We start from the raw sequence: 107,826 nt of genomic DNA, 5'->3' as shown, positions 1-107,826 counted from the left end.
AAGGGGCTGTGTGGCAGAGGTGAAGACATTTTTGCTGATTTCTCCCCTTCCTGCAGTATTCCATGCCATCCCCTATGTTCTAGAGCACCTCCCACCAATTCTTCAGAGTAGATGTTCAGATTGTAGAAGGTGGTGAAGGGGGAATTGGTGCAAATTGCTGCCACCCCTTTCCCCAACCCTTCATTTTCCCCTGAAATTTGTTAGCAGCGTCATTCAAAGGTCTGGATCTAACCCAGAATGTTCATATCCTAAGTAGAAGCAATGAAACCTGTTTTAAAATATTCTAGGAAACTGTTTTTACTAAAATGTGATCATAATGAAACAAAGTTTAGTTTGGTATCTCTTCTCTTTATCCTCCTTCCCTCTTCCAAAGTAGCAACTAAAGTCTCTTTGTGTCCTATAGAGCATGGTTGTATTATATGTGCTTACATAAATATTATTGGGGTTAAATTATTCTACTTATTTTGAACACACTTTGAGGGACTTTATTTTGCCAAGAACATGTTCACACAATATCTGTGTTTTATATAATAATAAACCATACAGCACTGAGGTGGTAATTTTCCAGTATTAGAAAAGTTGTGAAAATGTAGTGTGTGCCAAATAACTAGTATAAACCTAACGTTTTATTATAAATAACTTTGTTTTCATTAAATAACCTATGAAATTCTTCCATATGTTCATCTGCATGTGTTTGTTGGTTACTTTGATTAGAACCTCATTACATATTAAGGTTTTACCTGTGGAATTGTATTTTGAAATGTCTTGGCTTTTTATGATCACTTGTAACCGTCCAAACTGCTAAATTTTAGTTACTAAATAGTTATAAAAATTCTTTTTTAAAATTAAAAGTTGAGTATCTTTAGAGATGTGATGGTTTTGAAGCGAGCTAAAAAAATTCAGTCTGCAGAACTTCAGAACCCATTTCTTTAAGAAAAGTAACAAACATAGTTACAATTTTACAAGTATATTATTACACTTTTTATTGATTTTTCTAAAATATTTGGATATTCAAAGGGCTAATTTTTGTATGACAATATTAACATATAATTTTTCCCTGTACACTTTAACACTAGCCAAGACTATTAAAAATAATAAATCATAATGTGTGTGTCTGCTTAATTAAATACCGTATATGATATATAAGAAACAAAGGGGTTTTGCAAAAAAAAACTTCAAAACTGATTTATGAACTTTAGTACAACAATTACATTACCACATACACATGTTTTTTACTTCTTCATAGATTGTAATATCAAACAGCAGAGAATGCTGAGCATTGCGGAAATGTTGATACAGTGGTACCCCGCTAGACGAAAATAATTCGTCCCGCGAAAATTTTCGTCTAGCGGGGTTTTCGTCTTGCGGAGCGGCAATGGGAGCCGCGCTCCGCAAAACGAAAAAGAAAAAAGAAAAAGACGAAATTTTTTCGTCTTGCGAGGCAGCCCCATAGACTTTTTCGTCTAGCGGGGCTGCCTCCCGCTAGACGAATGCTTTCGTCTAGCGAGTTTTTCGTCTAGCGAGGCATTCGTCTAGCGGGGTACCACTGTACCTAAAATAAACCACAGTAATAGCTCTGCAATTACCAACCATATATTGAATCAACAAAAGGGATGAAAGTCTGCATTATGTTTTTAAACGTCACAGTTAAATGTTAAACCTCAGTTAAATGTTGGTAATCCTACCTACATTTTGTAGTATTGATTTTTCTTTCTTTCCATGACCCTTATACCAAATGAGCGAAAAGAGAATGTTTAGAGAGACTCCTTGCTTAAACATGTTTCTCTTTAGTTGATTAAAAGTTTGTTTAGTTTAATCTAGCTACAGATGAGGTAACCTTTTAAAAATTTACCAGCCTTTTAAGTAATGGAAAAACTTGTTCCAGGCTTTTCTTTAGAGCTTGAACAATAGTCACAGAGGGAAGCAATTTAACAGTGGGAATCTTTTTTTCCTGTCAATATGTAAATAATTGCTTATGGCCACAATCCTATACTCAACTGAGAGTATGGACTTGTCCACATTTGAGCATTTGTCTATTAAACCAGTTTTCCCCCAGTAAAATGAGACAGGAGTTGTCCACACCCACAAGTATTTGTGTATGAGAAGCAACTTCAGTCTTTCCCATTCATAAAAATAGGCATTCTCTTTTCTGTTTGTCTCTGCCTTCTAATTAGCTGATTATATTGTGCCAGTTAAGAACCAACAGAGGTTGCACTCAGTGGTGTGTGAACCTTGTTCTTTTAAAAAAATCCCTTCCCAATTACTGTGCAAAAGCACCCTATCGTGCAACAGTAAATTTGCTTCTGCACTTTTCTGGTGTTGTACAAATCTGAGGGATTAAAATAAATGTATGACTAAGCTCCTGGTGAAATAATCATGCTGTTGAATTAATTATGTATGACACCTAGGGAGTTTATGTTCATATGAGGCCCCAACTCTTATCATTGCCACTGACATGGTACATTTCCTGTTTGTGGAAGCAGAAAGTTTAGGAAATATACCGGTATGTGCCACACAGCTATTCATAAGGGTACATTTGGTTCGATGCTGTCCAGCTACAGTGATAAGAGATGAAGTGAATCTGGATTGCTGAGGTTTGCTGCTCTGCCCAGTATTTCTGCTTCAAGGAGCACATTTTTCACATATTGCCCAGTTTTCTCATTATCTCCTAATGCAATGGAGCAAGGAAGGGAATGAACCAGGAGAGAACCTATTGAAGTATTTGGGCATTTAACATTCCAACAGAAAGGTAAGTTCTCTCTGGAATTTTTGATATTTGTATGCAACCCAATGATGAGGTAGTAGCTGAACTCATTGGTAGCTTGCACTTTGAACGATGGATACAAATAATTCAGATTCAGCTGAAGGATCTGCCTTCCACTCCAATCTGGTAATATATATATATTTGTTTAGCGGCACTAACTACATAAAAACAAGTTGCATGAATCCTGCACAGTGGGCTTATGCTATCTGTTCTTAGTATTCTTGTAACAGGACTCTCCTTCCTATACATTCTAATAAAACTTGCATAATTTTGTGCCAGTTTAATATATTTGAACTTGGAGCCAGTGTGGTGTGTGCATTTAAGAATGTAAGCAGGACAAAAAAGGCAAAAGACAAGTGTTTTGAGATAAAACAAGAAGAAAAATCAACTTGCATTGTATTTACTGCTTCAAGTTTGGAAGCCCAAGTAAAGTGATGAAGCAAATGTTTGAATATATGTAGCTAGCATGCAACAATTTGATTTAAAATTGGAGGTTTCTACTTTGGATTTGTTCTCCCACACCACCGTGCGAGCTCTGAATATGAACAGTGGATAAGAGCTGAAACAGCAGCAGCAGCACAACCAGACCCTTTCATCTGCCCCAGTTGAAACAAAACACATCTGTCCCATATTGAGCTCTACAGCCACAGCCAGCACTGTAGCTCTCCAACAGTTTAACTTCACCCCCCAAAGGCGCATTCCTCCATTATCTCCTGAGACAGCCAGATGCCAACTAATATAGATTATTTACACTGGTGCCAGAACTCAAATTTAGATGCATGTACAGTATGTAGGATTCGGGAGGAGACTTCATTGAGCTGAGTGGGACTGAGTACCGGTAAATACTGTTTTATTCCTCTAGTATCATGCAATCAGGAATCCTTCCCACAAGAGGGCGATACATCATCACATTTTTAAAAGATTTGGTTTGCAACTTCCCCCATTCACATGAGCAACATACCACACTTAGTTGGATGAGCGTCACAGAATAGATGCAGGGACCTCACCTGTTCTCCAAAAAATCTCAAAGATTATAGACAGGCTCTGAAGTTGCATCCATAAGCTCCTTTAATACTCCTGGGTAGAGATATGAAGGCCCGGAAAAACTCAGAAAAAATCGGGGGGGGGGAACCAGTTCCATTTTTTCCCTGAAGCCTTTTTTGTTTTTTTCCGAAAAAATGGAAAAAAATTAAAAATAGATTATGGAATGTTTTAACATGATGAATAAAATATTTTAAGATAAGGGGTTCAAATATTTTATAAATCATTTCTAAAAAAATATGTATGGTATCAGATTATTCTAATTTCTGTGAGGATAAGCAAGTCCTAGGTTACAAACTGAACTCTCCAATGCAAGAACAAGATAAATTTCTTCCTTTAGGAGGTGCTGTTGTCACCAGAAAAGAAAAAGGTTTCAGTTCTGTTTTTGCATGTGTGTGGTATGCGTTGGTTCTGTTCCTCTTCACTAGGCCTCAAAGCACTGGAAGAAAATATAGAGCAACAAAAAGTGCCTGAAAGTATGTACTTAATTACAGCTCAGAAAATGATTCTGATTAAATTTCATGCCCCCATTCATTGAAACTTAGTCCCACTTCCTTCTTGCCTTGTTAGGAAGTAACAAGGTGTTTGAACTTTAAAACTGATGAAAGAGAAGTTGTAGAGCATGTATGAATTTGAACATATATCAAAATAGGTTTAGTGCAGTATATTTGCAGAATGACGTTTTTCTTAAAAGAGCTAGCTAAAACAATAAACCTGTTTTATTACCAGTAAGTACAATTAAAATAAATAATTGCAATAATAGTTATTTTATCAAAAATATAACTAAATATGCTCCCAGTATTTAAATGATTAAAAAATAATAATTATGTGGTGCTGTGGTGAAACCACTGAGCCTTGGGCTTGCCGATCGGAAGGTCGGTGGTTCAAATCCCTGCAACGGGGTGAGCTTCCGTAGTTCAGTCCCAGCTCCTGCCAACCTAGAAGTTCAAAAGCATGTCAAAGTGCAAGTAGATAAATAGGTACCACTCCGGTGGGAAGGTAAACAGCATTTCCGTGCGCTGCTCTGGTTTTGCCAGAAGTGGTTTAGTCATGCTGGCCACATGACCCGGAAAAACTGTCTGCGGACAAATGTCGGCTCCCTCGGCCAGTAAAGCAAGATGAGTGCCACAACCCCAGAGTCATTCGTGACTGGACTTAACTGTCAGGGGTCCTTTACATTTACCTTTAAAAATAAATAAATACATATACTGTACTTTTTGAGGCACTGAATAAAAGTAGGTACTGTTTGTTGGTATCTACACAATACAATTCAAAATAACTTCTTACATGGGCCCTGTTGCTAGCTTGCACAGTAATGGCTTAGAGGACAAGCTATATTTACAGTTAACTATAATATAATGTATGTATATGAAATAGGGGGGTTTCTATCTCTTACATCTTCAAAGATTAAATTTGTTCCTTCGTTTCTTGTAGTTTTCCCAAACCCCTTCCCTTTACAGTGCTAGCTTCTTATTTATGCATTTGCTTAATTTTCTCACTGATGCTTTCAACTGGTCCCATCCTACTCTTCACATGCTTGTGTAAAAATAGCCTTATTGTAGCCTTTGCTTTTGTCTAGTATGAAATAAGTTGCATGGGATGTAATACAGTCGTAACTCGGGTTATGTACTTAATTGTTTCCGGGTTGCTGTACGTAACCCCAAAAAAGTGCGTAGAATGTGCGCCCGGCGGGTTACACTTCCAGGTTATGGGAGTTCGTAACCCAAAAAGTATGCAACAGTGGTACCTTTGTTCTCAAACGCCATGGTTCTCAAAGCCGAAAACCTGGAAGTGTTCCGGTTTTCAAACGTTTTTCGGAAGCAGAACATCCAATGTGGGGCACCTGCACCAATCAAGAAGCTGTGCTTAGTTTTTTGAACATTTCGGAAGTCAAACCAATTTAAGTTTGGCGCTTTCGTTTTTGCTATTTATTTTGTGTTTTTTGAGGCTTTCCCAGTTAATTTGTTTTTGTGACTGTGTGGAAACCAGTTCAGCTACTGATGCATTTATTGTGTGACTGCGGAAATGAATAAAAGCCCCCCATCCAAACAATGACTATCATCAGTGCAGGTAAGAAAAAATAATAATTTTAATTTTTATCGTTCACATTAATGTCTTATTTATTTTATAGTACAGTACATTGATTGTTGCTTTCATTTTATGGATCAATTGTCTCGTTAGATAGTAAAATTCATGTTACAGTAATTTTACAGGTTGTTTTAAAAAGTCTGGAACAGATTAATCCGTTTTGGACTACTTTCTATGAGAAAGCACGCCTTGGTTTTACAACACTTTGGTTTTGGAACACACTTCCGGAACGGATTAAGTTTGGGAACCAAGGTCCCACTCTAATGGATTTGAGAGTCATTGTGACAAGTGTGGGGAACCTTTTTGCAGGGCTGGCCAGCCTGTCACCCTTTCTCTAGCCTCCCTATACATCCTCATGGTCCTTCACCATGTAATAGACACAGCTCTTCTCATTGTGGGAAGGTTGCTGGCCACCACTGCTGTAAGGGGCTTGGAGCAGCTTCCAACAGTGGTACCCACCCAGCCCATTCTCTGCTGCTAGCCTTTCCCTTGAGAAAGACTAGTGGGGGATATACTGGGTGTTCGCGCTGGGAGGTAACATCAATGGTGGCACCCAAGTGACAGAAAGGATAGAACCTTTTTAAATGGAAGAGGTACCTGATTCGGGGACGAAATCAGCTGGCAAGGACTGTGTGGATGAGGAATGGGCAAGAAATAGATTTCAATGTTTGTTTTTATTAAAAGGCCAATGTGGGGGTGAGATAAAGAAATACCTGAGGGGCAAGGGTACAGCCTGTGAGCTTCCCATCCCTGCTCCAAAGAATGGGAACTTGTTTTTAGAACAGACATATTTCTTATTTTTAAAAACCAGTGGCTGCTGGTGCTCTGCAAAAATTTTAGTTATTCAAGCTTCAGTAATTTGACCTGCCCAGCTCTGCTTGTGCAAACTTCTCCCTGACTAATGGAACAACAAGTTTACAGAAGTTTCTACAAATTTTCCATTCATTTATTTGAAAGCCCATCTGACATGGGGTAGCCTAAGCTAGCTAGTGAGTAAGACTAGCTGTGCTACTAGGGTGTGCAGGAGCTCGTTCATGCTACCCATCACTGATAGCCTTTTCCTCTATGAATTTGTCTAAAGCCATCAAAGTGGGTTGCCATTATTACATCTTGCAGTAGATAATTCCACTGTTGTTGTTGTTTTTTTTAAAGAAAATACACTGTGCAGAAAAATACTTCTCTTGTCTGTTCTGAATCTCCCATTATTCAGCTTCACTGAATGATCCTAGGTTCTAATATTTCTCTTTATTTATATTTCTCTTTCAGGTCAAAGCAAACTGAAAAAGGACAGAAGACATCCCAGCATCAAGCTGGGAGTAGAGGCATCAAGCCCCTGCCTCACACAAGGAAGAGTGGCACTTCTTGATAAGCAAGTTATTCAAATGCTGGCAGGCATTGCTCCATGGCATCTTGAGAACTACAGAGAACCATTGCAGGCACTGATGCTTCTTGTATACAGAGTGGACACTTGCCACTTTAGCTAATTGCACCTTTACCACGGAAGGTTGTTGTGGTAGCACAGTTGTGTGGATGCCATATGTCCTCAGTTCATTTTCTGCGCTCTGAATCAAAGAGTCCTCAAGTCACAGACAGACTGAGCAAATTCAGGAATAAATTTTTCTTTCCCTCTCATGCTAGACAGACAGAGAGGGAGACACAAGGGTGTTACTTTAAATACCACAACACCCACCATGGGATGGTGGACCACGTGGCATGCAAAATTTATACTTTTGTTCTTGGCCATTCATCAAGAACATAGAGCTGCTGTGATGGGGAGAGGAAGCTTTCACCACAAGAGTCCTTAGAAAATGCTAAATTGGACATTTTGAGTGCAAGTAACATAAACCTCAGTAATTTTAATTATACTCTTTTAAGTTCAGAAAACTACATTGGTTCATGTGGGCAGAAGGCCAAAGGGCAGTCTCAAAGAGCACAAATGACAGGGTGTTAACACTTCTAAGGAATTCTGCCTCTCTCAAATGTTTGTGTTCCTCCCTCACTTTCTAATGGTTGCTGTTGTCCTTTCCACCCACTAATACAATTTAGACCCTAAACTTCAGTTGTAAAAGGAACAATACTATGATACAAACTGAAGTAAAATTTATCTTGGCCCACTACATTATTTGTTGAGCCACCAAGCTGAATACAGCTCATTAAATTTACGTACTGTGACCCAAGGGCCTTAAAAAGTATGCTACTGCAAAAACAGGGGACATTATCAAACCTGGCAGGCCACAGTACAGTACAGTCATACCTCTGGTTGCAAACGGGATTCGTTCCAGAGCCCCGTTCGCAACATGAGCAGCGCACAACCTGAAGCGCCACATCTGCGCATGTGCAAACCGCCGAACCTGTACTTCCAGTACTTCCGGGTTCGGTGCGTTCGTACCCCTTGATGAACGCAACACGCAGAGTTTGTATCTAGAGGTATGACTGTACATAGCAAATAGGCTGCATTTGGCTAGGTGTGTCCCAAGCTATGCAGGCCTACCCTAGACAGTGACCTCGACACTTAAGAAGGTTTACTACATTAACTGCTGTATCAGCCAGGAAATGCAGGCACAAAGCCAGGCAAGAGAGTCTCGTTTATTTGATGTGAGAGGTGGGAGCAAGCACTTAAATTGATACTAGAATTATAATTCATTCGGGGCAAGGAAAATAATTAAAAATAAATGTCACCTTAGTGTTTTAATCACCTTTGTGTTTAAACATTCATTAGCAATGACACTGGGAGCTAAAGTGAGATTGTCTTACTAAGCAATTGAACAGAACAGAGCTTGCATGTTTTCTCTTACTCTATTGTAAGTTAAAGGTTTAGATAGTTTAGCGTTCTTGTTTTTTAAAAAATGGAAGCTGTAATGATATACAGGTGAGTCTGGACTATCCCATCTGCTGCAACCACCAAACTCCTGTGATCCTTGAATGAAAACGAATCACTGGATCTGGATGGAGTCCACCTGAGCATTCAAAAAAGACTGAAGTATTAAAATGTCAATCTTCTAACAAAAATCTGTAACTTACCACATAGCTTGGCATCCAGGACAGAGAACTGAAAGCAATCAATGTGGCACCAGTGTTTAAATAGAGGCTGGTTCTGTGAAGTTACAGGCCCATTAGCTGAACATTTGTTAAAGAAAAAATTATTGATCATACTTAATAGTAAGACTTGCTGTAGAATCAACATGGCATGGCTTCTACAAAGCTCTGCCTCACTATCCTTTTAGAGCTCTTTGAGTCTTCACAAGCATGTAGATAGGGGAAATTTGGTAAAAATTATATACTTGGGAGTTTCAAAAGGCGTTTGACTAGAACTCCTGTCAAAAATTTGTAATTCAAAAGGACTCCCTGTAACCACTGAACAGCTGATCAGTAATTTCAGCAAGCCTTTTTGCAGTCCATTTGCAGATGCGGTTTGGATTCAAACCGTACCTGTAAATGGGCAAAGAAAGGCTCACTGACAGTGGATATAGTAAAAACAAAATTAAAAATTCCTTCCAGTAGCACCTTAGAGACCAACTAAGTTTGTTCTTGGTATGAGCTTTCGTGTGAGAACAAACTTACCGGTAGTTGGTCTCTAAGGTGCTACTGGAAGGAATTTTTTTATTTTGTTTTGACTATGGCAGACCAACATGGCTACCTACCTGTAAGTGGATATAGTAGTAATGGTTCTATATAGATAGCTATAAGCAGGGGTCCCCAAACTAAGGCCCGGGGGCTGGATGCGGCCCAATCGCCTTAGTTTGGGGACCCCTGCCAGCGGACAGTTCGGGAATCAGCGTGTTTTTACATGAGTAAAATGTGTCCTTTTATTTAAAATGCATCTCTGGGTTATTTGTGGGGCCTGCCTAGTGTTTGTACATGAGTAGAATGTGTCCTTTTATTTAAAATGCATCTCTGGGTTATTTGTGGGGCATAGGAATTCGTTCATTTTCTTTTTTAAAATATAGTACGGCCCCCCCACAAGGTCTGAGGGACAGTGGACTGGCCCCCTGCTGAAAAAGTTTGTTGACCCCTGGCTATAAGCAATCTCCTCTAAGTTTAGATACCACATGCTGTAAATACCAGTTTTATGAGAACAAGAGCATTAGAGGGCTATTCAAGTCCTGCTTGTGCGATACCTATAGGCATCTTGTTGGCCAGTGTGGGAAACAGGATGCTGTACTAGACAGGTCTTTCATTTGATTCAGCAGTCCTTTTATGTTGTATGTCAAAACTGGCAGAAGACAAAACCCCTAAACAAAGCCATCTATTATTTTACAAGTTGTTCACTGTCTTTTTGGCACCCTAACCCAGTGATACACAGTATTGTGCATTCCAGATGCTGGGGACTATAACTTCCATTGACCACATCTCCCACAGCCAAGTCAGGGAAGATTGATGTTATAGACTAAAATATATGGAGGACATCTGCCCTAAACATCTGATAGACGCCTCTAAAAGTGAACATCATGCATTGGTTTATATAAGCTTTTGGGTGCCTACTGGCTCATTAACAATTAAAATAAGATACACTTGTAAGAATAATTTGAATTGCAAACTTATTTGGTCTGGACTTATTCTTGTGTTCTTAATCATACATAATACATGTGAAAGATGGCAAACTTGCCATCATATCTGAAGTGTGTTGATAAAACCTGATTGTTTCCATTTGTATATGTAAATATGGGTGACCAAGTTTTTTCTCCGATTTAAAAAAGAGATCAACTTTTAAAGGAATTTTGTATATTAAGTGCTTGGATAAAATGCTCATCATTGTACCTCTTCAGAAAAGGAACAATAATAGTACAATGCACAATTGTTTCATTAGATCTAGGATTTCTGTCACTTCTTCACCAACACACATTGAGCAATGCTCTTCAAAACATGATAATAACTCTTTAGCACTATCAGGAACATATAGAGCAAGCTTTAAAAGAATATATCAAGCCACCACCCTTGAAAAGTACATATTGCTTATGCAATAGGATTATGGAAACATGTTGTCAGAGACACTTAGGGGAAAGGGATAGTCATCCACAACAGGAAGAATGTTCCACATTATTTTGAATGATAAGTATTATTTTCCCTTGCTTATCAGTTAGGTATGGGTTGATGCATTACCTAGGATAAAACTACAAAGCTAGGCTCCTGTAAACCCACTTGTTCCACAAACTCTTCCTCTTAATCTTCCTCTACAACTAAATTGAAGGGCTGATCCATGCTGTCATTTGTCCCATGCCAAACACGTTTTTAATATGAAATAATTGTGCAGAAAGGTCCTTGCATTTTCCATTTACAGGAGCATTATACCCCCTGTAAATACTGAGAAAGAAAACGGGGTATAAGGATCATCATATCCTGCTTGATCTAATCAAGGAAGGCAATTATTTCCGATGACGTTCACAATTTTAATTTAAAGCGGTTTTTGTATTCCTCCCGCAACTTGAATGTAAAACTCTACTGACACTATATAAAAACTGTCAATGCTTTTCAACTTCTCATCGGCTTTGAGTGTGCATTTCTGGAAAGACAAAAGCGCAACTTCACATATGTTTGCCGTCTCAAGTTTTTGAACGTATGGGTGGGCCATGCATTACAACAAACACGTTTGAGACTTTCCGAATTTTATTTTTGTTTTGTTTTGCATCAGCTGCGAAGAGAGGAGAGTCGTATCTGATTTTTTTTTTTTTTTAGTTTTGTTTTACTCCACAACCCATTCTCTCTCTCTCTCTCTCTCTCTCTCTCCCCCCCCCCCCCGCCACATCCCCAAGAGCTGCAGGCTGGGGAGTGGCTGCCGTGACTTTCCCTTACACGTAAAGAAGCTTGGCAGGAAAATCTCGTCGCTTTCACCGGTTCAACCCGATCCAGCTTCGCACTCACGAGCGAGGTGTGGTTGCAGAGACACAAATGGCAGTTGGGCCGAAGGGCTCCCGTGGGGTCGAGTGCGGAGGCGGTTATGGGGCAACCTCTGACCAAGGCAGTCAGGAGAGAGGTCCTTCGCTTGGCCCCATTACTCCTCAGTGCCCTTATTATGGTGGGGCCTGTGGCAGTTTAATAGCCTCCGATAGAGGCTGTTAACTCCGTCGCCGCGCCTCGCTCGCCTTTCTTCCTTCGAGCCACCCGTAGCCGAGAGTGAAGAGCCCCGCCCAGTAAGCAGGTCCCGCCCACCGCCGAGGCGGCTGACTCGAGGCTCGCGGAAGAGGGCCGTTGGAGCCCTGCCTGAGGAACTCCGCGGCAGCCAATGAGAGAGGCGCTTCTGGCGCGAGGGGGTGGCGGCGATGGCGCCGGCCTCCTGAGGGGTGGATGGGGGGGCGGGGGTGGAGAGAAGCCGAGGAGGCGCGCGAGAGCGGGGAAGTGGGCGCGCAGCTGAGGCGGCTGAGTCTCGCGGTGTGGTCGTCGACTGAGATGTCGGTCTGAGGTGAGAGCGGGGCTGCGGGGAAGGGAGGAGAAGAAGCGAACTAGGGAAGGGAGCCGTCGAAGTCGGGGCTGGGCGCCTCCTGCCCTCCCTCGGAGTTGCTTGGAGGGGGGGGCGCTACCTAAGCAGCCCCCCTTTCCCGCTTCGGTTTGCCGCCGCCAGCCTCTCTCGGTGACTTCGTGGCCCGAGGGGACTCGGAAGCTGCGGGGTAGGGGGAGGTCAGTCCGTTGGGGGCGGGAGGGGCGTGAATTCAGCGGCAGAAAACACGACCTTTGCTCGGGAGAGAAACACGGCCGCGTCCCTCGACCCCCGCGGGGCGCGGCAGGGCAGGACGAGCAGCGCAGAATCCCTTTCCGAGAGGCGTTGGAGAAACGGTTTTCGGTGGCTGCTGTCCGGTTGCCTCGCCCGACTCAAACCTGGTGTGTTACAAGTGGGCTGTCCAATTCTGAGATACGCTGGGGGGCATCCTTAAGTGTGTTTCTCCGGAGTTGCAGTTCTGCATGCTTTTAGAACTTTTTTTTTTGCCTTCTCTTCCCAATTCGAGCTCTGTTCCTAAATATGAGACGCTGCTCTCTCTCCCCCCCCCCCCAATCGCGTTTTTTTAACACCACCTGGCGCATGCTGCTCTCATTATGGTTGATTTGGTGCAAATAACGTCAGTTTTTCCAAGACGTTGGTTTCAAAGGGTATGCTTGAGGGTTCCCCCCCCCTTCTACAAGGCTTGTAGAGTACTTACTTACACACTGATTTCAAAGGACGGCAATTAGGTGGCCATATGCTCACATAGTTGTTTCTAATTATTTATGCAACCCAGCCTTTGATAGCGTTTAGCTCTAATGAGGAGCCTACATGCCTTATGCTTTGGAGTTTTGCAATAATAATAATAATAATAATAATAATAATAAATGCTCGCACACCCATCCTACAGGCTTGGTACAGCTTCCCCATGAAACCTCCTGGTACATTACTGTGTGTGCCAATATTTATACTCTAGCTGTGGCCAGTGTGCAGACACACAAAGAAACATATTTATGTGTGCAATCATTACACGAACTAGATACTCTACATGTGAATTTCAGAGTTAAGTCTTAGCTATATGGAGATGTCTTCCTGAAAATCTGCAGTACTGTATGCGAAACTTCCTGAAATGATGCTTCTCTGGCATCTAGTTTCATAGTGTGAAAATGGAATTAAAAGGAAAATATTACAAAAATAAGTATCAAATAGTTTAAGATGATAGGTATACTGATCCAGTTCCTGATTTCGTGCATTGATCTTGTCAATCAATATTTTGTTTGGACTACTGAGGAGCAATACTCTGTATGGCTTGTAAGTGTCTCAAAATGGCCTGATACTTGGAAATCCCCTTTCTGCCAAGTTATTTTAGTCTAGTAAATTATATCTCTTGTAGTCACTTAGTTATATTGTAGTAGACTCCATGCAGTTGATCCAAGGCCACCTCTGCCCTATTTCAGAGCCTATTGCCAACTACTGCTGGCAGGAACACTGCCAGCAGTAGAACTACACCCACAGAGCTTTCAGCAGGTGCACCAGATGCCTCTATGGAGGAGGTTTCTTGCTGACTAGTGAAGCCCTTTGCTGGTAGGAAGGCATCTCTGTGTAGTCCTAACCCCCTCAAGGTTATGGATTGGGGATTTAGTGTTTCATCCATTGAGTGGTTTTTGTTTGCTTTTTAGCTGGAGTCTTTCATCATTAGTATAATGGAGACTTCAATTAGGTAGCACTGCTGTGGTGAAGCTTATGTATATCCAAATTTGCATTTGCAGCTGTATCCGTGGCTCACATGGATTTTTCTTGTAGGCTTGGGGAAATAGTAGATTCTGTATACAGTATTTGTTACAGTATCCTTTGATAACTTTTTGTGTTTGATAATATTTTGCAACAATTGTGCCCCCTCCCCAATGGAGGGTATGAGGATTAATATTTTTCTTAACTCATTCTGGGTTTTCTGTTGTTGATTAAGAATGCATTTTCATTTACAATTGCTGTCTTGCCACATATTTCTGATACAATGCCTGAAAAGTTATCTTCCATCTAGAGTACTCCTCTTGTGCAGCTGCTTATCCCCAAGTCTCATGCAAGGCAGGCACAAAAAGGTTTATATCAGTTATTGCTGAGGTTTGGGCAGCAACAGTTAACACTTAACTTTTCTGAGGATGGAAATTTACAAGCATACCATGCTATTTATATCTAACAGTTTATTTTAGCTAAAGTACTTTGATTCTATTCTAGCTATTGATTTGGAATGTTGTATTAGCCTGTTCTTTCTTTGGAGATGTAGGGCACGTAGTAGTTAAATACACATACAAAAATACGTTTGTTTGAAAAAGAGGCACTAAAGCTCACCCATCACAACTCCATTTGCAGTCCCCTTGTCTAAATAAATAAATGTGTCTGTTGTTTCCAGAAGATAGACCTGGACTTAATGGATTACATCCAAAGAAGCCTGCCTGATTGTGCAATAGGATTTTCCTACTTCTCCACACACATCTTATAGACCCCTGCCCCCACCTGCTCTAGAGTGTTCCCAGAAGATATACCTGAACTTAATGGGTAGTCCCCAGTTCACCCCCAAAATCTCCTCTAGGGGGTTTTATTAACTGGAACAGAATTTGGGGGCTCTTGGGAGACTTCAGGGGGGAAGAGAAGAGGAAGTCCTGTTGTATAAGTGGAAGTCTGCTTGCACAGGATGTCTCCCAGTAAAGCTCTGGAAGAAGGGAACTAATAAAGGCAAGGAAATGCTTTTGTTGGTTTGTTTAACAGAATTTATATGACGCTTGAGTGTAAAAAAAAACCCTTTAAGTGGTTTACAAAAATAAGTTACTGAAAATGCCTTTCTACACATGCACCAAGAAATAGCTCACAATTGAACACAGAAATCATGACTGGACAAACCTCAATGTCTGAATCAACCTAATGTATATTACTGCTTGCTTCAGAACTTACACTGCATTAATTGGTTACAATATGCTCACTGTTCTATTGTTTCAATATAAGTGTTACACCAAGTGGACAACTAAAACTGGCATGCCTGACTTGGCTGTTGCAAGTTACTGGTCTTCCAAGTTAAGCAGAACTTTAGAGATTTTGTCTGTGAAGTGGCAAACTTGCCACAGTTGAGAGAGCTTATATTTGGCTTTCAGTTCTGAAAAGCTATATGCAGAGCAATCTTTGCAAATGTTATGGGTTTGTGATATTGATTGACTTAAGCTTGGAAGATGGGAGTTTCATTGGGAGGGAGGTTTGGAAGTACTCATAATCTGCCATATTCATGCATTATTGGCTAGTTGTTTAGACAACATAATTAACTTGTTATGCTACTATCTGGCATAAGCTAACACAAAATGCAGTATGCTGTAATGAATATGTTTCATGCTTTGACAGTTCCATATACTGTATTTATTCAAGTTGCTCTGCAGCCTCACTACTAAAAATGGAAGGTTTTATCTGTTTTAGATATTTTTAGTTACAAGTAGGTAGCTGTGTTGGTCTGCCACAGTCAAAAGCTCATACCAAGAACAAACTTAGTTGGTCTCTAAGGTGTTACTGGAAGGATTTTTTTTTTTTTTTGTTTAGATTTTTGTTGTTGTTTTTTTCTGTCTTTCCCTCTTTAGTACCCACCCACTTGCTGCATCATTCTGGCACCCATATTAATCCTGGATTATGGACAGGTTGAATCTCCCTGATTCCACACTTTGCCCCCACTTCAATCCAGGGGTGGGCTGCAGGTTAAGGAAGGTTCTACTTTCAAATCTATCTTGCACAGCCCACTTAACTTGTTTGTGTTTTGCCCCAAGATGAAGTAGTGAGAGGGATGACATACTGTAACTCTGAGGCTCTTGCCAACTTCAAATCCTCAACAAGTAATTAGTAAAGCAACATATTCTAGTATCCTTACTTCAAAGATTGAATTTCAATCTATTTTACAACTTTCTTTGAAAATGGATTTGGTGTTTGAGTGACGTCCTAAATGTGTGCACCAGTTCTCATCTGGATGTTTTAATCTTCATGGGAGATTATTGTGTTGTGTCTTCCTTGAGCTGGATTTGGAATTCAGAATTCTATCCTGAATATGTGTACTGACTTAATTTTTGTATCTCAGTGTTCAGAGGAATTACGTTACTCACTCATACATGCTGAACAGGAGGAATTGCCCCCAAAATCTCACTAGTTGTGGGTAGTGAGTGTACAGAGCTGTAGAGCAACTTGCAGTAACTAGTTGTTATATTTTTGCACAAATGCATGGTGTACTGTACTGACTTTAAAAGTTATTAAAATAAATTATTTATATTTTTCTCTCTTAGTTCATTGGATTGTTGCTTGATGGTGGAAAATGGGTGAGATAGAAGGCACTTACAGAGTGCTGCAGACTCCAGGTTCTCGTTTGGGAGTCCAGAAAAACTCTGGAGTGAGCACCCTGGAACCAGGACAGAACCTCTCCTCTGCTGTAGCCTCAACACCTGCTAAAACACATGAGAGGTCTCTGCAAATAAGGATAAAGCATTTGGACAACACTGTGGAGATACTTGATATTGAGGTAAAACTTTCAGTATAGCTTTGGATTTTTGTCTGTATGCAACATGGAAAAGGGATTCATTTGAGAAAGGGAGTGAATTATAGAAAATGCACTTAATGAGGTTAAAAGGTCTTTAGCTATTCTGGTAAGGCATATAGGAACCACATGTAATGTTACAAACATAAGAATCTCAAGATCAAATCAAACACATGGTTTAATTTATTTATTTTCTCACTAAAACCCCATTACATGTGGGAGTTAAAACAATGTTAAACCACCATGGTAAAAATGTATTTACCTCCCCATATACTCTGTATGTGGCCATGTAAGCAAGTGTCCTGTTTTTTTGGAGGATTGGTTTATTGTCAGTGCCCCTGTTCTTAAATGGGGTGGAGGGATGATATGAAGCAAATGGGGGAAGCGAAGCGGTTTTTCCATTTTTCTGTGTTTGACTAATGATAAGGAGTGCCCCCAGCCATTTACCACTAAATGTCTAAATATTGTGAAACCTGGAGGAAGAAATGTATAGATAAACAGGATAGTCTTGAGGACACAGCCAATGTATGCCTTGGCTAGGGCCAAAATGGCTTTTTGTGTTCCCACCCCACCCCACCCCAATCATGCCTGTGCTCATATTGATAGAAAACAAGAATTCTGAAGCACTTGTTTAGGAGTGTTCTACATTAATCTGTTCTGTAGTTTCACTTGGAGGAGAGAGGCAAAACTAGATTATCATTCTAGATTATCATTAAGCAATTAGTGGGGGAAATGCTTTATGCCATTTACCCTGATACTTATAGGTAATGCATTCATAAATGTAGGGTATGTTTTCATTACAAATGGTTGTACAATTTCTTTAGTCATAAATGCTTCAAAACATTGCTAGGTGAAATTCTCTTGCATAATTCAGATATGAAGTTCTTGCTTAAAGTTTCTGAAAGAAGATCTAATGTAACTTCATATATATTTTTATAGCCAAAGAAGTGCAGATTTTATCTTGAATGTCTGTCTCTTATAATCATATTTTCCCATAACTGGAGCTTCCCAAATGTGTCATTTGGTATAGGCTGTTTGAATTGGCTATCATACTAAATAATGTTAGTTACAGGTAGGTAGCCGTGTTGGTCTGCCATAGTCAAAACAAAATAAAAAATAAAAAAAATCCTTCCAGTAGCACCTTAGAGACCAACTAAGTTTGTTCCTGGTATGAGCTTTCGTGTGCATGCATACGAAAGCTTATACCAACAACAAACTTAGTTGGTCTCTAAGGTGCTACTGGAAAGAAATTTTTTATACTAAATAATGTTTCCACTTCTTGATACAGACTATTTGCCCACACTTTCAGACGCATTGTAATAGAGTGAGTACTTTATTTTGTGTTCTGTAACTATGTTTTGTGTGAATTCTCCTCCTGCACTAACTGATACTGTGACCATCACTGACCCTGATTAAAAGAAAACCAAGTATGTTCCTTTGAGTATTTCATTGTAATCCACCTTTATACAACTAGGGAAAGGATTTTCTAGAAGGGATTTTCCAGAGGTGACTTAAGTATCCTGTGAGTGCTTAACAGATATATTAACATGCCATCAGGGTGCAGTTGCTTAATGCACGTATCCAGTTGCAGAGCACATCTTCCAATTGCACGAAAAGAGTGGAGAAATAATTCTTAAATTCTTTTGAAAGCTATTGAGTATTAGAATATTCTCTTTAGCTATTTTTAAAATAATTGTCTGATACTTTTTCTTTAGATTTCTTAAATTACTCTTTGGTATTTGAGTCATTTTAAGTTTTCCCAGCTTGTTGCAATAAGTTATCTATGTAAGGTCTGAATCCCACAAGTGAAAATGGCCTGCTTTCAAACTTTCATTAAGTTGGGGTTAGACAATTCATATTTTATTATTTTATCATGTGTGATTTATGTGCCACTTCAATAGGCATGGTATAAAAATGGGCACACTTTGCTCTTGTTGTCTTAAATCAGTATTTATATGTCTTGATTTACTTAAAATCAAATCTGTATATGGTTGACCATGACTCGCTACATTCTGAGGTCTAAAAAAAGAACTGTTTTTGGAACTCAGAAAGTTTACTGAGCTATACAGGAAGTAATCTGGAAGTTTTTACACGAGGCTGTGATTTCCTGTGGTTATACAGAAAAAAACAACTGCTAACTAAAGAGAAATAAAAAAGCATAAATACACAAACAAAACTGCAGTTAGGCTAAAGAAGGTTTGTTGATTTGAAGGAGTGATGGAATGAAAAAGATGTTAAAATAATTTCATCAGCTGACTACTTGTAAACTCATTGTAGGAGTTTGTGCTGTGAAGTTACTTTTGACAATATGTGCATACAGCATGTAGTAGTTTTTAGGACAGCATCTGGCAAATGCCCAGTATTCCATACTGCTCCCAAAGAAGGAAATAGACTTAACTCAAAAGGTTGTGTTTTTTCCCCCTGGCAGAGACAATCTTTTCCTTATTCTGAATTTTCCTTTGGTCATTCTTTGATAATGCATTCATTTTATTTTGTGAAGCTGTATGCTATGAAAGTATTAACCGCTTTAAATGTGCAAAATGGGGGAGGGTGAACTCTTTCGAATCCTTTTAAATACTGTGCTACAATGACTAAAAAGACGTTAGCATAGTCAGTGCCTTGTTGGTTGAGTAGGAAAAAATAGACAAAATTCCAGAAAGAATCATTGCCAGATGTTTGTCATGACTCTGAATACTCTAAATATGGCCAGTTAACTGCCTTGAGCTTATTTTTATCTGTCCTTAGAAGAGACCTATAATTCATGGCTGTGGATATTACAGGTTCTTCTTAAAAAACAATTTTCAATTTCCATTCTCCCTGTTATTTGGACTGCTATATTGTTAAGCCTGTTATTTAGTTAATGGCTTGACTTTCTTTTGAAACTGTTTTTGAGAACAACTGTTTTACCTCCCATGAACTACTAGCCAGTAGCAAGATTTGGGCTTCAGCTAGCACTTGGTTTAGTTGTGTTAAATTTTGCTTCCTTGACAAAAAGAACTCATTTGTTCCTGGTAATGGCATTTCCTTATAACTGATTTTTCAGTGGAACATATTTGAGTTGTTTGGGGGTAACTAAAATTGTTATGTAGCACAGAGACATAGTGCCTTAATTGGCAACTACATTGGCCTGTAGCTTGTCTGCTCTTTGGCCTGCTTCTCGTGTCATGTTAAACCAGTATTAAACCCTGGTTTATTTAAAAAAATGGTTTATTGAACAAACTAGGCTCAAGTTAAATTATGATCTGCAGTCAGTCAAACTACCTGTAATTTGTTTCAGCATATTCTGTCCTTCTATTCCACTTCCTGCCCTTAGCTGTCTCAACCTGACATCCATTAAACCTTTGTGGTTCCCAACTGCTGACATTGCCTCATTGCCTCATTTCCCTTTCCATTGGTTGGCTGTGAGAGTGATGGTGTGTCAAACAGTTACCCTTCCCCTTTGTTCCCCCAAGAAATATCCATACTTTGCACCTTTAACACTTTTCATTTTTCTCTGCAATTGCACTTTTATTTTTTTGTTCCATAACTGGCATTCAGTACCATGAAGTCATGCTTTGAGTTTAGTAAGCATTACTTGCTTTGGCGCTATTGCATTCCCATCTCTACCCTTCTCTTCTGCTGCTGGAGGGTTTCTTTTTTCTTTTTTTCTGGAAAGACTGCTTTTACTAATTCATATTTAAGTACTTTCATTTTTAGTTGTAATAAATGTCCAGACCTCATAAGAACATAGTTGAGATCATGAAGGATCAACATCAAAAATGTTTATTGGGACTATTTTACAAATTAAGGAATGCAGTACAATATTAGATCATCTCTCTCTGAACTTCAGAGCATGGGAAGTCACCCAAAGATATATAATTTGGCATGATTATTCAGCTTTTTTGATTGTATCATAATTTGGAATGTTTTAATGTGGTTTTCATTGGATTGTTAAAATGGAAAATTTAATCATTAAAAAAAAGAACATAGTTGAAATCAGTGCTTTTTTCTGGGGGGAACGCATACCCCTAAACATTTTGTGAATCTAAGTTTGGCCTCATTGAGGGACAGTATTTCAATATGAGTAGAAAAATGAGAGTACCCCTAAACATTTTTTTAAGAAAAAAAACACTGATTGAGATTAACAGTTTCTGTACTCAGTTGACATTGACACTATCTCAGAAAAGATGCTGCTGTTACCACTGCTCCTTAAGAGCCTGCCGGCAGTAGAGACCTTAGCGGTGTTTGTGGACCACATTGTGGCAGCCTATGTCACTTGCTAGTCTGTAACACAGTAGTTCCTTGTTCTAATTATTATGCATTTACCCAGAATTTACACATGGTCCTTGGAGGTGTCATGGAGATGGTCAGATTATGAGGAGAAAGGGGAGGAATTCAGGGAGTTCAAGCTGGATAATCCTGGGGAGGGTCCTGGCAGGATAGGGGAGGTGAAAGTGGAACTCCAAGAAGTGTCTGAGCCCAGGGAGAGGTCAGTAGTCAAGGGACTGGAGAGCTGCATCCAGGGGAGAGACCAAGTGGGCTGGCAGAGGAACTTTACGCTCCTGTGACACCAGGACCTCTATTCAGATCCCTCTTGCTGTGGAGTCAGCCCCGGCACTGTCTCCTTCAAGCAGGAGGCAACTAATGCTGAGTCAGCACTCAACCATACCTCCATCCCCACTGGTGAGGCACTGTTGTGGACAAACTTTGTAAGCCCAACCTATTGAAGAAGTGCCTGTTTGCTTGCCCCAGCCCAGGACTTGGCTGGTCGTCATGCTAAGTACTGTACCCTCACTGTCATTCAACAGGAAGATGCAGGGTGTGTGTCTTGGTTTACACTTAGCCATGTTTCTATACCTTTTATGCATTTGTTGTATCTTCTAACCTGCACCTTGCCTTTTTACCATTCTGATTTATTGATTAAATAGCTAATCAGAAACTGAACTAAGAGGTCAAGTTACTCATCAAGCAGTGAAGGCCAGGACAAGAATCTTCTTTGTTTTTCTGAAAATAAGAATACATTGATGTAAAATGTAAAATTGCACAAGAAAATGTTTGTTAAACTTTATTACCTTGTTTTGCTTCTCAAAATGTTAAGCCTAGCATGTAATGCTTTTCCTCACCTGCTATTTCTGTCCCTGCATTTTTGCAACTCCTGTCTCCATGCCATGTCATCACTGCGCTAAGATAATTCTTACCTTGCATTAGTCAAGGACTTGCCATCCCATTTCCTTTAGCAATCCTAGTGAGAACACCTTGGGGAAATTCTATGCACATAGGTTTAGCATGAAAATATGTAAAATAGTTTTACACACACTCCACCTTCTTGGAATTCTGTACTTCCCAATTTGTTACGTACAGGTGTAATTTTTGTGGTTGTTCCATTGTCTGCCTGGTAATGGATTATAGCGCTGCTGAAATAGTAATATCCACATTACTGGCAGCCCTGTTTAGGGAAGTTTTTAAACTGTGATATTTTAAATGTATTTTAATGTTTGATGGAAGCCGCCCAGAGTGGCTGGGGAGACCCAGCCAGATGGGCGGGGTACAAATAATAAATTATTATTATTATTATTATTATTACTGAAAATTATGAAGAGCTATATGAGTTTGTCATAGCACTAAAATAAATTCACAACATCTGTGCTATATTAAGGATTATATAAATAATCCTCAAAAGTTGCAGGATTATATTTGTCCTTGCTTTCTATTATTTTTATCCTGCTGTTTAGCCTAATAGCATCATTGTGACTTATAACCGAATAAAACAACATCAAAATGTCACAGCATCATAAAAATGGAATCAATGTTGTTGGGACCTACAAGTTTGGTCTGTGAGCAGGGCTACAATTTGAAGCTGATAATTTTACTTTAATGAGTTTACTGTGAGAAGGGAATAGAAGAATAAGTCAGTGTGGTGTAGTGGTTAAGAGCGGTAGACTCGTAATCTGGGGAACCGGGTTCGCGTCTCTGCTCCTCCACATGCAGCTGCTGGGTGACCTTGGGCTAGTCACACTTCTCTGAAGTCTCTCAGCCCCACTCACCTCACAGAGTGTTTGTTGTGGGGGAGGAAGGAAAGGAGAATATTAGCCGCTTTGAGACTCCTTCGGGTAGTGAAAAGCGGGATATCAAATCCAAACTCTTCTTCTTCTTCTTCTTCATTTTCCCGACACCCCCTCCCCCATGAAACAGATCAGTCTATTAGGTCTTCTCTTTAAAATGAAATGTTTAACTTAATAGTTGCTGTTGGAACTGCTGAGTGGAAACATCATCTGTATCCATCTGTCATGTAGCTGACTTGATGACTTGAATTCCTGAGTAAACTGGAGTGTCCAGGTAGTTCACATGTATTTGTATATACCAGTATGTATTTTTTTTCTCATGAGGTTTTAATGGTTCTGTAGTATGTTCTTGGGTTACATGTAAATGTGTGAGTGACACTGACTTATCAGAAAAGCTTGGAGAAAGTGGGGCAGTAAAGCACTTAGCATTATGTTTGGTGTGCTGGTCCCGTTTTAAAGATTTTCTGAGAGTTTCTAGCATAGCTTGCAAGGCCAAGATGGATTGTTTAAATAAGGCTGCTGATGTATTCCAATCTTCCTGTGGACATGTTTACCTGCTAATAACATGGTATCAAACTACAGCGTTTTGTGGGCAGTGGCCTCTTTAGTCTTCTCTGTGAAAAGCCAGGAATAGCCAGATCAAGGTTTATATCATTGTATCTACTGTAGTGTGTTGTAATTTTGATGGCAGAAGCTGAAATCCAGAGAAGTACTTTGGATTTACCCAGGGGTCTCTGCATTTTTGTTTTCCATCCACTTTCTCCATGTATACACTTCTATCACGTCATCTCTTACTTGCCTTTTCTCTAAATTAAAAGCTCCAATGCAACCTTTCCTCTTAGGATGTTGCTTCATCTCCTTGATAATCTCTCCATCCCATGTAATCTGGGGAATAGCTGCTGATGGAGACTGTTCTGGGAGAGTTTTGACTGTGCTTATGTGTGTGTTTTCTAGCATTCAGAATTTATTTGGCATCAAAATCTCAACCCTATAATGAAATTGATTGTTGGAACAGTCATGAAATGTCAAGGCTAACTTCTCTCTAACACTACTGTAAGATCTTAGAAAGGCACTGTACAATCCAGCTTTTGTTTAAAAGTACTTAATAGAAACTCCTGCTATGTTCTAGTGTGATTGAAATTGGTAGAAACCTTCTACTTCCATTTTAGTAAAATTTGCTTACAATGATAGTGTATAAATGAAAATGTATTTTGAAATGTACCACCTATATACTAGACGGAAATGGCATAATTAATATACAGTTAACTAAAAAGGCAAGTGATGGAAGATAACCCGTTCAAGATGTTCAAAGTTTGGATTGAATGTGATCAGTTAGTTCATATTGAATTCTCATTCGCAAGCCCTACACTGCATTCCTCAAGTATTAGAGTGATAACAGATAACAGTTGTTGATATATTTGGGTCAGTGCTTAAGAATGCAAACCGTGCTTGGAATGCATTTGGAAAACTCTTAAAGATCTTCATAAGTTTAGTACTAGATACCGCTTAATGTACACGAGCATGTAGTCATTACACACGTGTCTGTTAACTGTATGATTTAACAGTTAAGCCCTTGCCATTACTTCAGAAGGCTCTCCATTATGGATATATTGCTTTCCTGTTGCCGGAGTCCCATCCACTCTTTATTCTGACTAATGGGTGAATTGCTGTGTGAAATGGACTAGAGTAGAATGTTAAAAATAATGTAGCTTCTGAAGACTCTTCAGATTGAACTTAAAAGACAGAATGCTGTGTGTGGGAAGCTGAAAAGATACCCCAGAATTAAGAGACTTAGGAGAAAGGTGCCTGCTAGCTGTGAAAAGAGTCAAGATCTGATTTAAGAATGGATTGAGTCAGGAATAGTTTGCAATAAAGAAAGGCAATGTCAGCATGGAGGAGGAGCCAAGGAGAAACAAGCTATTGAGAGAACTAAGATAGGGCCTACATACAGTGCTTTTTTCTGGGGGGACGCAGGAGTACGCATACCCCTAAACATTTTGTGAATCTAAGTTTGGTCTCATTGAGGGCAGTATTTCAATATGAGTAGGAAAATGAGAGTACCCCTAAACATTTTTTAAGAATAAAAGCACTGCCTACATATAAGGGCATATAGGGGCTACGGACAGGAAGAAATTCGGCTGTTAGCAGGTTTGGAGACTGTATGTTTGTGTTCTAGGGGCCCAAGGAAGTAACACAGCCAGAGGCTGCGTTTGAATTCATATGGATTTGAATTAATTAATTTTCACCAGTCTTTATCTTAAAGATAAAGCATATCTTTAACAACTGTAGGTTGATTATTTGTTATCTGAAAGATGGAAACTGCTTTCATGAGAGTGTACCATGAAAGTGTATAGTAAAAATGAAATGCGCAGGTGGATAAAGAAAAAAAAAACCTGCCCTAACAAACCTTCTATTATAATGATTTTTGGAGAGCTTGAAATTTAAAAGCACATCTTGTTTCTTCTTACTTAGTTGAAAGTAGAATTTCTGGAATGTTAAGGGTGGTACTACCATAATGTTGTAACCATACAATTGTGGCACTGTGTGAACAAACCTTGGCAACATAGATTTGGGATATTACTATTGAAATATTTGTGACCTAAGATGCATTTTAGAATTTTGCATTGTCAAGACTGCATAGTACAGAATGTACAGAATTTGGCTTTGTGTAGCTTGAATGCAAGTAGATGTGACATTAAACCTGGAGTAACTATATGAATATGGCCCCCCAACTTTTTGTCACTTCTCAAGACCCCCCAAATTCATTTGTTTAATTCTATATTTTTATTGACTGCTCCTGTGGGCCCCCCACTGTAATGTCATGGTGTTAATTGTGGTTTTTTGGGGGGTGCTTTGCCCTAAAGTCATTGTCAGCAGAAGCAAGGCTGCATGCCTATCACTATTTTATTCAGCAGTGCTTTTGCAGGGTTCAAAAACCTTTATTTGAAGTGCTTCATGTTTTTGTTTTTTTCACTTTGGCTGCTTCCGATTATAGTTGGAAAAGATTGCATCTCTTTGGAGCAGTGTACAACAGCTGAGACATCTCTCGTGAAGCCAAAGCAGCAGAATTCAAAACAGAGTACAGTACTTATAAATAACTTCAGCAACTTAACATATATACAGACACACTTTACATATATTTCATAACCATGTCATCATGCTATAGTTTGACTGGCCTCGGACAGGTGGCACTGCAAGCTACAGTGATGAGCTGTTGGGCCATTGAGTGAGTGGCCAAGGAAAGGAGGAGGGATCTAGAGGTTATATATGCAGGTCCAGGTGATAAGGTCCCGCTGATGTGAGGAGGGAAGCAGTGGATTGAGATGCAGGCAGGTGATTAGAGTAGTGGCCCAGGTTAAGCAAGGAGGAGGGATCCAGATGATGGTGTAGTCAGGTGGTTCAGACAAGCCATGGAGGTATGGAGAGGTCTGAGCAAGTGGAAAGGGGGAAGGGAGGGAGGCTGGCAGGGTTGTTGAGTAAAGATCCTAGGGTGTTTGTATGAATACTCAGATCCATGTGTGTGTGTGTTTGCATACACATGCACAACACACACACACTGTCACACATGTATACATATACCTATATATGTCGAGGTAGAGATAAGCATTTGACATTTTTAGTAACAGCACATATACCACAGTGTCATGTGTCAGTCACTTCTCTCCTAGCTTAGGCTGTTTAGCGAAGCTTTTAATGTTTGATGGACTATTGTATTTTAATATTTTGTTGGAAGCCGCCCAGAGTGGCTGCGGAAACCCAGCCAGATGGGCGGGGTATAAATAATAATAAATCATCATTACTACTGCTGCTGCTGCTGCTACTACTGCTATTGTTATGAAATGATTTTATAAAATATATTCTGCAGCAGGGGTGGAGAACCTTTGTTGACTGGTGAGCCAGGTATCTTTGGATGATAGGTGGGGCCACCCATCAGTAAATTTTCTGATGTCATGATGATATCCAGTGACTGATAGGTGGGTGGGGATGCATGGGAGTGGGACAAAATAGCACCCAGTAGGATTGAATCCTCTGCTCACCAGCTAATGAGCAAATTATTCAAAACTGCTGGTTGCAAGGGGTATGCTTTGCCCCCAGGAGGATTGAATTGCACTCCTAGTCCATCAGCTAACATCACTCGTTAATGCCAGCTGATTGACAGGTGGGTATAGGTTGAGGGAAATGGACTTGTGTGCCAACTTGCACTCCTTGTGGGCCAAAATTAGCCTGTGGGCCAGAGTTCCCCACCCTTGTTCTACTGTAAAAAGTGGTCTGTAGAGGCAGTTTCTAACAATATCATAACACTTTAAAAATAAAATTGAATAGCTAATTATATTTGAAGACAATTTCCCACCTCTAAACACTGAAGATACTTATACAGTCATACCTCGGGTTACGTACTTTCCGGGTTACGAACTCTGGTAACCCGGAAGTGCAACCTGGAGCACGCAATGTGCAGAAGCGTTCTGCGCAGTTTGCGCATGCACAGACGGCTGCTTCCGGGTTTTTCGCGCGCTTGTTCGGGTTGCGTACTTTTCAGGTTACGAACTGTAACCCAGAACCAATTACATACGCAACCCGGGGTACCACTGTACTTATACTTATACTTACTTTCCCCCTAGCTGTTGGGGACCAGTTGTTCAGTTTTCTCCCCACCCCTTTACTCTATTATTGTGACCACAGGCTATTGGCGCATGATCAGAGAAAAGATAGTCACACTGGTGTTCAAATATGTGGTGATCTTTGGGGTGCTGTTCTGGACTAAGGTTTCACAGGAGTCTGACCAGGTGCTGTTCCTGGGTTTTTAGGTATCAGGCATTGACGTTTTGTTTTTGTGGTGTTGAAATGCCAGGCTTTCTTCGAAACCTATTGTTCCTGTTAGCAGAATGTTCTCTTCAAAGCTAAAGATTCATTCCTCACTCACATGACTTACAATCAATTCATTTTCCATTAAGAGTATTAAAGACTGAAATACATGAAGCAAAAGATGCAGTATTGTAGAAATGTAAAAGCAGTTTATAAATAAATATTTAATTTTTACTAAGAGTTGGGATAGACATCATGGTGTCCATCAGATGATGTTGCAGTTATGTTGTTGGCATCCATCTGTCTTGAGAGACAATGGAGTGCACCTCTGGGGGTGAAATCAATCCGCTGTTTAGGCAGCACCAAAATGACTTCACCTGGGGTACAACCCTGGGCAGTGTGTATGGAGGTCCTGGGCTGCCGACACTATAAGACACACACCCCCCATTGGCCTCGCTGATGTCGTCCAAAGGAAAGCAGAGAAATATGTTTGACAACCAGCTTGGCTGCAGGAGTTGCTGGAAGGTGTACAAGGGACTCCACTCTGGTTTTGTGTAGGGTTTACTCCTTAGTGGAGGAAATTGCAGGTTTTTGCATCAGATCAACCACAGCTTTTAGTGACATCCAAAGCCAGACAAACTAGGGCAATCGTAAAAATGGTTTTCTGAACTAAGCAAACTTCACACAATAATTTCTGAAGGTGCTTTGTTTCACTAACTATAGTTAAAATTAACCATGGTTTAACATTTGTACAACTTGCTAAACTGGTTAAGTGAAAATTGAAGCAAAATAATCTGATCACTTTGTGGCTGTGCTGAAAGAGTAGAGTATGGGGATTATGGAATCCTGAGACTTGACCAGCTCACACAGGTAAACCATAGTTTAGTGTTGTGTTCAAGCAAGGTCATTACGTGTGCTAGAGGATCATGGAATCAGTTTTAATCAAGTGAAGGCTTTAAAGTGTTTTGTATTGGGATGAAAGGTAAAGGTAAAGGGACCCCTGACCATTAGGTCCAGTCGCGAATGACTCTGGGGTTGTGGCGCTCATCTCACTTTACTGGCCGAGGGAGCCAGCGTACAGCTTCCGGGTCATGTGGTCAGCATGACTAAGCCACTTCTGGCGAACCAGAGCAATGCATGGAAACACCGTTTACCTTCCCGCCGGAGCGGTGCCTATTTATCTACTTGCACATTGACATGCTTTCAAACAGCTAGGTTGGCAGGAGCAGGGACCAAGCAACGGGAGCTCCCCCCGTCATGGTGAGATTATTGGGATTAATGAGTTTCTAATATATCATTGAGAGATTATCTCAGGCTCACCCCTGAAAAAGTATCCATCTGTCTTTAAGAGAGAAAGTTACAAAAAATCTTCCCTTAGTTTAACTGAGCTGTACATGTTTTTCACTCCAGTTAACAGCCATTGTAATTTTGAAAGAAACCGCTTTTCTATAGCACTCAGAAACATCTCCACAAGGGAGCATTGTTTTTGACTGACTTTTAGCTTGTTTCAAAATAAAACCTTGAATTCAAAAAGGCATTGGATTGAAGGTGGATATCTTAAGACCTTCGTCCTAAGAGAGATCTTTCTTCTGTATATAGTCAGAATCTAGTATATATTTTCTCCGAGATGATCTAAAAACTTTAAAATAGCATGAGGTGAGAAACCTCTTGTTGTTATAGGTTCCCCTGGAACTGGATAATGAGTGATACCCATACTCAAATTTCAGTGGGTTTACTCTGACTTTGACTAACTGGATATTGCCCAGTCTTTTTGATATGTATTCATTTTTGTTCACGTAATGTTTAAGACTTTACAGAACAGTGTATATGTTAATGTGCTTTGTATTTTTATATGGCATGAACATTTTAACAGTTGTGGTTCATTTTTTTTTAAATGCAGGCCATATGGAAGTGGCAAAGAAAGAATAATTCTAATGCATTGTGTTGATGGATAAATGTGCAGAAGTATTGGCATGAACAATTTTTAGCTTTGAAACCAACTTTAGCCATTACTTTTCAAGTAAACTCAACTTTACATTTTCACTTTATTTTAATTTTCCCAGTCAAAATGTTATGGCCAGAAACTGCTGACAGAAGTATTTCATCGGTTGAATTTGGTTGAATCGGACTACTTTGGAATTGAATTCCAGAACATGCAGTCATATTGGGTATGTAATATGTTTTTATCAGAATATAAACACCTTTAAATAGATGTTTTTTCAGCTTTATTTTGAAAGGAAAACATTTGGTAGTTCTACTCTGGTTAAATTTGCACAAAAATTCCTTTAATGTAGGGGAAAGAGGATTATATTACAGGTAAGCAAAGCTGAGCCATAGTGATGCAGCTGCAGTTGTTTCAAATAATAACCCTACACAGTTTTGTTGAATGCTCTTATTTGGTTCTTCCATTTTTAAAACAAGCACTACCTACTTTGCTTATTATGGAGCTCTCTTAATTTGAGCGTTTAGTTCCTTTTCAATTATTTTTTTTAGTTTTTGCTATGATTCAAAAAGAACAGTGTTTCAAGACACCAAACCACTTGATTAGCATTTTTAGAGTTGAATTGGAGTGCTGTATAAATTGGAATCTCATTTCTACTGAGTAGTATTGGTAATGTATCTTTTGACATAGAATCAAGACGTAGATCAAACAAAGCTGTTTAGGAAGTCCATGGCTGGGATCAAGTAATATAACCTTGAGCAATGAAACAGACTTGACAATACCTATGACACAAATGGCATAAGGCTTGATGTGAAGTTAACTGGACATGTGCTGGAGTGCACATGTTGTGTGTCAGTGAAGTTGCATGGACTAAAGTGACTATCCTGATCCATATACTGCCATAACTGGTGAAAGGCACTGTTAGCCATAGAGTTCACTTGGACCTCTAATTACAAAGGTTTATCTAAACTACATACCGGTACCTGATTGTTCAGAGGGAGTGCAGTATCTTCAGGATGTAAGAACCTACCCACAGATCATCTTTCTTACCAGGTTTCAAACTCAGTTTGTTGGCCCTCATCCAGTCCACCTCATCCAGGCATAGGTCCAGGACTTGCACAGCCTTTCGTGATCCAGATGTTAAGGAGTAGTAGTAGATGTAGATGTTAAATAGCACTGGGGACCAAATTGTGCCTTACAGAATCACATAACACAAGAGCAGGAGGTCATAGAACAGTGCTGTCCCACTGTTACATGCTGAACTCACTCACACAGGTAGGAACAGTGCTGCTGTAATACATTGCCTCCTATACTGATCCTGAACAGTTGATGTAGGAAGATATGGTCAGTGCGGTCAAAAACCACTGAGAGATCAGGTAAGAGTAACAGGGTTGCATTTTCGCTGTCCCTCTTTTGAAGGTGACAAAGACTGATTCAATCATGAAACCAGGCCTGAACCCAGATTGAATTGAATCTAGACATTCAGTGTACTCAAATAACACTTGCCTGGAGTACTTCATTTGATGTCATAATTTGCATATTTAGATGTAGGGTTCTATCTAGACCTTTTGCCAAAAAAAAAAAAATTCTGAGTGGATAAAAAAAATATCTTTGATGTTATTTTTGAAGTTTTCATGAATAACTGCATTCATATAGTTGAAAGGAATTTCAAGCCATTCATTTTAATCTTAGCCCTCTAGCTTTATTATCTTGGGCAGATTTCATTCAGTCTCCTCACTGAAACCTCCAGAAAGAGTGCCCATAAGTTTATTGGGCAAAAGACTCTGTTGTACAAGCATTAGTATAAATGAATTTTCCTGTGATCCTTCCAAAAGGTGCTCTGCCATTACTAGAATTCAGTGCTTTTCCTTCATTCGCTTCATGAAACTTTTTTCCTTCTGCTACCTTTTCCACTATATTTTTCACTTTCTGTGTATAGACATTTTGAGGTTTATTCCTTTAGCTAAAATATTTGTTTAACTGAAATGGGGGTGTAGGGAAGTATTAGTTTACAGGTGCTAGAATTATTTTAGCTGTGTGGTTTTATTTACTGCTGCAGTGTTTGCTTAATTATTTATCTAAGGCTTTTTTTTTCCTTGTTCAGATTTGGCTTGAGCCTATGAAACCTATAATTAAACAAATACGAAGTAAGTATATATACTAGTTCTATTTGTGCTTCTTTCTAGAATTTAAACCAGAAAGTGGAGTGTGCAACTTTTTGATGCTATTCTTAACATGGCCACAGTTGGAAGATTAAGGCAGGATATCTATGAGCTGTGTGCACCATATGCAGCCCCTTTGCTGCCTCTTGTCCAAGCAGTAAAACCATCCAGAAGCCACAGTTTTCTGTGGCTTCCTGTTAAGTCTAAACTGAGAACTATGGTTCATATCTCCCAATAAGCCAGGATTTCGGAGCATACTTTTAACTGTGGTAAGGTGCATGCCCCTCATGCCTATGCTACTTTATTAAGCCAGAATTTGATTGCCTGACTTTCCGCATCCTGGTATCCTCCAGAAGTTTTGGGCTACAGCTCTCATCATTCCCAGTTATCATGGTCAATGGTGAAGATGATAGGAATTGTAGTCCAAGACATATGAAGGACACTGTTGGGGAAGACAGTTCTAGAGATTTGAAGCAAATGAAGATAATCTGTTTTGCATGACACACAGGTTCACTTAATCAATGGAATTGGAGAACATTTATATGGAAAACACAAAAAAGTGAAGTTATTTTAAAGCAGCTTTACAAAATTACATTCCCACTAGCTCATTCAGCAATTCAAATGCTTTGTTTTTAGAAGGTTTTGTTAATTACCGTATTTTTCGGTCCTTAAGACGCTCCGGACCATAAAACACACCTATTTTTTAAAGGGGGAAAACCAGAATTTTTTTTTCTGATTTTCCTCCTCTAAAAGGCTGGGAGGGGGAGCGAAGGAGGCAGCAGCGGCGGAGGGACTGGGAGAGGAACATGCTACAGGCCTCCCCTGCCTCTCCCACCCTGATGACACCAGCGAAAGTGGGGCGGAGAAATGGGAAGCCCAGTAGCAATGCTGTAGGGTTTCCTGTCCCCCCCCCACTTTCGCTGGTGTCGGGGAGGTTTAAAGATTTAAAGACAGCTGGGGAGAAGGGGTGAGCGTTCACCCCTTCTCCCTGGCTCCCTTTAAAAAAAGCAGGGATGAGCCGCTCTGAAGGGGCGCCACGCACCCCTTCAGAGGGCTCATCCCCGTTTGCTTTGAAGGGAGCTGGGGACAAGGGGTGAATGCTCACCCCTCCTCCCCGGCACCCCTTCAAAACGGCTCATCACTGCTTTTTTTAAAGGGAGCTGGGGAGAAGGGGTGAGCGTTCACCCCTCTTCACCAGCTCCCTTCAAAGCAAGCGGGATGAGCACAGGCTTTCTGCATCGGCGCGGGGCGCTGGGTGGTGGAGGAAGAAGCTGGGATCCTGGCTGCTTTCCCCACCACCTAGCGCCCTGCGTCGATCCTAAAAGCCTGCTTTCTGCATCGGGGCGGGACGCTGGGTGGTGGAGGAAGCAGCTGGGATCCCAGCTGCTTTCCACACCACCCCGCGCCGATGCACCACCCTGCGCCGATTACTACCATGTAGTAATCGGGCACCCACTTGCCCCTCAGCGTTTTCCGCTGCCGGCGTCCCGGGTGCCCGAATTACTCTCTTTTGTCTTGGCCCAGCCCTCCAGCTGAGTCAAGACCGATCTTTTCTGCTGCCACCACCCTCTGCAAGTTTGGAAACCCAGCTGTAGCCACAGAGCAGAACGCGAGGGCCGTTCCACCTGTGCACCGGCTCACAGCCTTCCCAAGCTCAAACAGAGCCCCAAATGATTATCCCTTTACAGTAACGCACCAAGCGGCAGACCTGGATTTAGCCAAGCAAACATAGGAATGAACAGAAAACCAGAACAAAAGTTCTTTTAAACATTTTATTCAAAAGTTACTAAAAGTACATAAAGTATAATTCCCAACACAAGATACATGCAAGAAAACAAAAACATTCTTACTAGGCTAGCCTAAAGATTTCTCTAGTCCCTCTCCATTCTGGCAAGGATGAATACTTAACTATATCTGCATCTGAAAGAAGGCAGCTCTCCTGGCAGGCAATAGATGATCAAGGCCGCCAGGCCTCTCTAAGCTTCCTAGGTGCCCATGTCCCAGACACCTCAGCAGTCCCCAGTCAGGTGTAGAAGAGCCAGTGTGGTGTAGTGGTTAAGAGCGGTAGACTCGTAATCTGGGGAACCGGGTTCGTGTCTGCACTCCTCCACATGCAGCTGCTGGGTGACCTTGGGCTAGTCACACTTCTTTGAAGTCTCTCAGCCCCACTCACCTCACAGAGTGTTTGTTGTGGGGGAGGAAGGGAAAGGAGAATGTTAGCCGCTTTGAGACTCCTTCGGGTAGTGAAAAGCGGGATATCAAATCCAAACTTCTTCTTCTTCTGTTTTTCAGATCACTTGCTTAGGGTGTATAGTACAAGCATGTTTCAGAATTATGTTGGTATACTTCAGAGTTACTGTAGTTAAGTTGAAATGTTCATGATCCATTCAATAAATGCCTGATTCCTATTACATCACTTTTAAGAGTTGGCAATTGGTATTCAAATTCAGTGTTTTAACTATAAAGGTAAAAGTTAATAGAATGCATTGGTTTTATTTTAGGACCAAAGAATGCAATGCTTCGTCTAGCAGTAAAGTTCTTTCCTCCTGACCCTGGTCAGCTGCAAGAGGAGTATACCAGGTAAACAATGTGGCACTATTAATTCCACAATAATTTACAATGGAAATAGGAAAGAAGGATTAATGAAATATCTTTAAACTCAAGAGACTGTGAATTCACTGCCAGAGTTGGTATGTGTGTGTAGCCTTGAATGACAGCAAGTTTTACCTGATCTAATCAAGTGGCAATGATGCTTCTTCAGCTGTGTGCAAAGAGGATTGACCAAGGATGTGGTCAAAATATCCATGTTTAAAAATTGTCCCAAGAGATAAAGAACTTGTTTGGTTGCTTTGGTGTAGTAGTTTCAGGCTGTTATCCTGACCTGTGCATATTTACATGGGAGTAAATCCCATTAAACACAACAGGACTACTTCTGAATAAGATTACACTGGTATGGTAGTTTACAAATACTAGGACTGGTTCTTCAGGGTAGCAAGTCATATTTCTGTTTGTTGCCTTTGGGTGTTATGAATTTCAGGATTGTTTATCTGATATTTTTCGTTCTGTTCCCAACTGCTGTGCCATTTGGTTGTGTTCTCTTGTGTGCATCCTTTGAGTTGAAAGTACCTATGAAATGGTGTCTCCTATGTTCTTACTGAGTCTCATTGAAGTCTTCCTCTTGCAGATCTACTCACCTCCAGCCCTTTCATACCTGTTTTTCTGCCGAATTGTGCCATTTGTGTTTCCTGTATTGTCTACTTCAGCCCACCTACATACCTTTCCACCACTGATTCTGTGCTTGTCAGTTTTTCTATTCAGCTGTGATTTTTGAGTTTCTGCTAAAACTACTTGCTGCCGTTTTCTGTTGTTTGCACTCCTCCTTTCCTTGATGGCTGCAGGGTATACTGGATATGTTGCTATATTTGAAAAAGTATCTATTTCATAGTTTTTCCTAAGTCATAGGAAATGGGTGAAGATGCATGTTCTATCATGCTCTGTGGAGGATTGTACCTGGAGAAATAATAGCATTACAAAATTATTAAAATAGATTTTGAAAAACTTAAATATGTTGCTTAACTAGAAAGCTTTTTTTGAGGGGGGTTCTTCAGGACATGAGTCAATCACAGGGAAGCTAGTAGGTAGAAAGGGTTGTGACGGTAGCAAGAGTTATAGCTCAACTTCACATTTGAACAAGTCTTAGCCACATTTGATACAAAGCCTGCCAGTCTTAGAGGTAGTGCAGCATATATCTTGGCTAGCAACAGCTGGTGATCTGATGTGGTAGTAGTAAATGGCTGTCACTAAGCAGGCTGGTGGTATGAGGGGGCAGGAGACAAGGCTATATTACTACTCTTAGTTATCACTCAGATATTGCCTTCATTGTCAGCATTGTGCATATATGCAGCTACTAACAGGCCTGTAGTACTCCTGCATGGGGGCCATTTTTCATTTCCTGCTGCTAAACAGCTAGTAAAATGGACAAAATATGATACTATTGATTTCCCCCCTTTAGGTATCTATTTGCATTGCAAATCAAGAGAGATCTAGCTGAGGAACGCCTTACCTGCAACGACAATACAACAGCACTCCTCATCTCTCACCTTCTGCAATGTTAGTATCTAATGTCATTTATATATTGAGCACACATATGCAAAGAATCCATTTAGCTTCTCTATAGTTTCCTTCATCAGTAATTATTTTGCTTCCTTGTCATCCAGCAGTTACAACAGCTTCCCTAGCTAGTTTCCTGCTTCTGTTATAGTTGCTCCCAGAAGCCTTTTTTTGCTTAACTTAATTGATTTGCACTTGTGTTGCTCATTAACCATGCAAGCATCTACTTGGACTTCTTTGGGCTCTTTTGAATCTGATATAAATACCATTTACAAAGGAGGGTGGGGAACATAGGAGGCATACATTCTGTTTGAATAACTGGTATCATGCTTTCAGTAAGCCTTCATACATTCTGAAGAATGTTCCCCTTTTCTGTCTTATCAGCTTGCTTTTAGAAGTTTACTTTAAAAAAAAGTTACATGTGCCTATGTTGAATCTCCTTGGGAACTTAACTACTCACAAACCCTACGCCAAAGGATAAATGGACATAAATCTGATATCAGGAATCACAAGACAGAGAAACCAGTAGGAGAACACTTCAATCTCCCAGGACATTCTATAAAAGATCTCAAAGTAGCTGTCTTAATACAAAGAAATTTCAGAAATAGACTGGAAAGAGAAGTGGCTGAATTGCAACTAATCACCAAACTTAAAACCATGGAGAAACCTGGTTTGAACAAAGGCATTGGATTCTTATCTCATTATACATAACAAAGCCATCTTTAGCCATCTCACCCCTTGCATTTCCCTGCAAGACTAACTGCAGCCGTTTAGAGTCGTCAACAGGTTTTCCACACTTATCAGCCTATCACCCATTCCCACCACCCTTCTGAGTAATACCCCTCCCCACTCCCCCACTATATTTAAGGATCTGGTGACCCCTGTTTCAGTGTATCTGAAGAAGTGTGCATGCACACGAAAGCTCATACCAGGAACAAACTCAGTTGGTCTCTAAGGTGCTACTAGAAAGAATTTTCGATTTTGTTTTGACTATGGCAGACCAACACGGCTACCCACCTGTAACTACTCACATATACGTTGATTCTGATAGCACAGGAACATTGAAGTTTCCATTTTCCTGACACCCCTCCCCCATGAAACAGATCAGTCTATTAGGTCTTACCAAAGTCCATTTTGTGAATCTGGTGGGTGCCAGTCATCAGGGTGATCATTTGAAAACTTTATAAAGGGGTACCAAATCTCGTCATTTGCATCCCATATACTATTGAGAACCAATAGTTATTGTAAGATGAAGATACCTTCAAGGATCCATTTGCTAACTTTATGGAACAATTGCAATAGTGAAGCAATATTTTCTTTCAAATATATTTTTCTCTTCTATCATAGCTGAGTTAGGAGATTTTGATGAATCTGGGGACCGAGAGCATCTTAAAAACAACCGGTACTTTCCAAACCAAGAAAGACTGCAAGGAAAAATACTTGAATTTCACAGGAAGCACATGTAAGTGTAAATGAATGCTTAATTTTTGGTATTCAACATAGCACTATTTGTTGCTGTTATTGATAACAAAATCAGCATGTCTATATCTCTCATTAACAGTAAGTTATTTCACCTATACCTTCGTAGTAATACTAGAAGGAGAATTTAGTTGTGTGTGTTGTGTTGGCTAGGTCACCTCTTGGTCCTAAAATCAAGAAAATTTGTCCGTGGCATGAAATTTGACTCTTATAATTTACTTGCAGAGTGGTACAATATGCCCAAATTTGAGAAGAATCAATTGACAAATGTCAGGACTACAACTGTTTTAAAATGTTGCTTTTAGAGGTTTCACATTTCTGACCATGTTCATGCTCAGTGCAAACAAACATCTTATATTCTTTCTTTTGATAGCTAAGACAGTGACAAAATCAAGGAAAAGGCAGAAGTCTTCGCCTCTCTTTTCTTTTGAAAACCTTGTTTCTAAGTTCTATTTTAAAAAAGTAATGTTAATGCGAGCTTGTCCAATACATACTCCACGGGGCTTTTGAGTACAGAAACAGAAAAGGGAAGTGCTAGCAAATCAGTATTCTTGATTGGCTGGTAGACTTTACAGGGTGGAGTCTTGTCCCAAAGGTGAAATATATCTAACTCCACTGAGTAGGTTTGCAGCAGAAGTTGTAAATTAAGACTATAAGCTGGGCAGCTTTCCCTCAAAGTAGGAGTTTGGTGTTAGTCCATTGATTTTCAGTGGGTCTACTCGGAGATTAATTTAGATGGATTACAATCGTTACATTTATTTGATACTCTTCCTTATTGTGTAGTCTATTAAATGTGTGACTCTGCAACTGAGCACATAATCATTTAATCTGCTCTTTTATTCTTTACAATGGTATTTGACAGTTTTTGAAGCTTTCTTGAATAGAAATGAAATTTAAAAAGAACCAATTTCATGGGGTTTAAGCATATTGTTTTCCTCAATGTTTTCTTCTATAATAGGATATCGTTTTGAATCAAGATGGTGGAATAAACCTTTCAAAATAGCACTGATTTTAAACACATATTTCAAAACTGCACTGATTTTTTTGTTTCTTAGAATTCCCAAACAATGGGTATGAGGCTGCTACATTATCATAATGGTCATTGAAAACATACCCTAATCCAAATATCAGTGCAATTTAATGCATGCTGTTCTCTGTGCTTAACATAATAAATATTTTATTGTGGACACAGCACAGCAAAATTCTCTGTGTAAACAGGAGACTTCCAACCTCATGTTCCTTTTACAGTGCTAATGCAAAGGTTGAGCAATCAGCAGGTGTGTGGCACTCTGTGTGTTGATTCTTTCCTACAAACTGGATATTAAATCCCCCACAAGGCTATGCTTCAAAACCATAAATGAGTCCTAACTAAGGGGAAAGTAACCCAGTGAGAAATCATTTGCAACATATAATTAGTGTACATGTGAAGGGTTAACTACCCCTCCCTTCTACCAATTCTCTAAAAGTGTTCTCTATTCCATCACTATTTCACCTGCCATTGGCAAGTATATGATTGGAACTATGTTTTTCAATCTCGATTGGGCTTTATGAATGCCAATGTAGCAATTATACTTTGTTCACTTATGCAGTTTACAAATTAATGTAAAGTTATCCAAGTTAAAAGCAGCAGGATTGGCCAGTTAAAAATGCCTAGTGGCCTTTTCAAAGTACTCTACAGTATCATACCACATTTATATCAGTTTGACCCTAATTTATTGGTGAATATTGCAGTAACATTGAAATATTTATCGTCCATGCAAGGTCAGAACTTTTTTTAAAAAAAAACAAAAAAACCTAGTAATCAACTGCAGGAATATATTTATTGTTGAGAAAATTCTGTAAATTGGCCGTTCACTGGTTGTAGGATGGCTAAGCGGATTGATCTGCTTAGCAGATAACAAAATTAGACCAGATTGTTTTCAGGCCAGTCTGTGAGGCTTAGTCAACTGAAAACATCTGAAGATAATTACTCACTGTGCTATACCCTTGTAAACATTTGCTTGCATAGGGTAAATCACTTGGCATAATTACTGGTTTTTCTCACTTCAGAAATAAAGTATCTTCTGTAGGTGGAAAGGGTATTTAAGAATGTTGATCTGTTTTTTTTAGGCAAACATTTATTCAGGGAATTCTTCTGGTCACTAGAATAGCAAAAATATGTTGACCATTTTAATCTGTAATAAATATATTTATAATCTGTGTGCATGAGCCTGTGGCTTACATGCCCCTTTCTCCACTTTTGTGTGATGGAGGAGATACGGGGAGTAGAAGGCAACAAGCAACCTGTAACAGCCGTGACTGTTGATCCCCAAACAGGCAGAGGAACCACAGCTTGGGGGGACTGTTTGCATTTTCAGGACTGCTACTACCCAAGATGTTAGTGAATTGACCTAGCATGTTGCAGAGGGTCCTAACACCACTTGCACACAACTGTGGCACATTCACACCATACATTTAAAACACAATCAGTGTACATTTAAAGCATATCAAATAAAAAAAAAATTTTTTTATCATGTCCCCCAAAGAATCCTGGGAATCAAAGTTTGTTAAAGGTGCTGGTAATTGTAGCTCTGTGAGGGGGAAACTACAGTTCCCAGTATTCTTTGAATGAAATAATGCACTTTGAATGTGTGTTAGATATTCTTTAAATTCATAATGGGGATCTGCCCTTGTACTAGGATAATACAATCCTTCTCATTCAGAAGGCAGGTTTAAGTGCAACTGTTAAGGATTGACACCTATCAACTGCAGATAGTGGGTGGGTGTGAGAACCACCAGGAGCCAGTTGTCTATATACAAAAACACAGTCAACTGATGCTATTGTAGTGCATCTGTCTTGAACATTGCAAAGCTGTTGGGTCCAATTGGGCTTGCCTGCTTACTGACTTGCTCTCATGTTTTCAAACAAAGACAGAGAGATTGGATGTTGGCATATCCTCTTTTACAAAATTTTGGAATACATAGCATTTTGCATTTAAAATTATTAAATACAGGGCATATTAAGGATACACTTGTTTTAAAGAATAATTAAATGTCTCTGAGTCTGATTATGACTTCAACTAGATTGCCATGTGTTCTTCCATTTGTAACATATTTTTATGTTAGTTGATTTTTCTCTTTTGGTCTGGCACAGTGAACCTGAATAACTCTGAAGCTTAGTGACTGCTTACTAATATTGATATGATCTCATTAAACTTGTTGAACTATATTAGAGTATTTTTTCCTGTTTCATAGCTTTGTATAGTGTTATAAGTAATTAATAATATTTTCAATTTTGGTAACACAGGGGCCAAACTCCAGCTGAATCAGATTTCCAAGTGCTTGAAATAGCTCGGAAGTTGGAGATGTATGGCATGAGATTTCACCTGGCATCTGACCGTGAGGGAACAAAAATTAATTTGGCTGTATCAAACATGGGCGTACTGGTATTCCAGGTAGGAAAGCAGTATTTAACGTGAGAAACTATTTGTGGTTATGCAGACAGAAGACTTTAAACCCAGAGGATAGACCCATTTGCCTGCTTTAGAGCATGTAGCAATTGATTCTGAACAAATGGCTACCACATCCTTGCTACGACAGTCTTTGCAGTCCCAATAGACAATGTGATGTTTGCAGATGCCTTTGTGGCAGCAGCACCCAGATGGGATCAGTAGGGCACCACTGCAGCAGCTTCTTCTTTGAGACTAATGGGAGCATTTGTGATACTGCTTTCATTATGCTGGCTTGGGCTGATGGGAGTTGTAGTCCAAATGTAGTAGTAGTTGTAACAAATCTGTTACCCACCTTTCACCAGTAGGTCCTAGGGCGGGTTACAACAATTTAACTTTCAGAATTAAAAACAGTTAAAACAGGTTGCAATCACAGGAATAGTGTGGATCCTGAAAAGACATATCTCAAATGTCAAAGGCCAGAGTAGCAAGGTCAGGGAGGGCTGCTTTCAGAACTAGAGTGTTCTTTTAACAGTCATGTTGTTTTAAATTATCAGTTGTTTGATCCAGACAATATGATTTAGATAGAAAAAAGCTTTGACAGTATAAGTCTATAACTTATGTTCTGTTTAAATCCTGTGTATAATAAACCTCAGGTGTTTATATTGAATTGAATACAGGGTAATACAAAAATCAATACTTTCAACTGGTCCAAAGTCCGAAAAATAAGCTTCAAAAGAAAACGATTCCTTATCAAGCTTCATCCAGAAGTTCATGTAAGTACTTCCATGATAATGTCACTTCTACAGTTTCAAGCATGACTTAAATATGAAATGACGTTCATGCAATATTCAATACTGTTAATGCCTGAATGCAAGGTTCATAGGTAATAGCACTACGATAAAAGCATGTTAGTAAAACCCGTATTTCATTTAAGTCTGAATTTCTCCTTTATTTCTAAAATTAAGTTATCATTTATTAGTTACGTTTATTTATATTCTGACTTGCCTTTCAAAGGAGCCTATGTGGGGATCTGCCAAAAAAAAAATAAAAAATTAACAAGGGGTCCTCACACTTGTAGAGCATGTTACAAGTAGGTAGCTGTGTTGGTCTGTCATAGTCAAAACAAAATAAAAAATAAAAAATTCCTTCCAGTAGCACCTTAGAGACCAACTAAGTTTGTTCTTGGTATGAGCTTTCGCATGCACACTTCTTATTTTGTTTTGCTCTAGAGCATGTTCTTGAGACCTACATTGAACCATGATATTACAAAATATGACCCTGGACCCTAGACTATGTATTTTGTCTATTTTTGAGAAAGGTGATCTTATATGTAAATAGTTAATTGTATAATTTGTAGCCAATTGATTAGTTATTACACAGGGCTGGAAATATGCTTCATGATGTATCCTAGATAACTGGTTAAAGAAAGTTACGTTCATTGCTATCTCAGAAGAAATGATGGGATATTTGAGCCATTGAGAGTGATGCTGATCCTTCTGATTTCACCCGTGGAGGTTATTTATGGAGAGGGGTTATTGGGTTGTTCTTGTTTTTATTTTGATTATGTATTCTGTGTTTTTATATTGTGATTTTATCCTGTGAACTGCCCTGAGACCTGCGGGTATAGGAATTATTATTGACATCCCAGTCACATTGGTTGCAAATCCCTTTGAAATATGATTTTATTGGGTGGCTTCTATGGACAGGCAAGACCCTTTTCTTTATTCCTGTTTCCTTCATTGTACAATGTAAGTTGTGTTTTTATACCCCATTTATAATTTTATAATTGAGTCCATTAAAATATCCATTATATTCACTCCTGATTTTTTCTTTTTCTTTTGACTTTATTATCAAAAGCTCCTTATTTGTTGTTAATTTTTGTTTTTCTCTTCACTTCTATCTGTTTTTGTTGAATAAAGTTTTATTAAATATTTTCTCACTGTAACCTTAAATGAGTAGAGGTAATATGATAAAGTCCCATTGTGTTTCTTTTCTAGGGTCCATATCAAGACACTCTGGAGTTTCTTTTGGGAAGTAGAGATGAGTGCAAGAACTTCTGGAAAATATGTGTTGAATATCACACTTTCTTCAGGCTATTTGATCAACCAAAACCAAAGTCAAAAGCAGTCTTTTTCAGCAGAGGGTCATCTTTCAGATACAGGTATGATATAACCCAGTTCATTTTGATCCAGGAAAATGGAACCAAGAAAAACTTTGGAAGTAATTCCTTTTAAATTAAAGGTTTAGGATCTTTATTTCTTGAGTACAAAAGCCCAGAATTTTATGTACTTTTCCTGGAGATTTTTTGTAACATTCACATTTATTTCTTCGCAGTGGGCGTACACAGAAACAATTGGTGGATTATGTTAAAGAAAGTGGGTTGAAAAAAATCCCATATGAAAGGTAACAAGCTCTTACATATAAGCAAAGAGTCTTTAATGTTCATATTTTGTATCTTCCTTAGACTAGCCTACAATAATGAAAGTCCTTTTTTCCTAGAGATTGTAAACTGTTAAAGTATTATTGTTTTCTGGAGTTTTGTCAGCTTCAGAATTTGACATTTTTATATTCCAAATTTAATTAATTAAAATGCTTAGATACGTGACACTGGGAATTATGTTGAGTAGGAAGGAGCTGTAATTGACAAACCATTTAACATGTTTCAAATTCAGAAAAGTGATTTGATTGAATGGCATGAATATATGTTGGCTTAAACTTCACTTTTGCCTCACATAGTGCCAACTGGAGACATGTAGTCTTTTTTTGTTCCAATGTATAATTTGCAGTCACTGTTGATTTATTACTATTAATCTTTATCACACTTAACAGCCTTATGAAGTAGGTTATGCCTCAGGAATAGCTTCTTACTGAAGGCCCCCTGTTTGCTTTCTGTATATAGCTAATGAAGTGATCGGGGTATCACAGCATATTCTTTCTTTACAGGAGGCATAGTAAAACTAGAATGTCTGCTCACACCTTGCATGCTGATACACCCAAACAGGTTAGTCCTGATATTAACCTGTTTTGAATTATCAGAAAGATTATGAAATCCAGCCTTTTCATTCTAAAGCATGAATGACGTCTGCATTCAAAATTATATATATTTTCAATCACTGCTCTGTTCAGCCTTGTTCAATTCTGGTAGTAATGTTAAATATGTGAGTACTGTTGAAGCAACTTCAGAGTTTTTCAGCTTGTACATGAAAACAAATTTTCCTTAGTGTATGCCTAGGGAATTTTTAGCTTTTTTCCTTTGAATGGCAGACCTCCATGCCATATCGCAAACTGCATATAAAAGCTACATGCAAAGAAAAATTGCTACATGGAATATATATGGGTGGTGGGGGTGCCGTTCTAAAAGCATGAATCTTATTTTGGGCACATGGAACAGTGCAGTTCTTTGGATCCAGATCAATATTTGGTCCTAAATAATTCATATATATTTATCAGCCAGGAGCTGTAGTTCATTATCAATATGATTTACCAGTGTATAGCAAATAAATCTCCTTACTGTTGCAATAACAAAAACTTTTCTATAAATGCCATTTCAGAGTGTCAAGATTGCATGCATAGTTACTGTTACAATTAACACAGTCATATAATGAATCAACTTTCTCTGGTTCCAAATCCAGAATTCTAAACCGGCATAGTGCTCTCATATAGACCTTAGGAGGAAGAGTTATCTGCAAGAAACGCAGGGCCAGTTTTCTACATTCATCTTCTCTGAACATTATATCTGGAAAACATCATTAGCTATACTATGAAGAGTTCATTCTTCCTCAATTTCATATAATAAAGACACATTACCTCACGATAATTCCCTCTGCCGTTTTATAAAGACTAAACAGGGCCACTTCTACATAAAAGAATAAAGGAATGAACGCAAAACAGGCATGAAAACTCTAGAGAAACCAGTGAGTGATCAATACAATCTGCCTATGTCTAATAGTCACATACTGCATTTATCCCTCCACCATATCTGAAGAAATAGGATTTCAAAGCTCAAGACTCAATGAAATGGTTACCTTTAAAAAGTTGGCACAATATGCTTTTTTCTAAAATTAATACAAATCATGGATGACTGAATACTTGAGCCAGATTTAAAATGTCGTAGATAGAGCAGAGGCACTGATTCACCTACTTTTGTCATGTGGTAGTGTCTCTCACACTGAAAATGGGCAACAATGAGTCCCACAGTCTTCACAGTCAAGTCATCTCAGTAAAATTCATGAACTTACAAACATGTTTATCTGTCAATTCAAGTGGACATGGTTAGATGTATCCTAAAACAGATTATCTAATAGCTTCCTCTCTTGTTTTTCTCCTCAGAGTGCCTCATTTACAGAAGGATTAAGAACCCCTGGGCCTAATGCATGTACATATGCCTCCTTCCATTCGGATAATGTGTTAGCCACAAACATTGCCAGCTTGCCCACTTTCACAGAGAGCAATCCTTTCTTTTTGGAGCCCAGAATATCCCATACAAGGAGCTTGGCCGCAGAAGCAAATAGTGGGACATCAGAAGAAACTGGGAAGAAAGTGATACAGCAGCCTGGATCACCAGTACTCCAGTCATTCCAAGGTGTTGGGCTTTGTAAAGTTGCAAAAAACTGCACCCCCACTTGTACTGATGTTGAGAGTAGCTGTGGTTTAGGTGTAGCAGTAGAAGGTAGGATTACTTGTAAAAATGACAATTATGTGGATGACTTTACCGCAGGTATGGCCATTGCTGCTAAGCAGCACCTGCCTCAAGGTAGGGGTGCCTCACTTGTAAAACTGGTTAGCTCCCAGCTTCAGGTTTCAGAAGAGTTCATTGATGATGATCCAACAGAGATTTCCTTTTTTGCTGGAGGTTCTGAAGCATTTTCCTATTTGTATGATGGTTTAGATTTGCAGGAGTCAGATCTAACTAATTGTCTCTCAGATTCACCTGCTTTAACTAAAGAAATTCTGCAAAGAAATATGATGTCTTCTCAGTCAAGTCCTGATAGGTGTTCCATAGAAGCAGTAGATATGAACATGGACCACGAGTTTGAATTTGAAGGAGAGAGTGATTTCAATGGGAATGAACAGCCATCAGATACTTCGGAATTATTTGAAGTTAAAGCTCAGGCAAGCAGAATGCAAAGTCTTCTGAGTCCTTCTGAAACTAGTTCACTAATTAACAACCGTTCTGAAAGTAGTTCTCTCAACAATTTGACATTAAATGGTATGCCATTTTTGCACACTTATAGCTCTGCTAATCACTCTGAAGCTAGTTCAATGGTGAATTTTCCAGCATATTCAGTTCGCTCTGAGTCAAGTTCAGCTTTTCAGTTCACTGACATTATTGACCAGTTGGAACAGCTGAGCTATCCACCTACCACTACAGAAGACTCTAGTAGCACTGATGACTCATGGGATTCAGAAACTGCAGCCCCATTAGACATAAACCTCTTTTTCAGCAACCCCTTTGCTGAGGCTACTAGAGAGAATTTCACTCTTGATTTTCAGAATAATCTTAAGAATCTCACCCAGGAAGATAAAACAGAAGACACACACACAAGCCATTAATATTTTGGTTGATATTACGTTAATTTATGCTTTCGGGAATCTGGTTTTGAAAGAGAAAAGATAATGTAGATTGGTTAATTCTGGTGATTGGATTTCAAATTCATGTCCTTTTTTATCCTTATCTCAATTTTTCTCAAGCCATCGTAAATTAGTTGCTACTTTGAAGTGTAGATGTCAGTGGTGCAGACTAGCCATTATAATTTTATAATGTATTGTACTATGCATTTTTTATCACCCAGCAATTGTTTAAACCATTTGTGGTGAAGGTCATTGCACCTTATGCATGCACGGCATCACTAAATTTTGAACTTAGGTACACTTTGCAAATAACAAACCATCTGCAAAGCATCGCTGCTGATGAGCAGTAAATGTCTTGAAAGGCCATTGGCATATTTTGTCCTTCCTTGTTGGTGTTTTGTTAGAATTTTAACTCATTACTCTGCAGAAACAAGCCTATAACACAGGGATAGGGAACCTGTGGTCCTCCAAATGCTGTTGGACTACAAACCACATCATGCATGACTATTGGCCATGGGAGATAGAGTGGAACAGCATCTGGAGGGTCACAGGTTCCCCACCGTTGCTGTAACTTAACTGAGTCAATATGAAAGGTTTGCTTGAGCTTTTTTTGGAAGATGGTACTACTTCAAGGAAATGATCTTATTATTGTTAGAGACTATGAATATACAAGTGGTATTGCAAGATTATATTATGGCGGTAAGAGAGTTGGCAAACCTGGTTCTCTCAGGTCTCCTGATAGACATTGAAGAATGTATTTAAGTTGCAAAGCAAGAAAGTAAACCTTGTACAGGAAATAAACTAAAATACTGTTAGGGCTGTGTCTGAAAGGATTATAACTTGAGTTAATTAAATAGGCTTGTGTATCTTTCCATTATAATTTCCTAATTATGCCTGTGTGAAAGGGAAGATTGTGCAATATATGAACTTCACCAGATTTTTTGTGGTGGTGGTGGGGAATCAGGCACATCTGGTTTGTATACTCTGTGATAATTGTGTTTTCACTGTGGATTTCCTATCATACTTTAAAAAACCACTTTCATAATCCTCCTGACCAAATTCTTAATAGACTGATTTTATCAGTGTGCAGCTCAGCATAATGGAGCGATTGCATTCAGGCTGCCAATTAGTTTGCTTTTTGTTCTGAGTCTTCCCACATACAAGATTCACTTTCACTAGTAGTTGTTTATCATACCTGTAGTGATATGCTCCATGTGCCTGAAATGGTTATATCAGCAAGAATTTATACTAGTTGTGGTAGTAGCACATTAAATAATACATATAGTAAACCTGCAACTTAACCCAGGGGTTACGCTCCAAGGATTGCGCCTAAATCCAAATCACATAAAGTCAAAACACACTGGGTTCAAATGCGGGTGGGATTGCCAAAGTCTTTTCCCCAGGATATCCCTTCCATTTAAAAAAAAAAAAAAGTTTTTTTGGGGGGGGGCAAACACATGAAGCTGAATGTGCACAACAAGTTGCTGGCTTACTGTACCATGGAATGCAATCTTTAGATACTATATTTTTAAAAAATCTGACATCTCTGCCCCTTTAGTTTTTCAGAGAAGTACCAGGACTCTGTAGGGCCAGGTTGTGCTTCATGTGGGTATGTGGAGAATATCTGCAACTTGGGTTTTCATAGTCTATATTTAACTTGGATTTTAAGTATTGCTTTGCTTATTCTGAAGCTATGAAGGTGATGCCATAAAGTTATATTACTAGATTAAAGCCCCCCCCCTTTGCCAACCATAATTCAGAAAATAATTTGCTTAAGTAAGATTTTAAAGTTAAGAATACATGCACCTTTGCTGATACAGGCTAGGAGTTCTAAAATTAGATATTGGTCATGATCAGTGACTGGTGGTACATGCCAAGATTGTACAAATATCTTTGGTTAGTAAATAGTAATGTGAGGTAATTGTATCTATGGCAATCCGCTTCTGAACTCTTGGCACAGTACAGCTAATTTCCTGTTAAAGCTTCCTATTGAATAGATTAGTTCAGTTACTAAAATCAAACAACATTTTCCCTTCCATTTGGAGCATTGTACAACACCCATATTTTATTCAAGACCATCATAATTAAATACAATGGTCAAATGCAGGTGCATTTTCTAGATGTGCCTGTTAACTTCCCCAGAGGCTTTTCTAGTAGCTGTTCTTAAATATGTTGCATGTTTTGAAATTAAGTAAAATTTTCAGTATTTGTTTAGATTCCATGCCCTTCCGTTTTGTAAGTACTTGTAGGGTACTTCCCTATGAATGTCTAATGTTATGGATTGACAAGGTTATGTTGATTGAAGTTGGGACTGATATGCATAGCAGAAATGAAATGTGTTGGATCAGCTGGTTAGTTTCCAGTAGTGTGTTTTTTTAAAAAAGAATTCAGAATGTGGACAATGGAGGGCTGATCTAGAAGTTGTAAGAAACCAGAGGTTTGCTCTGCCTCTTGATTGCAGACCTCACGGAAGACCTTGTGGAAAGATTTCCCTTTTTATTATACTCCAAGGGGAGATCTCTTGCACTTTCTTAGTTCTCGTAGTGTATTCTACTTTCTTCTGAGAAACTTGTCATAGTTCAAGTCTGTTTTGTTCAGTATTAAACCATCTATGCTACAGAAGATGAACATTTTTGTTCACCCTAGTCATATCTTGTGATATCGTTAATTTTGCTAGGTTTTTTTTTTTTTTTTTTACTGTTTTGCTCATTTCCCGCTTCTGTTAGTAGAAACCTAGTTGTTGGTAGAAAAACTTGCCTAGAATTCCAGTTTTTAAAATAAATGTGCATGTGTGTTGCAGATTATAGTAAGTAGCAGCTGATTGCCTCGGGGTCAACAGGCAGATGGGGAGCAAATTCACAAAGTGAATGTTCCTCTGACATTAAGATACATTAGGGGAAATCAAAAGATCTGTACATAATAGGTAACTTTTTTCATAGTTGCAGAAACATCCATGCAAGTGTGTTTGCTCCATTGTACACTGATAAAGTATGTGACTGCACTTTATGGTACATGGGTATGTAGTATTAAATACTTCAGATTTTAATCAGATATACTCAAAGCATTCTTTACTGACATTATTATAGGGTTATAATCATTCTGCATTTAAACATATTTATTTTGACCCAATTAAAAATAAAGGATGAGTTGATTGATAGAATATGGTTGAATGCTGTAGCTTGACAACCATATACAGTTAAGCTTTGGCAGAACTATCCACACATAATTTATAATGTTGTATCCATTGTAGAATTAAGTATATAATTTGTTATTAAAGAAATTTCTTTTTCTAATAATTATTTACCACTTGACTTGAGTAGTGACATGCTTATTTTGCAATCTGGTTCACTTTTAAATTCAGTTTACTAACCTTAAATGACTAATGAAATTCCTATCAGATATATTCTTATGGATGGTGTGTGTGTTAAGCCTTTAGAAGAGCATTACCGGTAATTAAAAACCTGTTGGTAATTCATTCCCATTATTGTCATTTTGCCGAGTCTTAAGCTTTCAGGTATTACATGCAATAGTTAGGCTTTCATTGCAAATGTCTCAGTACTGATTCTCACAATGGTCACTTATCTTTAATATTCAACTTCCCACCCAATTAATGCAGTATATATACTTGTATGCACATGTTGAATAAATTAATATTGTGAGCTTTTTGCAGCTCTTCATGCTTAACTTCAGCTCTAGCTAAATATCTTACTCCTTGTTTGTGAAATTTTTGGGGGTTCATCCACTTAATGAAGAATTTGATTTTCAATGGTTCATCAGTAATTAAAATCGGTATGAGTGAGATCATGAGAAACAGTTTGCCACATTTAGGGCCAAGTCATAGCTTTAGTATGTGGAGCACATAAAAAAATACAGACTCTCTGTATTGGCAACCGACTGCAAAGGTTCAGAACATACTGGACATACATATATAAAGCTTTATGCTTCAAATGATTTGTGCCTTAGTATGATCCGTTTCTTAGTACAATTGATACATATTCAGGAAAAAAACTACATTTATTGGACTGGAATTTCTTACTACAACTTTTTGATCATGATCATTTTTATACTCCAGATGTTTGTTTTATACTTTTTGTTTTCTGCTGAAATTATTGATGATATATCTACAAATTTGTACTAATTTGAAATTGTTTATGCAATAAAATGAGGAAGTATTTGATATGAATGATAAATTTGCTTTTACCTTTCATTAATGGTTTTGTTTTTTAAAAAGGCTTACTATTTTATTTTGTAAGGCTGCCTTACTTTAGAAGTGTAGTAGCTCTTTATAATCCAACGATTTATTCTGGAATACAACAGCGAATTTATCTTGAACCATTTTTACTTTGTTCTTTCTTTAAAACGGCTGGCCATGATCATAAGTTGTTGTTTTAGTGTTACATATTCTATTAAAATCTATAGTATAAATTCTATACACGAACACAAGTAAAAATCTACTTAGCTTGTTTCAAGCAGATTAGTCTGTGAAGCTGACCAACATTTAATTTACAGGATAGGCCATGAAAGATCTAAGTAGCCTATGCAGATTAAGGAGTTCTACATATCCAAATATTTTATGGTCTCTCTTGTTTAAAGCTGCTCCTTCATTATACATACTTGATTAGCATTTTTGTTTGAAAATATTGCTTTAATTTGTACAGTGAACTACCGGTACATACAGCTGGACCCCTTACGTACAAGAAACCACGTGGGATTTGGGATCAAAAATCCTCAAACTTGCTATAAAAAAGTATTTCTTCAACAATTTTGACATTTTCATATCTTTCTTTACAATGCAGGCTGTAACACTTTAGTACTATTCTACAGACAGAAAGTTCCTACAACACACATTCAAGTGTCCTGTGCCACGCTATTTAGTACTTGATATTCAAGCACTGTTGGCACTCGGTTGTGAGCTCTGCACATTCCCAGTTGGCTGAAATTTTGACACCAGTATTAACATCTTCCTCTTTCCTAGCAATATTGATATCTTCAATTAGCCTGTCAATTGAACCCTGCTGGTGTTACTGAGGGCAGATTACAATAATTCATAATATGGGTAATGCCTACTTGTAGGGGTTGGGGAACCTGCGTTCCTCCAGAAATGGTTGGAGTTAGAGCTCCCATCATGGTGAGTGACCAAGGTTGATGGAAATTTTATTCCAACATCTGGAGGGCCACAAGTTGCCCACCACTGACTATTCGGAGGCACTGGTACTCAGTTTGAATTAGCATTGTTTTCCATCAGTGATCCCCAAGCCAAATATAGCTACCAGTTTTGTAGTTGAAGTGTATCCTTTTTCTGATATTCTAGTTACAGGTAGGTAGCCGTGTTGGTCTGCCGTAGTCAAAACAAAATAAAAAAATTCCTTCCAGTAGCACCTTAGAGACCAACTAAGTTTGTTATTGGTATGAGCTTTCAAGTGCATGCACACTTCTTCAGATACCTGAAGAATATCTGAAGAAGTGTGCATGCACACGAAAGCTCATACCAATAAAAAACTTAGTTGGTCTCTGAGGTGCTACTGGAAGGATTTTTTTATTTTTCTGACAGTTCAAATTCAGGTAAAATGCACCCTGATGTAGGAAACAGTATATTGACACAGTGGTAGAACTTCTTATTTAAATGGTGCTTACTATACTACCTGGAAATATGATTCCTCAGAAGGTTAATCCTTAGGAGTAAAGCTGATGCACTGGATGCAACTGTACTATAATGACAATCGTATTATCAAGGGCCCTTTTTATTTTCAGACACAGAATATAAAAGAGGTTCATCATATTTTGGGAAAGGAAATACACCCTACCTTCTCATTATAATATTAAGTTCCATTTTTAAATGCTATTTGAGTGTGTTACCCTCTTTGAGAGTATGCATGCTTTTGGTATCATGCTGTGGAACCATACAGAGAATTGTGTTCTGTGAATATGAATGCACAAAACCAGTTCTTGAACTACCATTGCAGGTAAGTAAAATAGGCATCTTAGAACACATGGCATGGGTAAAAATGCTATTTCAGTTTACTATTGTGTGAACACTTCATGGGCATATACTACTTAGGGGTGAGAGCAGAAGATGTTACAATTCCTCTCTTTTTTATTTTTGCTAAAGACAGCAAGATCTGGGGGTTTCCTTACTTGGTATCTGTGTGGCACTTGCAGATATGCTATTTACTTTTGTCTCTATGCAACCATGAATTCCTTCTTTTGTACTTGTCTATACCTGTAGCAGTCATAGAAAAGGAAACCATGAGGCAAAGAATGAATTGCATTTCTTTAAAGGCCTCGGTCTCTTATAGGAAGGGGCTACAGCATCAAGGTTTATTTACAGCTTGAAGTAGTAAATTCTGTTCTTACAATAAGGTCATGGAGAGGAGGAATAATGGCAATGAGTCTTTTTCAATGGGGTAATCGGTTTTAGAGGGGTTATAGAATCCTATTTTGATTACTCATGTCAAAAGGTTGAACAGCTTACAGAAAATAGATTTCTGTTCAAAATAGTGCAAGAAACATGTCCTAAAAATAAGTCTCTTTGGATATTCAGGAGACATTTTTTCATATCTGCAGTTTTTGGGTTAATTGTATTAAGCCATGTGTGGGATGGGAATGCTAGCTTGTATTTTTTGAGAAGCTGTCACATTTCTTTTTGAAAGAAGATATTGTATATATACAATAGACAGCTACTCAACCCTCAGTTTTCAGAGGCAAGTAAAGACGGTGCATCATTTATGAAGCCATAGTGGAAGCACATTGGGGACTTGCTTGGTTTTCAGAAGTCGTTTTGAATAAATCACAAATCTACTTTTGCTAAGTTGTGCACTCTTTGAAGGTTCTAGCCTTCAATCATTAACATAAGTAGGATCAGGTCTGAAACTATTGTGAAATCTTATCCATAGTGTCTACTGCCATTTTATTGCATGCATACTAATACCAGCTAAGTGTATAGCGTCTTTTTAAAAACAAAGCCTGGCTTACTGTAACTTGTAATGTGTTTCTACAGCTTGTCAGTGCATCGGTGTCCAACAGAAAGGCTGATGGCTACAAACCTTTTGTAGAAGTCATACTTTACATATACATAAATAAGAGTTTGAGGAGTTTGTTAACATCTGATTGCTGTAGAATGGAGGGGTGGGAGTGGAAGTACAAATGGATTTTTATGCATTATTGTGACCTGTACTAATATATGTATTAATAAATGTAGAATGTAAGTTGTCTGCGGTACTACTGAAACTCACCTGCTTTCAAGAAAATCAGTTTACTTAGCAGTAGTTTGACTTCAAATTTTTCAAATTAGGAAATGCTTGTTGGATATAGATTTTCAAAAGACACAACACTTGAGGACCCCCCCCCATTTAACTGCTGTTAAATTGAAGGTGTTGTACATTGCATTAGCTTCTCTACAGCTTTAGTCCCACTTCTGTGACATGATTTGCATTCTAAAATTAAACAAACCTGCAGCTTAAAAACCACTGCTTCGAAGTGCAAGCCTCTCTGGAAACACAGAAGTTGGACTCAGTGGCAAAGGAAGTGCAGTTTTACACATGGTCAGACAGGCTCATCTACAGACGCACACAAAAGGCACCACTAATTATAAGGCAAAAGACTTGCTTCTAAAGTTCCTTCTATGCTTTTCATATCCACAACTTTCACTCACACTCTAAACACACATTCCCCCCCCCCTTTGTGAAATGATAATATCAAAAGTAGATGCGGCATTCCTTCTAAATAACCAGTCGGTTGTCAGGCAGGCTGCAAAATTGTCTGTTGACTCCCATGTATAATGGAAGGCCTTTTAATAGTCACTGACTGTAAAAATCATGCTGATTTGCATTGTTTCAAAACCACTCCCTTCTTTAATCTCACCCCACCCCACTCCCATGATTCTCTTCAATTCTTTTGCTTCCTGCAGAAGATGACAGGTGGGGCAAAAGCAATTCATGAAAAGAAAAGAAAAGCTGTAGCAGTATTCCATTATCATATACCTGTTAAAATGCAATGCTGCTAATGGGCAATGTGAGACACTGGCAGATCTTTTTTTACTTAGTGTATTTTAAGGAAAGATTTCACCCCCGCTGTTTCTACAATTGTGCTCATAATGTACTGGATGCCATCTGCTCACAATCTCATACACACAATGAAAAGGATGTTAGCCTTGAAACTGAGCAGCATTTTCAAATAGTTTTTTTTTTAAGAAAGAAAAGAAAAAAGAAAGAAACTTTAAAGAGAGGAGCGGTTTCTGTTGGAAATGAAATGAAATACTAAAGACTAGGGAAAGTCCAAGCTGCTTCTTGCTTGTATTTGACTTGTACGTTCAAGCAGATTTCCCGTAAACTGCTTTCCCAGCAAGGAACAAATGCCAACATATACTTGGATCTTACAGATACGATACTAAAAGTCAGGAGGAGGAGCGGGGGACTGCATTAGCTGATACAATACACAGTAGACTGGCCAAAGAATGTTAATAGTTAACATCCCTGAAATTCTGAATCTCTTCCAGGTGACCTAAGTGTAACACTGTTTAGCTTCCTGAGTTAGCCAGTGTGAATGCATGCACTTAAACTTCCTCTCCTTTTCGTAATGCCTCCCCTTTCTTTTGGCATTCATTACTTTTAAAAGGCTTTGCTTCCTGAGTCAAACGAGAAAGCAGTCAGTTCAGTAGTGTAGCACTGTAGCAGAAGCCTTGCAGCTGGCTGCCCTCCAATTTCTTAATCCCACTTCAAATAAGTGTTGAAAAGTATTACGTGCCTGTTTATTACTGGGCCTTAGTATCACTTTGAGTGGATCCTTTGGGTCAGTTCAGTGGAACTTTTTTTTTTTTGCCGTTTACAGTGGAATCAAGGATAAATGTTGGCCAGAGCACAAAGCTTCATGCTGTCTTTCTGTGGCTGCACAGAATGGAATTTGGAGTGGGAGTGGCAAACATATCTGGGGCAGCACTTACTGGTGTCAGTGTAGGACCGCTCTGGCATTACCCTTTCCAAAACAGCTTTAGCATTGGAATAATAATGATTATATATATTAATTATAACATGGAAACTGTAAGCCATAATTCAAAGGCAAGAAACTTTCAAAATGCTTAAGTAGAGAAGCTGTTTTGCTTTGAAAGTGAATGGCAATGGAATGAACAGCCTAATTTTGAAGTTATGTGCTCTAGGTAGCAAATCGCAATGCTAGGGCGCCAGAATGCTTAACACTGCATTTCGGATCTGTGCCATTTATTTGCCATTTCGTGCAAAGCTCCTGTGTTCAAGTCCCGCTTGTGGGCTTCTCATGGCCATCTGGCTGTCCACTGTGTGAAGAGTGCTGGACTAGATGGGCCTTCAGCCTGATCCAGCCTCATATTCTTACATGATACTGATCATGGAGTTTGCTTGCAAAAAGAGCAGTTGCAAGGGAATTGCTAGTGGCTCAACACATTAAAACTGAGAGACCTTCTCTGTAGAGAACAGTATTTTGTGAAATAGCTCGCTTGCTCTAAAGAAAAGCTACAATAAATGGGAAATTTACTCTAGCTTGGTAATTGTCACAATGCTAAAACATTGATTTGATAAGCTTCTTTTTCATTCCTTGCTACATAACAATTACGTTGTGCCACGGCTGTCCAGACACACCCTCAAACATTACTTGACAAATGAAATAACTTATCTCCACCCAGTTAGTGATGCAACGTGATTTAAAGACTGTAGAGGAAGCTGTATTTAGTATGGGTAGTTACTGAAAAGCTGCTATGTGGTTACAAAGTCAGGAAGGGCATGCAATCTGCATTCTCCCTATTTCTAGTTTCATATTTCCTATCCATACATACATAGTTTCTGAAATCAAATGTATGCTGAACTCTGAAAACATCGAGCTTTCCCATTTATGTTCTCCTGCTTTCTATTCCCTGTTTTCAGGGGCATTGTGTCTCTTGTGATCTGTTTACAGAAAGTAGTAAGAACTCTAACTCTCCAAGAGGCAGTATATTGTGGTCTTGGTCTGTTTAGCCAGAGCAGAGGAAATGGGATTGTTGTTGTTGTAGGTTGCTTTTGTTCAAAAGTCTAAATTCTTACTTAATTCCAGTTTGACCTCCAGGAAATTGTACCTAACATTTTCAAAAATATTAAGCAAACCAGGGGAGACAACAACTACTTGCAAGTGTGATGTGGATTTGGCGATGTGCCTGGTGGTATTTTGTTGAAGCAAAACCAATTCTTAACCTCTTTCTCCTCCCCACTTCCTTCCTAATGTGATGCTTAGGTCCTCAGCTGTCTTCCTTTGTAATGAAGAGTCCAATGACTCTGAACCCCTCGTTTCATGTGAATATGAACACACCTGGCCAGGGCTCATCTCCTCTTTTGAGTCCTGTCCTGAGCGATGTTGGTGGTGCCAGGATAGAAGAAGAGGATGAGGCAAGGCGTAAGGTGAGGCGAGGACAAGGAGGGTGATTTGTGTTTGTTCGTTTCATGAGCCTCTGCTTCAATTTCTGATTTCTTTGTTGGGGCTTATTCACACTTACCTTTCCTCTACTCTTTCCACGCACAGTCCACGGTTTAAACCTCTGTGTCCGAGTTGCGCCCCCCCCCCTCTTTTTTTTGCTCCGGAGCTTTCCCTGCAAACTTCATGCTCTTCAAATTTCAATCAGAGGAAACATCAATCCACAGAAAACTTTGAAGAGCGGGTTTTCACGGGGAAAGCTTGGGGCAAAACAAAACAAAATAAACCACTTGGACACAGAGCATTAAAGTGCGTGCCTCTGCATGGAAAAAGTTAAGCGTACATAAGCCCTTAGATATGAGCAATGTGCAAATCTGCCAGTGCTATACTATCATACTAACTTGTGTACAGTGGTGCCTTGGGTTACAGACACTTCAGGTTACAGATGCTTCAGGTTACAGACTCCGCTAACCCAGAAATAACGCTTCAGGTTAAGAACTTTGCTTCAGGATAAGAACAGAAATTGTGCTCTGGCAGCAGAGCAGCAGCGAGAGGCCCCATTAGCTAAAGTGGTGTTTCAGGTTAAGAACAGTTTCAGGTTAAGAATGGACCTTCGGAACGAATTAAGTACATAACCAGAGGTACCACTGTACTATTAAACTTCCCACACAATGGTTTTTCTTGTTCTATGTTAAAATAAATACACCACACTTTGCTACTATAAAATTGCTAAATAGAACAATCCTTTGTTCTAGCTGTTTCAAAGTGAGATATGAACTAAATGCTTCTGCTTACCTCAAGAGCACCATTTTTGTCCTTTCTGTTTGTGGGGAATAGCTGTACTGTAAAACATTAGAGACAGTTATAGAAAGTACATTAATTCCAACTCTCCGAGTACTTTTCTGCAGTCTAATAATCCACTATTTCTTGTCAAAAACAGATCCTTCTCTTTAAAACATTTTTCAGGTGGGAATGGGCTGGTTTTGTTGTTTAGCAAGCTCAGCTCAACCCATAGACAATTTATCTTATTTAACAACCGTATTGATTACTGCTGGTGAATCATGCTGGTGAATCAATCTTGGTGAACATGAAATAAACTAGAACGAAAGGCAAAACCCTGATTTTGCATGTCTAAGCAGGAGGGAAATTAACCATACAATTAGGAGTCCTATCTTCCCACTGCAAAAATAATGAAATTTTTGCAACTTTGTATCTTACACTTAGAAGAATTTGAGAAAGTTTGGGGTTGGGCATTTTTGTGTTTGGAGTATGTTCCATAATCTTAATCTAGGACCTTTTCTATTGAAAATAATACAGTAAACCTCAAGGTTGTGGTTTGGTGCCTTATCTGAGGTTAAGTGAGATATATTAAAAAGCAAAATTGTGGCTTCCTGTACCCATGTTTCTGTTTCCATCAGGCTCAATGTGACAAAGAAGTTGAAGCTTTTCAATGCAGTATGTCCAGACACATACAGCCTAGAGGATCAGTGCTGCATGACCCAAACAGAGGGGTGGGATAAAATGTTTTTTTCCATCAGCACTGTATGTCATACAGAAGTATCAGCATTACCCCTAAAGTTTCCTCCATTCTCCTGCCCATATAGCAGAGGAAAGGGAATATTTCATGCTAGTACCAAATAGATTTGATGTCAGTATGGGACAGTGCTGTTGAGAATGCCAGTTACCATCAATGTCAGGAATGTGCACTACCAATTGTATCCCATCTGTGAATTAGGGCCACAACGGGTTAGTTCTAACCATATCTGCTTGGTCACAGGTAATACAGTGGTACCTCAGGTTAAGAACTTAATTCATTCTGGAGGTCTGTTCTTAACCTGAAATTGTTCTTAACCTGAAGCACCACTTTAGCTAATGGGGCCTCCCGCTGCTGCTGTGCCGCCAGAGCACAATTTCTGTTCTTATCCTGAAGCAAAGTTCTTAACCTGAAGCATTATTTCTGGATTGGCAGAGTATGTAACCTGAAGCTTATGTAACCTGAGGTACCACTGTAGTGTGTTTCAAGCAACTAGCTCTAGATCAGGATCAGGGTGTGGTTTAATGAAACTCATACTCACATCTCAGGTTCAGGATTCCCACTGCCTCACCTGAAGAAGACATTTGGCAGAGTTGATTCAAATATTTCCTTTAAAAGCCACACACTTCAAAGCCATTTAGAGCAGGAGGCTCTGGTTTTGGCCCTCCTTTTATATTGGCACATCTGGATGGCCGAAGGAGTCTTATTATATAGCTCAACCAAGCTTTCTTAATAAGAAACATTTTCTGTTTCATTTATTTGGGATTTGCTTTTATCTTTCAGAGGTATCCAGCAGACAAAGCCTATTTCATTGCAAAAGAAATTCTTGCTACTGAACGAACTTATTTAAAAGACTTGGAAGTCCTAACTGTAGTAAGTGATTTTAAACCCACTTTCCCCTAAAAAGAGTTGTTTTAATAGTTGTATGTGTAAATTGTGAGTTGTATGTTATTGCAGTCCCCTAGCCTCAGGGTAAAATTGGTTATAAACTGGAATTTCCAGGATGGAATACTTGCAAAACATCTCTTGTGCATCTTGTTTAGAGTCTATGTCTGCTGCCAAAGGACCTGTTTGATATTGTTGAAATTTGTTTGCATGTTGTTGTTTTTTCTGGGTTCTTTGATACTTTTTACGGTACACTGCTGATACCAAGAACAGGAAGCCAAACATCTGCTTCTTATTTATCTCTCCTCTGCAGTGGTTCCGCAGTGCAGTTGTCAAGGAAAATGCCATGCCTGAAGGTCTCATGACCTTGCTGTTCTCTAACATAGACCCCATCTATGAATTTCACAGAGGTTTTCTGAAAGAGCTTGAACAACGGCTAGCACTATGGTAAGTGTTAACAGCATTGTGAAGGCAAACATTTGAATCTGGTCAAAAAGAGTAGAAATATGTTTTCTTTGTTTTAAATTTTCAGGTCTGGCACGCCTATTTTTGCAAAATACATATAAACTTCAGAGAAGTTTAGTTGATAGCATACAGTGTTAACCCTTTTCTTCCGCTTTTAAAATTATTATTGAGACTCCAATTTGAGCTACAAATTGAAACAGGAAACATGATTAGTTTGCTGGGAAATGAATGGAACAGTTTTGGAACGCTTTACTTTTATAGTTATTATTGTTAGCATGCTTTAGTTTCTAGAAAACAGTTCCTACTGGAAAATAATTGTAAGATTCAATTTCCCAAGAGCAGTAGCACAATCTTTTCACTCTCTCATTGTAGGGAGGGACGTTCCAACGCTCCCACAAAAGGAGATTATCAGCGGATTGGTGATGTCTTGCTGAAAAATATGCATATGCTAAAGGTAGGGAAATAACTCCCAAGAATCTGTGTGTTCCTCCATTAAATCATGTTTAGCGATGTGTACTCAAGGAAGGAGCCCAGGCGAAGTCTTCTTGCATGCTCCTTCTAGCCTGCTGCTCCTGCATGACTGGACTGAGGTCTTCAGCAGTGTTGACTTCCATTTTCATAGAATCTTGATTTGTTGCCTATGAGCCAGATATTGTGGTTTAAAACAAATTCCAGTCTGTTTCAAAACAAGCTGCTTTCAAACTCTGGGTCATGGAAGTGGCTTGTTTGGGCAACAGAGTTTGCTTTAAACCACAAGGTTTGGTTTGTGTGCAGTGACAGCCCATGATTATGTGAAACTGAAAGTAAATGCTGCCAGAGCCTGTACTCATGGCCACATCTTTTGTGATACTACAGGAATATACCACCTACCTGAAGAAACACGATGAAGTCCTGTCAGAGTTGGAGAAAGCAACTAAGCGCATGAAGAAACTGGAAATGGTTTATAAGGAGTTCGAACTCCAGAAGGTGTGTTACTTGCCACTCAACACTTTCCTGCTGAAACCCATCCAGAGGTTAATGCACTACAAGCTGATCCTGGGGAGACTTTGCAAACACTACGTGCCAGATCATCGGGACTACACCGACTGCAGGAGTGAGTGACAGATCAGACAGATATCTGCAATGCCAATACTCGACACATTCTGTATTCTCATTTTATGTTGCTGATTGACAGAAATTCAGTTGTCTTGGTAGAAACAGTACAGTCGTACCTTGGATCCTGAATGCCTTGCGAGTCGAATGTTTTGGCTCCCGAATGCCACATACCCGGAAGTGAGTGTTCCTGGTTTGCGAACGTTCTTTGGAACCCAAACATCCGATGTGACTTCCGCAGCTTCCAATTGGCTGCAAGAGCTTCTTGCAGCCAATTGGAAGCCGCCCCTTGGTATCCGAACATTTTGGAAGTCGAATGGACTTCTGGAATGGATTCTGTATGACTTCTGAAGTACCACTGTTTTGCTACAAAACTAGTTCATCTGGTTTCAGTTATTTTTAACCTCTAGCCCAGTGGTGGAGAACCTCCAGCCTATGAAACTAGTTAGTGCCCACTACACCTATGTCATCCTTTCCCAGGCATATATGACAACAGGTGAAGTCAAGTTCAAGCTATGACTTGAAACTTCTTTTGCATCCTAGCTTGAATTAGGCTGGGGGTGTAAAGGAAGTATTGGGACCAAACACTTTCCTTTTGAAGTTAAATTATTATTATTATTATTATTATTATTATTATTATTATTATTATTAGTACCCCGCCCATCTGGCTGGATTTCCCCAGCCACTCTGGGCAGCTTCCAACAAAAATCAGATACAAAAATATCACACATTAAAAACTTCCCTGAAAAGGGCTGCCTTCAGATATTTTCTGAATGTCAGGTAGTTGTTTATCTCACTTAATTTTGTTTGTGTGTGTGTTTAATAAATATCCTGTCCTACATCCCCAAGGACCTGGGTTGGCAGATGTCATGGTGATGCCCAGTGATTGACTGGTGGGCATCCCTACCCACCTTTTTTGGGGGGGGGGTCAACCTATTATTTTGTACTACTTTCTGTGAAGAGTGTGACACTGAGCCAAGAACTGAGTCACACCATCATCTTACTTGCACTTAATCATGTGAACTGTCTCTGTTGGAAAATACTGAGCCATGTGAATGCTGTGGGAAGTCTTAACTTTGACTATTGCAGTAGTTAAGTTGTGAACATAAAAGTATAAACTCATCCTTATTGGCTTTGCATCATATATTCCCATTTAAAATACAAGTGAGAAGAGTATCTGCCATAGTTCTTATAGGTGGGGCTGTGTGCATTCTGCAGATGTAATATACAGGGCAAAATTGGATATCATGGATAAGAGTGACATTGGATCAGTTCATTACTGTCAAACATAAATGTGGCATTCACACGTGTGAATGACACATATTCTGCCTCCTAGGAGTTATTGTGAAATTGAGTACTATAGCAGTTAAGAATAATGGAACAGTCGTGGCCTTAACTTTTGAAGAGTTGTTCTAGTGAAAGTTGTAAGCAAAGAAATCTGCACAAAAAGCCCAGTACATGAGTAAAACTGCCCACCATGAGGATCTCTGTAATCATTAATAATAATAGTAATAGTAGTAGTAGTAATAATAATAATAAAATTAAGGACAGCTGAAAAATGTGGTTACAGTCTCAAAAGCGAAAATAGAGTTATTACACATATCTCTGTTACTGTCCCTGGGCTTATATACTGTGCTTGCTTCCAAACTCTGTCTTCCTTTCTTTTCCGCCATCTTCTGCAAAATATGTTACTGCATTTTGAACACCTATTTCTTGGATGTAAGGTATCATAATTATGAAAGTGCAACCATGTTTGATTTTGCAGAGTTTATTTTGAGCACAAAATTAGATAAAATGTTTTGGCCTGGAGTCTAAGTGGCTCTTTATGGTTCTCACTGGGGAAGAATGTAAGTGGAGCCCTGCTAGATCAGATCAGAGGCCTATCTAGTCTAGCCTTATTTTCCCAAAATGGCCAACCTATATAGAGCCCATGAGAGGAATTGAGTGCAGTAGAACTTTCCCTCTCCTGTTCCTCAGAAACTGGCATTCAGCAGCATACAGCCTCTGATACTGCATGAAATACTGCCATTGTGACTAGTAGCCGTTGATACTATAGCATTGCAAGGTTTGGGTAGGTCTAATTAAAATGGCATGGTCTTGTATGTTCAGGCTAGTCCAGGGGTCAGCAACCTTCGGCTCTCCAGATGTTTCGGACTACAATTCCCATCATCCCTGACCACTGGTCCTGTTAGCTAGGGATCATGGGAGTTGTAGGCCAAAACATCTGGAGAGCCGAAGGTTGCCTATGCCTGGGCTAGTCTGTCCACTTACCAATCATTTGGAGATTTCTGTGATTGCATCTTCTCTTAAATAAGTACAGTACGTGTAACGTTCCATTTTTCCTTTTGGAAAAAAGCAATGTTCATAGACTGCTTCAGTTGGGAGTCCACTCCAAATATGACTAGTGAGCACTGTTCTCCTTGAAAGTTAGTGTAACATAGATTATTGTGTCAGAATTCAGAAGTGCATGTTTCTGCTAAAGTAAGTTCTTAAGCAGAACCAGTGGCCAAAAAGCTGGCAAGAAAGCATTTATTTTCATATGCGTTTGCACTGCTGGTTTGTGGTATGGAAACTTTCCTGGTTTTTATGCAGAAAGGGTTTGTTTAGAGCTTAATTCATCTCCCAGTACTGTGCTGTCCACATTCAGTGTGATTTAACAACAGTAATTTGTTAACGAGAAAAAGAAAGCCACATCAAGAGTTACGAGCACTAGCTAACTGATGAATGAAGCGTTCAGTTCTGGATCTATAGAACCACTTCAACTGGGCCTGGGGACTTAGTGTGACCTCTCAGTTTTTCTTTTCTTTTGAAAAACAAATCACAAGGTATATCACAAACTGATTTTGAAATTCTCCACAGTTTTACAAGTGATTTGCAAGTCATTTGGGGATAGAAATCAAAGCCTGAAGCCTCCTTTAGGTAGTATGACTCTTGGGGGTCCAGACTCCACTTCCTTTTCTTTCCTTTTGATGGTGGAGGCGAGTGTGCATGAGGAGCTTTGCAGTTTGGGGGTGTGTTATTAAACACATAACTCAAGCCCTCTTTCAACACGCATGCCCTCTACATGTGAGTAACTTGTGAAGCGGGTGCTAGTTAAATAAGGATTATGGAGTTGTAAAGTAATCCATTCTTGAAGACACCTATCATTCAATAAAACGTTTGTTCACCTACAAACTCCTTTTGGACTGGCAAGTTGAAATTACGGAGTAATCAAACTGCATAATGATCCAAAGCAAAATGGTTTTACCCAGATAAATATCATGTGCTTTATAGTTGTATGTGATTAGATTTTAAGAGTTTAGAGGTTATCTCTGCGTTAAACATTTCTACAGTAAACTAAGGCCTGTACTTTTTCCCATGCTTCTCTGATTGGTTGGTTTGGAGTAGACCTTTTCTTTTGTAATTCCCTTCTGCAGGTGCACTGAAAGAAATCACAGAAATCACATCACAGCTTCAAAACAGTCTCATCCGTTTGGAGAATTTCCAGAAGCTAACAGAGTTACAGCACGACCTGCTTGGCATTGATAACCTTGTAGCAGCTGGCAGAGTAGGTAGTTCTTTCTATATTTTAAGACCTGTGTACTTCAATTGTTTCTGACCTTTCTTCTGGCTTGCTTCCTGTATGGGATGATGGTTTGAGAAGTTTTACTGGTTTATTTCAGAACTAGGAAAATCCAGTATGTTCTTTCCAAAAATATATCTCAATATTGAAACTCTCATAAATAACCATTCAAAAATTTGCATGTACTTACTGAGATGTTCTTAAGGTTGGCAAAACAATGTGAGAAAAGGCTGCTTTGAAGGGCCTTCATTTCAGGGATCACAGGCATTGTTTCAGTTTTCCCAGTCCTCCAATTATTGCTAATCCACAGAGGTAACAGGGGCCAGCACAAGTATGATGCATGCATGGGTGTGCAGGCTCTCTTCATGTACTCATTCATAATGGACAAATCCTAGGGGAAATAGTACTTGCATCTTAGACAGTTTGAGGGCTCCTAGTTGTGTACCACAGCACTAAAGAGCTTTGGAAACTGGACAAACATCCTCCCACTTACGCATGTTCTACTCATGTGCGACTGCATATATGTACAGTGCCAGAAAATAGATAAATAGACTCATATAGATCAATATAAATAAATATAAATAGACTCAAATGGCGGGAGTCAGCTGGAGAGTCCTTGACGCTTGTAAGGAAACCCTCCCTGGAGCCCAAAGAGGACATCAGCACAGAGGAAGCCCTGGGGAGACCGGAGGCGCAGCAGGACTTTGTGTAGGCTGCTCAGCCTCTCCGCCAAATGGCTGATACCTGGGGTAGCGCAGTAGCAGCAACCACGTTCCAGTGCATCCTTATGTGCGCAGGGGCCCGGAACATAACCCCTGCATACGTTGGGGGATGCTTACATTTTATAAATGGAAGAGGTGGCCACATAATTTGTGGTGAGCCTGGTCATTCTTAGTTTTAATAGACCACTAGCTGAGTGGCCAAGTTGTGACAGCCTAGCAGTTTTAAATAAGTTTGCTCTGGTGGCCTAGATGCCTTTTGTAGCTTAGTGGCACACTTCCAGCAGAGAACTGGAAGTGATGCTGCTGGTGATGAGGGAAATAATTACAGCAGAGGTGACTAACCCACAGCCCAGATCTAGCCAGCCAATCCATGGGACATGGCCAGACTTATATCCTGGTGTGATCAGGAGGCAAAGCAAGTCTATAATTGCTTGCTATAAGAAAGCAATAGATATTGTGCAGGATAGTATGCACCTCGGAAATAATCTTTTTCATCTTCTGCCTACTGGAAGGAGGTATAGGGTCATAAAGACCAGGACCAGCCACCTGAGAAATAGCTTCTATCCAAGAGCGATTTCTGTTCTGAATGCAATGAAAGGCAGTCTGTGAGGGAGGGTCTGTACTCAGATATGGGGTATCAGAGTTTTAGGGGTAAATTAGGGGAGGTATCAGAGTTTTTAGGGGATTATTATGCAGAGGTGGGATGGGTGGGGATAGCAGGTTGATGGTTGTTGTAAGTTTGATGTAGATGTGCAATTTCGTTGTTCTGCATTGGACAATGACAATAAAGATTATCCTATCCTATGCTATCCTATCCTATTTCTAAGCACCACCACACCAAGAATAAAGATAAAGCCTTTGCCTGCTTGTTGTTCTTTAAGAGTAAATGGCAGCATTACCACGCACGCGCGCACACACACTGAAGTGGGGAGAAATGCTGTGTTTTTCTTTGCACAAACCAATCTATGCAAAGTAACAGGCAGCCTGAGTGTGTTTATGTGTGTGAGAGGGGGAAGAGTATTGTGTGTGCCTGTATGTCTGGCTTTGTGCTTAACTGTATGTGTCATGAGTGGGGTCGGTATGTTTAGTACATGTATATACATTGACCACGTCCACCACTGGCATGTAGGCCTTGGAGAGGTGGCATAGCTGTCAAGTTCTCCCTTATTTTAAGGGAAATTCTATTATGCCGAATAGGCTTCCTCGTGAGAAAAGGTAAAACTTGACAGCTATGAGAGGTGGTCGACTGTAAGAGAGTCCTCAGGCCAAAAACAGTTAGCCCCAACCCTGAAGTAGAGAGTGCTACATTTCACAGAAGAGCCATCAAAGGTACTAAAGCTTTGTATATTTTTCCCCACAGGAATTTATCCGGGAAGGCTGTTTATACAAGCTTACCAAAAAGGGTTTACAGCAAAGGATGTTCTTTCTGGTGAGCTGATGCTTTTGATCAAGATTTCAACTCGTAATAAGGTTTCTGGAGCCTGTTCCCCTGTAGTAGTTTGATTGGGATTGGTCAAGACTTAGGTTTCCTGTACATATTCTGAGGAGTACGGCCTTGTTATTTGAGCCTCGGTTGTTTCACAGCCAAAATATAAAGAAGCCTTTGTATAGAGCATGGAACTTTTCAGGAAATGTGAGGCAGTTGCATAGGTGGGTCCCCAAACCCTGACTTTATCCAAGCTCAGATTCTTTGCCTCCTCATGAGGCTGGATCCTCAAGAGATAGATAGCAGAATGGCCCTTAATCAGTAACTGATTGTCATGATGGAACAGTTGCAGCCTCCCCTTCCTTGGAGATTTTAAAGCAGAGGTTGGATGGCCATCTGTCATGGGTGCTTTATCTGAGATTCCTGCATTGCAGGGGGTTGGACTAGATGACCCTCGGAGTCCCTTCCAACTCCAAGATTCTTTGAGTCTCTGATGGCTGTGTACTTCATCCAGTATTGAAAGCAGAATGCCTCTGAATGCCAGTTGTTGGGTAACACAAGTGGGGGAGTGTTACTGTGCTCATCTACTGCATGTGGGCTCCCCATGGGCAGCTGGTTAGCCTCTAAGAACAGTTTGCTGGACGAGATGCATCTTTGATCTGATCCAGCAGGGTGGTTCTCATATTCTCAATTTGCCGTGTGGGCAGCTAATTTGTATGTGCTCTTGTTCCTCATCAGATTTTGATGTTGTCAGGATCTGTTCCTTAAAGGGGCTCCCAAAAGGAAAGAAAGTGGCAGTCTCTTTGCTTGATCCTAATTATGCACAGAAAAACTACATGGTTTTTCACTTGGTGTTGAAGGGCTCTTTGTAATCATGTATGAACTAAAAACCGGTTGGTAATAATTGGTGCCCTATAAAAAGGGCTATTACAATGAGAAACTGTAAGCATAGTGTAATGCAGATATCTTGAGTGGATAAAAGTTAAATACTTTTATAGAGAAATATAACAGACAGTGATAGTTGATTTTGTTACTGTTATGCTTTATTGTGAACCACTTGGAGCACAATGTAAAGAGAAAACTTACATTGGTTTGCAAATTTATTTGGTTTGCAAATAAAGCTACAAAGGGGTTTATCCAATGGTTGTATGTGTGGAGGGCAGCTTGCCAACAATTTTCTCTATTTTTCTCTTCCCTCTCTGTGGCCTCTGCAAAGGTTTGGGGAACCCTCTGAACAGTGTGAGCTGTATTGTTTGGGGCTGCTATAGGAGGGATAAATTGTGCATGGTTCCTCTGCCTGATTCAAGGCAATTTCAGATTCCTACTGCAGCCCCAAACAACACAGCCAACACTGTTCCAGATGAACCCCCAATTCCATGGAGAGGATTTTCAGAGGAGCTCAAGGGCTCCAGCGCAGGAGGAGAGAAAAAGGCAATATTTGCATGAGCTGCTTTCTGCTTATGCACTTGTTGGATGCAACCCAAAGATTGTGACAAAAGAGAGAATTGCCCTTTTTCCTAGTACCTAAATGATTTTGTAAACTTTTCCATGCCTCAGTTTTCAGATATGTTGCTCTACACCAGCAAAGGAGTCACGGGTACCAATCAGTTCAAAATTCACGGTTATCTCCCTCTGCATGGAATGCTGGTGAGTGATAAATCACACAGCAATCAAACATCAAAATAATAAAATGTGTTTCATGTTAACCTGGGCTTCATCTTTATATTGAACTTTTAAGGGACTCTTGCGAAATGCGCAATTCTGGTTACTGTAGTTTTTCTCCAGTCATTAGTAGACACAGATTTCTGTGTTAGATTTAAATAGTTGAAAGAACAAGCACTGCCAGTTTTTTTGGCATTGGAGTAGCTGGGAAGACAACTCTTGATTGTGGTGTTGCTATTTTCAAGGCTAGCTGGATGTGCTAATTGGTGTTGCTTCCACACCAAAATGCTACATTCCCTCCCACTCCTTAATGGAACTTTTTTTTTTTATGTGTCTGTGTTTGATTTTCAGCTGATAGTCCTGGATCCTCCGGTGAGTAATAAGCCAGTGACTATTATGCTTAGCAGCTGCTGAAGTGACTATTGTAGCTGATAGTTTTCCCATTAGAAACAAAATAGAAACGAAATACTTTTAATGTAGCTAGTTGCTGGTGTCAGTCCATTTCTTTTAGTTCCTAGTGTAGATGTGTGTGCTGTTGTTCACCAAGTGATGAAGAAATTTCGTTTATTGTAGGTGGAAGAGAGCGAAAACGAATGGTCTGTCCCTCATTGCTTTACCATTTACTCAGCTCAAAAAACCATAGTAGTGGCAGCAAGGTAAGGATTTTCTCAGTGCTCAGTTGTGAAAAGGTAGGAGTGTTAAAGCACTGGTAAAACAGGTGTCTTTCAGTGTGTGTATATGGCACTATACCCCACGCTGCGCAATGTGGGACTACTCTCTCCCTGAGTCATTGTGTAGTCATCTGTTGAGGCAAAACCTGATTTCCCCATGGAGTCATGCTCCAAGCTTAAAGTGCAATAGTATGTTGCTTCCTTTCATCTTTGAGACTTCAGATTTCAGGAGGAATAGAAAAAGATCCCAAACTGTGTTGTGGTTTTATCAAACCTGAATTTGTGTGGAATTTAAAATTGTTGAGGCAAGCTTCTGCAGTTGCCAGAATGGTAACATTGACTGCAAATTTTGTTATTTCAGTGGGAATTTATGGAAACATTAAATTGCTCTAAGTATGGGTCAAGCAGTGCTTTTCTTGAAGCATAAATCACAAACTGCAGCTGAGCTCTGAAAACGTGCTTAGCCATCAATCCTGTCTCTATTTTTCAGCACTCGTCTGGAAATGGGGAAGTGGATGGAAGATCTAAATATGGCAATTGAAATGGCCAAGAAATTCACTGAGAAATCAGAGATGTTTCTAGAAAACTCAGTGTGCAATCGTTCTAACAGTGAGTAACATCCATACCACTTGTGGCTCTTGGTTAGTTGTTCACTCTTCAGGCTTCTGAGATGGAAATAGTATAGATTACACAGCCTTCAGTCTTTTTTCACTAAGTAACATTCCATACCCTCCCTGGTGCTCCAGATATTTCAGGCTTGGCAAATAAGAACTTCCAGCTGTTAAAGCAATAATAGTGAAGTTTATAGTGTGTAATCTTTCCTTACCACCCTCTTACATAGGAAAGTATTCATCCTTTTAAACCACAGTTCACTTACCAATCTGGGGAAGTAATTGAAGAATATCCTGTGTACTCCTGAATGTCTCCTTATCTATGGATCCACCCCCACCACTGGCCACTGAAACACACTGTGGCATTCCTCAGGTGGAAATTATTTACTGTATTTCCTAGGAATCCCCCTCTGCTACAAACCGAACCCTTCTAGGATGCTTCTGAGCAAACTTTTTAAAAAATATTTTCCCTATATAACAGAGTGTGACTTTTTCCTATGCAATAACTTTGAGGTGTCCTATCCTTCAAGCTATCGATTATGAAGGTCATGGATGTCAGAAGGAGAGTAACCCATGCATGCCAATTCCTTTTGTCTGGGGAACAGGTTATTATACTTCAGCCATCCTTGCCGCTATCACTACCCCTGTGCCCACAGCCTGTTAAATGTTTGCTCCCTTCTCCCCCCTCAGGATCCTCAGATGAGGTATCTCTAGAACAGGAGTCCGAAGAGGACATACATTCTTCTCGTAGCTCCCTGGACAGGCAGAGCCACCACCGTGCCAATACTACCATGCATGTATGCTGGTACCGCAACACCAGTGTCTCCATGACAGATCACAGTGTGGCCGTCGAGGTACCCAGCAGCAGAGCACATATCACTTTCACTTACCACTCTGTCTGTCTTGGTTGCTGGTTTCTCTGCACTGTATACATGTGTGCGGTTTTAACACCCAGTCCCTTCATTTCCTTCAGTAACTTCAGTGGTCTTGTGTGAGAGAGCAAATGAATGTGTAACTACAAGATGTCTGAAGATGTTCTTTGTATGTGTGACTGCATGTTTCCATCATGTTCTCAACAAGGGTGTGCTTTGGAGAAGAAAAAAGATAAAAAGGGGGGCCTTGATATATCAACAGCTGCCAAACACACTAAAAAGCCAATGAAATAAATCAGCTTTGGGGTTATGAAACCAAAAGTTTGTGATCTTGCCCACTGAGAACCCTGTTTTAGGTACATTTGTTAAATCTTTCTGATTTCTCCCCAAAGCACCATGGCCCCTTGCACTGCTGATCTTAGGACTTACAAATAATGAACTTCATACCCTTTTTTTTTCTTTTTCTTTTTTCATACTATTTCTTTTAACAGACCTTTTTGTGTACTGCCCTTTCTTGTTCTAAATCACCTTTTTCTTTCTTTTTCTCTTTGCCCTGCTCAGTTTTCTGCTCTCTTGCTGTTTCTCCAGAGCTTCCTCCTCGCTATTTGCTGGGCCAGACTCAGCGGCCCAACACAATCACCCATGTTTGCTGGTACCGGAACCAGAGCCTATCCCTGTCTGATTATTTGTGTATGATTCAGGTAAAGCTGCTTCACTCACTCTCAGTATTGATAGGACCTATGAAGACAGTCATTTTCTACTTGTACCATCTCATTATAGCTCTCTTAAACACTGTTCTAATGTGCAGAAACAAGGATCTAAAATATTGGACTGAATGGTAAGACATCCTTTATTAAGAAGAACCCTGGATACACATGCCATTGTTTTGATGCATTTCATTTATCCTGTAGATTAGATTACAGCAAGTTAGGTTCCTCCTCCCTCCAGTGGGTCTTACTCTTCACTTTACCAGCATGTTAACTTAAAAGTGGCATTGCTGCCATGTGCTCTGCAGGGCTTTTTACTGTGTGCTTTCCCTCAACATTTTCTGTCTTCTAGTTGTATTGTCTCCTTAACTAAGAATGCAAGCTCTGTGTGTTGCTTACTGGTTCTTAGCATGTTGTAGAGGACAAAAAAGGGGTCTTAAAGTCACACAGTTAACACAGCATGGACATGAATCAGTTGCATCCATAGTTCTACCCTTTCAAAGGAGGAAATGCAGTACGCAGAGTTATCGCTCTGTAAAAAAGGGGTGTGTGGGTGTGTGCACAAATGGACATTACTTTAGTAGCTGGCATACCTGAGAGAAGACACCTTGGTGCAGGGTGCCCTTCAGAAGTTGCTGGACACCAACTCCCATCAGCCGCAGCCACCTTGACCAATGGTGAGGGGTGATAGGAGTTGTAGTCCAACATCATCTGCAGGGCACATTGGGTTCACCTGCCTTAGAGCCTTTTTGGTATGATCAGGAAAAGCCTGACTCAAACAACCATTAGTGGAAACGGTGAAATATCCTGAGTGGATCTGAACGGGGAGTAGGTAGCTCCGCCATAGAGCAGGAGTTCCTAAACTGCAGTCTGTGGACTACCTGTGGTCCACGAGGTTTTTGCAGTTGTTCAACAGCATGCCTGTATTAAACAAGACATTCTATGGAATGCAAATTGTAATACAATAAAATAGAATATAAGAAATAAAAGAAGCAAGAAAAAATGCAATTAAAAACCATGTAGCATCTAGCACGGCACATTACAGTTACTACAAGTGGAAAAACCAGTTAAGTGGTCAACCAAGACCAACAGCAATTTTCAAGTTTGGGAGCCACTGCTACAAACTGAATAAAAAAATAATGCTGTCTTACTTCCCACCTCCTTAAAAACTTGGGGGCCAAATGCTTAAAAAAAAGTAATAAATAAATAAATAAATAAATAAATAGGAATGTTGGGGCAATTGAGGTGTTTTTGCTGGTCTGCCAGTAAAATAAATATAACATACACCAGTGTTTTTCAACCTTTTTTGGGCAAAGGCACACTTGTTTCATGAAAAAAATCACGAGGCACACCACCATTAGAAAATGTTAAAAAATTTAACTCTGTGCCTATATTGACTATATATAAAGTAATTTTCCCACGGCACACCAGGCAACATCTGCGGAACAGTGGTTGAAAAACACTGACATACACAATGCTTGACGAGCACTCCAGTGTTGTTGTTTCAGAGTAAAGAATCCCAAATAATTTTTTGGAGGGGTTGTAATTTTAAATAGTTCCAAATTACACAACCATGGAGTTGGGTGGTGGCTTTATATTGCTCAGTCATTAACTTCCATCACAGGGAATAGCCAATAAATGTCTGTGTTACACACCCATGCTCCAATATTGCACTGTCTGGAAAAATATGGAACTTTTCTAACTGCACTTGGCAAATTATATCGCCACCATAAAAAGGTAACTTGTATACTTCTTGCACAAAATATCTAATCGTACAAAAAGGCTCTGAAGCAGTCCTTCTCAAATTCAGTCATCCCCTAGAAAAAGTTACTTGGTTTTTTTTGAATCTGCAATGCAAATTTAACAGCAGGTGTTTTTTTTAGCGGTTGTGGAGAATGACTACTAGTCACTTGCGCTATATTTTCCTCTCTTCTATGTAGAACCAGCTGTCAGGATACCTACTGAGGAAATTCAAAAACAGCAACGGCTGGCAGAAGCTGTGGGTTGTTTTTACAAACTTCTGTTTGTTCTTCTACAAGACGCACCAGGTAAGATGGATGTGGCGCAACTTCAAGATGGTGTTAGGCATACATAGGAGTGAGGTGCAATATGCCTTGTGAAGCCATTGTTTGGTGCTCTTTAAAAGCACCTAGTTGGATAAAATTGCAGAGAGGGTTCCCAATTACGGCTTTAGTTAGGCCCTCCAGCCGGCATACAGTACCTAGAACTTGGGAGAGCTAGTTCTCTCTGGCTGGGAACTGAGGGTTGTTGTTGTTTTTTACTTGTAACTTCATGTATTAACTCAGTGGTGCATGGTGGGTTTAATAATAATAATAAATTTATTATTTATACCCCGCCCATCTGGCTGGGTTTGCCCAGCCACTCTGGACGGCTTCCAACAAAATATTAAAATACATTAGTCTGTTAAACATTAAAAGCTTCCCTAAACAGGTTTTTGTTCCATTTTTGTACAGGCAGTGAACATTTTGTGCAGAGGTTCCATTCCTGGCCCCTGCGTCTATTGGCGGAGCGCACATAAGCCTGCTCTGCCTCCATTCTGCTCTCTTCCAGGTCCAGAAGGACCTGTGCGTCAGTGGTCACGTGGCAATTGGGCGCATGCAGAATGGGTTGCTGCCTGCATTTTCTTTGTAAGCTGCCCTGAAAACGGTGGTTAAAGAATGGAATGGACATCTGTTAAATAAATAATAAAACTTGGCTATTTTTTCAGGATGATTATCCACTGGCCAGTTTACCACTTCTTGGTTACACTGTCAGCACACCCGTAGAGGCCGATGGCATTCAGAAGGATTATGTCTTCAAACTGCAGTTCAAGTCCCATGTATATTTCTTCAGGGCTGAGAGCAAGTACACCTTTGAGAGGTAAGTAATTTGCAAAATGAATTTGTTACCCCCCGTTACCATTTTGACAAATGTTCTCTACTCACTGTCCTGGTAATGAGTTGAGGAAGCTGCTGGAATTTCACACAGAAGTCACGCTTTCTGTGGCCTCGCCTATATTAATGAATGAGATAGCTTTTGGTGGATTCTGCTAACTTCAAAATCTGTCAGTGAAAGAACTCTGTGCAAAAGTAGCTCAGATTGAAATTGTACATATATGGAAGTTTGCACATCACCTGAGAAATGCGCCCTCTCTCTCAACCCACCTGAAGCAGGTGGTAGAGAAGTGAAGGCCTAAAACTATATATATGGAAAAGCATTCCCCCCTAAAGCCTTTCTCCCCATTTTTCTAGTAAGGGGAGGACTATTTACCGCATTAGGAAATTGCAATTCCTATATATTGTAAATATATACAACTCAAATCCATTTCTGTTTGGCTAAAGAGATACTCTGGCTGTGAGCCTGAGTGAAGCCTTGTTTTAGCAGTTCTTACTGATAAAAGTTGATGATTGAGAGGTTGTGTGTGGTTGCAGGCAATGTGCACTGCGATCAGTGATGGGACCTGTCTAGGCTTTACATTAAAGATTTTTTAGGAAGATGTGCTTAATGTCCCAAACTTGATGGTCCTTCTCCATAAGGATACAACTGTGCAAAATCACTAATGAATAGCACCAATGACTCTACTGAATCTTCACCATCTGGGCTGGGTGAGACAGTAAAACTACTCATTGGCAGCAGGAAAACCAGGAGGATTTTTTAAAAAGAATAAAATTTACCTTGGGGAGAACCTTCCTTTTGAGTTCCTGTGCTCTTCATAAAAGTGATCTGGTGTGCATATTACTCATCGAGGCAGTGAAAAAGAGGGGCATTAACTGCCAGTCCCCCTGGCAGGACTCCCTTCTATAACTCTCCCTTTGCACTATAACAACAAACCTAGCATAATTGTACAGACCTTTGTTCAAATTATAAGGTGACTGTTGGGATACTGTGGCTCCTTCTTTACAGTAAGTTAACTTTTAAGTGTTAGTTTGAGTGTTAATCTTACTAAAATCATCAGCAAAAAGGAAAGTGAAATATTAATATTCCTACTAAAAACTACCGGTATTATGTAGCACATTCAAAGAATGCTGGTGAGTAGGTAACGAACTAGGGTCGTGACAGTTCTTTTTTTCTCTTGTCAGGTGGATGGAAGTAATAAAGAGAGCCACAAGTTCTCCAGGGAGATCCAGCCTCTGCCTTCCTAAAGATGAAAAGGAAAAGAACACAAACTGATAGAAGCAGAGCTGGGTCTCTGTTGTAAGTTAATTATTTGCAGTATGGGGGAAAGGAGCCTGAGCATGATAGTAGTAAAAGGAACCCATCTGCTCCCTCCTGTGGCCAAGTTAGCTGCCTTGTGAAAGATGGTGAATTTTGCTTAGTGTAGAAAGCTCTCTCATCCAAAGGGACTGCAAAGACTCTGGGGAATTCAGTTCATGAAAAAAATGTGGCTGCTGGATTTACATGACTTGCTTCTTTTGGTGGGGTTTGGCCAATGTTAGTTCTCTGGCTTTCATGTGGTTTTCTATTATTTGTTAATGCTCAGTCTCGACTAAATAATCTGTGTGCAACCTGTTCTTTCAGCCTACCAGCCATACATGCCTCACACGCTGCAAGCAATGTTCACATTAATGTTAAGATGGAATTTCTCCTCACTGTAGAGTGGAGTGCTTCAGAAAATTGCCAGGAAGCAAATTCACCCTTCTTACTTTCTCAGTGCAAACAAAGTTGAAAGGATTGTTTTTATTTGGGTAGTGGGCATGAGAAAAGAGGATTCCACAGTCAGTTTGAGGGGGTAGAAAAGTACACAGAAGATACTGAAGTATGCAAAGATGAGGATAGCGGACCTTTTAGTGTGTCCGTACCCCTGCAGATAATGTTCTGAGTTCTCTGTTTTGGCTAAGTTCTTTTAAAAGTTATTAATATGCATACAGACAGTTGGAAAGGAAAGGCAGCTTCAGCAATAACCAGTCCCTGTTTTTATTACCTCAGCCAAAACATCTATTGTAACAGATGTGCAGGTATGTCCAATAAGCACACATGTGCAGCAGTAATAAAAGCCTAGTAGTGTTTGGGAGTGAGTAACTATGGAAGAGTTTATTCCTTCATTAATGACACTCCTCTACTTCTTAGGTCCTTTAACAGTGACAGGCCAGGGTGGGGGGAATACTCAGGGACTTAGTATGAGAACTGGTGCAGACATATTTAAAAGTGCATATTCAGGAATTAAGGCAGATCAGTTGGAACAAGTACTGCACAATAGCAAAATAATTGAACCCCCCCCCCTTTTCTCTATAGTGCTATTGTCCCAAGATCATGGAGGCAGAGCCTACGCATTTTATTTTTTAAGTTCATATACTTCTTTTATGGGACAGATATGGTTTATCATGTTACCCTTGGATAGTAGTAGAAAGTAGTCTGCTGGTTTGAAGGCGGTCTTTACTTGTCATGTTATACTGTGTTGAGCAACAATGTGGTGATGGGTAGTGTGCTTTAGAAGAAACTGAGGTGAAAAAAATATTTATATATTGAACACTGCATTTTGAAGTATGGGCAATTAAAGGAGGGGCAGGGCATGGGAAAAATACAGATGTCTTTATTACTCCTCATATTGACCCTTAAAACTATGCAGGTCAGTCTTTTAGGTAGAAGGTTGGGGTTGGTTTCCCACTTAGAGGGCAAAGGGAAGGTTTGTTACGTTTTTTTGTTTGACATTGTCATTTATAAGGAAGCTACAAAGTGCTAAATATTCTTCTCTACTATTATGGCCATTCAATATACATTAATGTATTTTTTTATTTATTAGTGTCTGTTTTTGGAAATAAACTATTGTAGATCTCTAGATGGTTCACAAGCAGTTTGTCATAACTTAATTCTTATTCTGTTCAGAATTTTCAATATAAAAAGGATTCCCATCTCATCAGTGTCCACATTCTCATTTCAAATGTGTAGTCTGCAGTAGTCCATTTTTCCTATTTTATTAACTTAAGACCTCTAGTGAGCTGTGGCTGGCCTACAACTGAATACTTATCCAGGCTTAACCAAAATTGTCAACAACAAAAAACTCAATTGAGAGTTGAAGGGGGCCTTGTGGGCAATCTGTTTCAAGCCCCTGCTTGTCGTAAGAAATCCTACAGCCTTCACAACAGATGGCTGTACAGCATCTGCTAGAAGAGCTCCAGGGAAGGGAGAGTCTACCACGCCCCTAGGTAAATAAATTTTACTGGTGAATTGCTGTTATGTTCAAGATGTTTCAGCTAATGGTAAACTGAAAGCTCCCCTCGGATGAAATTTAGTCCTGTACTTTGGGGCACCAAAGTACAGTTCCTTTTCCTTCCCTGCAGATATCTTCTCCAGGTGAAACAGTTCCCCAGTCCCCACCACCAAAAAGCCTGCTCTGATTTATCTTAGTGCAGTGCCGAGAACTCTCCCAACCAGTGTGTGGATAGATGCACTCTAGCAAAACAACCCTGGCCCTTCAGTAGCATAACTGAAATCCCACACTGCATTAGATCAGACGGAAAATAGTCCTTTCTCCCCTGGAGTAAATCCAGTCCAGCTTTGGAGTTTCTAGCAATGCATAAATAACCATATAGTCAGCCTTTACTTGACAAGTTAGTTTTATTGAAAGTGGCAGATCCCTCTCACTGCTCATTTGAAAAACTAAGACACTGTTGTTTTGAATAGACACTGTGGGAGCTTTACTGGTGATTAATTGTGAGTTAAATGCAAGGTACCTTTTATGAACAGCACAAAGTAGCAGCTTCACAGCTTCCTGTTTTCCTTTCTACATCATTCCCATATGTTTCGTAAGCAGTCCTGGAGGATAATGGTAAAGGAAAATGGATTCTTCATATTCCTGCCCATGTTCTCAACCCAGCTATCCATGAGCAAAACTGAGAATGCAGCAACTGCAGCTCTGAAGACGTAAAGTATGAATACCAAGAAAAGAGCATTTCCATTACTTTCCCCCTAACATTACTTGCAAGGGTATGTAGAATAGGCAGTTCCACCTCCACCCCTGAACTCTTATCAAAAGAATAAATCCATACCACTGTCAATGACTAAATGGTTTTACACATTTAGGAAGTGACTCTTCAATATGACTACTGTCAATTTGTGTGACTACTTTAGACCTTCCTTTCTTGAAGAGGAAGAACTAGTTGGAAGTCTCAAATGCTTACGGTATTTATAGGCTACTTCTCAGCCAGAACCAGAGATAATGGCCATAAATAAATTGGGCAGAAGTACTGTTCAAGTCCACAATAGAATGAACAGTTCAGAAGAGACAGGATAAGTTTTAGAAACATCACCTACAACTTCCTCCAGCTGTTGGCACCACACATGTATTTAAATTTAACTGAATTGCAGTCACATTTCAGAGAACAGCAAACTTCCAAAAAGTTTGAAGACTTGGAGTATACCACAATCCTTTTACACTGTAAGTGTAGTTAAGCATTTAGCTTCTCTCCCTCTTTAGCAAGTGCATAATACTCTTGATAAACTATTTGAATTGGATATGAATGTATCCATGATACTGAGTGTTCACACTCAAGATAATAAGTAGCAGCAAAAGGCCTTGATTGAGTAGGAGCACATCTTTTCCAAGCTGTTGCTGGTGAAACATGGGCTAAGTGCAGAATGCAAGCAGCAGTCAAACCTACCTCACAAAAGGCAAGTAGACAGACAGGAGAAGGAGAAGGCAAGCTTCACCTGTCTCAGCAACTGTTAGGCCAATCTTGTTCTAACAGTTGAGGAGAAACTCTTAAGCAAAAATCTTGTTGAGTAGCACCAGCATATGCCCACCTAATTGAGTAGTGATAATCCCTCCTTGCTGATGAACATGTTCACACATACCTCTTGCCAAAGCAGGGAGCTACACAGTCCCACCTTTTCCCTTTTGGAATGTGTTTATCTGAATTTCCATTTTCCAGCAGTCAGGATTTTTCTTTGAACAAGGTCTGACCTGAGAGAAATTGGGATATAATTAAAAACCTCCATGAAGTACACTGTAGAAATTACCCTCCTAGGGCTCTGCAAAGTAGTCCATGTTCATTTGTGTTGTAAATCCCATCCAGGGTGGTCATGAAACACACACAAAGGCTCTGAAATGTCTGGGAATCCATAGCACAATGTTAACATCCAACAGCAGATGGCGATGGATTCAATATGCAGTTCTTATGGAGCTGGGGTGGGAAAAGTCACCCTCCTTTCAATGAGTAACAAAGATGATGCCTCAGCGTGCTGAAGTCAGGTGGTTCCTGCTGTGTGAGAACCTGAGGGAGAGAGAGAGAACTTCATAGTAAATTCTTGCTGTCAGCCTCACCAACTTTCTTCAAATTCAAGCATAAACAAGGAATAGCAACCTTGTCAAAAACTCATCTGTCCTAATTTAACAGGCAGGTGATGCAGATGTTTGCCCCAGGCCATGTACTAACAAGAATAATTGTATTTTGAGGGTTAAGTTTTCATTGTACAGGCAACCCTCGATTTGTGTGGGGGTTGTGTTCCAGGTCATGGCATGTGATTGTGGCACATGCATAAGCCCAGCCCTTTTTCCAGTCACTTCTGGGTTGCTGTGTTGCACACATCAATTAGACACATGTAAATCAGTTGTTGCCTGTATTCTATTTCTGTAGATGTAACCTACCCTGGGACCTTATGGTGAAGGACAGTAGCAAAATACAGTTGATAATAATAATTTAGATTTCATCATCCCATACAACCACCAGTTAAAGGACCAGAATGCCAGACAGTTGCCTAGGGCAGAGTATGTGGTCCTAAGCAAACAGCTATATCTTGGGCCCAAACTAAGAACAGCAGCACTAGAGAAAGGTGTACAGGGGCAAGGTGTAGGATTGGCTTCTCTTACTCCTTCTAGCCCATATCCTCATCAAAAATAAATTGTCACATTAACAATGCTCAGAACTTTTACCTTTGCACTCGCTCTACCATGTGTGCAATTAGTTTGTCAGAGATTCCTGGACAAGACTCCTCAGCTAAGCTAAAGGCATTCTCCAGTTCCTCCATGGCTCCCACGTTGCCTCCAGTGTTCTTGTGCTTGTCTTTGAGCTGCCAAGACATTAGAGTAAAGCAAAATGTTTAGAACAAGAGAAAGCTCTAAGTAGCAGCACAAAATCCTTAATGTCAATTTTCATGGGAGGCAAAAACATTTGCTGTATAAAGAAGTACAACAGGCATCTCTAGAATATGGACCAGTTCCACAGCCCCCAAGGCCGTAGTAGTACAGGGGTCGAGAACCTCTTTCATGCCAAGGGCTGGATTCAAACTTTGGAGGCTGCATTCCATAGGTGTGAGAGGCCTGAGGCAGAAATGGGAATAAACAGGAATAACCTCACACACAAACAGCATTTCCCCTATCAGAGCATAGGTCTGATTCCCCAAAACACATGCAACCACCCATCACAGAAATATTTTAGACAAGGCTGAGTGGACACACAAAGTTGCAACTTAGCTCCTGTAGGAGGGAAACTCAGAAAGGTGTCTATTAGTGCCTAAGACAGTTTCAAATAGCAAGCTATTCCTGATGGCTGGTAATGGTGCCAAATTTAAACAGTACCTTGAACAAGCAGAAATTAGAATTAATCTGCTGCAGCAACAGCAATGTTGCCTAGCTGTAAAAATTGCCTAAAGCTACAGTAAGTGACAAGCTCAAGTGACACATAATGATTTGGAGCTGGACGAGGCTCACTGGAGCGGCCCACTGCTGTAATAACTAAGCACACTAGATATCAGGAAACTTGCACCCGGTTCCTAAGTTTAGTTGGGAACTAAATCTCCCCAAAAGCTTGTGGCTGTTGGCAAGAGTATGCAATCAACCACCCAGCACTATACTGCACCCAGTTGCTTCACTCACTATGTGATGCCCAATGTCCCTGGGAAGCTTGCAACTCCAGCTAAACAACACATTGCTTTCTTAATACATGCAGCTACGTGATTGCTGACCCAATTTTACCAAATGTAGACCAGCAAGCCTGGATTGTGGATATAGCAAGGTGTGCATGTTTTGTAGTCATGTCCTTCTTTAGAGTACTCTGCCCCTGTGTACTTATTACTTCCTGTCTGATCCCTACCCACTGTACCATATATTGTTCTCTTATACCACCTAGCATGTGTCTGGTTCAGTAACTCTCCCCTTCATCAGCTGTGCAAATTAAGTAGCTTTGAGCTGTCCTCACAGATCCTGGCTCATAATCCAGGGATCAACCTCTTTTGCAGAGTTCAAGCTGCCTCCCACATCATAAGGATGCAGAACAAGGCAAAAGATTAATTCTAATAATCTGGGAAAGGAATAGCTATTTATTCCTAGTTCCACAGCTAGAAGGAAATGACTTTTGTTAGAAAAGAACACCATGTGGTATGAAGCCAGACACCAGCATCTGAGTAGCTGATAGCTTAAAATGTGCATTCACATATTATGTGTATTAGGTGATACCAACAGCTTATTTTGGTTTTGAGTGTTTTTCTCCTGAAATGAAAATGTCTTGGACTACAGCCACATTTCACCATGCAGAACCACAGCCATTACCTGTTCATCCACAAAAACAGAGATGAAGATAGAAACTTCAGCATCACCATAGGAGTGTAAAAGGTCTAATTTCTTACCATCACTTGGTTGTCAGCTCCTACTCATTATTCTAACCCAACATCCTCAGAGAAACACTTCATATGTTACAGATAATAACTGGGAAAAAGTCAGACCCTGCCACCTCACCTCTCCGAAGACAGGACGTACAAGAGTAGAGAGACACTGAGACCGTGGTTGCCGCTTGATAGGCTCAGCAGGCTAATAGGAGGAGGGACAAGAAGGATGCTATTCAATATGACTCTGAACAGTTCTTTCAACCTGTCTATGAAAATGCTTTGCTTTGACAAGCGACATTAATCTACTACCACTAGCAGGAACAGTAAAGAACAAAGTAGATATAGCATCTGTTAAGAATCTTCCAGTTTGTGCTGCAGCCCCTACATGGACTCTAGAATCCTAAGGCAGATAAATGGCACAGGCAGAAGTAGCAACCTGTATGCAAAGAGTATGATGTTACACCATTTTGCAGCAGCAACTAACAGCAGGATTACTATTTGTAGAACACTTCCTTTATCAGGGATGGCCATTTCCCTCAAATCATGCCCAGCTGCCCCATGCCTGACATCAGATGAGACTTCAGGTGTGGGGCAGGTAGAGGCACAGCTTGGGTGGGGAAGTCAATCACACAGCCAATCTTTACAGAAAGCAGGTTTGCCAACTTTATTTCTTGCAATTTCCCTATGCTTGGCACTTGGCAGCTGGCAAAGCTTTGTGCGTTATAGTACCCAAGCACCCAGAAACCAGCTGGTTACTGGACAGGTGGGAGGGACAACTCATCTGTCAATTGGGTGGGGACAGATAATGATCTGGTCCACCAGTCCAAAAAAAGTTTCCCAACCCTGACCTGCATTCTAGCTCCACTGCATTAAACGGAATCTTCCATGAGTTAACAAAAAAACAGAGCAGAATAAGCAGACTCCAAAATCTAAAGCAAGATACGTTCTGCTCTGTTTCGCCCTTCAGCTTCTTCAGCAGTATGGAATCAAACATGATATTATGACAATGTACATCACAGGTATATGTGCTGCCGAAGCGAGCACAATGTACATCACAGGTATTCCAAAAGGTTGCAATAAACTCTTGTGGTACAGTAAGGAATACTCTCCCTGTTGCGCCCTTGTACTTCACATTATGATTGCAGCCTTTTGGAATACCTATGATGTATACAGCCATAGCATTGTGTTTGATTCCATAATGCTGAAGAAGCCGAAGGACGAAACGGGGAGAATATATTCTGGAAATCCTTGTTGCTTCTTGTATCATCTCATGGAACTATTACATCCCACGTATTTTGCTCGTGTCTAGTATTCCTATGCATGGAACATTACTGAACTTTATGAATTATTATCACTCCTCCATGCATTGATTATTTTGGGCCTCTTTCTACACATGTGAAGCAGACCTGTATATATTTTATATTGTAATCCTTGTTTAGCATTTAGTTGAATTTCATACCCCGTTCGATGGTAATGACATAAAATAAGATATTATATTTATGATACTCAGCAGGTTGCGTTTGTTGTGGTTTGTGCTACTATTGTACGTAACCAAGGTTTTTTGGTGGTTTGCCCCAGCGGTAATGGACACCACACTGACCTTTTGGGACCCATGATGAGACATCCCTTTGTGCAGCTTATTCAAGGAATTGGGACGAATGGTTGGTGGGAAAGTCCAGATTGGCCCTTGATCTCTCTCATCTGCGTCTCCATCACTAGAAACAAGAGTGAAAGTGCATTTCATTCAAAGAACACTGGGTAGAGGAGTGCCAAAATGTGCAGGGGCAGGGCTTCCCCAACTGCAGGCTTTTCCAGCTTAATCTCACTTAAACGCAAACTCATTGTTTGCATTTTCCAACCATTATCAAGGGGCTAGAATGTACTTGGTACCAATACTGTAGATACCAAACTCATAGCCCAGAACTGGGTATTCATATATTCCATGTCACCACGCAATTATCTTATTTAAAGACTGGAAGCAGCCAGCATGACAAATCATATGTTGCTTTTTGTGCCCATCTGTACTTCTCAACAAGCTACATAAAATCTTACTGGCTTTATCGGTACAAATAAAAAATCTGCCGAAACTTTTCTCAGTGACAACTGAGCAATCACACCCTGATTATTCGGGTGTGGAGAAAGGGGAGGAAATGAAAGATTCTCAAAGTAGGACAAATGTCTCAGAGGTTTTAAAAGCAGCTTATAAATGTTTTTAAAATAAAATGGAAACATACATACATGTCAGAGTCATCTGAGCTTGAATCCTCACCATGCCCCTCTGACTTCCAGCGTTTGTACCGGTCAATGAGCTCCATGAGAAATGATGTTTTCTTGGTGTAACGTGTGATAAACTTGTGCTTTAGCAATTCCTTTGCAGTGGGTCTCTGCACAAATACAAGAGACAAGGTGCTTTAGCTGGCAGGGACAAGGCCATAAAGGCGGACAGCTACCACTGCCACTTTCCAAGGAGTCTTTTCAATTTGAAGATGACTAAGGCCTACTCTGCACATTCCTACTGGTTCATCTCCAAGGACAAGCATTTCAGAGCTCTGCTAGCTAGCAGCTGCCAGGTTTTCTGACCTGACACTCGGGCTCTGCTTATGAGAAGAGGCTGGAGCAACACTTACAAATCTGGGGTCCTTGTTAAGGCAGGCTTCCACAAATTCCTTAAAGGGCTTACTGTGGTGTCCCTCTAGCGTTGGGGGGTTATTCTTGGGAATCAGGAAGAGAACTCTCATAGGATGCAGGTCAGAGTTTGGAGGCTCTCCCTTTGCCAGTTCAATAGCAGTTATTCCAAGGGACCAAATATCTGCCTGGAAGAAAAATGAGAACAATCTTTGAACACTCAGTGTTACCATGGCACACTGCATTGACTTGAGCTTTGGTGCTGATTCACAGGAAAAGGGGACTCCTACAGAGACTCAAATCATTCACTTGCCTCCCATAATTGCCCGACTTCTGTATGTGATTGAGTGAGTGACAACTTGTGTGCTTATCATGTGGGCGTCTCCTTGATCCATATGTCTAAAATGAAACGACATCTTAAGGTAAAAGTTATTTCTGGTTGACACAGATTTAGAAGTTCTTGAATAGGTGTGTCTGAGCAAAACATTTTTACTAAGCCTACGATTTACAAGATAATCCAGAAGGTCAGACTGCTGTAGGTTGGACAGCAATAAGACATGGAGATTTAACATGTATTTAAAATCTCTTTTTATCTTTTATTAAGCAGTCCTATAATTAAGCTAACTATCTCTTAGATTTGAAATCTTGTAAAGTGCAAGAAGTTTTTTGTACTCTTCATTTTCTAATACAAAGGTGGCTGCCTTTACAGGGTGTGCAGTTAAGCTCTGATCACAACTTGTGAATAGCAAGCATTTAAATTATATAAGGAATTACGATAATACTGTTTTGTTCCAATTGAAGCAAAACAGTTTCTTTGTTTCTTTGTCACTGTGTATTATATTGTTGTAACCTGTCCTGGGATCTTGTGGTGAAAGGCAGGTAAGAAGTCTTAAAGAAATACATATTACAGACTGTTTTAATGCATCTTTAAACCTAATGGACTGCACCATAGATCTGGGTATATTACACTGTCAAAGCAGGCTGCATTTCTAATCATGAATTTTACTTTTAGGATGGGATCCAACTAACACATTCTCTTAGCGCAAAGATTCCTGATTATTGCACGACGGCACTTCCACACCTCTCCTCCCCCCATGTGCACCCAGTGCCCTCCCCAAATCTGATCCAGAGGGTTAGGAGAACCCATTGAACAGATTTCTTTAAAGCTGTGCAAAGCACATCCTTCACTAGAAAACTGAAGGGGGCACTAAGTGGCCAATGATGTGTATAGCAAGACTTGGAAGCATGTGCACATTTTACCCACCTATGCACCTTTCTTTCTAACGTAGGCAGAACACGGGATAAGGCAATGTAACATGCATTCTAAATGATGAGCTAGGGTTCCAGTAGGCTTTCACCTACTCCTCTCGGCTCACCTTAAAGTCATAGGCTGACTGCTTGATGACTTCAGGTGCCATCCAAAAAGGAGTCCCAACAAAGGTATTCCTCTTGATTTGGGTATCTGTCAGTTGGCCAGCCACACCAAAGTCAGCTAGTTTCACATCGCCTTGCTCTGAAAGTAGCACGTTAGCAGCTGTTCATAGAAAAACAATAATAAAGGCAGCTGAATCAAAGGGGAATACAATGAATTATCTTGCAGTAAGAAATGATGCCTTTCTGAAGCCCCAGTAAACATGTTTTGTGTTAATTCCTGGTTTAATAACGGTGCCTTAGCAATGGCACAAAGGAAGGCAGAACATCCCAAAAACTGGCTCGATCCTCCCTGCTACTTCTAAGCCCAATCTCTTATGACTTTGCAAATAGGGCAGAAGGGTTATATTTTCACCCTGTATGAACTACCAAAGCTTGTTTAACCCCTACCTTGTTCTCAATTCTTAGCCCGCTCTCCTGCCCTCCTTTTCTATATCTTAATGGTACAGCCACTCCTCAAGAAGTCCACCCTTTACAGCCAAGTTACTAGAGAAAGTAGTGCCAGAGCAGCTGCAGGCAGTCCTGGAGGATACCTACTATCTAGACCACAGGTGGGAAACCTGTAGCCCTCTGCATACGCAGGTATAATTCCCATCAGCTGTTCTGCACCTTTGATGTAGACCCATCTCAGTCTGAGTTCAGGCCTGGTTATAGAACTAAATCCGCCTTAGTGGTCCCGATAAGTCTTCAGACTATTCTGATGTGCACAAATTACTGCCAGAATTCATACTTCTTGATTTAAGGAATGATCACAGAAATCCAAATGGGGCGGAGGGCGATTCTAGCATAGACATTGTCGGTGAAAGCAAGTACATGTGGTTTCAACTGCCTCTTAAGAGAACTGATAGGGGGGGGGGAATGAAGACGTGTATTTTGCAAGCCTGACCTTTGATGTCTCTGTGGATTTTCCTCTCAGAGTGAAGATAGTCCAAACCCTTTAGAATTTCTCGGAGAATGGTGGCAATGTAGGTCTCTTCCAAAGGTCCAGGCTTGAGCTACAGGAGAAGTGTAGGAATGACTGTTAAGGAGTGAGGTACATTTAATACATTCAAACCGAAGTCGCTCAGTTCTCCATGCTTAGCAAACTTTAACTTAGATGGCAGGAACAACCATTTGCATGGAGATCAGAAAAAGAGAGAGAAAAGAAGAATGTAGTTATGTACACATGAACTTGTACATGAACTAAAGCGGGATCAGAGAGCTGGGCTGTGATTACTGATTAAGTATTGAGCTGTTCATTCATAACCACTTGGCACAAATGTATTTTGTTGAATGATATGGGCAGTCTACAGGGTGTGGCAGTTCTGAATGTGGATTTGAGATGGTACTTCATGCAACCAATGTAGAATTGCTTTTAATTCTATGTTCCAGGATGAATCTTGTTAAGGTATCAGAACTGAATGACAAAAAGGTACTCACTAGATCCAGTGCTGAGCCACCTCCCAAGTACTCCATGATTATCCAAAGCTTGGTGCCCTGTAAATTAGACAAGGTGTTGTGTGAAAGCAGTGACAGTCATTTCAATATTAAGCCCACCCTGGTTTTGCCTTAAAAATAGCGGAAGAAACATGCCAGACCTGTATTCCTCATTCAGTTCTCGCATGTCACAATGAGACCTGAAGTGCTTGGTAGCATCATGATCCACATATCTAGACATATCTAGTGATATTTTTTTGTTATTCTCAGAGTTGAATTACATGAGTAATCACAAGCTGCAGCTTTTGGTGGACTGTTCCATTTCAGCCTGTAGATTGTTGTGGTGAAAGGACATCTCTAAATCCTTTTCTATATAATAATAATAATAATAATAATAATAATAATAATAATAATACCCTGAGAAGAGAGGCAGGTCAGGCAGGGTGAATGGTTCTGGCCCAGCTTTCTCCATTACACTGCTACTTAAATGTAGTAAAAAGTTGAATGGAAAAGAATTCAAATGTGATCGATAACAACTAGTCATGACAGCTATATTCTACGCTCCAGTATCAGAGAAAGTATGCCTCAGAACCGGTTGCTCAGGAACAGGAGAGTGCTATTACACTTGTGTCCCGCTTGCAGGCCTCCCATAAAAATCTGGCTGGCATTGCGAGAACAGAATGCTGGACTTGATGGGCCATTGGTCTGATCCAGCAGGACTTGCGATACTAGCAAGTATTGAGATTGCCCAGTGTTGTAGTTTGCTCCTTTATCTTGCTAATAGCTGATTTATCATGACACTCTGGCATCCTCAAACTCATGACAACACTAATAAAGAGTCTGCAACTCATAAGCAGGGAAGGGGTTTCCTCTTTAATTCTTGGAGTTTGAATTTTACTTAATTAGTCAAATTTCTAAGTCACTAAATATTTGTGTCATGCTAATTGTAAGAATTTTTAGTTAAACATTTCTGATTGCACCAAGGAAAAAGGCCTCCAAAGATGAAGTTCTCTTATCATGCTCACTCCTCCACACCCACTGCCACACTAATGTCCCAGCCACAAGAATCATTGAGAACACTTTATGGGGTGGGGTGGAGGGAGAGAAATGGATTTAGTGGGTGAACTAAACCCATTTCCCTTATTTAAGTACACAAACTGCAGTATTGTTTACTAGTAGCTGTCCCACAAGCACTGTGATGCAGCTTGCCCTGGTAGCTTCAGTTACCTTCAAGTAGGAACCGTAATAGCGGGTGATGTAGGGACTGTCACACTGACTGAGCACCGTTATCTCCTGCTGGATGTCTTCAATCTCATCCTCTGCCTCCTCTAGGTCAATTATCTTGATAGCTACCACTTCCTTGGTACGGTTGTCAATTCCTTTGTACACTTCCCCAAATGAGCCTTTACCGATCCTCTCCAGCTTTGTAAACAGTTCCTCTGGATCAACCCGAGAGTGCTGAGTCAGTAGGAATAAATGGGGTGATGGGGGAAGAGAAGAAGAGAGAGCTAGTCAAAAAAATAATCTGTAGCACTTTTATGTTAACCTGCCCTGGGACTTTAGGGTTAAGGGTGGGTAATTCATAGACATAATCATCATAAATAGCAGGGATTTAATGATTCATCTGTTAGAGCCATTCTATCATCTAGCATAGGGCTCACTTCTCATTATAAAGGCAACAGGAGCTCAGCCCAAAAAATGTATGTATGATGTGGAGATAGATAAAATTTGCTCTTTCTGCCATACTAGGACAACTGATCACCAAATAAAATAAAAGTTACTGTATAAACATTTAAGACAGTCAAAGCAGATAACCTCCTCACACAATACATCTTTAACTTATGGCGTCTCCACCCCCATCGTTCAGCCTGGACACTGAGATCCAGCGCCGAGGGCCTTCTGGCGGTTCCCTCACTGCGAGAAGCAAAGCTACAGGGAACAAGGCAGAGGGCCTTCTCGCCCGCCCTGTGGAACGCCCTCCCATCAGAGGTCAAGGAGATAAACTACTACCTGACATTCAGAAAATACCTGAAGGCAGCCCTCTTTAGGGAAGTTTTTAATCTGTGATATTTTGATGTATTTTAATATTTGTTGGAAGCCGGCCAGAGTGGCTGGGGAGACCCAGCCAGATGGGCGGGGTACTAATAATAAATTTATTATTATTATTATCACAAAGCTTGGTGATCATCACTAGCTCTGATGGCTTTAAAAGAGTAGATTAGCTAATGGAGGATAAAACTATCAACTACAGTGATATATGGACAGAACCTTCATGTTCATAGGGCAATGTGTCTCCCAATGCCAGTTACTGGGAAGTGGAGACAACAGAATATGGTTAGTCCCTTCAGCACTTGCTTGTGGGCTTCCTGAAGGCTACTGCTTGACTACTTCTTGTATAGGATTCCAGGTTCGGTGGTCTGGTTGTTTAATCTGACTGAGCAGGGTTTTTCTTCATTTTTAAACTCATTCCATCACGAAAAAGTCCTAGGGAGTTCAATAGAAGTTGCTCCTAGTAGACTTCCTTAGAACTGCTGCCCTAGTGTACCTGACAGGCCAACACCAAAGCCATGCCTTTCCCAACATGACACAAGGATTCTTCATGATGGAAGTACCCTAAAGGCTTATCATCTCTCTCTCTCTCTCTCTCTCTCTCTCTCTCTCTGTGTGTGTGTGTGTAGCAAGTTCGTCCCATGTTCAGTGTATCTCCAACCTGTCTGAATTCTGACTTTAAGAGTGGAAACAAATCTTTAGTAGGGATGTTAGGATTCTGAAAAAGTCCAGAATTCAGTAGCAAAATTGCATTTCCACCTATATCAGAATTGCACTGGAATATAATTAAGATCTGCTGAAATCTGATTGGTTTCCACTGTGGTATCAACAAGACTTTAGGGATTTAGTAGGCCTCACCCCCCACCACACACATATTGATATCATTCTTGCACTATGAGCCTGAGCCTTAAAGTGACCTGAAATACGGTCAGCTTCCAGCATCTGAAATGTCAAAGACAGGTACTGGAAACTAGACAGTCATTTAGATATACAATCCAGTGCTATCAAACTATTACAGAGTGTTCCTGCCCATCTGTATCTAGTGCGTCAAAGGTATCCAAGAATGAACCATGAACCAGGAAGAGCCTGCTTCAAATACTGCCTAATCCACACACTCAGCTAGGTAACCTTAAGCAAGCTAGTATCTCTCTGCAATGTGGAGATAACACTGAACCACATTACCATGGTTCCTGTTAGGGTTAGGAAACACTGAATAGAAGAGCTAAAAATAACTTAGCATTCATAACATCTAGAGGGGCAGCTGTGTTAGCCTGCTATAGCAAAAACAACACAAGTTCTGCACAACCTAAATGTCTCATAAATTTCTTATGGCATAAGTGTGGAAGTGATCTGATGAAGTGGACTCCAGCCCACAAAAGCTTATACCATCATAAATTTGTTAGGGTTACCTGATATGGGATGACAGCAGCAGAGATACCAGAAAGTTGGTGAGAGGATTTAATTTCCCAAACATATACACAAAGCTGCCCCATCACAAAGACAATGAGAGTGAGCCACATTCAATCTGAGAAGCTTCACCCCACAGTGACAGTTAGGAAGGATTGCTATTTCTCCAGGGTTTGCCTCAGACACCACAAGAATACTAGAAAAGTTGGGGAGAGGCTTTAATGTCATGTCCACCCCAGCACCTATCTTCTCTGCCCTATAACCAAGATAAGCTCTAGTAAACTGTGCTTGGGAGTACCTTTGATTGAAAAAAATAATTTAATTACACCAAAGATGAAAACTAGCTTATACCAGTGTAACTTTTTTTCAGTGCAGAATTGTTTTTTGAAGCACGGGTTACAAGCTGTCCCTGTTAATGGATTTTCCACACTGTGTGTGTGTGTGTACATGCGCTGCTTAGGGAAGAAATAGTACAGACTCGCTTATAAATCTGTCATCAAAAAGGACCACACCTGTTTCAGTTCCCCTTCTTCCCAAGATTTCTTATCTTTAGTAATTAAACTGATAAGATGCCATTAAGAAACCTTTGGACAGGGTATAAGAGATAACCTCTCCTACTCAAGGACGGCAGTTACCCAATCAAAGTATGAGCAGGCCTCATGCTTTGAGTTCAGCCCCACTCTAATAGGGTTCTCAGTCAACAAAACAGAAGAGGGCAACCAAACATCCTCCTGTCTCCATAGCAACACCCAAACAGCACAGGCCTCTGAAAGAATGCCTGCTGGCAATATAGTGAAGTGAAATGTGAGCAACAGTGGGGTAGAAGAGAGCTAGAGCACAAGAGACTGAGGGGAAATAAACCAGACTTCCCCAACCTTCCAGTTATCTTGGACTACAACTGTGCAGGCTGGGATTGAGGGCAGTTGTAGTACAAAACATCTGCAGAGCACGAGCTTGGGGAAGGCTGAAGTAAGCCAACATCTCATGAGCTAGAAAAAAGACGTCAGAGAAGGAAACCTAGAAAATTGTTATGATCCGTTATGAAAAACAGAAGGCAAATAAAGACTCGTCGAATAGGTCATTTATGAGGATGCAGCACGATGCAGCCAAGCCAACAAATTGGATGAATCACCCAAAGAATGTATCCTGATCACAGAATAAGAGAAACAAGAACCTTGAAAAATTATGCCTTCAGTAGTGAGCTCAGTGGTCCTTCCTGTCTGTCTCTCAGGTCTTAACACTGCTCAGCTGCTTTCCCTCAAACATACTCCTTGGCTATTGGCCTCTCATCCTTGCCACGTACAGTGGTACCTTGGTTTACGAACTTAATCCGTTCCGGAAGTCCGTTCTTAAACCAAAGCGTTCTTAAACCAAGGCGTCCTTTCCCATAGCAGTGGGGGACTCAATTTACAAATGGAACACACTCAACAGGAAGCAAAACATGTTCTTATTCCAAGGCAAAGTTCACAAACCAAAACACCTACTTCCGGGTTGCAGAGTTCTTAATCCAAGTTGTTCATAAACTAAGCTGTTCTTAAACCAAGGTACCACTGTACATTGTGGCAGTAAAAGAGAAAGCTGGGAGGGAAACCAGATATGGTGAAGTGGTTAAAGCTACTACAGTATTTCTCAGCCTTAAATTCCACCATAGGGAATAAAAAGAGGCCCTGAATATTTACAGTATGTGTTAGAAACACAAACTTAATGTACCCATCCACTACTTTGAAAAATATTTCTTACTTCAGTGGTACCTCGTGCTACGTACTTAATCCGTTCTGGAGGTCCATTCGTAACCAGAAACTGCTTGTAACATGAGGCATGCTTTCATTAATGCCGCCGGAGCGCAACTTCCACTCGCATTCCGGGGCAAAGTTTGCAACAAGGGGCATCTACTCCCGGGTTAGCGGAGCATGTAACCCGAAAAATTCGTAAGGGGAACAGTACATAACACGAGGTACCACTGTACTCAGATTCTTCTGAGATGATACCATTTGATGGGAAATGGTAGACCAGTTTGCAGAAAGAGAAAGTTTTGCTCTCCCAAGAATCAGGGTATGACACAGGTGTGAAGCACACAACTTTTCATACAAAACAAAGTAACAAACATTGGACCCAGGTAGAACAACATGTTGCATTTTAAAAATGACCAAATCTGGGTGCTTCAAGAGAACAAGTCATTATGCAAATGTTTAGGAGCACAGAGAGCTGCCTTATAGAGTCTCAAGGGTAATTCCTCTTTCCAAGCCCCCAGTCAGGCCCTTTTGATCTCCATCAACTCTCTTGCTACTCTAGGTTTGGCTCATCTGCCTCCTTTTCCTGAGTTGGGTTACTGCTCCAAGCCCCTCCTCCCCAGCCTCTTCTTTGCTGAGTTTGTTCTGTCACCTTCTGTCTCCAGGCCTTTCCACCACACTTGCCTTCCATTCCTCTCTCTCCTCCCTCTTCTTCTTTTCTCTCTCTCTCGGCAGCTACAACCATTCACTCCATTCACACCACTAGCTGTTCCTAGATGCAGCTGAGCAGAAGGATCTTGGTGCTGGCTTCATAATCCTACTACCTGTGTTTGGCCTGCCCTCCATTCTAGTGCAGAGGAAGGCAGAATATGTTTCACCAGGTTCTGAAGTTAGGTGATGTAATCATAGGGAGAAGTCAAGAAAAATCCTGTTCCCTCCCTTCAGCGTCAAAAGATTTCCAGTGCTACCAAGCCAGAAAGACCAGATATGCAACGGAAGCGAAGATTTTAAGAGTACTAAGTGTGGGTGCCTTATACTAAATTCCACACTTGGGCACAATTAGCAAATTGTGCTGCTGCACCAAATAGCAAAAAAGAGGCAGCACCTCAAAGTGGTACTGTTATTCTCTCTCTCTCTCTCTCTCTCTTTTTTTTTTACAAAACAGTATAATAACCTTAACATATCCTTTTGGCTATATGGAAAACTGTTCAGTGCTCCTGAATAAAGCTTTACCAAAACGTGTAGTGTATTTTAAGAAAATAAAATTCACAGTATCATTTGGAGGCATTGCCTTTCTGTTGATTCATTTTGATATCAGTAAACTGACAAATCATTCAGCACCACAGTGACCTTAGATGTCTTCCTTTTAGTCAATTTCTCATATAGTATGGTAGCTTTTTCATGGGGAGTATGCTTTAGTTTAATTTAGGGTTCATCCACACTTCCATTTGCCCTACTGCTTTCCTCTGGGAAAACCGGCATTTTAGCACTGAATCAGAACAATTGGGTTTTCTGTGGATTGCCACTTGTTCTGATTTAGCGCTAAACTGGGGGTTTTCCAGAAACAAATGGTGGTGCAAAGGTAAAACCTCTTGCACCCATGCCTAAAAAGGAAGAGACAAGCGGAAATTACTTGGACCAATGCATTCTAGGCATGGGAGTGTAGACAAGCCCTAAGTTTATTCAAAAAGAGCCTCCAGTTCTCACTTACCTGGTTGGCAAATTCCCTCAGGTGGGCCATGGCTGAAGATCAGCACAACACCCATTCACCAATCTTCTTACACAGTAATTAAAAATGTGCTCTCTTCTATGGATCACTTAAACTATTTAAAACAAAACAAAACAAAAATGCAACCAGTTATTATTGTAAAACTCCTGTGAAATGACTCCACTGCACCATAAATGCCAAATAATAGTTTCCATAGGCAGCCCTACCCTCTTCGAGATAGAGAGATTTAGCCTACTTATATCATGGACAAAACATTAGGTGCCACAGGTAACCTGGGCCCAGTTACTCCACTCCCCCTCTTTCTTTTCTTATTGCCTAGCCTACTTCACAGGGTTGTTGTGAGGATGAGGTGGATAAGCCCATTTCCAGGTTTCTCACCTGAGCTCCTTGGAGGGAAGGTGGGATAAACACACCATCACCATATTTACAGTTTCTAGAGTGTCCATGGGGTCACGAAGAGTCGGACACGACTAAACAAAAACAACAACAGTGTAGGCAACTTAGCCACTGGGAGTGAAGCCCAAGCGAAGGAGTTACTGCTCAGCGTGACCAAGCCCCTTAAGAGAGCAAAACCTAAACAGATTACACCAACCAATCCCTCTGGAGCATGAGAGGTCGTCCACCTCCATCCCCATGCAGAATAACTAAAGGAAAAAAAGAAAAAAATAGCGAGCACGACACAGGCTGCAATTCCCAAGGCAACCCCTCCCCGTCTTTACGGACCGTAAAAAGGGTGGGGTGCGGGGGCAGCCTCTTTCCTACGAATTTATGAATGGTCTTGCAAAGACACGAGAGCCTAATACTGACTCAGTGGCTTGTGGGTTTGCAGGTCCGGCCCGGCCTTAAAGTGTGCGTCCAATAGGAGGTTCCTGGGGGGGGGGCAGGCTGCCCCCTCCCCTGCTGCCCCCGAGCACAGCAGCTCCACCCAGCCTCCAGACACAACTGTCATGGCAACGGTTGCCGCCGCCAGCATTGCTCCGAGCAGCCCTTGCTCCCTCCCCGCAGAGAAGCAGCCCCGCTCCGGTGTCCTCCGCGCCTCACCTGCACCCCGAGGGTCCGCCCCGCCCCGCTGACCCATCGCGGCTCCGCGCGCAACCACCTCGGGATACTCAAATCGGTTACAGCAACTGCAGGAGAGGCAGGGAGGACGCCAACAGCCATGCGCAGGAATCTTTAACTCGCCGCCTGGGCTGCTGGGAGGGGTAGTTTTTGCAGCGCCGTCTCACAACGGAGTGGCCGAGCCAGGGACTATCATAACCATCATGCACTCGGAGAAGGCGGGGCAAATAGCCGGGAAAGCGAGGGCTTCCGGGAAAGGTAGTTTGGTCAGCTTTGCTGTTAACATTCCTGCTCCTGGCTCCCTTTCCTCCTGCCTTCTGCTCGCGGGGGTTGAATCATGCAGCTTTCGCCTAAAGCAAAATGTCACACGACAATCGGGGACGGGCTTTAGGAGAGGACGGCATCACGGTTGCTTTGTGGGGTGATAGTGCTTCCCTTGGCTCCCTCAACTCCGTTGCCTAACATGGATCAGCTGTGAATCTACAGCATTTCGTCGATTCTGCTCCATTCGTCCTTACAAATGTTGCCTTGCATCTCAAGCAAATGTTTCTGACAGAGATCCTGGAAGTCCCTGACGGGCCTAGAATAGGGAAAACCCTGTTGTTTCCTTTGACAATCATGAGGCAGTTCATAACTGGTAGAACGTTGCCTATGTTACCATATTGATTTGGCACGTGTTTTTAGTAGGTACTGTATGTGTGTTTTAAAATTGCTTTTGTTCTAGTAAGCAGTATGTAAATAAATTTTGTTAAATAAATAATTTTAAAAAACTAACAGCTGTTTTGAGTCCTCACTTCCAAGATAAGAGCTAATTCTCTCACATAACTTTTGGGCAGAACTGCAGCTGATCCCTGGTCATCTGCAAAGGAAAAAAAATGTTTTTGGCCCTTGTACTTCACTTTACTAACATGCCCAGGGCCGCTCATCTCTTTAGAAATGGCTTGGATGAAGGAATAGAGGGGATGCTTATCAGATTTCCAAATGAGATTAAGCTCGGAGACGGAACATCGTAACATTTTTATCCCAGTCTATATCCATATCGGAACTGTTTTTATATATGGAGTTGTGTATCGCCTTAAAAGATAAAGCTCTTGCACATTCAATTTGGTTTAGATAAAGTGTAGGCAGGTTGGTATGCCTAGCTGGCTGGCAGTTTTAGCAGGTCTTGCTGGTCCTCATTTTAAAGAAGGAAGTAGGGTAGGGTTCCTCAAGTGAAGGATGGAAAATGCATGACACTTAACATGAGTTATATGAGATAATCTTCAGGTCACTTTACAGGCCTTTGAACTTACTTCTGCTTCAGTTTTACCTCTAGAGCACCCTTTCTCAACCTTGGGTCCCCAGGTGTTTTTGGCCTACAACTCCCAGCATCCCTAGGTAGCAGGACCAGTGGTCAGGGATGATGGGAGCTGTAGGCCAAAAACATCTGAGGATCCAAGGTTGAGAAAGGCTGTTCTAGAACATGGGTAGGCAAACTAAGACCCAGGGGCTGGATGCGGCCCAATCACCATCTAAATCCGGCCCGCAGACGGTCTGAGAACCAGTGTGTTTTTACATGAGTAGAATGTGTGCTTTTTTAAAAAATGCATCTCTGGGTTATTTGTGGGGCATAGGAATTTGTTCATTCCCCCCCCCAAAAAAAAATATAGTCCGGCCCCATACAAGGTCTGAGGGATAGTGGATCGGCCCCCTGCTGAAAAAGTTTGCTGACCCCTGCTCTAGAATATACATGAAATAATCTATGAGCACTGTCCAATATCTTAAAAACCGCTTATCTATTGGTTTGAAGAAACATAAGTGGGGGTAACCTTGCTGAAACTGAGGTATGGGTCTGATCAGTGAAAGGAAGGTGGGGTATAAATGCAAGAAAATAAATAAATATGTGTTACAGGCATACCTCATGTTGTGTTCTGCTCTTCTTACGGACTTTCAGCTTATGAACGTTGCAAACCCGGAAGTGTTTACGCCCGCACATGCGCAGAAGCGCTCGATTGCGCCACGCACATTCGCAGAAGAGGCACTCTATTTGCGGACTTTTCGCACCCCGAAACGGATTAAGTCCGCAACTAGAGGTACCACTGTATAATTTTTATGTAGAATAATAGACTGTGCTGTCCTACTCAGATGAGTGTCATTCTTCATAGTTACCATGAGAGGGCATCTGCTGCCTAAGAGAACAGTCCTCACCATGTCCACTCAGAAATAAGGTCTATTGAATTCAGTGTGACTTACTTCGAGGCAGTTGGGGTTACTACTGCAGTCTAACTCGTATGTCTATTCAGAATAAATTCCCATTGAGTTCCATGGAGCTTATTCCCAGATAAGTGGACATAAGATTGCAGCCTCATTCACTTTCAATCTGGTGAGCTGGGACTCATTGCTGGGTTGCAACTAAACTCCAGTTACATGACACCAACGCTACCACGGTCCAAATATATATTAAAAGCTTGAGTGAGTCCCCATATGTATAAAACAAAGTAGAAAATTCTTTCCAGTAGCACCTTAGAGACCAACTGAGTTTGTTCTTGGTATGAGCTTTCGTGTGCATGCACACTTCTTCAGATACACTGAAACAGAAGTCCACACATGTATGTTTGGTTTAAAGGAGGTTCCAGAGTGAAAAGATTGAAGACTTCTGGATGATATTATTATTAGTGTGATATTAAGCATATTTACTCAGAAGGATTTCCTAATGACTCTAATAGGACTTGGTCTTTATTTAACGGGTGCCAGCAAGCAGCCTTAGGCTGCAGTCCCATGCCCACTCAACTAGGAATAAGCCACAGTTAACACAGTGGGATGCACATCTGAGGAAAACATCATGGGGTTCTAGGAGGGGTAGTACCTCTGGTGGGGGACATGTTGTGCTCCTTCTGGGGTAGTTTGTCCACCTTTGGTCCCCACTCTGCACTCAGCTCTCACCTGTGGCTCCTAGAAGATGTTTGCATGTGACAGCAGCCACACCCCAGGAACTGTCTCAAACCCTCAGTGACTTAAGGACTTCTCCTGCATGTGAAGACAGGCTGCAGCAGATTGAGCGGACGAGACCAACAATGGGTCCCTTGGTCAAGAAGGCAGTTGCTGCACATGCTGTAGAGGGACATGAGGGGCAGGTGGGGCTCATCAACCTGGGAAGGTAGCCCATCTAGGAGAATGAAAATGATCCTAAACAGATCTTAATTATACTCTGATATAGGTGGAATTGCAAATTCGCTACTGAATTCTTGGGTTTTCCAGAATCCTAACATCCCTACTAAATGTTTGTTTCCACTAAAAAAGTCAGAATTCAGACAGGTTGGAGATATACTGAACATGGGACAAACTTGCTGCATGCAGACATAGATGGGCAGATGATAAGGTGCACACCTTTCTGTGTGCTCAACCTGTGCCTAGAAATAATAATGCGCTTTGGGGGTACCTTCCAAAACTACAATGCTTTGGTTCTATGATTCTGTGAGAGATAGGTTTATTTATTGTTCACATGGAAGATGGAACAAAGTTATTTGGTTCTGGAGGGTGGGACTCGAATCCATGGCTTCGGGGTATGGGAGAGGGGATTCCGACTGAACGTCTGGAGGAACTTTCTGACAGTGGGGGCTGTTTGACAGTGGAGTGGTCTCCTGGGGGGGGTGGACTCCCCTTCCTTGGAGGCTTTTGGGCAGAGGTTGGGTGGCCATTGTCATGGGTGCTTTAGCTGAGATTCCTGCATTGCAGGGAGTTGGACTGGATGACCCTGGGGTCCCTTCCAACTCTACTCTATTATTATTATTATTATTATTATTATTATTATTATTATTATGAAATTTAAAAAATAAATTTAAAAAATGTGTGTAGCTCTTTGTGGTTAAAAGGACAAATTGTGAAGCAAATTAAATAATTAGTTCTTCATCTTCCAGACTCCAACTATGAAGCCTGACCTCATAATTTCTGATTGGTGAAGCTAAAAATTGCTTGACTGGTTGCTGTGGCAATGCATTAGCTTCCCACGCACAGTACAACAAATTTTTGCCCTTTGGTTGTACTGAAACTCTATTCTTACAGAAATTACCAGATTAAAAATAAACCCAAACCCAAACCCTAAAGAGCTAGGTGTGGCTCATACTTAAATATTGTACGATGCGCTTTGTATCAGAGGTAGACTATTGATAGTCTATATATACTGTATTATCATTTTGGTGAGTAGCATCAAAAGCAAGAGTCTCAAACATGATGCCTGCAGGTGGCAAACACACTTTCCAGTGTGTTTTCCTGTCTGATATTTTGGGGGAGTCAGTTTGTTCTCCCAATCAACTGTAATTGAACAACCTGACTTTGCCAATGTGTGACTGAATCCCACTCAAAAATAGTGACAGTCGGAAAGTGCCCTAAGTAGTCTTTAGTACAACAGACCTGATCACCAACATGGATACAGCTGGGGGAATAAACTTGCATGAGAGGAAATGTCCTCTGCTCAGTTTGATGGATGAATGAATGGTGAGCTTACAACTAAACATACAGTACTGCTTTGAAAGATCACGTACCACCAGACTGAAGCTTTGGGTATCACCCATCCACTGCAAAACGGAAAAGTAATTTTGGTTGCAAGAGTTTGCTAGGGTTGGGTCTAGCCTCCAGGTGGCAGTAGTCCCTCATCAGCACCATCCCAAATCTCCATCACCCACAGATCAAAGAGTTATGAATATCACTGTGTTTCATGCTTCACTTGAGAGCTCAACTACTCTCAAGTTATATACAGTAAGATTTCCTATAGAGAAAAGTGTTTGAAACCGAGAATACAAAGGGGAAACATAACCCACTACAAACTTATTCTGTGAATGACCCAATGAAACTAGTGGAAGCGGTCCAAGATGTTCCATGTAATGTAGGGATGGGGGGCCCTTTTTTTCAGACTGAGTGCCACATTCCCTTCCAGGGGTCACATGCCAATGATTGGCACTGCCAAAGGCAAAAAAGGGCAGAGCAGTGAATGTGACTCCTACCTTTGTACCGTAGGGTACCTTCCAGCCACAAAAAGACCAGAGGTTTCTATATACACAAATATCTATCTATCATCCTGGCAAGCAAGACGACTTTTTCAGGCTATTATATTGTTCTTTGTGTTAGGTTTATTGGCTTCTTTGTAGTTGTTTTCTACTGTACTGTATTTATGCAAATAGTTTTATTTGTTATCCTAGAATCTTTCGATGATACATATTTTAAATAAATAGCAACTCCACGCAAGCATATGACCTATGGGGAAATGAAGCATTGTGGCCCTGATTACTATACCTTTTGGGGATAATGAAGGCATGGTGAATGCTATAACACAGGTACATCCAACTCTCTAGGGACTGTGATCTACTCCCAGTATAATAAAACTGACAGTAACCCACCCATTGTCATTACTGCCCAGAGTTGTTGAGCTTTTTGGGGGGAAGATTACATAAAAACAATCACAACACAGTACGCTGTCCTCCCTCTGATGCCAATGCAGGAAATACTAGCTTTCACAGGGGGCACAGCACGCCACAATCGATCAGGAGTGCACACACGATCACTTTTCTTAATCCCACGATTGACCTGGAGCACACCACCAATCTACCTGTCAGTCGCGGTTGACCAGTTGCACATGTCTGCTATAACAGAATTCAGTCTCCCACCCTACATCCTAGGAAGGTCATTCTTCCTTTTTGTGCTTCCATTAATGGGATTGGCTGTGCTCTGCCTCTAAAGTAATGCTTCTGAATACCAGTTACTGGAAACCACGGGAGAGGAGAGTGCTGTCCTGCTTGGGTCCTGCTTGCAGGTTTCCCACAGGTATCGGCTTGGCCATGGTGAGAACAGGATGCTGGACTAGATGGGCCATTGGCATCTTGCAGGCTCTTATGTGGTTATGCAATATGACACCATCATTTAACCATGAATTTAACAGCACAGTCATGGGCTTACCTACCTGTCTCATACTGAAGTCCTGAGTGCTAAGTGCAGTGATGCACACCTGTGCAGTGACCTTTTTGAAAATGCCCCAGGGCGCTAGCTGACACAATCTACCCACGTAGAAAAAAATTAATACTGCAATTACCTGTCTCCACATTGCCAAGAAGTCCAGTACATGCAGTGAGGAAAACTGCTGCCTCTCCTTGCCCTGAGGTTGCTGCCCCTGCAGACAAGAGAGAGAGGGAGACGGGTTTGAAGCTGGTTCTCATCTCCACCTCTGCAAGTGGTTTCACACACTTCAAAGCTCATCTTTCTGTCTGTCTCCATGCAGACCAGTTGCAGAGATGAAGGAGTAGAAGGCAATTATTTCAGTAAAATTGTTCTGGATGCCACACCAATTAAAAAACACTCCCATAGCCAGTTTGTTGCTTAAACTATGTATTCAGGGTTGCAATGAGCAAAATTTAAATGTAATGTCTTTCAGTTGCCTCTGCTCTTTAGATGGCAATGTGTTTTACTTCACATGTTTACCAAAATGTGGTAAGCCAGACCTGCTGCATTTGAGAGCCTCTTTCTGCTGGATTTCTGCCCCAAAGTCTTTCTATCTCAATGGCATAAGAACTTGTGTTTTAGGACAGAAGTGTTTTCCAGGGACTAAGTAAGAGGTTTTATGTTTAGACAGTTCTATCTGACACAAAATGGTTGTTGGGTTATTGTTGCTGTAGTTTACTGTATTTTGATTGCTCTTTTTTTAAAAAAAAAGTTTTGATATTAGTGCATTTTTAAATTTATATAAGCTGCCATGAGGTTAAAAAGTGGGATATAAAATTGTAAATAATTAAATTTAAATGAAATATTACAGTGGTGGCTATGTTCTTCTACCTTCATTGTCAGAAGCAGTATTATTATTATCATCATCATTATTTTTTCACCCAAGGATCACAAGGCAGTTTACAATGTTGTATACCTCTGAATACCAGTTGCTGGGAATAAACAGCAACTGCATTAGGCTAGTCACTGTCTCTCAGCCTGACACACCTCATAGGGCAGTTGTGAAGATAAAAAGGAGAGGGAGGGAACCACGTATGCCACCTTGAACTCATTGGAGGAAAGGTAGAATATGAATGTAATAATAAATATGAATACCTACATATAAACAGGACCTTTCTACACTTACTATCTATTAAAAAACAGCTGCAACTCCAACTTGTTGAGCAACATTTACTGTCTGAATAAGCAGCTACAGGTTGTTAGTAGAAGGAAAGCAGCAGACTGGTATTTTTAACTTATATGCAGAATTCATCGTGCGAAAGGCTGGACTGGATGAATCCCAAACCGGAATTAAGATTGCCGGAAAAAATATCAACAACCTCAGATATGCTGATGATACAACCTTGATGGCAGAAAGTGAGGAGGAATTAAAGAACCTTTTAATGAGGGTGAAAGAGGAGAGCGCAAAATATGGCCTGAAGCTCAACAACAAAAAAACTAAGATCATGGCCACTGGTCCCATCACCTCCTGGCAAATAGAAGGGGAAGAAATGGAGGCAGTGAGACATTTCACTTTCTTGGGTTCCATGATCGCTGCAGATGGTGACAGCAGTCACGAAATTAGAAGACATCTGCTTCTTGGGAGAAAAGCAATGACAAACCTAGACAGCATCTTAAAAAGCAAAGACATCACCTTGCCGACAAAGGTCCGTATAGTTAAAGCTATGGTTTTCCCAGTAGTAATGTACGGAAGTGAGAGCTGGACCATCAAGAAGGCTGATCGCCGAAAAATTGATGCTTTTGAATTATGGTGCTGGAGGAGACTCTTGAGAGTCCTATGGACTGCAAGAAGATCAAACCTATCCATTCTCAAGGAAATCGGCCCTGAGTGCTCACTAGGACAGCTCCTGAAGTTGAGGCTCCAGTACTTTGGCCACCTCATGAGAAGAGAAGACTCCCTGGAAAAGACCCTGATGTTGGGAAAGATGGAGGGCACAAGGAGAAGGGGACGACAGAGGATGAGATGGTTGGACAGTGTTCTCGAAGCTACTAACATGAGTTTGGCCAAACTGCGGGAGGCAGTGAAGGATAGGCGTGCCTGGCGTGCTCTGGTCCATGGGGTCATGAAGAGTCGGACACGACTGAATGACTGAACAACAACAACAATGCTAGAATCATCTTTAACTTCTACACCATAACCCTTCACGCTGCAATCCTAAAGAAAGTCCTGTTGATTTCAGTAGGACTTAATGGCAGGTAAGTGTGTGCAGGATTGCAGTCTTAGATACCCCAAAGGAGGAGCCTGAAACCTGAAATACTCCACAGACTTCATGGATGGCTTCCACAACATTTATTTTCTGTGCGTATTGCACTGTTTTAATGTCTCACATATATCATGTAACATTGCATCGTTTTGAAATGTAAGTCATCTCAGGACCCTTTTAGGGCTGACAGGTAGGTGTAGAAATAACTGTATAAACAAACAATTTCCTCCCAAAGGAAAAATAGGCACAATTTCCTTTCCCAAGGGACAGGTAACAAAAATGAGGATTGTCCCTGCCTTGGTAAACAGGGATAGTTGTGGTGTTTTGAAGGCTGCAAAATGGATCAATGGGGAAACGAAGGAGCATGCATGTGTGATCTCGTGTGTGCACATCCATGTTAGAAGCATCATCTACTATAACTACAGGCTCATGAAGGGGTTTGCCAACTACAAACATGCCTCCCTCACAAGCTGTGGGCAAAGGCACATGTAGGGGTGGTTTGGACACACCGGGAGCAGAGCTATGAAGTCCAACTGAAGGTGAGAGACGGGCGGGGTGGGGGGGAGGATTTGGGCATTGCACAGGGTGCCACTGAAATGTGAGATGCTAAGGTTCACCACTGATGTGAGCTTCTGTTGTGACAGAGAACATTACATGTTGTATTTTAACATAGCTACAAAAAAACAACCCTCCATACACAATAATAATTGCCTGTTTCCTATACCAACACATCATCCTTTTCCTGGGAAGGAGAGACAACATATTATGCAAAAGTAATCCCATATATTCCACCAGCCTTATATGACATATCAGAAAGTTGAGAAATAATATAAAGGGCTCTCACATACAGGAGGTCCTGTTTAGCTATGTTGTCTTCCTCTTCTTCTAAAAGTGCCCCCCCCCCTCAGGCCAGTTCTTCCAACATTAAAACAAGATGCAATTTTTAAAATGTCCATGTGCATATGAATATGAAATGAGAGAAGATAGTCTGCCTTTCCCAACATGGAATCCTCCAGATGTTTTGTGACCAGTCAGCAAGAGAGCACCAGGTTGAAGAATGCTGGAATAACTTAACAGAGAAAAACCATAACTTTCAAAAGCATTCATGAAGTCCTAAGCAAAAGGGGGAAAATATATGTATTAATAGCCTTCTTTGCTATTCTTTTTCCATGTTATTTCCAGACATTTGTGTTATTAACTCATCAGGGCGCTCCTGTGCCTTTAAAAGGTAGCGAGAGAAGCCAAGAAGAAGCTGATTCATCTGATCTAGTCACATTCTTAGGAATCCTGGGGGTTTTGTGCATGGTTATGAGGGCAAGCGCCATGTGGGTGGCCAAGTTTCCCCCTCAGGACCTGAATTCCAACAAAAAAAATATGGGGAGTAGTTGAACTATGTTAAACAACAGGATCAGCCAGAGGCACTGTGTTCAGCAGTCATGGTGAACAGTCCTTCTAAACAGATATCATAAACAAAAAGGCAGTGTCTCTGTATGAGGGTTCTCTTTATTTACATCAGGAGTGGGCAAAAAGTGGCCCTAGCACTGCATGCCCTCAGTTCAATTTAATGTGGCCCCTGGCTTAATATCAAAGGCCTGCTGCAAGATGATGGTTCAGATCTCTGGCAAGAGGGACTCTGTCTCTTATACCACAGTCTGCTGGGAAAGGAGGGAAGGAGGGAAGGAAGGAAGGAAGGAAGGAGAGAGAGAGAGAGAGAGAGAGAGAGAGAGAGAGAGAGAGAGAGAGAGAGAGAGAAACAAGAGAGGGGTGAATGCAGGAATGCGGCTTTCTATTTAAGAATCCTTTCTTTTTTTCCTATTATTATTATTTATTTGCAAATTTAATGAAGAAAAAATAAGCCACAATCAGTTCACATTCTGAATACAATAACCAGCAGTGCTTACATTTTAGTTAAACATATAAGCTAAAATAAGCCATCCAAATATCCAGCAAGGTATCCACACAAAAAATTGACATCAATATGAAATATGTTCTATTGTGGCCAGTGCCATGAGATCCTCAGAATGTTGTGTAATAGATGGTGAGTAGTTACAGGTGGGTAGCCGTGTTGGTCTGCCACAAAATAGGTATCTGAAGAAGTGTGCATGCACACGAAAGCTCATACCAAGAACAAACTCAGTTGGTCTCTAAGGTGCTACTAGATGGTGAGTACTTATCTTTCCAGGCTCAAAAGTAAAAGTATCTTAGCAACCATAAGGGCTTGTGAAATTCACATCCATCCCCATACTACATGAATATTATTTAAAAGTTCATGAACATCTGAAAATATTGATGATTTCGCCATTACAAAATTGATGTGAATAACAACTTTGGACCAAAAAGAAGGTATCACTGGAGAAGCCCACACCATGTACCTCATCGAGGCATTCTTAGTATTGCATGGTCAACATTTACCGTATTTTTCCGTGTATAAGATGCCCCCATGTATAACACACCCCCTATTTTGGGGGACGCAGATTTAAGAAAATCCACCCTTGGCACTATCCGTGTATAAGATGCCCCCCAATTTTTGACATTAATTTTTAGGAAAAGAACCCTAGTCTTATACAGTACATGGAAAAATAACTGTAACTGTAGAATTCTTTCTAAGCATGCCTTTAAACATTTTCTTATTATATGTGCCAAATAACTGAAGGAGGAAGGTACACTGAATGCACTCATGTTTAAAAAGAGAACACATTTTTAAATTTTCATTCTGGTTTGCGTGGTTTTCTCAAGTCTGTAAATAAGCAGGATGTAAATTTATAATCCACCATTTTGTTTTCTCACATTACAGATATGAAGGCGATTATGTCCATCAAATCCTGTGTGACGTTCAATGATAAGAATTTCTCATGCCTATCTCGTCGGTCCACATGGCAATAGAGGACAACCAGTGACTGGCCTGCTTGAAATGAGAATGTAGCCTGTCTTCTCTTGACATGTTTGATTAACCCTTGGTGGAGGTGGCAGGCAGAGGGCTAGGACTTAGTACAGTGGTACCTTGAGTTACAAACACCTCAGGTTACAAACGCTTCAGGTTACAAACTCCGCTAACCTAGAAGAGTTACCTCGAGAACTTTGCCCCAGGATGAGAACGGAAATCGTGTGCTGGCGGCGCAGTGGCAGCAAGAGGCCCCATTAGCGAAAGCACCAGTTAAGAACAGTTTCAGGTTAAGAACGGACCTCTGGAACAAATTAAGTTCCTAGCTACAGGTACCACTGTATAGTATCTGAGACATGCTACAGAGCTTGGATTCAAATGTCATGAAGAAGAACAACTCTCAGTTCCCTCAATTTCTCACCCTCAACCCTAACCCTGCGGAAAGCCGTCTAATTAGATTTTAATTTGATCCTGACTTGTTTTTAGGAGGTACTGTAATTTAATTATTGTTTGATTTTATACCAATGTTATATATTTGATGCTAGCTGCCCTGAGCCTGGTTTCAGCCGGGGAGGGCGGGATACAAATAAAAAGCTGTTGTTGTTGTTGTTGTTGTTGTTGTTGTTGTTGTTGTTATTATTATCCTAAATCCAGTTCACATTTCTGCAGCAGTTTGCAAACCAGTAAAAAATAATCCTCATGAAAACATATCAGCATTTTAGCACAAATTGCTCCTAATAAACACATTTTAATGCAGTTTTGAATGCTATACAAATTTTGGAAAGCAATTTTCCCTGACACAATGCATTTGTGTTATTTTCACTAATATATGCATTTATATGCACACTTTACCCTAGTATAGGAATTTTTGTACACATTACTTGGCAGGAGAAGTGCACTGCAAAATTCAGAGAATGTGGTATTTCCGCCAGATAGCACACTATTTGTGTTGGTGTTTACTGTGTTGATTGTGGCTGTGCCATAACCACAAGTAATCGTCAGATATATCTTGCAGTGTAATAACTGACAATGACCCATTTCTCTCCCTCCCCACTACATGTATGTTTTTTAAAAAAATATCTGGAAGTTATGCACTGTAACACTGTACAATGTTAGCATAAGGGTGCTCAACTGGTGGTTATTATTTTTAAGTGGTGAAATGCAACAATTGCAACAATGCCAGCACTGTTTGAAGAACCTTTGGTTAGGTGTAATTTTATTTTCCAGTTATTTGAAGGTTCAGTGTTCCCTTTACCTTCCACTGGAGTGCTCAATTAAATCAGATTGTTGTTGGGTTTTCTTAAAGCAGCAATGCACTGCCTCTTGTCATTAAATGAGCATATGATTTCACACAGGTGCCCCCAGCTTGTATATTTTGTGGGAAGAATTCAAGCACACAACGGAACTTTAGCTTTGCACAATTCAAGTGGAATAACGTGCTCTGTCACCCTATTGCAACAAATACACTTTAGACTTTTTTGTGGTTTGGAAGATGGTGGGGAAATACACTGAAAAGCACGGGGTGAATAAATGATTCATAAGAAATAGGAATGGAGGAGAAATTGCATTCAGTTTGCATTTTAAAACAAACTTGCCGAATTCACGCTCTCTGAAGAAGGATGTGAACCACAACAGAGCCATCCTCCAAAAAGCACACTTTTCTCAGGCATGGGGAAATGAGCAGCAAAAGCCCATTAGGGGTATTTGAGTTAGTGGCTCTGGCAATAGGTCCAGGGTGAGTTGTGGGAAGAGGCAGTGGTCCACCAGTTAC

General features: G+C 40.4%; 2 protein-coding genes across 5 annotated transcripts; one reads left to right on the top strand and one right to left on the bottom strand.

Annotated features, from left to right (window-relative positions):
- Window positions 1–12,168: 12,168 nt before the first annotated feature.
- FARP2 (FERM, ARH/RhoGEF and pleckstrin domain protein 2) lies at window positions 12,169–76,794 on the top strand. Of its 4 annotated transcripts, none has more exons than XM_033150183.1 (27): window positions 12,169–12,290; window positions 16,613–16,845; window positions 29,768–29,872; window positions 31,751–31,793; window positions 34,310–34,388; window positions 35,821–35,918; window positions 37,266–37,380; window positions 40,684–40,831; window positions 41,506–41,601; window positions 42,826–42,989; window positions 43,163–43,231; window positions 43,772–43,829; window positions 45,158–45,410; window positions 56,633–56,796; window positions 59,127–59,216; window positions 59,542–59,675; window positions 60,066–60,147; window positions 60,549–60,786; window positions 64,202–64,332; window positions 66,430–66,498; window positions 68,053–68,142; window positions 68,731–68,813; window positions 69,319–69,437; window positions 70,130–70,293; window positions 72,959–73,066; window positions 73,747–73,898; window positions 75,098–76,794. In XM_033150183.1, exons 2-27 carry the CDS (start codon window positions 16,642–16,644, stop codon window positions 75,186–75,188), a joined length of 3,147 nt encoding a protein of 1,048 aa, XP_033006074.1. In that variant the 5' UTR covers window positions 12,169–12,290; window positions 16,613–16,641; the 3' UTR covers window positions 75,189–76,794. The 4 variants fall into 4 exon arrangements, with proteins under 4 accessions (XP_033006074.1, XP_033006077.1, XP_033006078.1 ...); XM_033150185.1 differs by lacking the exon at window positions 12,169–12,290 and adding an exon at window positions 12,563–12,706; XM_033150186.1 differs by lacking the exons at window positions 73,747–73,898; window positions 75,098–76,794 and adding an exon at window positions 70,873–71,012.
- A 760-nt stretch (window positions 76,795–77,554) lies between these two features.
- STK25 (serine/threonine kinase 25) lies at window positions 77,555–95,110 on the bottom strand. The gene is made up of 12 exons (XM_033150188.1): window positions 94,986–95,110; window positions 93,927–94,038; window positions 88,257–88,487; window positions 87,033–87,089; window positions 86,500–86,608; window positions 85,559–85,716; window positions 84,185–84,370; window positions 83,796–83,941; window positions 83,158–83,272; window positions 81,688–81,759; window positions 79,888–80,024; window positions 77,555–79,228 (listed from the first exon to the last, which is right to left on the bottom strand). Exons 2-12 carry the CDS (start codon window positions 93,954–93,956, stop codon window positions 79,189–79,191), a joined length of 1,281 nt encoding a protein of 426 aa, XP_033006079.1. The 5' UTR covers window positions 93,957–94,038; window positions 94,986–95,110; the 3' UTR covers window positions 77,555–79,188.
- Between the last annotated feature and the right edge of the window lie 12,716 nt (window positions 95,111–107,826).

This window comes from Lacerta agilis, chromosome 5 (genome assembly GCF_009819535.1).
Source record: "Lacerta agilis isolate rLacAgi1 chromosome 5, rLacAgi1.pri, whole genome shotgun sequence".
Classification (NCBI taxonomy): Eukaryota; Metazoa; Chordata; class Lepidosauria; order Squamata; family Lacertidae; genus Lacerta; species Lacerta agilis.
This window is presented reverse-complemented; position numbering and strand designations above follow the sequence as displayed.

Excerpts from the sequence above, each read along its gene's own strand:
- FARP2 (XM_033150183.1), top strand. The coding sequence starts at position 16,642 with ATGGGTGAGATAGAAGGCACTTACAGAGTGCTGCAGACTCCAGGTTCT. Across the intron at positions 37,381-40,683 it reads GAATTTCACAGGAAGCACAT|GGGCCAAACTCCAGCTGAAT; the intron begins GTAAGTGTAAAT and ends TTGGTAACACAG. Across the intron at positions 43,232-43,771 it reads AAAAAAATCCCATATGAAAG|GAGGCATAGTAAAACTAGAA; the intron begins GTAACAAGCTCT and ends CTTTCTTTACAG.
- STK25 (XM_033150188.1), bottom strand. The coding sequence starts at position 93,956 with ATGGCCCACCTGAGGGAATTTGCCAACCAG. Across the intron at positions 83,942-84,184 it reads TTAACAAGGACCCCAGATTT|AGACCCACTGCAAAGGAATT; the intron begins GTAAGTGTTGCT and ends GTATTTGTGCAG. Across the intron at positions 81,760-83,157 it reads CTCATCATGGGTCCCAAAAG|CCTGCTGAGCCTATCAAGCG; the intron begins GTCAGTGTGGTG and ends TCCTCCTATTAG.